The sequence below is a fragment of the Callospermophilus lateralis genome, unplaced genomic scaffold (assembly GCF_048772815.1).
Source record: "Callospermophilus lateralis isolate mCalLat2 unplaced genomic scaffold, mCalLat2.hap1 Scaffold_63, whole genome shotgun sequence".
NCBI classification, from domain to species: domain Eukaryota; kingdom Metazoa; phylum Chordata; class Mammalia; order Rodentia; family Sciuridae; genus Callospermophilus; species Callospermophilus lateralis.
Window position 1 is genome coordinate 9,249,430 of NW_027514713.1, and position 144,179 is coordinate 9,393,608.

Consider the following 144,179-nt stretch of genomic DNA (forward strand, 5'->3'; position numbering starts at 1 on the left):
TTTAGAGCTAGAGGGAGAGGGGAATGAAGAGTGATTATAATAGATTAAAATTTTCTTTGGGGATGATGGTAAGGTTCTAAAATTAAGCTTTTGGGCATGGTTATACAACTCTGTAAATATACTAATGGCTATCAAATATTTAATTGAACAATTAGTTGATTAAACTTTATAGTATGTAAATCATTTCAACAAAGCTATTAAATATAAATAAATTTAATACTTTTATGTGACAGGATAAATTCATTTGCTTATTTCAGAAATACTTTCAAATTTCTGTGCCAAGACATGATCTATCTACTGGATGGATAACTGCCAAAAATAGAGAAATAGGTACACATATAATATAAAGCTATCCCCAAAGATTTATAACAAAAGAACATACATAATACTTGGAAACACAGGGTCCTGTGAACTTTCCTAGGAAATCTGGGGAAGGGTCCATAAGAAAAGGAACATTCAAATTTTCCTTAAAGTATTAGAAGAATTGCCCTGAGTATTAAACAATGGTCAGAAAATTCAAGGTAAGATCATGAAGACATGAAATCTGAAAAACATAAAAGGTTTGTGAGACAAACAGTGGGATCAGGGACCTGAAGTTGTGGCCAATAAAGCCTTAGTGGTAGGTGGGGCCTTATGTACTTGCTGAGGAGTTTTATATGGAACAGGAGATCATAGGTGGTTATTAAGTGTTTTAGAGTAGATGTATACACTTATCATAATTTGAAAATTATGCAATGAATGCACATATTGAAGCATCACATGGTACCCTATGAATTTGTATAATCTTATGTGTGAATTAAAAACTAAGGTTTTAAAAGAAGGAAAAAATAAAATGTAATCTGTTTGTTTTTCTCTGAAAATCTATTCATGGCAGTGTAAAGAACAGATTGAAAAGATGTGAGACTAAAGATATGGGGACCAGAGAAAAAAGCTATTATATGATGCCTTAGGGAGAAATTATGAGGATTTGATCAGTCATGCAACAGGAACATAGTAGTTAGATTTGGATAACATTTCAACAGTAGAAAAACTTGGTAACTCACCAAAAGTGTGTCTAGGGAAAAGGATGGCAACAATTTTAGGAGTCTGGCATCCAAGTGTTCCAGGTGACTAGGGAATAGGATAGGATTACTTAAAAAAGAAAGAAAGAAAGTAAAAAATTTACTATCTTTATATCTTTAAACCAAACCTATCATGTTTTAACCATGCTACGTACACAAAAGTTCAATATATGGATGAATTACTTAGGGCATGAGTCTGACACTGAACTTGGCAGCCATGTATATATTAATATTATTATTTTATGCAAATAAAATAAATATTGGCAATATTTTAATTAGGAGTAATAAGATATTTCAGTTTTATCAAGGCTTTTCAAACTAGTTTTGTACCTGAAATCTTGCTGCTGGAATCAAGTCATCCTGGGTGACAGTGCCTGTTTATATGTTTGTTCTATACCACATTCTTCATTTCATCATAGTTCAACACTGTGAGGTTCTTCTGTAGCCTAAATCAAGTCTATATGCCTCTACTTTTATTAAAACTTTATTATCAAGGTGAGCCCATGTTCTCCTTCTAGCAACCCAAAGGTAGTTTTTTGTTTGTTTGTTTGTTTTTGCAATTAACTGAATTCAGGTGTATTCCATATAAATGATTCTGATCTGTGTTTTGCATGCATCCTTTAGTTTCTGTTCTGGAATGCATATTTCAAACCTTATTTAGTCAATTTCATGTCTGTGTCTTTCATGAGGATTTTACTTATCAATAAGAATTAATTGATAAGTAAAACAATCTCTAGAGAGCATATACAGTGTATGCCACATTATCATTTAGTGAAGGTTATGTTTGGTTGTTCATCATTGGTTTTCTCCATGTAATTTGCTCAAATAGGTTGCAAGTTCTTTCAGCCCAAGGATATTATTCTTTTTGTGAGTGGCCTTTTTTTATACAGAAAAATTATGTGTTGTGTATTTTAAACATTTATTTTATAACTTATATTCTTGGGTTTCCAAATAAAACTACATGATACTTCTCTAAGTGCCAGAATTATTATTGTACATAAGAGACCTAAGTTTCCTTCACTGAATTTGGCCTCATTCAAAACATAGCAGGATACCTTTTCTTGTCTCTGAAACCTTTATAATTCTTGCTGGTACTTCCCATATCATGCAGAGCAAGCCTAGGTAAATTGCATGCTAGGTAAAAGCTGCCATGGTATTACCCACCACAGGAAGTGGTAGGAAAGGAGTGTTAGTGGAAAGTCAGTGGAGAGCTCAGTAGGAAAAGAACACATGAAAACAATATGCTGGTTATTATCAATAGTTAAAAGCAAATGGAGAGCAGGCATTCCCATTTAAAAATCAATCAGGGGATGCCAAAATATCTTAGTCAGCATGAATCATTGATATTTGCAGATTTTACTCATTCCAACTCTGATATGGGATTAGACAAGAGTTGGCTCTGAAAAGGGTCCAGGAAATGGCACAAACTTTATTGCATTTATAGACACAAATCCTTTCCATTTCCTTAAAATTCATCACATTGCCAAGAAAGAAAGTCTGTAAGAAAAGAGCACAATGCTGGTTCAAAATGTGTGTGCAGCCAGGCGCAGTGGTGCACACCTGTAATCCCAGTGGCTCTGGAGGCTGAGACAGGAAGATCGCAGGTTCAAAGCCAGCCTCAGCAAAAGTTGGTGTTGTCTGTAAATAAAATACAAAATAGGGCTGGGGATGTGGCTCAGTGATCAAGTGCCCCAGAGTTCAATCCCTGATCCCCCCGCAAATATATATATATATATATGCAGTGTTTTATTGTAGGCCATTATAGACTCATGAGATCTGAGATGAAGAGGTTATTGTTTCAATAATTGCCTACTCCATATACCTCTGGCAGAAACTAATGCTTGAAAAAATATAGGCAGAGAATTTGCCATCTTATAAATAAGGTAACCTCTTTCATATTTGATTTTTTTTTCAGGTGTACTAGCTAAACAATAGCACTTTAGTGAATGTCTGACACTGCTCTCACCCTCTTTGGAACTTTGATCTCACCTCTAAATATTTTATTATTATTTTAGAAATTCCCATGTGTTAACATGAAGGTGTTCTGAGGATTCTCTTCACAGCTACAATTTTTCAGTCAACATTGTCCCATCTTGCTCTTGCTTTTCATGGTGATGTCCAAGACTATGGTGGATATCCAGTGTTGGAGACAAGCTAGGCATGGTGGCTCATACCTGTAATCTCAGCACCTCTGGAGGCTGAGCAGGAGGATTGTGATTTCACAGCCAGCCTCAGGAGCTTAGCAAGGCCCTAAGCAACATAGTGAGACACTGTATGTAAATATAAAAAAAAATGGGGATGTGGGTCTGTGGTTATACAGTCTTGGGTTCAATCCCTGGTACCAAAAAAAAAAAGTTGATGACATTCCAGTGACACTTGTCAAACTTCAAGGACTGAGCAGAGAACAACCTGAGTGACAGATGACAGGCCATACTCATAGCCACCATTGTTCTGTGACACTTGGTGCACTATTTTGTTATTATTGACTTGTTGCCAAGCTTTCCCTATTGTAAGATGCTTGAAAGCAAGAACCATGATTTATTTGGTTTGGACTGCAATTATTTGTTGAATGAATGAGCAACTCTAAGCATATGTCTTCAGACAAAATTATGCAGTGTTCACTTTTCTTTTAGTAAGTTCTTTTCCCAGAGAAGGCTGCCTGATGAAACATGTAAATGGACCTCTTGCAGTTCAGTTCCTTATACTCATGGATGGCTCAAATTTGGGTGAAAAAATTTTAAGCTTAAATTAGAATACATGCTAGATTTGTGAATTAATTTCATTATAAAATGATTCTGTCTTCTGTGGACCTACTTTAGCACAGTGAAACTACATAAAATAATACTCCCTGTAGGGCATGGCTGCCTGCTTCCTTGTCTTGAGGCTGCACATGTGGCTGGGACAGCTCCTGGAGATCAGCCAGGAGGTGGTGCTATGGGCGGTGACGGAAGAGGCCAGGATAGGTCCAGGGCTCTTCCGCCTTCATGGACAGCTTGTGCCTTCCCTTACAGACTATGGGATGGGTGTACATGTGAACTTGCTCCACTCCTCTGACCTGTATTCTGATTGGCTCCTGTATAAACTGTGTGTACTTCCTTATTAAATGAGATCCTGCTTTGACTGTTCTCCCTGGCACATCTGATTGTCCTCCCAGGAGGCAGCCAGTTGACCTTTACCTTTCTTGGCTCCTCTTGGTCTGGGTGTGCTTTTCCCGCTGGTCAGGAGGAGACACGGGCTAAAAACCCTGACAATTCCCCTTTCAGGTAAAGGATGGTTCTATTAGGGTCTCAAATATATAGCTTCAAATTACTCTTTCGAGATAAATTTTAAAAGAGACATGGAAAAAACAACTGTCAATAACTCCATTACTTGGAGAAAAATTTTAAAATAATAAAAGCTGCTAAGTTTTCAACTTTTATAAAAGAGTCCTTTGTTTGTGTTTTCTTGTGTGCTAGAAAAGAAGATAGGAAAAAAGTCATGAGAATGGAGACCTTCAAAGTGGAGATGTCAGGATGTGCAGGATTTATTTATTTATTAACTGCAGAATATTTATTGACTAAGGGCATACTGCTGTGACAGATGCTGACAGCAGTGAACTGGGTGGACAAATTCTCTTGACCTCAATGAAGCTTATGGCCTAGTAGAGGACAGACAACAAGTGCAGTTACTCAAATTATTAGTGATAATTGTAAGTACAGAAGTGCTCATATGCCAACCTAACAACTTCATCCAAAATAATCACTTGGAACAGTGAGGGCATCATGCCAAGAAATCTTTTGGGTAAATACAAATCAAATTCCAGGAGATATTAAGAAACTCTGAATTTTTTTTTTTTTTTTTTTTTTTTTTTTTTTTTTTTTTTTTTTTTTTTACCTATTGGAACATGAACACATTAAAAAAAACTTTTTAAAACATTTTTCAATTATTCTATGTAGATAATTTGTATATTCATTGCATTTTAATCTCTCTGGTGGAAAGATTATTCTCATTTATAGGGATAAAGTGACTAAAAGATTTATAAATGGAGACGAGTGATTACATGTCAAAAATTACTTAGACATGGTAGTTTGTCTAATGAAATCACCTTCCTGATGGTGTTTTAACCTTTGAACACACTCTTTTTGACAAAATTTTAGGTACCAGTCTCTAGTCACAGGTTTAAGTAGAAATCAGAAATCAAACTCAACTCTGTTTAATTGTGTCTGATTCATCTCTTTTTAAAAATATTTATCTTGATAAATCATATTATTCTATATTTCACTTTTAGTTGTTATTGTTTTAACTTAGAACCCCAGAAATACTAGATAACCAGTGTAAATCCTTCAATTTTAAATAGGAGAAAATTGGAATACAGATAGACAATGTGACTTGCTCATAATGTCACTAAAATTAGGCCTTCATTATCATAATCTGCAGAAAGTACTACAAAATATATAATTCTTATATGTACTTATTTAAGCATATATTATAGTATATATGGCATCATTTTCCTGGAAATTTTATTACTAGACGTCTTTAGGAAAAAGTTTTGAAGAGAACTTTAGATATGAAGATGATACCAACCAGTGAGCATCTGCAATTCTCTCTCTCTCCCCTCCACCTATTGACATGGATACAATGTTACAGAAGATAGGAAAATAAATTTTGGTGTTGTGTCTAATTTCAAGTCTTAGTGAAAATTATGCCAAACTCAGGGAGGAATTAAGGCTCTAATTTATACACCTAGAGGTTTTTGTCATGTGCAGACTTAGAGGTTATTTTCAGCAGCTACAATTATTCATTTGTAAATGTGGAATTTTGGTGTGAGAATAAAATTGGTCTTTATTCATGAATTTCTCTTTCCATCATATAAAATATATCTTGTAAATTGAGTTTTCAAGATCTATTATTGTGGTGTTCATTTGTTGTGAGTGAATTTTTTAAAAATTGTATTTGACATGTACCTAGTTAAGTACTTGTTTTCAGCTTTTAGTATAATAAGCAATATGTGCTATCATAGCTTCAATTTTCCTGCCAAGTAGAGAGTGACAGCTGTGTGGCAATATGTAATGCATATTTTCATCTACAGATAAATTGGAAGGAAGGAAAAACAGCTTCTGGGTGGGCAGGTCACCATCATTTAAATGAATCATTAAAATTATATTTTTCCCTAGAAACAAAAATGTAATTGCTTTTCTGGTTAGATGCACACTGAAAGGCCTTATTTATATTATTGTAACATATTTTCTCTCAATTTACAACTTTCCCAAGATCCTTCAGATTTTTTCATTTCTGTTACTCTTTTCCATTCAAGAAATGTGCACTTATTTCTTTGTAAAATTCCATCATATTTGTAGAAATTTTCCCCTGAAGGACAGTCTTACTCAGTATGTAGCATTATGATACAGAGCAAGCTTTCCACATTCATCTGATTGGTGAGGTAGGGATTGAAGCTTCCACTTAAGGAAAGTTCTCATGTTCACCTTGATTGAAAAAGGTTACAGCCCTGGGCTCAGACTTTTAACTGTACAATATTTTAACTCAATTTCAAAGCAAAATGTGAAATATCATTTATTTATTACTTTTTTTATTTTTTGTATTTGACCATGAATACATTTGCCCATAATATATTTGCCCATATCCAGGATGGCTTTACAAGTGCTTCATTTCCAAATTGTGTATCAAACCTTAAAATTCAGTTAACAATCTGTGACTGTGGTATTCATTTCATGATTGGCATGATTAGCAAGCAGAGGCAATCTTTCCTCCTCTCAGATGGCTTATATGTAAACAATATTTTGGTATTTTTATGTTCTGGCATGTTTCTAATTTGAAAATACAACAGAACAACTCTTCATGAATTATTTGATATTCTGAAGACATTTAATTACACTTTGGACTGGGATGATGTCATTTACACTTAAAAGAGTATTAGAGAAATAAATGTTATCCTTGATGATCATTAGTACAATATTTAGGCCTATCAGATGAATCACACATTTGGAGAAATTACAGAGGGAAAGAAAAGCTAAGTGCTATTTCTTAAGAGTTTATTTAGTATTTGAGAATTTTATTGATTCAAAGCCAATAATAGTTTGTTTTCTCCCAAGTACATGAAAAAGTTAACTTTGTATGTAAATTTAATCAGTGCAGTCATACTATGTGGAAGTTGGGAGGGTTCTTCCAGCATAGTATAATGATTTAATAAATTTTTTGAATTTTTTTGCATAGAAAATATTTTATAAGTCTTTGTTCAACATTTAAAGCAAGGACCTGTCTCATAGGTCTTAATGTATGTCCCTTTCAGTTCGTTTTTTTCCTTCTCTTAAAGTCTGCATTATGCTGATAAACCAGTCTCTGCCACACCAGTGCCATCACAATAACTGATAGGATGTCTCCAAATGCTCTTAATACATTAACTTGAGAATCATTGGTTGTTTCTGTCAAGTCAGACCTGCAATCTAAGAGTTCAACACCCAGATGTCTTTTCTAGCTTACTCTGTTTATACTTGCAGCATACCTGACTGAATTCTAGTTATTCGTTTCCTAAACAGCTATCAGTTGGAGCTGTGTCGGGCCTTATGAGGAACTACTACTCTCCTTTCAAACTTAACCACGTCCTGTAGATGGTTATATTTCTACATTATTGTATCTGAAAAATTACCTGTATGTTGTTTTATTCCTTTGCTTCCATTTTATCCTATCTTAGGCTAGATTCTATAGAAAATAGGCCCTAAACCAGCATTCAGGATACTTATGGAGGGGGTAGGGGTCCTCCTGTCAACAACAATTGAGACAGAGTAAAGAATACATAGCTGGGGAGAGTGAATTGAGATGCAGTTGCAGAAAGGGCTTCGCCTAACCCCACAGATTCTGCTGAAATTCAAATGTCTGTTCAGAAATGAGGCTGAGTGATCCTCTGAATCCCCTCATTGACAACTTATGGGTGTGATCTTTTGGTCAAGAGCAAGATCCAAGCAAATAGTTAGCTGTGTTCTCGGAGCAGCCAACACTGTAGCTGAGGGTAGTGAAGGCCTCAGTCCAAAGGGAATGGGGTTGATACTCTAAAACATATACAAGAACCTTCCCTCCTTTTTTTCCTTTTCCACCTGGAAAATAATCTAATTCTCCATGGCTCACTCTCTCTCACCTCTTCTCTCTCATGACACTTAATTTGTATTTCTTTTCTTTCTCTTTTAATCTTTTAGTACTTTTTCTAGTGGATATGAGTTAGTTTCATAACTAGAAGGGCTGGGAAGTTAAACATAGAGACTCTATGCTGACTGTATTTCTTAACTATCTTGGACACAATGAGTTAACTCTTTTAAACAAATCTCTAGCAAGAATAATGGCCCATAAACTTACTCTTCATTATTCAGTTATAAAGAAAATAAACATAAAATAATATTTATGCATATGTAGAGTTATGAGAGATATAATGAGGAATTTAATAACTTTATTTTACTTATAGATTAATTGTACACAGTCTCTGACTTCAGATATTGAATCTTTCACTTGGGATATCTTGGGACAGATGGCCAGTTCCTGATCAAGAGGAGGAGGTGATTACTACCTATAACACAACATCTGCGGCTATTAAGCTACTCACTCAGAATATATAAGTAAAACTTGAATGTAGCAAAAGTAGTATTATCATATCTCCATATCTCTAATCAGACACTGTTTATACCTTACATTCAGGAAAGCTTCTAATGATGATCAAACTTAATTTACATACAGAGAAATCTGAAGTTGTTGATACTAATCTTCTAAGAACAACAAATATCCACTTTTCAAAGAGTTATGGACAGTTTCTTACAGGAAAAGATTTTAATTCCACTAGTAAATGTGACTGCATGTACTACTATACTGGATTTACCTGATTAATGCATCTTACCACTTATAACACTACAATAAAATCTTATCCACTATCTCAGCAGTTCTTTTTTACTATTTCATAACTTCAGAGTTTTATTTTTATTATTCTTGGTTAGATATCATCTTATTTTCAAATTGCTTCTTCCTGTGTATTATGTAAACATGAATAAGTGATAAGCATTAGGCTCCTATAACTTCCTATTTGAGACATATATAACATTCTTAGAATTCTGTAGTTTTCATAATTTCCTTCCTTGATTAAGTTCCAGTGAAAAGGAAAGATTCTCTTTCATTTCTGTGAACCAGCTCATTCATTCAAAAACCATATTGGCACTCCAGTTGTATACATAGAGGATATGAAAATGAATAAGTTGCTTTTGTTTCCCCTCTCAAAATTTTGTTTCCCCTCTCTAATTTCTGACAACAGATTTACTAGAAAATAAAGTTACTGAAGGAGTAATATTTGAACTAATTTTTGACGGTTGAGCCTGATTTCTCATGGGTATCATGAATGTACATGAAAAACACTTTCATTATTGCTAAAAAGGGTGGGAGGGGGGTGATAGCAGAATGTAATAAATACAAAACTTAACGTCAGGTATCAAAGGGCCTTAAAATAATTCTACCCTATATTTAATGGATGGCCATTTAAGGATTTATTTTTCTTTTATTTTGTGAAAGGGAATAGATTAATTATATTATTTCAGAAAGGAAGTTTTGGTTACATAATACAGGATGGATTATGAACAGAAGCCTAAATGGGAGCCTAAAGAATCTAGGCATGAAAGTGTTGAAGAATGAAGCAAAGACAACTACAAGAGGTAATTATTAATAGGGAGATGGAAAAACTTAGTAGAGGAGAGTTGGTGAATTGCTGTAGTGGGAGGTGGTAGAGTAGGATATGTAGAAGAATCAGAGCATGACAGGAAATACTAATTCACTGCAAAAATGTTGTCACCTTCTCTATGATTTTGGCACAACCCTTTATGTTTGTTCTATGTGTAACTCAGCCTCATAATGCATAGGCTTCATTACTGTAAAAAATATACAGTTTTATATTATTGAAGTTATTACAATTAGTGAAATGAATGAGATGGGAAGAGAGAATGAGAATAGAGAAAATGGAAAAAAATGAGATTGAAGAGAAAAAAAAATGAGATATCATTATATCCTATTCCTGGTTAAATGTTCCCTATTGTACTTAAAATCAAATACACTATTTAACGTTATGCTCCAAGGACTTTCTCCATATCCTTGTGGGATGAAAAGTGTTTAGGATGTTGGAGTTAAGCATATTTTGAGGACACAAATAACATATGTGATATAATAATGAAACATTTCAATGTCATGGGAAAGATACTATGAAACGGCATCACCTTTATATTACCTAACTGCCTGGAAAAGAATCCTAGTATTTATGGTCTAGTTTTCATAAGTGATAATTATTTAAACAGAATTTAGGCCCAAAGCTAAACGGAAGATGAGTTAGCAAAGGAAATTTTCTTCTTAGTGACCTACATTGCCTAAGGAGATTTTCTTTTAGAGCGAAAGTATATATGAGAAAGGGAAAAACAAAAACTGAAACAAAATCCCAAATTATCCACTTTTAAAATACTGGCTTATTTAAAATATTTTGGTTTAAACTAGAGGTTCATGTTCTCTTTACTTCCCCCAACATTATTAAGGTATAATCCACATGCAAAAAAATGTATGCTTTTACAGTGTATAGAGTGATGTTTGGATGTAGGTATACATTATGAAATGACTACTACAGTCAAGCCAATTAACACATCCTCAACTTCATATAATCATCTTTTTGGTATGTTTATGGTAAGAACACTTAAGATTTATCCTTTTAGCAATTTCAAATATTTAATATAGAATTATTAACTTTACTCACCATGCTATTCAATAAATATCAAAAATGTATTTATCCTAATGAAACTAGATACCCTTAGTCTAACATCTCCCCATTTCACCTCTTCCCACACCCCCTGGTGACCACTGTTCTACTTGGTCTGTGAATTTGACTTTTTAATATCCCATGTACAAGTGAAATCATGCAGTTTTTGTCTTTTTGTGTCTGTTGTAGTCATTTAGCATAATTTCTCCAGGTTCATCCATGTTGTTGCAAATGCCAAGATTTCTCCTTTATTTAGACTGAGTGATATTCCATTTTATATATCTATAAACACACACACACACACACACACACACACACACACACACATATATCTCCATGCAAACAAACATTGTTACACACTTACATTGATTCCACATCATGCGTATTATGAAAAGTGCTACAATAAACATGGGATTATAGATATCTTTTTGACATTAATTTTATTTCCTTTGCATATATACTCAGAAATAGGCCTGTTGGTGATATGGTAGTGTTTTAATTTTTTGAGGAATATTCATAATATTTTTCTTAATGTTTATATTAGTTTGAGTTCCACTGGTGTATAAGAGTTTCCTTATCTTCAAATCTGTTATGATTTGGATGTGAGGTATCCCTCAAAAGCTCCTGTGTTAAGACAGGAATGTTCACAAGTAAAGTCATTAGATTATGAGACCTGTAACTGGATTAGTCCATCCTAGTTTGAATGAACAAGCTGGATGGTAACTGTAGGAGGGTGGGTAGAACTAGAGGAGGTAATCACGGGGAACAGGGGGGGCTTGCCCTGGAAGGGGTCTTCTTCCCTGCAGCCCCCCCTGCTTCCTTCCTGTCATGAGGGGAGCAGCTTGCTGCTACCACATTCTTCATTCATGATGTTCACCCTCACTTTGGGCCAAAGGGATGGAATTAACTGGATATGGACTGAGACCTCTGATATTATGAGCAAAAATGAACTTTCCCTCCTCTAAGTTGTTTTGATTGGGTATTTTGGTCACAGAAGCACAAAATCTGACCAAAACAACAATCTTACCAACTCTTATCTTTTCTCCTTTTGATAATAACAAATCCAACAATTGTTGAAGTGATGTCTTTATGGTTTTAATTGTATTTCCCTAATGACTAGTGATTTTGAGCACCTTTTAATATACCTGTTGGCCACTAATAAGTCTTTTGTAGAAAATTATCTTTCAGGTCCTTTTTCCACTTTTTATTTGGATTTTTTCTTTTTTGGCTATTAGTCAGCTTTTCATTACTGTAACAAAATACCTGAGACAATAAACTTATAAGGAGGAAAGACTAATTTTGGCTCATGGTTTCATAGGTTTCAGTTCATGATTAGTTGGCTATCTTGTTTTTGAATCTGTGATGAGGCAAGGCATTATGTCAGGGAGTTGGGGGTGGGGAGAGTGAGAGGGAGGGAGCAAGGGACGGACAGGATCCTAATATCACCTTCATCTCTTCAGTGACCTAACTTTTGTTAGTTTCTGAAGGTTCTCTGACTTCCCAATAGTGCCACAGGTTTGAGGCTAAGTTTTTAATATATGGCCTTTGAGACACTTATCAAAACCATATGCTTACTATTGAGTCGTTTGAGTTGCCTATATATTTTGGATATTGGCCTTTTATCAAATGTATGGTTTTTCAAATTCTGTAGGTTGTCTCTCAACTGTTTTCTTGTTTCCTTTTCTGTGTAGAAGCTGATGAGTTTCATGCAATTCCACTTATCCATTTTGCTTTTATTGCATTTATTATTGGTTTTTTGGAGTTCTATAAAATAATTATTGCTCACACCTATGCCAGGAAACTTTTCTTATATGTCTTCTTCCAGTAGTTTTACAGAATCAGGTCCTACATTTAAGAAATCAATCCACTTTGAGTTGATATTTGTATATGAGGTAATAAGAGTCTAGTTGCAATCTTATGCATATAAATATCCATTTTTCCCAGCACTACTTATCAGATAGTATTTTCCCCATTCTGTATTCTTGGCACCCTTGTCAGAGATCACTTGACATTAAATGTACGAATTTATTTCTTATTTCTCTGTCCCATTTCAATGATCTGTATGTCTGTATTCATGCCAATATCATGTTGCTTTGATTCCTGTAGTTTTGAATCAAGATTCTGAACTTCACTATGTTCATTTGACACAGACTATACATCTGAAAATCACAAGATTTCTTACGTTAGAAATTAATTGGTTTATAAGGAAAAACCAGTATAATAACTGTTTCAGCAAAATCATTTTATTTTTTAAAATAAACCAGATGTTGGACACAGTGTTGCACACCTGCTATCCCAGCAGATCAGGAAGCTGAGATAGGAGAATCACAAACTGAAGACCAGCCTAAGCAACTTAGTGATACCTGTTGCAAAAAAAAAAAAAAAAAAAAACAACAACAAAAAGGGGACTGGAGATGTGGCTCAATGGTAAAGCACCTCTAGGTTAAAAAAAAAAGAGAGAAAAGAAAGAGCATGCATTCCTTATATGTAGTCTGTAGTTACTTCACATAGGAAGAAGTATGTATTTTATATTTTTACATTCAACTCCTTGAATATCTGTTTTAGAATTTCCAATTAAAGGATAAAAAATTACAGTTTTAAAACTTCCTCATGATATCTGAATACTATATACAATAATAAGACTGCTGTGGGTTCAAATTCAGCAATTAGAATAAAATCATTAAAAGATTATACTGGATTAAGATGTACTTGCAAGTTACTGGAGCCAGAGAAATTTTATACGAAAAGGACTATTTCAAAGTCTTCTGGTTCTTTGAAACTTATTTTAGAGTATCTATCAACTTCCAATTCAGAGTGTTCAGTAGATTCTGTCTGGAATATTGCTTATCTTCTTTTCTCAAATTATGCTTTCTGATTCAGTTCTGGAACCTGTTCAATCATAAATATTCTAAAATCAAAGATTTTCTTTTAAATTTAAAAATACCTTAGAAGCTGCCTACTCAAATTAACTGACTCATGTGTAAAGTACATTTGACAAATGTTGATTCAGCCTATTCTTAAACCTGCAGAGACTGGTAATTCCCTATCTTTTAACACATCCTATTATAAAGATCTTATCTAACATAAATCTTTTAAAGCTTAGTCTTAACACATTAGTTTCTTGTCCCAAGTTATTTCTTCCTCATATTCATTTCAGTTTGAGTACCTGGTAAGATCCATTTGTATAGGCTGAACTTGTCCATTTAATAACACATAAGGACATGACAATGTTGTAAGTCCAGGCTTTAGAACCTATAGTCTTACTTAACTTCTATAACTTTTAGTTTTCTCATCAGTAAACTGGTTCTAGCAACAAATATCTTATAGAGGTTGCTACAAAAAAAAAATAAGTAAAAAGGCACCTGAAAAAATACAATAGTTTAACACATTATTATTCTTTTCTCTGACTTTGGTGTGGTCAAAGTCAGACCACTGGCAGACTTACTGGCAGACTGACATGGTATCATCAAGTATTCTGCATGTTACTAAGTAATACAAAGATTTCATTCACTTTTTGGAAATCTTTTTGTGTTATTTACTTACAAGAAGCATTCAAGAAAAGTTAAAATCATTTTATACAAAAAATGCTAACCTTCATACATACACATTTTGAAATATTCTCTCTCTATATATTTAATGATTCATGTCAGAATCTGTCTGTGGTCACCAGCTTGTTAAGCCATCTTTTGGAATTTTACCCAACTATCCATGTGTTCCAGGTTCCTAAATTTGTCTTCTGCCTATTTAACAATCACCCCACCTAGAATAGGTGCTAAAAACCAAAACAAAGTTGCTGGGCATTGTAGTTTAAATATAAGATAAACCCCAAAAGCTTACATTTAAAGAAATGGAAGAAAGTTTAGAGGTGAAATGATTGGGTTCTGAGGGTTTAATCTAATCAGTGTATTAATTCACTCAGAGAGATTAACTGTGTGGTTAACCATAGGCAGGTAGGATGTGGCTTGAGGAAATGGGTTACTGGGGGCATGCCTTTGGAGTTTATGTTTTCTTCCTGGTGGGCAGAGCTCTCTCTCTGCTTCCTTTCTGCCATATCCTGAGCTGCTTTTATCCTCCTCACCTTTCTGCTATGATGTTCTGCCTCACCTGAGTCCCATAGCAATGAAGTTAGCCATCTGTGGACCAAGACTTCTGAAACTGTGAGCACCAAACAAACTTTTCCTCCTCTACATGGAAGCGAATGTGTTGAGCATATAACTCAGTAGTAGGGTACTTACCTAGCATGCACCAGGCCTGGGTTCAGTCCCTAACCGCACACACACACACACACACACACACACACACACACACACACACATACACATACGCACACACAGTAGGAGAGGGCAGACTTAAGCCAGCTTCCTAGGAAAGTATACACCGACCTGGAGCCAGTAATCAATACTCTACACCCTTCATTCATATACCCATTTTTAATCCATTTTGCCTTCTCAGGATCTAACAGACATTTCTCTAGCTGACTACTACCTACAAAGTTAGCTGACGTAAAACTATCAAATGCAATCCTCAGATGCAGGGAACAGTTTTATTTGTTGATGAATCCAGGCATAGGTCAGTTAGGGCCATCAACTAGTTTGCTACTGACAGGTTGCAGGTTCTCATGGAAACCTGGAGTGATTAAAAAGCTAAACCCAGAACAAAGTCCTAATGAAGTGGCAGGAGTCAAAGCCATAGAAAATTAAGATATTAATTTTAAGAGCAGGTCTAAAATCTGAAGAGAAATCCAGCAGCTGCAAGGAAATGAAATGGAATTGGAGAGAAAAACAGAAGGATTCTGAGTGTCCATTATGAATGGAAAAGGGGGAGTATTTTTGCATTGCATATGTAAATGCAGTTATTCAAACTCATGGAAAGGGCCAAACAGAATGAACATATAAATTTGCCCACATTTTTGTATTACTTTCCTTTTGTACTTTCATGTTGAGTTGGGGAAAGGAATTGTTTAATGTCACGCAATTTATGGCAAGCCCATTGGGTGATTTTTTGTCTTCCCCTTTCCTTTAGAGCATTTCTGAAAATTAACTTATAGAATATAGTTTCATTTAGATCAACATAAAAAGCAGTTTGTTGTTTAAAGGACCTCTCTGTCTATGTCTCTGTCTCAGTCTCCCTATGTGTCTGTCTATCTCTCTCTCTCTCTCTCTGTTTTGAATGCTGAGATTCCTTCTCTAAATTCCAGGGTTGCAGCCTCATTTCCTGTCTCATTGTTTCCTAAAAGTTCAGTGATAAAATCATTGACTCACATGCAATTCTCCTTGTAGCACTGGAATGTAATTAGTCTTTAAAAAAAAAAACAAAAAAAAACTTGAACTAAATTACAAGATGTCTCCTTATCATCTCTTTCCCAACTGGAGCTCAAATTCATTTCTGTCAATGTCTTTGATCTGTCTCTTTGGTTCAACAATTATTGTTTCTGTTGACAAGCAACTTAACTTTTTTCACTACATAAGTATTAGCCCTTTGTTGAAATGTTTTATTTTTAGTTTATGATTTGTATTTTTTTCTTTCTTTTTTTGTTTGTTTTAATTAGTTACACATGACAGTACAATGACTTGACATATCATACATTTGAATCACATGGGATACAATATCTCATTTTTCTGAGTATACAGGTTGCAGAATCACATTATTCATGCATTCATATATATACACACAGTAATAATAATGTTTGTTTCAGGAGAGATAGGAAGAATAATTTGTATATTTTTTTTAAAAAAATCATCATAAATCTTGTTTTCCTAGAAATAGTGTTTCATTTTAAAAACTGAATACAAATAAATCTTATAAAATTTGGTGTGGAAATTTCATATGTTTTTATAAAAATATATAAAATTGTGTATATTTTGCTACTATGGTTGTCCACATGTACGATTAGGAAAATGAAGAAATTGAAAATTAATTTCTGGCATTTTAGAAATACAAAATGATAATGAACAAACTCAAATATGCTACATAGTTGTAAATATAAGGAAAAGGTTTTAAAAACTGAAATGTCTGGGTTAAAATTCAAGGTTGATTATATAAAAGTATTATTTATTTCCATGTATAGTTTAAAAAAAGTCATTAGATTTTAATTTTTTTCATAATTCATCCTTAGCTGACCTAAAAAATTTTAAGGTGTTTAAGAAAATGCTATTTTATATATTAAACAACCTGACTCTGTGGTCTGGTAGAATATGTGAATATAATTATTGTCACATACACATTATGATTTTCTTTTATGAACCACACAAATAGGGCTTTCAATATTCATGGCATGTTAAAAAGTGTAAACATATTTTATTTTGTTACCTGTTAAAAGTATTATAGCATTGACAAAAATATCCTACAATATGTGAAAGAATTAATCTAATATTGAGATGAGGAATACCTTATCTTAAGTGTTTATTATTTTGAGATTTTATAAGTGACCAAACAGATTCAGATATATTACTTACTGCAAACATTACATATCTGTTGGGAGAAAAGTGATTTAAACCAAATTCCAAATTCTTTTCAATATAATAACCTGCTTCAAATGAAGATATATCCCTTTCTATCTTACTCCTGCCCCCAAAGTGTGAATGTCATACCCTAAGGGAGAAGTTTATGATTACTAAGATTTTAACCCTTCAGCGAATCTGATAACCAGCATGTACTTTTCTCTAGAAAAACTCACAAATGCACATTCAGGAGCCAGACTCAAGTAGTGGCCATTGTCTGAAAGTTGAGATAGAGAAAATTTAATTACAGGAATTCTTAGGGATAATTTTTTATGTAGTTTTATTTTCATCAAGCTCATCAAAAGTTACCATTTTGTAACTCACTCAGCACTTTGGTATATGTTTCTGCTTCTATGTGGATTCAGTTGGACAACATAATGGACAGCTTCCAAATCCAAGCGCAAACTATTTTTTACATTCCTATGTGTTCCCTTGGTTGGGTGCCATTGTTTCTGTATCATAGAAACCTTGCTCAAAGACAGATGCTAAAGAAGCAACATGGGCTATATAACCACTCTCTTAAGAGGTGTTAGATCCAGTTTAATAGTGAAGTTCAATTTTTTGTCTGAAACAATTATGCTATTTAGGGTTGCAATTCAGGACAGAAGATAAAAAATAACTATTGCTGCCAGTACTCCATTTCTTTACTTTGCCTAAAGCAAAAATGATCTGATCTAGCTCAAAATAGTGCTGGTTAGAGATACTAAGATGATACTGAGGAGCCAGCCAGAGTTGGGGCTCAGTGGTAGAGCACTTGCCTAGCATGTGTGAGGCACTGGGTTCAATCCTCAGCACCACATAAAAATAAATAAACAAAATAAAGTTATTATATTGAAAGACCCCAGCCCAGAAACCCCAGGCCCCATTGTGAAACCATCAGGGCGTGTTGCTAACCCACGTAAAGAGAGGTCTATTTGTTAATCAGTTAAGGGTAGTCTATTGTGAGGGGACAGGATGGTTGAGGAAGAACAGAAAAGCAGATCCCAAGGCATGCCTGAACAAACAGGAACTGATAATGATAAGCAGGAACAGAAAAACCAGAGTGTTAATATGTAACTGTCATGAGGTTTATCCAGGAACATAAAGTGAAAAACAACTTTGCCCTTTAGGTAATCTATATGTTGGGTTCAAAATAACCAATAAGAAACCTGTCACTTCCCGCGCGCGCGAAACCTGCCCCATTATCCTATAAAAGACCTGTACCCCAAAGCCCGGTGTGCCAGTTCACCAAAGCTCCAGCTGAGGTTTTGCTGAGCACCCGCAGGCGTCTGTGTCTGAATAAACCTCTTGCGTTTGCAGCCAGTGCCTCGTGCGTCTTTCTTGGACAGGGAATCGGTGGGTCTTTCAATATCCATGTACAACTTAAAAAATATTTTAAAAAAAACTATACTGAAGGACATCAAATCTTCATGTGTTCTGCTTTCAAACTGGGATGCTTAGGTGTTTTTTTTCTGACCCTGCATTTACAATAACTATTTTTAGGGAATTTATAATCACTACTGTTTATAAATATTGCTATATATGTCTTTTTGTCTATTTATTCAATGAAACCATACCATGCCAGGAAATAAACCTGTTTACAGATATGCCCTCAATATCAAGTAGAATAATTATCATGTTTGATAATATTTATCTAGGTTATAATCTAGAAATTATTTTAAAATTCACACAAAATTGTATTTGGGGAGGAAAAACGAAAATTCACTTTGGTTCTCTCTCTTTGAACTATTCTCAGTTTCTTCTCTGATGTCACCAGGCTTTGTCTTGATAGAGAAATCATCTTAAATTTTATATCTGTGTACTTAACAATATCTCCCTGACATATAGTCATAAAGCAAAATGCCTATAGACTTCAATTGAATTTACACATATATTTTAGAAACCAGATTGTTTTAATGGATTTCAGAATCACCTGCTGTTATACATCATGTTGATTTGGTAAGCATGGAAATATATTGATTTTATGTGTTCCATTTTCTACTGAGTGGTTAATCCTTTTATGAAACAAATGTATTTTAGTGGGAAGAAAGAAAATACTACAAATATATTTACCTGGATAAAAGTATCCTGGCATCAGAGAAATTGAGTGATTCATTATTAGCTTGCATCCATGGCATTGATGTATACTTAGCAATGAGAAAAAGCTGAAAATTTGTATCATCCACACAAAATGTGTGTTTTTGTCACTGAGAGCCTTAAAACCCACATATGAAGGCTGTTAATTGTATGAAAATCTTTACATATCAGCCTGTGAAAGTGGAAAACCCATAATATGATTATATATTTAATGATATCAGCCTGAGCCCATTTAGGTTTGTTAATGCAACAATGGAATGCAGCCTCCAGGCCTTCCCATTCTTGCATTTGTCTGTATTGTCTTCATATTTGTTTAAATTAGAAAGTAATACATTTTTAACAGCATTGTTGAGGTATAATTTGTATATCATAACATTTCCCTTCTGTAAGAATAAAATTCATTGATTTTTGACACCTCTATAGAGTTTTGCATCTGTCATCAGTATACAAGTTCAGAACATTCCCATCACCTCCCAAAATTTCCTCAAGCCACATTTGCCATCAATCAAATGTGTATTTTCAAATATAGTGTGTTAATTGCTTCATGTATTTCAAATAACTCATCATTAAAAGTAGCATAACACATTGATGAATAGAAACTTGAAAAACATCAACCAAAATCTTTTGTTAAATGTATTTTGAGGTTCTGTATACATACTTGATTAAAATCAGCTTATTTGCATCTGTTCTCTACTGGTAGTTTCAAAAAAGGGAATATACTGAACAGTTGATTTCTTCCTTCATATGTTCTTGGTGGGTGAATGTTGTCATGTTGTTCTGGGTGGGTTTTTAGTTTTAAAAATTTTAGTTGGTTTTGGGGAAAATGTTCAGTTATACAAATGGCACTTTTATATGGCAGTCTGTATAGTACTAATTTCTGAGAATAAATCATACAAAATAGAATGAAGAATAGAAGTTAGACTATATAGTTAAATTAAAACATAAATATCAAATTGTAAATTATTCTTTATTAGGAGTAACCTAAAGGAAAGAATGTATTGATCAACTCTGATATTAAATGTCTCAGACTTTAGAACAGAATAACAAGTATTTTAAAAGCTTTTCTTGTCTTTGTTCTACCACTTCATATTAAGATGCTGAGTATAATATAGAAGTACATATGGAATATAAATATTATGTGAGCATATTATACTCTTATGTATAATTGGGCTTCCTCAAGTGATGTTTTTAACAAACTTTTATTATACATACTATACACTATTATTATAGAAATTATTATTTCTGCTTAAAGGTGATTGTATGGTTGGGAAATGCAGATATATTATGTGTAAAATTAAATATTTTTCTAAAAAAGTATAAATCAGATGTTCATGAATTTTGGAAATTAAAAATACATAATGCCTAGCTAGTTCTTAAGAGGTAGGCTATATCTTCTGTTTGTCAAAGTATTTACTCTGAATTATTGGTGGAGCTAACTTTTATTGAGGTTTCTCTGTTGCCAGGTACTTTATTACCAAGGTTGCCATCAGAACCGGGAATGACATTACTCACTATCAGGATTGAGAAAATTGATCTAAAAGACACTGGACAGTGCATCGATCCCTATATTACAGTTAGTGTAAAGGGTAAATAACTGGCAAATTGCATTATGTTTTTTCTTATATGGTGCTGGGAGCCATCAGCCAAGTAGGTATGACAAATTCCTTGCCAGCTTACTCCCATGCTGTCTAGTGGAAGGACTTCTGAAAGGTGACCTTGCTCAAGGACCAGGGCAGTTTAGCATAATAGGAGATTAGGGTGTTCCCCCTTTAGAATAGGGCAGTTTAGCACAATAGGAGATTAGGGTGTTCCCCCTTTAGAATAGGGCTTATCCTGCTGCTGAGTTCCTCTTGAGTTCTTAGGGCCAGACAGTATATTTGGGAGACAGAAATCCATGCGGAGTGGATTTGGGCAGAGTGTTGGATTTGGGCAGAGAAGTGGATTTTGGGAGAAGTGGATTTGGGCAGAGAACGTGGATTTCCCCAGAACGTGTTTGTAGACAGCCGGTGTGAGTTCGGGAATAAAGAATTGCTGTTTGAATCTACAAGCTGTGTGGAGACTCGTGATTTGTGCCCAGCCAGAGACTGTGGCAATATGGGACAAAGTTTTTGACAGGGGATGGTCTTGTATATGTGACAACTTACTTTAATGCATTCTATAATGAGGCAAAATCCTAGAAGAGATCATAACAGAACATAGTTCTGAAAGACTTACAAAATATATTTCCTACTTGCTTTTGAGTTTGTATAGATTTTTGCTCTTCAGATTCCAGCTAACGTGCGGACTAAACATACACATTGTCCTTAACAGCAGCTACAGCCTTCAGGATGTAGATTAACAACAGCACTCCTCACCTTCCATGGGTGTGTAGTTTTCTACACAAAGCCCCATGTCCTGTTTTCCCATCTCTCCTGCTTCAGCCCCTCTTCTTCCTGTGCTACTGAGGTATCTACATAGGTGAGTCCTACAGAGGCAGATGAAAATCAGGGGACAGGGAAGTAGGGTGCGTCCATAACATCCATGCCCTGAAAGCAATCCCTTGGGATGATGATGTGATTAAGGAATAAATTATACCATTTTACAGAAATAACTATAGTTAGTACAAATGGCTTATTTTAATCTGTAGTTTTGCACCAAAGGAACAGATCGGTGCTGAAATTAAATGGAGGAACTTTTATCAATTGCAGAAATAAAGTCAGATCCATGGGTTCATTAGTGCTAATTAAAAGAAAAATATGACCACAAAGAAAAAGATTTATTTAAAGAACATAATCCACAGCATTAATACTGGTACACTTTTAAATTCCGATGTTACCAGTTATCAAATATATAGTGTACTGGAAAATATTTACTTTGTTTGATAGACCATTTGTAAAACTGCATACTCATTCAGAAAGTATACTTAAAACACAAAAATATTTAATGATGTTGTAAATATTAAGTTACCTTTGCATATGTTAAACTGAAATATTTTTATGTAAATATTTTTTAATAATTAAATGTACTAAATTGTTTTTGAGCTTTTTGAGACTCATAAATGAATAACACATAAACACTGAGGAGTTATTAAATGAGTCCATGTTGAATTTGATTAAACTGAGATTTTAAAACCCAGAAAATTAAAACTACATATAACGTACCATCTGGTTGTTGTAAATTCAGGGTATGTTGTAAACAGTATAACCAGAATTTAGAAAATATATATGAAAAATTATTCATTAACAAAAGGGTTTTTGTTGGCTGTTCTCATCCATTTTGGGTTCTTAACAGGGAAATTATGATAAGGTTAGGTTTAAAGACTTTTCTAAATAAGCCATATACTTGATCAAAGTTAGAAATTGGTGGCAGAGCTCCATTGTGGCAAATTATATACTCCAGATTTTTTTTTTTTTTGCATAGAAAAATATAGTGGGCTATTCCCTAAGGAAAACATGTTTGTTCTTTTTACCACTTCACTATGAAGATCAAATTTTGTCCACTTGGCCATGTAAAGGCTTCCTTGTCCCCTTCATGAGGTCTCCTATCCAGTCAATATTCATTTCTCTCCACATACCCCATGAACTTAAACAACTCTCACATACTTGCTCACACCAAATAGGAATCTCTTAGCCTGAGAATCTCCTCTCAGCTCTTTCCATGCCTCTTTAGGAACTGTAACCTTTGCAGTTTCTAGATTTTCCATCTGTATATGTGAATGCTCATAAGCAGAAACTTATTTTGTTTCTCCAGATCTGAATGGCATAGATTTAACTCTTGTGCCAGATACTCCTGTGGCTTCAAGAAAAGAAGATACATATGTTCATTTTAATGTGGACATTGAGCTCCAGAAGCATATTGAAAAATTAACCAAAGGTTTGTAATTATCAGTTACTGACTTCTTAAGGACTTCTTAAGGACAGTACTTATCTGGGTTTGTGTTGATAGTGTACTTAACACAAGATCTTATGTCACATAGTTATGAATATTGACTTAAAGAAAGTGAAATCAACAATTTTTTTTAAAATATGAGAATTAGCAGTTGCATTATCTAGTTGTGTAATAATGTGGTTAAATATTATTTGACAGGGAAGCTTTTCTCATAATACAGAGTTAAGGAAGCAGGTTCTCTAATAATTACCTTAAGTCCTTTTAGGAACCTAATGATTACTTTCTAACAGTTAAAGAATTATTATTATTTCTTTCAATAAGATGCATTGGGTAAAAAGATACTATAACTGGCAGTTAGTTTGTAAGAATATGGAAAGGACAATCTGGGCATGGTGGTTTCAGGAGGGAGAGAAATAAAATATCAAAGGAACTCTTAAATTTCTATTCTATCTAATAGAGGTGCTTATTGAAACCATTGCTATAGGTACTGCTGATACTTAAGTAACTTCTGTTTTTCTTGTGGTATTTAATATTTTATATTCTTTGGTAGTTTATGATTCTACCTGTGTACATAACTTACATTCTTGCTATACAATTTTGTTGTACTTTGTAGAATTAAAATGATATGGAGAAATGTCACTCAGACAAGGTAGAAGAGCTTTGAGTGACAGCCACAGTGAGTTATCAACAGTTGTGTCATCAGACTGTTTGACATGTTACTTTGTAAAATCATAGGCTTCTGGTGACACATAAGAAATGTGTGGTCTCTGGCTTATGTGGTTTGTTTTAATTCCTTAGGTGCAGCTATCTTCTTTGAATTCAAACACTACAAGCCTAAAAAAAGGGTTACCTACACCAAGTGTTTTACTTTCATGGAGATGGATGAGATTAAACCTTGGCCAATTGTAATAGAACTGTAAGTGATATACATATAGGATTCATACTGTTCTAATGGTTACTGGTTCATGTTTCTTCTTAGTCCCTCTTATCTAGAATGTAACATTGGAGTAAATCAATCATCAAAGTATTTTAAACAATCATCTTTCTATTGTGGTTACAGATACAAGAAACCCACTGACTTTAAAAGAAAGAAATTGCAGTTATTGACCAAGAAACCACTTTATCTTCATCTACATCAAACTTTGCACAAGGAATGATTCTGACATGAGTAATGTGGAATTTCTGTGAATTTTACCACTCAGTAGAAACCATCATAGCTCTGGGTAGCATATTCATCCTTCAGGAGGCAGGAAGTGAGCCGTACCTATAGGCCAGTGAGTCATTTGCAAAGCTGTACCACAGAACTAAAGTCCAGCACCTCATTGTTATGACTCCTTTGGATACAAGGTTTATTGTAGATTTCGAAACATGTTTTTACTTTTCTATTAATTGTGCAATTAATAGTCTTTTTCCTAATTTACCACTGTTCCTACCCTGCTTCCTTGAACAATACTGCTGTGGTAGGTATGCTCATCTTCAAACTTTAAAATACAGCAATAAGAATGTGCTAGAGTTTACACATTTGCTCACTTTTGCTCCAATATGGTCTTTTGATTTGAATTAACTTCAAACTTTTGAATTGAAGTGGGTAGGATAGTACCAGATTGCTTTGAAAGGAAATTGGATCAGTTATGGTCTGTCTTATAGGCTGTTCCTTAGAGCTGGCCTAAATTCACCCTCATCTGATAGTTCTACTTAGAAATAGTGTGCCTTGACCAGATCAATATCTTATATGGGAGTGCCCCCCAGATTGTAGCTATGATTTTTTTCCAGATGACCAGATTGTTTTTCTGAAAGTGAGCATATTTTTAGTCATGTTGATTAGTTGTTCTACATCACATTGCTATTGTTTCTAGGGTTAACATTAATGATTCTAGGGTTAACATTAAAACCATGTCTCTCAGAATAATTACAAATTTTTGGGTGGGTTTAAATCATGTCATCTAAAAATATATGAGTCAGATGCTAATGAGATACTGCAGGAACAACTGCTGTTTTTCTGACAACTGATTGTGAAACCTTAAAACCTGCATACCTTGTCTTTATAAAGTGATGAGTATGCAAAATCTGGAAAGATATTCTATTTTTTTAATATAGGTAGATACAACTGCCATTTATATCCTATTTAGATATATTGACATTCATATGAAAATATGCAGGTCATTAGCCTATTATAATTTCACCATTTACATTACTTTTAACTTAATGATGAGACATAAATAAAACTTTCATAGTACACATGGTGGATATTTGATACACAGAACATAAAAATTTGTGAGGAGCTTTTTTGTGGGTTACATGTAGAACCCATGTATTTTAATATTCACTATTTTAAAAGAACAATGCATGAAGGGAATGCAATACTTGGCCTATTTTTAAACTAGTGTAAACCCTAATCATACTACCTGTTTGCTTTTTAAACCGAATAACAGTTATTTTAGCCCTTGCACTTCAAGAGATCTAGTCTTTAATTTTTCAGTTGTCTGTTAGGTCAATTTTGTTTACTAGATGAATGTTAATAAAACTATATGAGCCTGAAAGAATTCTCAACCAAATTTAGTCTTTTCTTTCATCTGGATTGGGTTAATTTCACAAGTGCAAAAATAGTTCAGTCTACAGTAGTTCTAGGAAATGAAGAATTTGCCTTAATAAAATGTTCACTCAACTGAAACTCTGAGTAGTCAAAATTTCCAGACTGTAAACTTCTCAAGAGAAGGGCCTCATCTTCTCCATGTCATGTAAACTTTACAAGGTGCTTGGCAGCACTCTGTACCCTGTGGAGTACTCAGTACCTTTTTGTTTGATGTTACTGATGTTTGAAGTTGCTCCCTTAAAATCTACTATTAAAATGTAGCAAAACTGATACATTGTTCTTTCTGTTTTTTCATAGACTATAAAACACGTATATCAAAGTGATAATTTAAAAAAAAAAAACCTTTTTTTTGGTTGTAGATGGACACAGTACCTTTATATTTATATGTGGTGCTGAGGATCAAACCTAGTGCTTCACATGCAACCCCAGCCCCTCAAAGTGATAATTTATATAAAGAAACATTTAGCATCCTTCACATAAGAATGCTTTTTTTAAACCTCTATTTATCTATGTGATGCTGAGGATTAAACCCAGGGCCTTGCCTGCGCTAGGCAAGTACTCTACCTCTGAGCCACAACCCCAGCTGCCACCAAAGAACAGGGTTATGTGAAAAAAAAGAGGATGCTTTGTATGAATGTCTTTCATCAGCATTAAACAAACTTAAATTGAACATTGTCATCAGCTTAGCTTTAATTCAGACCTGAATGACCAAACCTCCCCTGCCAAAAAAGGTGGTTTTATCTTGAAGCAATTAACACAAAACAATCTGTATCTCACAAATTAGTTGTTTAAATTTACTTTCTAGTGTGGGAGGGGATGAGTCACTGGACAATAATTACAACTATAGCAGTAATACTTTCAGGTTGAAACACTACTGCTTCACAAATGAAATGATTTTAGTAACTAAACTCAAACACAATTTGCTGGAGAGGACTTCTAAAACTTTTGAGATACAAAAGTATAATTGAATCAAGAGACAGTATTCTCTCACAACTGGTATATGGGCAGCTACCTTGGGCTTTGCTACAGAAGTGGTACAATCAGATGGATGTAAGGAGAGGCAACTATGGGTGGGTTCAGAACTGCTCAGAAAACTACATAGAACGCATTATAGCTTACCAATAGAATAAATACAAAAAAGGCTTTAGAGGGAAAACTACTGTTGCTTTGAATAAAAAAATAAATCTGCCTTTCCTTGAAAATCTATCTTCCTAGCTGACATCACCTTTATTTAAATGCTATTTTAAAATTAGAAGTTTTAGTAACTTCAGCATTGCCTTGTGTCCTATAGAGGTTGAAAGATACATTCAAAATTGGTGTTTGTGACTTAAATTTTATTTTACAAGGTTAAAAATGGCATAAGCTATTATATGGTTTTTCCTCTTACACACAGCTGCTGCTTCTGATATTAAATGGAGGCTACGTAGATTGAATTCTTCCTAACGGACTCAAATTCTTTTTGATTCTGAGTCATCTTCAGTAGTTTAGAGATGTTGTTTCACAGAGATTTTGTTTCACACTGAAGCTTTTGCCCCTATTTTGAGAATACTTAGGGGACATAAAAAGAACAATGATATGTTCTAGGTTTCAACAATCCTATTACTTTCTAGAACTTTAAAGAATGGAAGAATATGGTCTAGCAGTAAACAAAAGTACCAGGCTTTTATAATTTTATTTAAATCTTAAACCTCGTAAAATGTACTGTTAAAATTGCTGTAATTAAAATTACAGCTCTGGAGAGCTAGTTCTTAGAAACATTGTTTTAAAGACAGTAGTTACAGATTCAGGACTTGCTTTAATTGATTTTTAAATAAAATATATTTGAGTATCTGTAAAAAAAAAAAGAATTTAATTCAGCCCATAGTTGCTGATTAAAGACATTATAAGCCTTAGAGTTTCATTCATTCTTTCTCAGAGGATTATACTTTTCTAATTTTTTTAATCATATTTCTTGAAAATCAGTGGCAAGGTACATTTTTTAAAAGAAATTTCCTTATTTTTTATAGACACAACATACCACCCTATATTTTACTGTTATAATGCAATAATGGCAAAAGCAGTAGAACTTCAGGTCAAACAACTCTTGCTACTAATGTAAACTCATTCTCAGAAAACTATTCTCACATGGACAGTGGTTAGAAAAAAGTACATGAATGTGCTACAAAAATAGAGCCACAAGACTTCTCACAAGTAAAATAAATTCCTCTGTATAAGTCCACAGTTGACCAAGGTCCAGCCTCCTTAACAGTGAGCAACAGGAAATATGCTGCCAAGTCACCATCTTCAGTTCTGAGAGTGAGTTTACATGCTTCCCCAATGGCACAAAGTCTCATGACAATCCAATGAATCAACAGACACTTGGGAAATATTAATAAACAATTTTTTATGAACTATTACAACAAAGAACTTCAGCAAGAAGGAAAATGAAGTTTATGATCTTTGAGTAAACATTTTTAGCGTAACAGTCTCTGCGACCAGATATTTAAAGAGAAAATCAAGCTTATAAAACACCATTTCTCTGTTATCAACTGGAATACACTAAAAAGAGGATAATGGAAATACATGTTCTTAAAGCATTTCCACAGGAAATGTCCATAATTATGACATTCTAAATCATTTAGCAATTGTATATGCTACATTAACTAAAACAAAGGTATTCTTTATTGCACATTTTAAAGTTGGAAGGATACTCTAGTTTAAGTGGGGGATATTTAGGGGGAAAATATTTTGGCTCCAAATGTATACTGTGCCAAGGCAGCTTCATTCTAAAAACATAAACCAATTAAAAAAACTTTTATATTTTGAAGCCAATAATCCTTCAACACAATGAATAGTTCATAGTCCAATTTCTGACTAAGTGTCAGAGGTTAATTTTATGGGCCCTGTTTTAAGGCCTGTGAACAGCCCTCACTACTCTGAGAATTGGGTGTAGTTGGAGGCTCATCTTTAAAGCCTGAAGACATTAAGTCTTTTGCAGCAGGTGGTGGCCCATAGTCTTGGGGACCATGAGTTGGAGGTGGTAATGGGGCACCAGGAATGAAGTACTCTCTTGGGTCAAATGAGCCTAAAGGTCTAAATGGTGCAGGTCCTGGAAAAAAATCACGAGGGTCAAAAGGCAAATCCCATTGTCCAGGTGGAACACCTGGTGCATATTCTCTGAAGCCTATTGGTGGATGCATATCAGGACCTGGAAAATAATAAGGAAGTTATGTAAATACCCAGAAATTTCTGAACTTGGGTGATTTCAAGTATGTTAATATAGTCTTTAATTTCTCCCAAGCCTAGAACATCAACTGGTGAACACCCTGACTTGCCAGATGAGGCAAACTGAAATGGAACAAGTTTAGGTTATAGCCTGGCCAACCAGCCATGAAGCAACATATTAAGGATTTAAACATGGCTCTACCTAGCTCCAGGCTTATCTTTTTTCTTTCCCTACTATATAATTGCAGAATTATTTCTATCTCACAAGAGCTCCATTTATATTTGGAAGTACTATATTACCATGACAAGATAATAGATTATGAAATAAGAACTTTGCTACATCAAAGAAATTTTGATAAAAGGAAATCCCACTATTTATTACTGTATCCATTAAAAATTCATGAAGTATTTCAGCATGGACTTTACACATGCCATCAAAATCAAGGTGCATGCCCTCCTGGAAAAGGCCTTCCACAGCCACCTAATTAAATCAGCAACATTTATTAGGTCACTGTTAAATCCTCCTCTTTAACACTTCCCTCTGACTTTTCTCAAGGTAAGGAGGATTTGACTTTTCCTTTTCTATATTCTATAACCTACTGCTTATGCTTCCATTATGGGTGATTACAAACTTTATGCTATAGGATTTTCATATCTGTGACAAAATTTTAAGTTATGGCATGTGTCTCATCCACCTTTCCATCTATTGCAGTGCATATCAACATATTTTCAACAAACATCTGCAGAAGTAATATTTCTGGCTTTTCTCTATATAGCCCCTTATCCTTGTCAATGAGATAGCTATTGCCTATCTCAGTATAAGATTATGTAGTGTCCCATATGTCCCAGAAAACTGGAGGAAAAGTTAAAATGTACTCAGCTGTATCCTTTCATTTTTAAGACCTGAGATAGCAACCAACTGTTTTAGCAAGCAATAGAAATGAAAGATGAATGTGATTTATAAGTCAATCACTACTGTTCAGATCATCATACCAAATGGTGGAGGAATTGGCCGAGGCCCAAAAGGCCCACCGAGCTGAAATGGCGGTCCATACCAAAAGGGAGGTGGTGGAGGCCGTCCCATCGGGGGTCCCATAGGGGGGCCCATGAAGGGTACCCCTAAGAAAGGAGGGGGCTCTTTCATAGCCATATTAACCTGCAATTTAAGATTTGAAAGCAGTTAAAAGTTTTAAAATTCCTATGTATTAAGACAAAGTACCAACACCGATAAAAGCTAAAACCCAAAACAGGCACCTGTCCAGAGAACACCATCAGTGCAACAAAACTCTACCCACCCCTCCTGTGTATTCCCACTGACAGCTTACAGAAGTTATAAGGATTCCACAAGAGGGAGCAGTTTGTTACTGATTATATCTGCACAGGAAAGGGAAAGGCAAGAGGACTGGCAGAGGTTATTAACAGAGGTGATTTCTGACCAGTATGTCTTGCTGTATTCACTACAACCTATTTCAAAGGGAGTCCCCCCCTCCCCATCACTTCCCTTTCATCACAGTAGCTCATTACTTCCATATTAAGAATGAACAGAATACAATGAAAAATCCATTCTCTACCCATGTAATAATAGCTACAATTCAGAGTATCTTCAGTACGTCTTTCATATATTATTCAACCTCTGAGATCTTTAAGTAGACTGTCTTGTTTTAAATAAGAGGGAACAAAAGCAAATGGATTATCATAATTTGTTGACGGCCACACTGCATATTAAAGGATCTCAATCCCAGGTTTGCCTCCAAGCCATGCTTTCCCACTTATACTCCTCTCTAACAACAGGTCTTTGCTCTCTTTTAAATCTTCTACTACAAAGGGGTTTGGGGGTCTTATCTAAGCTGCCCTTAGATTGCTCCAGAGATGTATGTTCCTGGAATATGTATACACTGGAACTTGAGAAGAATTTTCCAACACAATGCTATATACACAAATTAGGAAGACAAGGCTTTAATATTTACTTTCATTTACTGTACACCATTTGAGATATTGACTTATCATTTCCTATGAGTAGTGGGTTTGAAACTAAACAATTAAAAATTTATTTTATTATAGAGCTTCAGAAGACCTACCAGATATAATAGCAACACAGTTACAAGAGAATGCACTTATGTGAACAAATGAGACCATTGCTTGGGACTGGCTCAAGAGGTCATTTCAGATTATCATTGTTGCACTGAAACAGTATTTCACTTTCAGAAAATCTGATACCAATCTAATTCAAATCACTCAAAATAGGGTTTGCTCAAATGGAGGAATTCTTAAATAGCATTCTTCCAAACAAAAATAAAAATGATGAATTATATAATTTATAATGAATTTACTTTGCCTTAGAACATTCAACACAAAACACCATATAAAGTTAGAGTGATAACTTTTCACATTCTGTAGTTCATTATAGTTGTACACACTTAAGCCACATTTCCAAGTTAAGGAGAAAAGTAAGCTCAAAATTGCATGCAGTTTAAAGCAAACAAGATCAGTGTCATGCTCTGAATATCCTTCCCAGAAATGCACAGAATAAAACCCAATTCAGTTCTCAACCTCTAAGTACTTACTCCAACTGGATGCTCAGTCAAAGAAGTAATGGTAGAAACTGAGTGGGTCTCAGGTTCTTGGGGAACAGTTTGCTTTTTAAAAAACAAATGGGATAGTACAAATAGAACACAAAGAAGGATAAAGCAAAGAGCAAGTACTGTAAGAAAGCTACATGTTCCTGCACGACCACGTGATTCACAGTAACTACAGAACTTACCTTGCCCTCATCCGTCACCTTAGCTGGAGAAGAACTTCTGGAGCTGCTGTTCATGTGAGCTGGACCACATCCTGGGTCTGTTAGAGATCAAAGAATGGATTCAGACTTATGCTAACATGAAAAGAATAAAAATCCTGCATCCACAATTACAGATTCTTTGAAATTACTTGGTCTCTTTACCAGAGGCAACGGGTTTCCCAGATGCCTCAGAAGACCTTTGAGTACGAGGTAAAGGTCCATCCATTGACCCTTGGGAAAGAAAGATCAGAGCCCTTGTATGTATTTTTCAGAAGAAATAAACCACTGGTAGACAGGTCAGGGTTCAACAATAACTAGAAAGCAACATTAAAAATGGGTTGCCCAGGGGTTAGGGTCGTAGCTCAGTTGTAGAGTGTTTGCCTAGCATGTGTGAGGCACTGGGTTTGATTCTCAGCACCACACCATCTACAATTAAAAATATTTTTTATAAAAAATGGGTTGCCCAATATGAAAATCACAATTTATGAAGAGACTTAAGTAAAATAAAGAACTGCCTTGGGTTGATAGAACAGCAAATTAATATGTACTGGTCCTAAACTTTAAGCTATAGACTTGAAGTATGTGTAGGTTGGCTTTTCTTTAGTCTATATAACCTGACTTCCAATCTTACCAAGACTACAGTCCTATTTAGAATTGGAAATAAGACTCAGTATTTCATATTGGAAATATGTATGCTACATAAAGTTTAAGGCTACTTTTATAATATTTGGGAAAGGAACACCATAGAGATTTAATTTAAAGATAAAGGTTTACACTTCACAGTGTAAAATTTAAAAGAAAAAAACAATACAAGGACCTCCAGGAAAAAAAAAAATGTTTTCTATTCTAGAACAGATTTTACAGAAAACATTCACTAAGATAAAGTAAGAAATTATCTTCTATATATTGTGCAGGCCCAAATTCTATGTTTTCATTAGAATATTCAAAAGGGAAAAAAAACCCAAAACCTTGAAGCAGTTTACTATAAAGCAACATGCGAATGCTCACCAAATCCATTTCTAGGCATATCTCTTTGATTAAGAGTAGCAGAAGGAGGTCTCCCAGCTGGCTCTGCTGTCAATGGAGGGGAACATTCTCCACCACTCACGGGGGATAGACCAAAAGAGCCATTATGGCTCAGTGGACCTAAAGACAACAATGCCGTATTACTACTTTAAGGCAGCCTTCTCCCTGACACCAACCCCCACACCTCCCGCTTTAGCAAATCATTCAGATTATTTCATAACCATTACACACAGAAATAAAAAGTAATTTACATACATTCTGCACCAAGAAATAAAATAGCTCCTTTTACAAAGTGCCCCCTACCTCTCCGAGGAGGATTTTGTAAATTTGGTCTCCCCGGCATTGGTTTTACAATCACAGGTTCATCTTGCCGCATTGCCATCTTTTGGGTCATTTCCAGTAGTCTTGAATATTGAGAAAGAATGGGCTGAATTATGAAACAGCAATCCTAAATAATATCTAGCATAACCTTAAAACACTATAAAACATACAGTAAGACACAAAAATCACATACTTCTGTCTCAAATTAGCAACTTCCCTTTTCTCTTCAGCTATAGCTCTTTCTGCAGAACGAGCTTTGAGCTATTAAAGAGAAAATATTCAAATTCAGTTATGGTAGGCTATGCAAAAAATAAAGAAAAGGGGGAAAACATCTTACCCAATTATCATGAGCTTTCTTCTCATGCATAGCAATCTGAAAAAGACAACACATTAAAAAAATGTTTTTAGGGACTCATTATAATAGCCTATAATTGTCTGTATTAGATATCAAAGAATTCTGCAACTACAGGACAGTATTAATTACTACCTGGTTTTTAAATGAGCGCTCGGTTTTCTGTAATTCTTCTTCCATCTCTTCAATTCTCCGCCTAAGAATTACAACAATTGAATAAAATTTGAAACATTCTGACCATTTTCTCTTTATTCCATCAGCTATACTTTTAAAGACTTTTATCATACATAAGAAAAACATTTCTATAGTTATATGAATCCAGTGTGATCAAAACTAATACTACAGACCAGGTGCAATGCCACATGCCAGTAATCCCATGCCAGATTGGGAAGCTGAGGCTGGAGGATCACAAGTTCGAGGTCAGTCTCAGCAATTAAGTGGGAACCTATGCAACTGAGACCCTGTCTCAAAGTAAAAAAAAATGTCTAAGGATGTAGCTTAGTAGTAAAGCATCAAAAATAAATAAATAAATAAATAAATAAATAAAAACCTAATACTAATAACTTCTTTATCATTTAATTGCTAGAGATTCTGAATTGATAAATTATAATTTCCTTAACTGCTCATCAGTGTGTTCTCAAGTAATTCTGCTAGAAATATCTTCCTCCTTAAAACTTTTTTTTCTCTTTTTCAAATTATATCCATAGAAGATTTCCAAGGTCTATCAAATGCCACACTTTTGTCGGTCTTGATATAACACACAGCAAACTGATTTCTTAAGAATTACTACAACATACAAAACCCCCAGAACTGTTTGCATTTACCAAGTTCCCTATGGTCTTGTCCATTGGGTACAAGTAAATTTTTGTTAACATTTTTTATTTGTTAAGTTGAAATTTATTTTTTCTCCTGTGTGAATTGAATGTGTTCATATCCTCTCGTTATTATACTTCCATACTATTTTCTTCTATCTACATTATGTAAAAAAAGACTAAAAAGAAAGCTAACACTAATTCATTAGACATTGACACCCTCCTTTAGAAACTGAACTCACTTGTAATTTTTAACTTCCTGTACAGCGGAAACCACCTTTTCATCTGCAGCTGACAGCTGCTGCTCTTTTTCTAGTCTCTCACATTCTTCTTGACTCAGTTTCCTAAAATAAAGCCAGTTATCAAATCAAAAGTTTCTCTTTGTGAATATCACTGTCAACAATTCTATAAAATGCTTAGGCACATAAAATGGGAATTCAAACCTGCAATTTCATAAATCAAACTCTGGCAAATCACTTACATTTTCTAACTTCTCCTCTTAATTCTCTACTTACCAGTAAATAAAATAAATGTGAAAACAACATGTGCCCCAAGGGCAAGTCTCCTGTGTGTAAGATAATAAAAACTCACTTTACTTCAATGTGGAAGATCAGGACTGATCAACCTAACATAATTAAACATATTAGGATAAAGCAGGGGATAATTCTTTTCTCGTTTCTGCCATGGGTAGGACACTAAGTATATCTTTGTCATGGAGGAACTCTTTTCTCAATCCAAGACTGGTACCATAATAAACATATAGTCAAAGAAAAAATCTTCTAGAATATGTCTTTTAGCTATGCAATTAACCACAGAACATTTTTCACACTTTAGAATTATAAATTAAGCAAAAAGACAAATCTGAGTTTTGATAATGTCTATCAACCAGAAAAAGAAGCCAAACTGACCCACTATCAGAGTATTATCTACTGACAAGTTTTAACTCTGATCATGAAACTCAAGATGTTCATCTACTGACACAAAGGTAGCCACATTTAATGATTTAAAAAATACTATTTTCTGCTATCCTTGTACTACTTTAGCCATAGTTCCAATTCGAAAGATAATTAACTTGAAAGTTAATTTCCATAAATCAGAAGAACTACAGTAAAAAAGGATTACTGATACCAAATAGAAAAAGGGGATTATATATTCTTATATAGCTTCTCATTTAATTCTTCAGCAAGTATTTTATGAGTGGCTATAATATACTAGTTACCTTGTAAGATGCTAAAGAATAAAAGAGCTCACTGTTTCAGGTATAAATGATGCCTAAAGGAATATAATAATTTTCCCCACTGGCATAAGAAGGAATATGGAGAAAACTGAATCTTGAAGAAAAGAGAGAATTTTGTTTCCAATTATCAAAGAGTTAGTCTGAGAGCACTAAGAACAATCAAAACATCTTTATAAGAATATAAAATTGTGTTTGAAGGGATCCAAGCTAAAAAGTCAGTGAAGATATATGTATGTGGCCAAGATCCATTAGAAAAAGGAATCTCAGAATTACAAGTAAGGCTGGCACTTTAAGGTACTTTTCTCCTATTAAAGATATCACAAAGATATGAGTCTGAACCAAGCCTTCATTAAATTCCTGGGCTTAGAGGAAAAAAGAGGCTACCAATAAAGGGACCCTTAATAAAAGCCCTAGTCTTTGAGTTTAGATTAGAAAGTACTGCACACTTAACTGATGAATAGGCAAAAAATCCAAAAGGAACAATACTGAAACATTGAAAAGACAAGTCATTTTTGAATTATCTTAATTGTTGACTAAGTTTAAAGTGACAATCTTACTCAAGTAACCTCAACACTTTTCTATAAGAAGATAACTTCGTCTTAGTCCTCAAATTTCATCTATAATTATCACAACAATGTTGGCCAATCAAAACTGACCAGGCACTCCATAAGACAAAATTCTGTGAGAAAAAATCCCACAGAAAAGGAAACCAGCTAATGGGGTTATCTGCACATGTTTTAAAATCACTGTGCTTTATATAGTCAAAAAAGTAAAGTCAAGATTATGAATTTCAGGGCTGGGAATATAGTTTAGTTGGTAGAGTGCTGCCTTGCATGCACAAGGCTCTGGGTTCAAACCCCAGCACCACTAAAGAGGAAAAAAAAAAGATTATGAATTTTGTCAAAGGATTAGAAACTATAAAACCAAGAAATAGTTGGGTGTGGTGACCTTCCTACAGTGGAAGATACTCAGGAGGCAGAGGCAGAATTATGAGATTAAAGATAGCTTGGAAAGCAGTAAGACCCTAGTCCCTTATGAGAAAGAGCAAGGAGTCTGGAGAGGTAGCTCAATAGTAGAGCACATGGCTCAAGGTCCTGGGTTTGAGCTGTAGTACTGAAATAGGACTGGGGTTGTGGCTCAGTGGTGAAGCATGGGCCCCACACGTGTGGGGCACTGGGATCAGTCCTCAACACCACATAAAATAAATAAAATATTGTGTCGGGCTGGGGATGTGGCTCAAGCGGTAGCGTTGTCGCCTGGCATGCGTGCGGCCCGGGTTCAATCCTCAGCACCCCATGCAAACAAAGATGTTGTGTCTGCCAAAAACTAAAAAATAAATATTAAAATTTTCTTTCTCTCTCTCTTAAAAAATCCTATAAAAAATAAAATATTGTGTCCATCTACAACTAAAATAATATTTTAAACCCTGAATTTTTTAAAATCCTAAACTCAATGAATGATTTTAGCAGCAGATTTGGGAAGTAAAATAAATCCTAGCACTTTTAAGACAGGTCAGAAGAAAATATCCAGAAGAAGTAAATCCAGAATGTAGGAGGCAGGGGAAATCAAATTCTAATATGCATTATTATAATCAGAAGAGAGAATGAGGTAAAATCAACATTTAGAAAAAGACTCGAAAATTCAAGAAGTGTTTAATGGTCCCAAGCAACATAACTGCAAGAGGAAAAGTGGGTGGGGTGGGGAAAACTACACCTAGGCACTTCCCAATACAACTGTTAAAAAAACAGAGAAAGGACTACAGAAACTAGGGGAGGGATAAGACCAAACAACAATGATAATGGACTCCTTAAAGAAAAAATTTAAAACAGATGGTAATTAATTGGATATTTTTAAATTGCTAAAACTAAGTAACAGTCAAAATTCAGTAGCCAAAAGAAAAATCCTTTAAAAATGGAAACTGGTTTTAACTCTAATCATGAAGTTCATGTCAACCTAATACGGATTATAAAGGTAGCAATATTTAGTGGATAAAATACTATTCTCTGTTTATCCTTGTACTACCTTTGATACACTAATCAAATCTATCATTAAAGGACAATGTTCAAATAGAATGAAAATAATTTCAAATAAGAAACCAACAGTGTAGAATGCAGAACTACAGAAACTTTAAATATGTGTATAAATTGAATGAATGTCTTGTGGAGTTCACAGTATATGAAGTACTAACATATAATGCCACAACAGCTATCTGATTCAGGAGCTACTTAAAGCCCATAAAAAATAATAATAAACCTATTAATCTATGTCAGGTTTTTATTAAATCCAGAATATATACCATGGCCTTTAAATTATGAGAAGATGAATAAAATTATAATTATATAATTATAATTCCATTATAATTTATGATTACATCAAGCTTATACAGGGGATGAGGAAAATAATTAAAAACATATAAACTATTAAAAAGATACAAGGAAGAAAAAAAGAACAGGTCATCAAATAGAAAGCAAATTCTTCATAAACCACAGGCACATATTGACATGGACAGACTTATATTTTAGAAAGTCCACTCAAGCGGCTATAGAGAAAACTACTAAAAATTTGAAATAAGTTATATACAAATATAAAAAAATGGAGAATGAAGACAGATGATCTAGGTTAGAAACAGAAAAGATGACAGAGGCATGAACTGACATAGTACCTGGGGATGAGTAAAAAGAGTACAAACCACAGATGATGACTGAATGAATTTTGGAGGAGTTGAGAAAAATAGTGCTACAATTTAATTGCATTACAAAGAAAATTAATTGCCTTTTAGGTCATTCAGATTACTAGTAGGGACAGAGAAAACAAGTGTTCTTTTAAAAAAAAAGTGATAAAATGAGAAATGTTTCTTTGAAACAGGCCAGGAATTTAGAACTGGCCTGAACAAAAATTTGAGATTCTAAAAAGGTCACTTGGAGATCACAGAATTTTAGAAAAGTTAATGGAAAGGTTTCAATATGTAATGCATTAATTAGGCAACAGAAGTCAAAATACCTAAAAATAGTTAGGTCTGTAAGAAGGTCTGTATTTGCTTTACAAGATATATATATGCCGAAGAGTAAAATCAGGTGCAAACAAATAAAATCTGACACAACCTATTTTTAGAGAATTCAAGTATTTTTGTGGATTAAAAACTTCAAATGAACTTTCAAAAAATAACTAGCTCCACACTAAGAAGATTAATATATAAATATATACTCCAAACAAGTACTTCTGTAATCATAACTCCTAAGGTCCTTGCCACAGTTCAATTTTGTGTGAACATCTGAGATATTCAAGTCCAAAACTTGTACCATCAATAAGTAAATATTATTCCTTTTTGAAGTTTTTATTCTACTAAAACATGTCATTCCAAATCACTCAGTATTTTTAAAGGTCCAGAGTTAGAGATACAAGTTCAAAACATTAGAATTACATAACTGATCACAATGAAAGGTAATTAAAATAAATAGGGGGATCATAGAAAGGGTCTTGAACTTTGAGAGGTATTTCCACAGTGACTGTTAATACCTTTTTACCACTTCCTGCCTTCATATGAATTTGACAATTGATTATGATGTCCTCACAGCCTTAGTTTATGGTTCCAACTACCTCAGGACTCCTAAGACTGACGATGAAAAGAAAAATGCAACTTATAGGAAACAAAACACAAAGGAAAAAAGACAAATCTCTACTTATTACAACTAGAAGAAATTGTAAATAATCTTAAGAAAAGATAAAATTATCTGTTAGTTCACACAGTGATAACAATAACAAACAATGAAAATCTTACTTTTGTAGTGCCATCTCATTTTTCTGGTAGAGTTCATTTAAAATCTCCATTTTCTGCGTTAGAGTTTTGCATTCCTCTTCTAGTCCAACTTTAGAAGACTGTAGTGAATTGCAGTCACCTTCCAATTTATTTATTTGGTCTGTAAAGGATAAAACAGCTTATCTCTATATGTGTACAAGGACTTAAGAACTTGTTTGAGGGAGTAGTGCCAAGAAAAGTAAGAAGCATGAAAGCAAGAAGCCATTCTTTATCTTTGCAATAAAATTTTAAGTCTTTCCAACATGGCAATTTCTTCTCAAGAAGAACCCACCTTCTAGATTACATTTTGTGGACATCGAGGCTCTTAGCTTAAGTTGTAAAAGTTTTAGATCCTCTTCAACTACTGATATTGTAGTTTGTGTCTAAAAATTGCAGAAAAGAGAGGTATTCTTAAAAGTGAGGCACAGGAAGAATTCACAGGCACTATGGGACTCTAACAAAGAACTATACCCGAGAGAGATCCATCATCTGCTTAATTTGATCTTTGATCTTCTCATTCCGATCACCTAAAAAACAAAAGACTTTAGCTTTTTCTTTCCTTACTTTTAACTCTATATTCTCCTAACTTCCCCAAACTAAATAATGATTGTGTTCAAACACCAGAAGAAAAAAAATCAATTAAATAACTAAACTGATTAGACTAATGACTTTTAAGAGAATTGCAAGCTTAGATTTAAAAAAAAAAAAGAGAGAGAGAGAGGTGAATTTCAGGCTGGGGTTGTGGCTCAGTGGTAGAGTGCTCACCTAGCATGTGTGAGGCACTGAGTTTGATCCTCAGCATAAAAATAAATAAAAGTACTGTGTCTGTCTTAAAAACAAAACAAAAAAAAGGTGAATTTCTAGTTTGCACAACTAAAATGTTATCTATGCTATTCTTGTAAGATAAAATCTTTTCTTCTCTCTCAGATCTATCTTCACCTGGGCAAGTAAGTGTCTTATTTAGAAAGATTCAATCCTCTATTTTCTCCCTGAATCTACTACCAGGTGTGGTTTGAAATACTTGCTATGTAAGCAATATCCAACTTGGGAGAAAACATGTGGAAATATTTTCCTCATCAGTAAACACTGTTACACTCCCTCTCTCTAGATTTCTGATAGTCTCTAGCCTCTGTTCTCACAGCCTTAGTTTATGGTTCCAACTACCTCCGGACTCTTAAGACTGACTGTGGACCTTAAAACCACAGAGCCATAGAGATGATGAGTATCAAAATCAACTATCATCTGCATAAGTTAAGAAATAAATTTCTCTTACTGTACAATGTTCAATACTCTAAGTATTGTATAGGATGTGACTATTGTAGCTGCAGTGTACTTACTAGTTTTCAATGGAATAGAAAAAGTCAGTGTTCTTCACATGCCTATTGCTACATTATACCCCAGCAACCCACCTCTGCCAATGCAACAGACATATCTATAGATCCAGTGATATGTGTCTACAACCCTGAAGCTTAAGAAGAAAATCAGCCAGCTGAAAAGTGGCATCTGTATAAATACTTAATTAAAGACAAGAAAGCAAAAAAAGGATTCAACCTCCCTGAGACTGATCTTACCTGCTACCTCTCCGTTGGTTAATTCATCTGACTCATCTTCTCTATTTTGATCCTCAGATTCAGATTCACATTGTAACCGATTCAACTGTGTGATATAATTAGTCAAAGCCTAGAAAAGAAGCAAAAGGTTGGAAGACTCTCGATTTTAATTCAGAAGATTTCAGGAGAATTCATGAGATGAAACATGTATTTGGAGTATAAACTTACATTAATAGTATCATCTTTGTGATTAAGAGCTACAAGTAAATCTTTCTGGAACTTCTCAAATGATTTGATTTGTTCACTGAGCTCAGCGTGTGATGCACTCCAGTCTTTGACTTCCTGCTGCAACTGAAAAGTCAAAACACATGAATTCCTATGGGTTAGGGAGGGGTTTCTGCACTGGATACATCAGGACTACAAGACTTAGACAAAGAAATAGAGAACCATACTCCTCGGTGGCCTGCCTCAATCGAGGGGGTTGAGACCTTGGTTAAGGAAGAGGGCGGAGTGGCCCCAACTTTGACAGCTGCAGTAAGAACATCAGAGCTTTCAGGAAGTTGACCCTGTTTATTGCATTCCCCAGAAAATTGCTGCCAATTCAAATAATTTACCTCCAGCAAGAATGGCTGGGCACATATGACTGTCTCCTAAATTTAGACTCCTTATCATGTAATCTTCCCTTGGCCGGTGAATCAGTAACTACTCAAAAGAGGATCATAAAATACTTAATTTTCTGGTTTAAAAAGTTTCTTTGAGGCAATGCAAGTTTGTAACTGATTGACATTTTAAGAAAATACACATATACAAGATAAAAATCAGGATGAATAAAGTTTATTACATTTGAACAATCATTTTAATTGACTTTGCACTGAAAAAATACACATTTTGTATAGCTTTCACTGGACAGACTATCAGGAGGTACATCTTCAGGTTTTATGTCCATTTCCTTTTCTTTCAATGTCTGTTCCTCAATTTCCCTTTGGTTTTCATTTTCATTCTGTTTAAGTTTGTGCAACGGCAGAGAGGACAAGACAGAAAGAAAACCTGTCATCTTAAAAACAGCATATCATTCTTCTGTACTGGTATGATGTGAACCAGAAAGTGCTTGAAATAATATTTAACTACAATTTATCAAGAGATCAGCAGTATCAAGAAAAGGATAAAACATTCAAGTGTAGAGATGAAAAATGTTTTAATGGCTTCAAACTAATATACTCTATATAGTGTGGCAATAAGGGTTGTCAATAAAGGTTGCTCCTTGGTAGAACAGTTTCTCCTACAGCAATGCCAGATTCAAATTATCTTAAACAGAAAGCAAGGCATTTTGACTCCACCTACCTTCCATCTAAGTGATCACCAATATGTTAAGCTTAGTAACTATAAAAATACGTCACCTATCAACAATAAAGACAAACAAATCCTACTGCATTGTTGATCTACTGTTCCTAAATGCACCAAAGTCAATACTACCTGTGTTTGCGTACTGCTGCTGCGCAGCTCACAACACAGCTTCTCTCTTCCAGCAAAAGACAGCTGCTTTAGTGCTTCCAACTCTTCTAAAAGCACCCTTTCTCTTTCTGAAACCAGGTTTTTGTTATTTAATGAGGATCTCTAAATAAGAAAAGAGGTCATGGAAGAATATTGATTGCGATAGAGGTAAAAAGCAGATTTCTTTTAACCCCTTGGGACCAAGAGACCTTGGTTCTACCTTATGATTCATATTTCATTATTAGGGATTAAAAGGCACATATGAAGTTCAATGCAAAATTTGCAACTTTAGAAAAAAAGTTATTTAAACTTAAATATTCAGGAATTTGTATAGTTCGAGTAATATTTTCTCTGTCAATTTTTGCATTGAAATTTTAGAAGAATAAATTCACAAAATGCAATGAAGAAAAGCAAAACTGATTTTTCTTAAAGGAGAGAGAGAGAGAGAGAGAGAGAGAGAGAGAGAGAGAGAGAATTTTTTTTTAATATTTATTTTTTAGTTCTCGGCGGACCCAACATCTTTGTATGTGGTGCTGAGGATCGAACCCGGGCCCCACGCATGCCAGGCGAGCGCGCTACCGCCTGAGCCACATCCCCAGCCCCACAAAACTGATTTTTCAAATGCTATATTTTATTCTCAAATATCAATTTCCCTATTATTTTATATTTAAAAAATACACGTTTTAGTTTTCAAAATTAAATTCAATAAATTTGTTTTCATAAGAACTTTCATGCAAATATTTCTTGCTTTTCTGAAATAATTTTGTGAGTATATTTTATATAGCAGTTGATAAGAATATAGCTCCCAAATACCATGAGCTATTTAAATTTAGAAAAGAATATTATATAAATTTGAATTTCTCTAATCAACAAGAGATGTGTCCTCTGAGAGAGTTCTAGAAACAGATTACTTCAGAAGATTTCCATTCATGATTAAAAAGATGGATTAAAGATAGCTAAAGATAAACCTTGGAGATGGTAATTGGTAGACTCACAGAACTACAAATGAACATTGAAAAAGTGAATGACAGCAACTGTATACTCAAGTACCTCAGTATAATATTTCCAAAACTCTCAAAGTGCTTTAGCTATGTATGGTCAATAGAATTTTAAAATTTATATTGTAGTCACATTTCCAGTGCCTGAAAGGCAGTTAAATAAAATGATAATGCACATTATATCAGTTGAGTTAGGTGTGCCTAACAAGGTCTAAAGTTGATCCCAGGAACTTCCTGATGTTAAGTATTTGTAATTTATTTGTATCTAGGAAAAATAATTTTGACTTAAAAAAAAGCCACATAAAAAATACCATTATTTCAATTGAGGAGAAAAGAGACTCTAAAGTTCCATACCTGGGCTAACTGTCTATTAAGTCTCTTAATCTCTTCTTGTAGCTGCTCCATGTGCCACATGTGTGCCTGCCTCAACAGTTCTGTGGCCTGTTGATGTTCTTCATACTGTCGTACAAGTTCTTGCCTCATATCTTCCAACTGTTCTTCGTTTGACATCATTTGTTTAGAAGCATCCATGCTTGATGTCAACATCTTACCATGAATCTTTGATAGGAAAAAACACAAGCAAAAAACTCAATCATAACATATTTTGTGGTAATTAGTCAGCACTGATACTTTAACTGAATATGAAAACAATTCTATTAACAACATAAAGCATCTGAGTTTTAGTTTTATTATTAAACAAAAGCATAAATCACTTTTTTTAAAAAAATTATTTTTTAGTTGTAGATGAACATAATACCTTTTTTCATTTATTTTATGTGGTGCTGAGGATCAAACCTAGTGTCTCACCCATGCAAGGCAAGCACTCTACCACTGAGCCACAACCCCAGCCCATAAATCACTTTTTTTAAAAAAGTATTTTTCTTATTTATAATTCCAAAACAACATGAAGTTAATTTATTACCACCATACATGTTATTTTCCAAAAGGAAACAGCTACTTACAAGATAGTTTAGCTAAAATCTAATTCTAACAGAGAAAAACAAAATACTCAAGATTCTTTATCCACCCCCTCCAACCCCCACCCCATCCACTTTTTTTTCCGCCCATACTAGAGATTGATCCCAGGGCCTCACACATGCTGGGCAAGTGCTCTACCACCAAGCTACATCTCTAGCCCCTTCTCTTAATAAAGTTATAACTCCTTTATATCTCTTGATATTTTATAATGGGGAAATAATATAAACAACAACAACAAATATACACACACACACACCCAAAGTTTATAGGGCCAGGGTTGTGCCTCAGTAGTAGAGCGCTTGCCTAGCATGCATGAGGCACTGGGTTCAATCCTGGGAACCACATAAAAATAAACAAAATAAAGGTATTATGTCCATATACAACTAGAAAAATATTTTTAAAAATTAAGTTCACAAAATATAAGGAATTTTGCCTATTTAATTTTTATTCATTGGTCATCACCGTATTATAGAAAACTGCTTATTCAAAGAAAAATTATAATAAATTTTATTTGGAAATAAATGCTTTACATTTATGAGTTTCTCACACTCATGACAAGTCAATAGGTTCTATGAATACTTCAATCCCTTAAGATACTAATTAAAATCATTCTGCCTTGAACAGCTATAGCTAAATTAGTTTTCATAAACATTTCACAAGTTTTGCATTACATAAAAAGCTGACAGTTTTATTTGAATACTCCTCTGAACAAGATATATCTATCGTGAACACATAAAATAAATTTGAAATTCAGATAATTTTAAAAGAAATAGAATTTATTGTTTTCTAATAAAGGCTGCAATTCGTTGGGGTAACAGATCCTCAACTAACAAGAAAAAAGAATTAGTATAGAGATAATAAGATACTTTGAATTGTCTTCTTGAATTCGTAGCAATTTCCTTTTATGTTCTTACATTTAATTGAGAAAATCATTTGGCCACAGGTATTACCTAGTTATAATATAATTAATCTTCAATTAGTTTAAATAAAACTAACACAGGTATAATTTACAATGAGAACTTAACATGTACTATGTCCATAAGACAACCAAGAATACTATGACCTGATTTATTTTATACTTCACACCAATATTGTTTCACTTAATCAAATACCTTATAATTAATAAAATACATTAAAGTCAAGACTGGACTTCATACTTTCATTCTCTATTAATCAGCATTATTGCTACTGTTTTAAACTGAAGATATTATTATAAGTTTTTCTTTTTTATATTCAAAGAAGCATACTTACAGATTCGCTAACTATAAATGTTTTGTCTTTGGAGAACATTTCTTCTGAAATAGTTAGTTGGTGGACCTCTGATTCTGTTATATCATCAAGATGATCACTGTTTGGTAATAGAACTTCTCCATCTTCTCCTAACTCTTTACTAAGTGGCTTAAATTCTTCTTTAAATTTCATGTCCAATGCATCAGAGGTCTGAAGATTAATTTGATCCTGAGATAATTTCATTTCATTAAAATAATGTTTTTCATTTTGCTGACAGAAAGTAAGTGCTTGTTTTGATGACATAGTATTTTCTTTTCCCTTTGATAGTCTAGATAGTTCAGTTTGTTGAGCAAATGCAATGCTCATTGACACAATGACCTAAAGAAATCAATCAAACAAACAAAAAAGGATTAGATTTATAAATACCAGCTGGATTTAAAAAGTGGGTCATTACTCAAAATTATATGAATTAGAAAAAAGCCTGGCTTCATAGTTTTAAAAACAAAAATAAATCCTTTGATAAAATGATACAGAGATAGGCTATTTTTCAATAAATTTAACATCAAAGTGTTTTACTGCCTGCCTTTTAAAATAAAACAAGCAAAACTTTTCTAACTATAACATCAATAAATGCTCAGTACAAAAATAAAAAAAAAATAAAAGTCTTTATATTTCTTCCTTCCAAGAAAATTCACTTGGCCATGAGTGATAATGTTCTGTGACAATCCTCCATCAGTATCTGTAGTTATTATCTAACATTACAATAATTTATCAGGGTAATACAACTACTTTTTCTCTTCATAACTTTTCCCTCATTTTTAGAATGCCAAACTCCTTCACAAGGTAACTATTTACAATGTAACACATATATAAAAACTTGTGGCATTCTGAAAAATTGTAATTACTATTCTATATCAAGAAAAAACGTTCTTTTCAATGAAAAGCACCACAAAACATTCTATGAAGCAGCAATTATAGTTGATGCTGTTACACAACTGTTTGATGGACTATATATGAAACTTACAAATAAAAACAAAGTACATACCATCAATAAAATCCATGCTTTTTTTGACAGTTCAAAGATCAAGAAAATCTATAAACCAAGAAAACCTTGCAGATAAACTATAAACTTACCTTAGCTATTTCTTCTTCTAATCTTTCTTGGTATTGTTTTTCCAAAAATTTAACCATGTTTGTTTCTTGTTTCATTCCACATTCCTTAGAAAACTAAATTGAAGGGTGAAATATGACAATTTACACTGATTTTATACCATTAATTTTAAGGATGTAGTCAATATTCCAAAAATATCACTATTTTTGGACACTTTCAAATAAAAATAAATTTCAGTTATCTTTTAACTAAAAACATTTAATCTAATAATTCTACAAAATAATTACACTTAGTATAAACTTAAAGATGCAAAGAGAGAAATATATTTACATATCTGTAATTATTAGCATAAATTCTAGGGTGGGTTAAAGATACTTAAATATAATTAATAAGACATAGGTAAAATGTTAACAAGTGGCTATGTTTGATAATGAAATCATGAGCAAATTTTCTTCTTGGTATTTATTAAAAGAACACAATTTTCCACATACAAATTATTTTTATCAATTAAAAAAATAAATCTTCTTTTAGAAATGTAGATATACAGTCAACATGAAAGTATTTGTTTATTTACCAATTATTTGAATTTCATCCAACAGACATTTAATAAGGGATGAGTGTGGCTCATATCTCTTCTTAATATCCAGAATGAGAATGGGCAATAGTCAGTGATTTTAATTTTTACTAGAATTTAGAATTATTTAGTGAAGATGATGATGCAGTTGGGGGTTGAAAAAAGTTTTGAATAATACAATGTCGAGGACAGGCAGAGAGTGGTTCAGTGGCAAGCACGGTAAAAAAAGCGTTTTTCTATCATTATTTCTGTTGGAAGGTGGCCTGATCCATTATTCCAGCCCTAGCACCTTGGATTTTAGGGAATCCTATACACCATTCTGAAGATACCCTCCGCTTCCATAATGGGAAGAAAAGACTATGTTGGCCATGGTACTGAAGCTGATTTGTTACACAGTTCATAAAGAAATGTTACAAAGAAAAAATTTAAACTGTAACAGGGGAGGAAAATTCTCAAATTTAACTTTCTCTGTGTTTTTCCTATGCTATGAAAAATATTTCTATAGACATTCTGGATCTTTTACATAAGGTATTATCCTCATGATTTATGCTTAATCTTAGCCAAATATTTACTACATAATTACAAAACTGAAGACATAAAATTGATAGTAAGAAAAAGTATCAGTGTACATAACTGTTTAAAAATGAAGATTAAAAATAACATACCTCTATTGCATGATCAATATTCTTTTTTAGACAACTTCCAGGATGTACTACTGATTTCTGTACATCAGATTCTTTAATTACCACTGAATCAACAGAGAAGCTAAATATAAATAAAAAAGTATATAAAAAAAATTAGTGTTGTGTGTTTTATCCAAAGTTTCTACCATGTATAACGTGTACTGAGGCAGTGGGGAGACAAAAATGATAGTTCCCCCAGGGTTACAAGTATTGTAACTTAAAACATTTTTGACTAAGTTTTCCAATTAAAAGTAACAATGAATATTATGTCATTTAATGAATTTCAGTATAAATGTATGATAAAAAATTTATTATGTAAAAAAAATTTTTAATAATTCTTTTAAAAATAACATCTTAGATATGCTTATATAGCAACAGTGTACATAACATACTATATACACTGATACTACACACTACTTATATACCTAAGATATATGATACATATTATTCATATTACATGGATATCTAAATTACACAGACACAAAACATATAATAATATAGAATAGATTATATTGGATTAAATATATTAAAAGAGCCAGGTACAGTGGTGTGTGCTTGCAACTCCAGAAATTTGGGAGGTTGAGGCAGGAGGATCAAAAATTCAGGATGAGCCTTAGCAATTTAGTGAGACTCTCTTTCAAAAAAAAAAAAAAAAAAAAAAAAAAAACGGTTGGAAATGCAGGAAGATGGCTGAATAAAGTATTTGCTTCCCTGACAGATCTGTGGAGTGAACCAAGAAAAGCAAAAAGGTCACTTTTTTCAATAAGATGGGTGAATGGTCCAGAACTAGGAAGGACTTAACTGGAATTTAATACTGGATACTCAAAACAGATCATGGACTCAAGAGATCTTGTATAATAAAATAAGGGGGAAAGATCCCCAGCTCCAGAGCTGTAAAATAGCTGGAAGTACAAACCAGAATAATCCCTATGTGAATGTAGTAAAGCAATAAAGGAACCCCCATTCCTAGGAAAACAGAGGTGTTTTGCGGTATGGAGAGCTTAAGAGCTCAGAGATACTGCTCAAAAAACAACAACAACAACAACAAAAAAATCAGTAAGCTGTGCTGCACAGCATGTGTGTACAGGAGGGAAGCCACCAGCTTTCTTGGCGGCATGCATGGAGGACAGCAGAAAGAACCCTTGTGAAGCAGTGGCTGGGGGGCCTGCAGTTAGATGAGTCAATTATTGGCAGATCGAAGTCTGGCCCCAAAAATGTGCAAGGCAAACCCATGCTGTGTGATAGAGAGTGTTCCAAAGTGACCGGAGAAAATCAAGCATGGAGGGACATTTACACAGGAGAATACTGATCAAGGAAACCCACCTGGCTTTCCCCTCCCCATCCAATCAGCTGCTTGCAGTACTGGCTGGAAGAAAAGTGCCTGACTGTGAATTTGAAAGGACAGGCAAAGAAAGAGATCAAGTTTGGAGACCAAATGATGACCAGGGTTCATGGGGTCTGCAGGCAAAGTTGTGGGCTAAGAACAGATTCCTACATCACATGTGTAGAACCTAAAGGAGATTCCCGAGGTACAGTCTTCCAATGTGGACAGACAATTGCTGAGCCTTGGAGGTGTGATGACTTAAAATCTTCAGACCAATAGGCACGCAGTGAAGAGATTGGAACGTACCTAAGCCTACACCTTGGCTCTAGTAGTTCCGCTTCCAGGACTAACACTCTCACCCTAGCAACTCTAACTACCCTGAGGGTAGAACTAGCATCAAATTCCAGACAACATACCTAACTGCTCAGAAGAGAAGCTGAGAAACTTAAACTGCAATGGAAAAAAGTGTTCAATTTTTCATCCAGATTCCTTTTTTTTCTTCTCTCACATGTCTACCATTTTTGAAACCAAGTATTTTTCATGGATCATTTTATTGAGGACTGGGATATCTGAATAGTACATTACAGTTTTGTTATTATTTTCTTTTAAAAAATTATATATATATATATTCCCCTCTCATTTATCTGTTTCCTTGTATTCTCTTTCTCACTTTTCTCTTGCTAACACCCAACCTCTATTAAGTCCTCCCTTCATTCTTCCTATAATTTTTTAACTTCTATCTTTTCTGATCCTTCCTCATAAACATCACACCCTACATGACTTTTGTTCTCTCTTTGTCCACCAATGGAAACTGTAAACTTTTTTGCAAACTTAATGTTTATATTGTAGACAATAATTGAACACATCATTTCAGTTTAATGGAATAAAACTGTGGATGCCTTAATAGGAGCTATTTGGTTTAAGGCTGTATATTATTTGTATTGGGTGCAGTTATTATTTGTCTCTTCCTTAAAGGCGAGGTACTAGAAATCTTCAGGGACACTATTAATCTACAGGGTAGACACTGTACTGCTTGAAATCCACACTGCTAGAAGGACAGACATAAGAACAACATGAGAAAACAATGGAACAAAGTGGCCCAAACAAACCAAGATGATCCAATAATTAAACCCATAGACAACACAGTAAAAGAAATGTAGAAAAGGAATTTAGAAAGTACATATTAGACTGACCTGGTACATAAAGAATGATATAAGGAATAAAATCAGAGATAAATTTGAGGAGGTAAAAGATCATTGCAGAGGCAGAGATTCTCAGAAAATTACAACAACAACAACAACAACCCCAGAAATCCTCAAAATGAAACAATCAATAAACCAATTAAAAATTCAATGGAAATTACTATCAATAGACTAGACCATTTGGAAGATAGAACCTCAGGCAATGAAGACAAAATATATAATTTTGAAAATAAAGTTGACTACACAGGGAAGATGGTAAGAAACCATGAACAGAACTTCCAAGAATGATGAAATAACAAGAAAAGACCAAAATAAGATTTATCGGGATAGGTGAAGGCATAGAGATACAAACCAAAGGAATGCCCAGTTTTTCAATGAAATAATATGAAAAAATTTCCAAAATCTGAAGAATGAAATGGAAAATCAAATACAAGAGGACCTCAAATGTACAAGATCACAACAGACCCACATCAAGACACATCATTAAAAAAAGGTCAAATATAGAAAATAAGGATTGAATTTTAAAGGCTATGAGAGAAAAAATATCAGATTATATATAGAGGGAAACTAATTAGGATCTCAGGTGATTTTTCAACCCAGACCCTCAAAGCCAGGAGGTCCTGGAATAATATATACCTAGTTCTGAAGAAGATGGATGCCAACCAAGAATTTTATATCTAACAAAATAAAACTTCAGATTTAAAGATGAAATAAAAACCTTCCGTAATAAAAAAAGGTTAAAGAATTCATAACTAGAAAATCTGTGCTATAAAACATTATCAACAAAATATTCCATGAAGATGGAAAAAAAAGTCAAAAAAAATCAACAAAGGGAGGAGCCATACAAAAGGAATAATCAATCAAAGGAGAAATTAATTCAAAGTAAAAAGTAGAAATAACCTAAAATGACTGGGAACACAAATCATATCTCAAAAATAATGTTAATGGTCTAAACTAATAAACCCAAAAGACATATATTGGCAGATTGGATTAAAAAAACAAAACCCAAAAATCTGTTGTCTCCAAAAGACTCACCTCATAAGCAAAGACATCCACACAGTGAAAATGAAAGGACGGGAAAAAACATACCACTCACATGGACTGAGTAAACAAACAGGGGTTTCTATCCCCATGTCAGATAAAGTGTACTTCAAGCCAAAAGTTAATCAGAAGGGACAAAGAAGACATTTCATACTGCTTAAGGGAATTATACATCAACAAGACATAATATGTTAAATATTTATGCCCCAAACATTGGAGCATCTACATATATCAAACAAACCCTGCCTCAATTTCAAGAATTACATAGACCATAATACAATAATACTGAGTGACTTTAACAAACCTTTCTCACTACTGGATAGATCGTCAAACAAAAACTAAACAAAAAAACTATAGAACTTAATAATATAGTCAATAATTTATACTTAACAGACATATAAAGAGTATTATATCCATCAACGAATACATGCTCTTCTCAGCAGCATACAGACTCTTCTCTAAAATATGCCACAAAGCAACAATTATGAAATAAAAAAGAGATTATACCCTGCATTCTATCAGATCATAATGGAATGAAATTAGAAATAATTGATACAATAAAAAATAAAAAACTCCAACACCTAGAGACTAACCAATGGACATAAGAAGAAATCAGGGATGAAATTTTTAAAATACTTACCAGAGATAAATGAGAACTAATAAAACTTGTCAAAATCTCTGGGACACTATTAAGCTAAATTCATGAAAGAATGGAAAGTCAATGAGTAAATGACCTAACATAAGACCTCAAAGCCCTAGAAAAAGAAAAACAAATCAACACCAAAAGCAGTAGAAGACAGGAAATAATTAAAATCAGAGCTGAAATAAATGAAATTGAAATAATCGGAACAATTAAAAAATTAACAAAACAAAAATTTGTGTCTTTGAAAAAATAAATAAAATTGATAAACTCAATCGTGCTAATGAAGACAGAAAACTCAAATCACTAAAATTCATAATCACAAAAAATATTACAACAGATACTGTTGAAATACAGTAGAGAATCAGAAGTTATTTTGAAAATTTATACTCCAATAAAAATGAAAAATTTAAAGACATCAACAAATTTCTAGAGACAAATGAGCTACCCAAAAGGAATTAGGAGGACATACACAATTTAAACAGATCAATTTCAAGCAATAAAATAGAAGAAGGCATCAAAAGCCAACCATTTAAGTAACGCCCAGGATGAAAAAGATTCTTACCCAGTACTACAAGACCTTTGATGAATTAATACCAAGAAGCCTCAAACTATTTCATGAAACAGAAAAGGAGGGAACTCTTCCAAACTCATTCTATGAAGCTAGTATCACCTGATATCAAAATCAAAGACACATCAAGGAAAGATAACTTCAGACCAATATCCCTAATGAACATAGATGCAAAACTTCTGTATACAATTCTGGCAACTCACATATAAAAACATTAAATATATAGTTGTTATGGTTTGGTTGTGAAGTATCCCCCAAAAGTTCACATAAGACAATGCAAGAAGATTCAGAAGAGAAATGACTAACCTAATCAGTGAATTAATCCCCGATATGAATTAAAAGAAGTGGCAGGGTATGGCTTGAGGAGATGGGAATTGGGGGGATGGCTATGGAGTATACATTTTTTATATGGAGAGTGGAGTCTCTATATGGGGTATATATTTTGTATCTGGAGAGTGAAGTCTCTGACTCTGTTTCCTGATCACTATGTGAACTCCTTCCCTCTGTCACACTCTTCTTCCAGATGTTCTGCCTTACCTCAAAGCCCAAGGGATGGAGCTGGCCTTCTATGGACTAAGACATCTAAACACGATGAGCCCTCAAATAACACCATGAGTCCTTTTCCTCTCTTAAAATTGTTCTGGTCAGATCTTTTAGTAACAGAAATAAAAAAGCTGACTAAAACAATAGTGCATCATATTCAAGTGGGATTCAAGGTTGGTTCAACATACAGAAATAAATAAATGTAATTCATCACATCAATAGACTTCAAGGAGAATCATATGATCATTTCAATTGGAGCACAAAAAGCATGACAAAATAAAGCACCCTTTAATGTTTAAAACACTAGAAAAACTAGGGATAGTAGAAACAAATCTCAACACTGTAAAAGCTATACATGCTAAACCCAAGACCAAAATCATTCTAAATGGAGAAAAACTGAAGGCATTCCATCTACGAACTGTAGTAAGACAAGAATACCCTTTTTTTACCACTTTTATTTGATATAATCCTGGAAACTAGCCAGGGCAAGTAGACAGAAGAAAGAAATTAAAGGGATACGAATAGAAAAAGAACTCAAATTATTACTATTTGCCGACAATATGATTCTATATTTAGAAGACCTAAAAAATCCACCAGAAAACTTCTAGAATTAATGAATGAAATTCAGCAAAGTAGTAGGATATAAAATTAACAACTATACATCAAATTCATTCCTATATATCAGTGATAAAGCCACTGAAAAAGAAATTAGGAAAACTACCCCATTCACAATAGTGTAAAAAAATAAAATAGAATATTTGGAATCAATCTAACAAAAGAGGTGAAAGACCTCTACAGTGAAAACTACAGAAAACTAAAGAAAAAAATTGAAGACCTTAGAAGATGGAAATATCTCCCATATTCTTGGATAGGTAGAATTAACATTGTCAAAATGGCCATACTACCAAAAGCATTATATAGATTTAATGCAATTCCTATTAAAATTCCAATGACATTCTTTGTAAAACTAGAAAAAGCAATCATGAAATTCGTTTGGAAAAAAGAGACCCAGAATAGCCAAAGCAATCCTTAGGAAGAAAAGTGAAGCAAGAGGCATCATAATACCAGAACTTAAATTATACTACAGAGCCATAACAGCAACAACAAAAAACAATGGGATGACACTGGCACCAAAACAGACATATAGACCAATGATACAGAATAGAAGACAGAGACAAACCCATATAAATACAGTTATCTCATACTAGACAAAGGTGACAAAAATACTCACTGGAGAAAAGATAGCCTATTCAACAAATGGTGCTGGGAAAACTGAAAATCCACATGAAGCAAAATGAAATTAAACCTCTATCTCTAATCTTGCACAAAACTCAACTCAAAGTGGATCAAGGATTTAGGCACTAGAACAGAGACCATGCATTTAACAGAAGAAAAAGTAGGTCCAAACTCTACCACCTCAGCTTAGGAACTGACCTCCTTAACAAGATTTCTAGAGCACAAGAACTATAAGCAAGAATCAATAAAAAGATTCAAACTAAAATGGTTCTTCACATCAAACAATCAATAACATGAAGAGTGCCTACCGAATGGGAGAAAACCTTTACCACACATACACCTCAGAGCATTAATCCCCAGGATATATAAAAAACTCAAGAAACTTAACAACAGGGGCTGGGGTTGTGGCTCAGTGGTAGAGTGCTTGCCTGGCATGTGTGAGGGACCTAGGGTTTGATTCTCAGCACCACATATAAATAAATTTAAAAAATAAAGTTTCATCAACAACTAAAAAAAAATTAAAAAACAATAAAAACACCAGAAAAACAAACCAATCAATAAATGGGCTAAGGAACTGAACAGACACTTCACAGAAGACATACAATTGATCAACAAATATGTGAAAATACATTCAACATCTCTAGCAATTAGAGAAATGCAAATCAAAACTCCAATGAGATTCTATCTCACTCCAGTTAGAATGGCAACTATCAAGAATACGAGCAACAGGCCTAGGGACATAGCTCACTTGGTAGACTGCTTGCCTCACATGACCAAGGCCCTAGTTCATTACTAAGCACCACAAAAAAAGAAAAAGAAAAAATATGCAACAATAAATGTTGGCAAGCATGTGGGGGTAAAGGTACACTCATACATTGCTGGTGGGACTGCAAATTGATGCAACTACTATAGAAAGCAGCATGGAGATTCATAAGAAAATGTGGAATGGAACCACCATTTGACCCAGTTATCCCACTCCTAGGTTTATACTCAAAGGGCTTTAAATCAGCATAATACAGTGATGCAGCCACATCATGTTTATAGCAGCTAAATTCACAATAGCTAAACTACGGAACCAACCCAGGTGTCCTTCAACAGATGAATGGATAAAGAAAGTGTGATATATATCTTCCCAATGAAGTATTACTCAGCCTTAAAGAAGAATGAAATTATGGCATTTGGTGGCAAATGGATGGACCTGGAGAATATCATGCTAAGCTAAATAAGCCAATCCCAAAGAACCAAAGACTGAATATTTTGTCTGATATGCAGATACTAATTCACAATGGGTTGGCGGGGGTAGGGAAAAATAAACATATTTTGGATTAGACAAAGGGCAATGAGGGGAGGGGAGGGTTATGAGAGAAGAAAGGATAGTAGAATGAATCAGAAATTATTACCCCAGGTACATACATGATTACATCACATATTCTACATCATGCACAACCAAAGAATGAGAAGTTATACTTCATTTATGTATGATATGTCAAAATGCATCCTACTGTCTTAGATAACTAGTTAGAAGAAAAAAAATTGTTAGAACTAAAAAATAATAATTAGTTATTGAAACTACATATATAGAAATAATAGTTCATTAAAATTGATTTGTCTAACATTACCCAACTGGTATGTGGTAGATCTGAACATGAGTTATTTAAAATAAAAACAGTAGTTCTGAAAAAAAAGAAGAGGGATGAGGATGTGGCTTGATGGTAAAGAGCCCCTGAATTCAATCCCTGATACAAAAAAATATTATATATATATATATATATATATATATATATATATATATATATATATATATATATGTGTGTGTGTGCATGTATGTATGTATATATATAAAGATATACCTAAGATATATTACTGAGTTAAAAAAGCTTGTAAATTCTCACTTGCATTAAAAGCCTGTTTTAACATATATGTCTATATAAATAGGAAAATGTCTGAAAGAATACATATCAAAAGTAACAATGATTGCTTATATTGGAAATGAAGAGTGGCAACAGGAAAGAGAAGGTTCTTAACTTACAGTTAGTTTAATTTTAACTTACAATCAGTTTAATTTTAATTTTATCTACCCACATATCTTTTGGTATGTATGTCCGAATTCTGTATTGTTATATAAGCATTCACTACTTTGTAACAATGTTTTCTTAAAATGTCTAATCTTATAACAATAAGGCAAGATTAGTATTTAGAAATCATGTGGATTTAGAATACATCAGTGACTTAAATAGACAACGATAAGCTTAAATTCCTAGGCTGGGGTTGTGGCTCAGTGGTAAAGTACTTGCCTAGTGTGTATGAGGCACTGGGTTCAATTCTTAGCACTGCATGTAAATAAATAAATAAATAAAATAACAACTAATAAAAATGTTTTTTAAAAAGGCTTAAATTCCTTAATTGAAAACAAACAAAATGAAACAATATTTCCTCTAAATTTATATATATTTGGATACATAAATTACACACATACATTATTTATATACACATATACATGCACACAATGATTATAATGTATTCGTACATATAAAACAAATAATTTTAAGAAAAAATGAAGTAGAAAAGTAAGACACAGATTCTTTGGGGATGATTTTAATTTATGTAAGAACATGACATCTAAGTAAAGAACCAAAGGAGATGAGGGTATGGGCATAAAAATACCTGCAGAATAATCATTCTAGGTAGAAGAAAAAGCCAATCAATCCCTAAAGCAGAAGCATACTGATATGTGATATAATTGAGGATCACAGTGGGGATGTATGAGGTTTTTTTTTTAATCTTTTAAAATTGTTTTTAGTTGTCAATGGACCTTTACTTTATTTATTTATATGTGGTGCTGAGAATTAAACCCAGGACCTCACACAAGCCAGGCAAGCGCTTTACCGCTGAGCTCCAACCCCAACCCCATGGGATTATATGGTTTGAGAACAGTAAGTGATAAGAAAGTCAGTAGGAAATGAAAGTCAAAGATGTCATGGTCCTCAGGACTAGTGAGACTGTAAAGAGCAGAAGAGGATTAGAGTAACATGATGTAACTGAAATTATAAAAGCAAAGGTTCTGGCACTTGTGTTGACTATATAGAGAATAGACTGTAAACAGAAGTTGAGTAATCCAGGTGAAACACAAAACAATGGCAGGGACCAGTGGAGCAGTAAGGAGTGGCACAGTTGTGATGTACTTTGAAGGTTAAAAAAAAACCAAGATTTTTTCATAGAATGGCAGAGAGTTATGACAGAAAGGAGTCATGATGGATGAAGATGGCTACAGAAGGAGCAAATTTTAGAAGATCCTGATCCAAGAAAACATACATAGTGGTAATTGAAGATCATTTCTTCTCTCCTCATAGATCAGGGTTCTATTTGGGACATGATGAATTTGAGCATTAGACAATTAAATGGAGTATATTCAAGTCATAGTGGAATGATCATACTTAGACTATTTAAGTACTCACCACATGAACATATCAAAGCCTAGGCATAGAATAAACAAGTAAATGTCTACTACCTGACATATTTTAATTCAGAAAATAGATTAATAATAACATCTTTATAAAAGTATAAGTAAAATTCCTATAATAAAATGTCTTTGGTTTATACCAACATTTATTTCACACATTTCAAATACAGAATTATCTCCTGCTCTTATTTCTTAAAAAATGTTACATCCTATCTCTTTGTTAAAGTTATATTTTATTCTTAAAATAACCATTCCAGATGATACTATCATTGTTACTAAGCTACAAATACTGCTGAATGAAGTTTTAAGTAAATAGATACCTTGGGTCCACCGTGGTCTCACTAATGGCTTGAAGCTTCTCCTGCAGAGAATAAATTTCTGCCCTATGATTTTCTTCAGTTTCTTTCAATTGTTTGCGCAAAAAGCATATGAAGTTTTCTAATTCTTGAATTTGTTCTTCAAGTTGTTTAATTTTTTTGGTATCTTTCAGAGAAGATAACAGGAAGAGAAGACAATACACATTTCAATACAAACTTCTCAGTGAAATAACAATCATTTTATTTCAATGTATAAAAATATTTATTCTTTGAAAAATGTTTTGAGTGAAACTCAGGTTTTAATTTGACTCATTCTGACTGATGAAAACAAGAAAACAGTGTGATTCAAGATCATTTCTCCTATCCTTATGGTATAGTATCTCTAAATTCAACAATTTTATATCTTTAAAACAATTCAGAAACATGAAACAAAAGAAGTGTTGGAAAGGGACCACAGGAGAGTAGTTAACACCTTTCACTTTCCTCTTTTATTTTTATTTCTTAAAAATGCTGATAATTAATCACTAAACTAACTTTTTTGCCAATTAAATGAGCCATTAGTTAACATGCAATTTGGGAAATAGTGGACAGACTACCTCAAGAAGATATCAATTTAAAAAAATATAAACTTAAAATATTACTATATTCAAAGAACCCCTGAAGTGAAAAAGCATGGTATTATCTGATATGCTTGAAATTCTATTCTGTTCACCAAAGCAATTACAATAATAAAACTCATTCCTAAAAGCAAAAGTGAAGGCCTAGAGATACCTTGAACACAAGAAGTCTAGTTAACTGGCCAAATAATCATGAAAGAAAAACATTAACTGTGACTAATTGTTTATGGTTCATTGTATGGTCCCTTAACATTGTTACTTCCCATTATGCCATCTTGGTCTTTTAACTCACTCTCTAGTTTCCCCTGATAACTCATTCTTGTCCTTGACCTCTTGTCCTTGACATTCATGCTGATTATAAATCTTTACCTCATAATTAAATTTTTCTCCCAGGTTTCAGACTTCTATTTTCAACTAACTCCTATATATTTTTTCAAAGTCAATAAGTATTCTATTCTTAACTCAATATATTTAAAACTGAATTATTATTTTTTTCACAAATTGGTTCCTTTCTATGACTAGAACCATACTCTAGTTTCTTAAGCTAGAAACTTGGGTATCATTCTTAATTTCTGCTAACATTAACGACAAACTAGAACCAAACTCTAAGTGTTGAACTTAACTTTCTATCATACTCAATTCAATCTGGCTGGTCTTCCCATCAATAATTTCATCCCTTCCAACTGATCCTAATGGTATCAACTTAAAATAAAAATCTTATTGTTACTCCCACTATTTAAAATCCTGCTGTAGGTCTTATCACCAATAGCATAAAACATAAACATGTTTCATCAGAGTACATAAAACATTTCCTGATCAAGCTCCTTCCAATCTCTCCAGTTTTATCTAGTTAACACAACCTGAACTCCCAGTTCTCCCAAAAGGATGCAATCTTAGATAGAGCTCAATGCTTAAGACTCCATAGCCTTCCCCAAATTTCCAACCCAGTTACTCCTACCCATACCCTCATCCTACTCATCTCCACAGGAAAGACAAAACTCTTTTTTCTCCCTCCATTCTTTACATTTCAGAAATTTTCAGTGTATTTTATATATGCTTTCCCAATGGATTATAATTTCCTATGGGAAAATGACTCAGTAATTTTAGTTTTCTCTAGCACTTGAATGAATATCCAATGTTTACATGAACAAATAAGACTAGGGCTTAGATACACAAGTCACCTTCCCCTGTGAGTTCTAAGAACAGAATTATGAAATGGTGGACTCTAAGTGATGCTTCATGGTAATTATAAGTCAGAAACTATTTACCTGTTTGTGTTTTTACATTCTGTAGTTCTAACTGGTATATTTTCTGAAGCTCCTTGATCTTTTCCTCTTGAGTAGAAATAAGCTCCTCTTTAAGATTGCAAAGAGCTTTATCTTTTTCATTTTCCATATATTCACGAACCTGATCCACGTCAGCTGAATAAACCACTGAAAGGCATATGCACTGAGCTATCATCTGTAGCCTTAAATCATTCTGAAAGTGAATATATATTAGAAAAATTTAAAATAATTTACTATAAAATAATTTGCTTTTTGCATATACTAAAACAAGAGGAGAAATAATTTATAGTTTAAAACTTCATAAGAGAACCAATGACATTTTTTCTTCATTCTTCATTCAATTATACTTAGCTACTTCTTTTTTCAAGGAGAGTAGTATCATTACCTCAATTTTAGAGCAAATTCTGATATTTGGTATAGCTTATGATTTGTCCATATTGGAGAGTCTTTATTCTGACTGTCTGGGAATGCTCCCTACAGGAACAAGTTGTCTCTGCAGGAAACAGCCTAGAGCCTCAACATTTTAGGATATTTAAAGGCGAAAACCACATCCAGATTGACTTGGCAACCAGCAAGCAAGCAAGCAAGAAGTAGTACAGAAGCTGAATAAAGCCATTAGCGAAACAATGCAATGTCTTCATCAAATTTTCATTTCATTCATTTCTCCTGGGATTTTTTCATAATCATAATCAAAAGAGAAATGGATCAAAGTGACCCTAGTTGAATACACATTAAAGAATGGCTACTAACATCTAATCAATTATTCCCCACAAAGGTACACTGCCCAAGGAAAGTGGGAACCAAAGAGAACAATTTTACATTGTGCAAGAATTGCTTTTCTGTATTGCAAGTAGGCTATGCTAGGCAATTAGTAATGTGGTACAGTGATGGGACTTTCCTATGGGAGAAGCTTTTCTTACGTAATATGGAGTCTCAGGGTAAAATGAAGTCTGTTTGGTCATTGCTTATATAGCCTGGCCTATAACATTCCCCACTGGTTTTATGGAACTAATCAAATCATTAATTAATCATCATTGGTTTACAGCTACTGTAGTGAGTATGGAGGACCATCAGTTTTACAGAATGTATTTTTTGTTTTATATATCTTATTAAATAAACAGTTAAAGATGCAGGGTCCAATTAAAAACCCTAATAGGACTAACAGCAATGGATCGGCTACAGCTGTGTAAGAGTAGTTAGCCAAGGAGACCAGGAGAACAAATTTTCATACCAATTTCTCTCATGTTGTCTTGGCTCTTCCTTATCTTTCTTTTTATTTTCAAATAATATTTTATTTTCATGGCACTGGGAATTGAACCCAGGGGTGCTCTCTACCTGTGAGCTACATTTCCAGCCCCTTTTTTTCAATATTTTCATTTTTATGTGGTACTGAGGATTGAACCCAGTGCTTCACATATGTGAGACAAACGCTCTGCCACTGACCCACAATCCCAACCCCAGCCCTTTTTAAGGCAAGGTCTCAACAAGTTGCCAAGGTTGGTCTTGTACTTAGAACCCTCCTCTGCCTTAGCCTCCCAAATAGCTGGAATTACAGGCATGCACCACCATGCCTGGATTTAAAATATTATTTTAAATATGGAAAAATGCAAGCAATAAACTCGAAACCCAAATTAACAAGTACTATAACATTTTCTCTATATTTTTCATTCCCTGTACTCCCCATAAACTTCTATGTTCTCATCACTCCTTTCTCACAGGCAACCATAATTATAGTTTGGTACAAATCCAGTCCAATTCTTACATTATCACTTCTCATTACAATACATTTTGCATTCTCAATGCACTGTATATTTTGTATTTTTATGGACTTACACAAATGATATTAATTTTACAAATTTATTTTCTCATTCAATATGTCTGTGGTATTATTCCATGTAGGTAATGGGGGGTTTAAAATCCAGTACCACAAACAAACAAAAAAATAAACAGCATGAAGGCAACAGGTTAATTCATTTTAACTGTGGTATTATGACTATACCAAAATTTGTCCATTTCCTTTCAGGAGATAAATTGGTTTATTCCTAATTTTTGGATAAATGTGCTAATTTCTTTCTAATTAGTGGTTCTCAAATGTAACATGCATCAGAATCACTTGGAATGCTTATTAAAACAGGTTACTTTAGGAACCTAACCCAATCCCCACAGTTTCTGATTCAGGAGAGGTCAAAGAGCTTTGAATTCTAACCCGTTACCAAGTAATGCTGGGCTTCTGGTCAGGAACCCCACTTTGAGAACTACTTAGAAATATAACTGCTAGGTCACAGATAGTGCATTTTTAACTGTGCTAGATTTGATCAAATTATTTTTATATAACAGTACTAATTTACAATGCTACCAGAAGGTTGAGTACTTATATACTCACATCCTCACCATTCTTTATATCAGACTAACTTCACCAACCTAAATGGGTATAAAATGATATTTTATTTTTACACTGAATAGTAAGGTTGAAAGAATATTTTCATGTTTATTAGATACTTTGATTTGCTATTCAGGCACATGTCTTTCACATCTTTTGCCCATTATTATTTTGTTTTTGGACCTCTTGTTACATTAATTGTTCTTTCTATATTCTTGATAGCTTTTGTTTGCAACTTACATTCATGGCAAATATCTAGTCCCAGTCCTCAAATCTGTTTTACATCATTGTTTTTAAAAGATACAATAAAATTTTAAATGTTTTCCCATGCTTTGTCTTTATTAAAAGTTTTCCCTATCTTAAGATTCTATTTTCTTCTTATGTGTACATTTTTAACCAACCTGATTTTTTTCCCTAAAGTGACAATGATCTAATTCCCTAACTTCTAACCTCTAGTATCAAAAGTCAATTGTGCTCAAAACAATTTTGTTTTTTTCCTCCCAAACAATTTTGAATACTCTAAGCTTCTGCTAATTTGGTTTATTTTTTGATTTCCTCTGTCTCTGCTCAAATATCATCTCACCAAAGTAGTCTTCCTTGACCTACCCTATGCAAAAAAAGCCCTACACTTAGGGAGATCTTCTTATCATACTGTAATTTTATTCATAGCACTTAAGACCACCAGAAACATTTGTCTGTATTTTCTAATGTTCATTTAAACCCTAAAAAGTAAACTTTATTCTTCCTTGACCATTTTCATTCACTGTTAAATTATGAATGACTTGAACAGTGCCTGGAATGTAGTAGAGATTCACTAAGTGATTCATTGACTTGTAGGGCCTTCTTGCTAAATTTTTACAAGATACAGATCTGTTCTGGGCTTTTCATTATATTCTACTGATCTACTTAACCATCCTGGCATTAAACCATATTGTTTATAATGATTTTGTAATAAGTTTTGATAACAAATACATACTTTTTAAGATTGTCTTGAGTATTCTTGGCTATTTGCTCTTCTATATCAATTTTAGAATCAGTATTCCACATTCATTAAGAAACCTTATTGTAATTTTGACTAGAACTATTAATTAGGAGAGAACTGATATTTTTCTTTGTATCTTTCCATTATGGATATGTTATGTATTAGCACACAGTCAGGTCTTTGTGTCTTCAATATTTTATAACTTTCTTAACAAAAACTCAAAATATCTTATTATCTTGGATTTAAAGTTTTGCCTGATCTGCTCATATTTTTTCTCATTTCCTATTCTTGTCATATTGTAAGAACTGGAGAAGCATTCACTAAGAACTACAAAACCATGTTGCAATAGTAATGTTGACAATTGGTATGTATCCTAGTCCTATACTTGATTCTAATGGAAATGCTTCTAAATTTCACCATCAGAAATATAATCTGTCAACATTTTGATGAAAATCAGCATCATGACTAGAAAATTTCCGTGCTATTCCTGATTTCCTAAAGCTTTTTTTTTAACTTATAAATGGGTTGTCAATTTTTTTATGTATTTTTTTCTGAGATGCACTAAAATAATCATGGATTTTGTCTTGCTACATAAAAATGTAGAGATTACAGTCACAGATTTTTTTTTTCAAATGTTTAACTATTTGTCCACTCTTGGTATAACTTGCTAATATTTTATTTGGAATTTCTGCAACTACACTTACAAGTTAGATTACTCTACAATTTTATTTTCTTTACAATTCCTATCAGGACTTCATATTAATATTGGCCTTCTAAGGTGAACTGGGTGGTTTTTCTTTCTTCAGTTTTTCTTCTTTCCTTTGTTTTTCCATTCTCTCTTTAATCCTACTTTAGTGGACAATTACACTTTTGTTCTTGGAGAGTTAATAACAATTACTTGTAAAATGGTCTTAAGTCTAGCATTTTGGTTTGAGATGAGGCAAAAGGGAAAACTTCTGACCACTACTTCAACTCTTTAATGATTACTGACTTATTCATTTCTATTTAATGGTTATTTGAACTTATTCATTTCTATTTGCATTAGTTCTGGTAGTTTATATTCTTCCAGAACACCATCTAGAGTTTGCTTATATTTTCAAATCTATTGGCAGAGATTATTTGTAGCATTTTTTATGACTTTTAAAATTTCTTGTGGTACCTGTACTTATGTCCTTATTTCATTCTTGATTTTGCTTATGTGTTTTTCCCCCCTTGGTCATATTTTCGGAGATCTAATACCTGTAAATAATCTTTTCAAATAATAAACCTCCAAAGTTCTTGAAAAATTTTCCCACTTGTTTATTACAAGTTCTCTTATTTTTGCTCTTTATTTCCTTCCTTCTACTTCCTTTGAATGTAGATATTCTTGACACTTTTCTATGCTGTTTAATACTTAACTCATTTCAATATCTCATTTATTAAATTGATAGTATTCTAATTTTATTTATATTGGTCTTACACATTTTTGGCTAATTTTGACATTTATTTTACATTAAGTTTTTTGGTTTCTTTGCTTAGATTATTTTTCTCAATTTCTTAATTACACCTGTGAATTATCTACTTCTATTTATGCCATGTATCTTTTTATCTTTGGAATGGTTAGGGCTTATAGAACAATGCTAAATAGCAAGCGACAAAAGCTATTCTGATTTTCATTCTAACATGAAGGCCTATCCTGATTCACAGCTGATTCTTGATAAAGCGGCTTTGTTTATTTCCCCTATTCACCCCTCATTCATCCATTTGTAAAACATTATTAACTGCTGATCATGTGCAAAACATTATTCTAGGTACTAGGGATATAGTAGCTGTCTATATAGCCTATATAGTAGTGTCTCTTCACTCACAGAACTGATATTATGGTTTCTCTTGAGGTTTCTAAGTTCCAGTAGATGTTTCTAAGCTCAGTATCTCTTCCAATACCAATAATTACCTCCAATTTTAAACACACACACTTGAATTTATGGCTTCTCTCAGCATCAATAACTAGCCAATATCTATAATGTTCCTGCCACTCCTTATTTCTTGCACCCCAATGTTGAAAAGACTCTTTGATAATATGGAATTATACTCCAAAACTATTCATTTCTTTCTTTTCAGTTAAAAAATTATTTTTTTCTTTTTCTTTTTTGGTACTGGGGATTGAACTCAGGGCACTCGACCACTGAACCACATCTCATCCTTATTTTGTATTTTATTTAGAGAGAGGGTCTCACTGAGTTGCTTACTGCCGCACTGTTGCTGAGGATGGCTTTGAACTCACTAGCCTCCTGCCTCAGCCTCCCTCAGCTGGGATTATAGGCGTTTGCCACTGCAGCTGGCCAGTTAAAAATTTTTAACAGCCACATTTATTTTGTTTTCAGTGAGATATATCTGCTCTAATTACTAAGTTTAATACTGAGAGTAGAAGTATTTTGTTGCCTCTGCAGTATTTCAGACAAGTAAACAGTATCACTATGTAAGTCACAGCTCAATTTCTTCTGTGAGCTTCCCTCCACCTGCATAAATACCTTACTCCCCCCTCTGTATCAATGATGGGGTTTATTTTAATAATGATAAATGGGAGCAATTTACAGACTTGCTTTTCTTCACTTTGTTTAGTTAATTTCAAGGAGAGAGTATCTAAATACCATTGCAAGTATCTTCAATACAGAAACAAAATTCCTATTAAGAAAATTTCACCAATTTGACAAATGTGCTTCAAATTCAGGTCTTCTTCGAATAATGCTTTTTAATAAAATTTAAATTATGTCTGACATTTTTTAGGAGTAATTACCACCATTTATAGTTTTAAAAACAATTTGCAATACTTAACATAGCAATAGTAGTTAAGCAATTTGAATTTCTTGGGTCTATTCAAGTTATTAAAAACGTAAAGTATGACCACATTTTATAAGATCATCAACATGAACATGTCATTAGAAATAAAAACAGAAAACTTTCCGATGACTTCCTATTGTACTTAGGGATAAAAATCTAAACTTACAAAGTCTGTAAGGCTCCCTATGATTGAGTTTCTTCCTTCTTCAAACTCTTTCCAAACTCAACTACATAGGCCTTCAATTCAGTTCCTCAAATTTACTCATGGTACAACTGCTCTAATTTCCATAATGCAGCCTCTTCCCTCTCATTTGAATCTCAGTTCAAGTGTTAATTCCTCCAATCTCCAGACCACCACCCACCCCCACCCATCATTCTCAATTTTTTTTGTGAGCTTCCCTGTTTTATTTTATCACGATACCGTGTTTTATTTCTTCATAGACTGTTAACAATATTTCTGTCTTATTTTCTCATTTATTACCTGTCTTCCTCACTGAAATATATACTCCTTAACTTCTTCTCTCTTTCAACACTAAACTCTTATATCTGCAAAAGATATTTATTACCTAAGTTTTAGAAACACATAAGTTTATTTAGCAGGCTACAGTTGTGGCTCAGTGGTAGAGAGCTTGACTAGCATGTGTGAAGCACTGGGTTAAATCCTCAGCACCATATTATAAAAAATAAAATAAAGGTAAAATGTCCATCTACAGCTAAAAGATGTTTTTAATTATAAAAAGTTTATTTAGCATTATCATACTGAAGATACACATCAGACTTTTCTGTTATTTCTAATATGAATAGCTGACATAAAAGGAAATAACCTATTATTTTATGTGTTTTATTTCTTTAGCTGTACAGAGAATTAATACTATTTTTTTCCTCCTCAGGTATAAGACTCAAAAAACTCTAGGGCTTAAGTGTTTTTCTTGCACAAAGGAAAAAGAATTTATAACTATTGAACAACTGCATAAGGTTCTAAAACACTCAAAAGAGTTTGTTTACAATTGTGGAACCTTGAAAAAGACCAGTATGAAATAAAAACTCTAAAAGTCTTTGAAATTGCTACAAAATACTAAGTTATAAAATCAATAACTTTTGTAAAGTTGAGATTCTAAACAATATTATTTAAACTATTGTCTTTACAAAGAAAATATTGCTTTAATTTCTGAGCAGAATACATAATAGATTAGCTAAAAGAAAAACAGTTTAAGAAAAAAATAGGAAAATTAAATGATAAATGATAGATCCAAATGAGAATTACATAATTCACTTTCATTTTCTTTTATAAATTTGTTTTAAGAAGGTGAAAACTCTTTTTAGCATGAAATGTACATTTTCACTGTGCTATACCATATGTAAATAAGTAAACATACCTGTTCTGATTTAAGTACATAAAGTTCCTGATGGAGTTTACCATTTTCACTTGATTGATCTGTCCCAGGTGAGGACTCATTTGTTACTGATGGTGAAAATAACTGTTCTTGTTTGCTTTCTCTTCTAATAGCCACATTTTCAAAAGAAATTTTCTCTTCCACTACTGTTTTTGATTCTTCTCCAAAATCTTCACCTACATTAGATAATGATCCTTGAGAATCCTTGTTTATAATAGTTACTATTCCATCTTGTAAAGGACTTAAATGAACATCACACATGTTTATATTTTCTGCTCTATGATGGTTAATTAGGAGTTCTAGCTCTTGACATCTCAATAGAATTTTCTCTTTTTCTTGCTTTAAAGATTTGACTTCTTCACTGAGAAAATTAACCTCACCATGTTTCTGTTTTAATTGTTCAAAGAGATCAGACAGTTTCTCTGACAATTCTAGCTTTTCTCGCTTGGTTACCTCAAGTTTTTCCATAAGTTCTGTTGTATCTTTCTCAACAACTTCACAGATTTCTAATGCCTCTGCGACAAAAGCTTTGTCAGTATCAAGCATGGCACTTTTCACTTTGATTGTAGCTGGATTTATCCTTTGTAAATGAAGCTCTTCATTAAGTGCTTTAAGTTTACTTTTATACTCTAATTCTTGTTTGTTTTTACTGTCTTCTAAATCATCTTTTACCTTGAGAAGGCAAGTATACTCCTCCTGTAACTCTTGATAGTTAGCTTCAAAATTTTTTTCAGCAAATGAAAATGTACTTCTTTGATTTTCAATTTCTTCATTTAGCTGAATACACTGTTGCTTGAGGGCCTCATTCTCTTTTGTAAGCATTTCCATTTCTTTTTGCCAGCTGCAATCTTTGGATATGGACTTGCTGGAGTCAATGAAAATCAATTTTTCTTCTTGTTCAGCAGGAACATAAATTTTCAACATGTCCTCAAAAGCTTTTTTCTCATTTTTAAGTATGTTATTTTCTGCTTCAAGTTGTGAAAACTTTTCTTTAAGGTCATCCTCTTTTTCCTTTATTTGTTTCTCCAATAATTCAATTTTAAGTTGTAATTCCTGAACTTCTTGTTCAAGCGTACCTTTTTCTTTTTTTTCTTGTCTTAATATTTCGATTTCCTCTTGGAGTTCATGCATCTGAAGGGTCATTTCTTCTGATTTTGAATCCATGATGGACTTCTGTAAATCTTTTAGTTTTGAAATTTCCAAAACCAACTGATTCTGCTTAGTTATCAAATTATCTTTTTCAAATTGCATTGTTTCCATCTTTTGACTCATTAAATTTTGTAAGCCATCTATCTGCTGTTTATAGTGAATGCCTAAGCTATCTTCAAGTTTTTCAATATTTATTCGATGTTCAAATTCTAAATCATCTTTTAGTTTCGAAAGTTCTTCTTCATGACTAAATAGGAGCTGTGTTCTCAGCCTCTCTAATTCAGCTTCTTGTGATTCAGCCATTCTGTCTAATACAGCATTTTTTTCTTTTTCCAACATTTCAAGTTTTATCTTGTAATTTGTAACTTTTGCTTCATGTTTTAACTCTAGTTCTTTCCTAGATTCAGATGCCAGAACAATCTCAGCTTTTAAAGTTTCCACTGTACTAAGGGACTTACGTGCTTCATTCAGTTGACTTTCTTGTTCAGCTATTATCATTCTAGCTCTCTGAATTTGGTCCCTTAAAAAGTTCAATTCTTCAAAAAGGTCATCAAGTTGTCTCTGCAGAGTAGATTTTTCTCCTGAAACTATTCCTAGTTCTTCTTGGAGTTTTTCCTTTTGCACATTAGTATCTTGTAATTTCATATTCAGTTCATTTATTGCCACGTTCATTAACTTTATTTGATCTTCATTAATTGTAATATTTAAATGTGATTTTAAAACACTCTCAATTTCTTCCTTATGTTGTGCTTTAAGTTCCTCTATCTGTGACATGTGTTGCTTTATTAACTCTTGTTTCATCTGTACTATCTGTTGCCCATACATTTCATCCATCTCTGCTCGGAGTTGTTCTAATCTTTTCTGCATTTCTTGTTCCACCATTTTCTGTACCACATCAGATTCAAACTGGCTATCTGTGTAATGACGTCTTTTCTGAAGGTCTTCAACTGTACCCATTAATTGTTTTATTTCTTCAGAACATTGTCTTTCTTTTTGCTTAGAATTAGCCAGCTCTAATTTCATACTTGCAATTTGTTCTTGTAATTCTCTCATTAATTTTTCAGTGGCTGTAACTTGATCCTTTAGCTCAAGATTCTTTTTTTCTTCTTCTGTTATTCTTATATTTAATGCCTGGATGATCGCCTCCTTTTCTTGTAATTCTTTTTTATTTGACTTTTCTACTTCATCTTGTTCCTTTAGAAAGAAAAGAAAATGAAAATATAAGAATGACATTTTTAGCTTCTGGCAACTTCTTATGGGTGTCTCCTTTTTATAAAATTCTATAAAAAGCAACTGTTGGGCCTGCCCCCCCCCCCCCCCCCGTTTTTCCCAGTACAAGGAGACCTAGGACTCAGTACATATGAGCAAACAATATAACAGTTTTACCCTTCTTGGGAAGAAATTTCTCTTACACTGTGCTGTGATTAAATATTTAAATTTAAAAATGCAATCTAATTTGCCTAGCATGTGTGAGGCCTTGGGTTTGATTTCTAGCACCACCAAAAAAGCAAAACAAAACAAAAACCAGTCTGACTAAAATATCTATATAAACTATCACATTTTCATTTTTCTTATTAACTGGTCAATATTCTAAATATAAGTATTTCTGATGGCTAGTTATAGTACTACATACTATCTAGACACTCTCAGAAGACACAAAAATATAAAAACCGGTCCTCCCCTGGATTCCCATAAGAAACAAAAAATAAATAAATAAATACCGGTCCTCCCCTGGATTCTAATGATTTGAAGGTATTTCATGGACAAGTGCTATAAAATGAGAACAACAACAAGAACTAAAGTGGATTCCTTAAAGTCTTCCTTAACTTTATTCCTGGGGTTTTAAGTGAGTCAGAAATTTAGGGATATGCAATGCTTAAGTGACTGAACAATTAGTGACACCTAAGACCACTACTGTATATTTACAGCATACCAACTTGGGCTTAGACCCACAGTTCACACAGAAAGATAAAAGACCATCAGATAATTTTCCCCAGTTCCTATCTTTGGAACTGGAGATTAGGCTAAGACAAGACATATTAACGCATATTCATTAAACAGTTAAGAGCTATAGTCCCAAAGCCAAGGAAATAAGTGAAATCCATATAACTGATGAAAATATAGGTAAGGAAGTAAAGTTATCTTAAGGAGACACGAGTCCTTGCCAAACAGGACTTTTAGGCGCCTTGAATAAATGTACTAAGAAAATGTAGGCATTGATCAATTGAGTATAGTTCTTGGAAGAAGACCAACGCACCATCAACCTTTTAGAAGTCTGATCCCTCTCGAAAAACCATACTGAATGCAGAAAACAATGTTGGGAGTTACAGCAAGGAGCATTTAAGAAGTTTAGTCTACAGACATGAACATTACTACTCTGAGATGGATGTAACAGGTTATCTCAACCTCATGCCACTGAACATCTGATTCCTCCAACACCCTTTCATCTAATACTTAATAAACAACTTTTTAAATTATTACCTGGCTTTTAAAATTCATCTGTCCATAGAAAGAATATAAAATCCAATGAGCTTAAAATCTGAAGTTTGTGATAATTATTTCTCATTGTAAATTCACTGTCTTATATTTAGACTTAAACATTAACCTCTTGAACTAATTCACCTCTGACATAGCTCAAGAAAAAAAAATATGACTTCTGAGCCTAACAAATAAAGGCCAAATTTTGCACTACATAAACCAAGGTTATCTTGTGCAGCCTCTTGAGTGAGACTATGAGCTGTTGTCTGAGTGTCACATATTCCTTTTCCAATTACATCATATGTTATTACCAAGTGCTGAGCCTTCTTAATTTCTACACTAGAATGCAACATTAGTAAATTAGTGTAATCTATTAATCCTGGTATTTCTATCTGTACAATAAAGATAAATTTCCTCTATCTCCCAGAACGTGTTTGAGGTTAAAATAAAATAATTAAGGTATTTTATTTTTACTGAGCTTTATACAAATATATTCATATACTAGAAAGATGGAACCTATATAAAATGTAAAATCAGGACTGGGGCTGGGTCTCAGAGGTAGAGTGTTTGCCTCACACACATGAGGCACTGGGTTCAATTCTCAGCACCACATAAAAATAAATGAATACATAAAGATATCTTGTTCATCTACAACTAAAAAAATTTTTAAAAAAGTAAAATCAGTTCATGATGGTCAATTTTAGCTAAACTGTTAATAACTAGTTTTGAAAAATGTTAACATTGATATAAAAATCTGTTATAATTTTATTTCCTGATTTACTATAAGATGAAAGGAACACTCCTCATAAAAGAAAATAACTTAATTCAACACTGTCCAACACCTAATATGATAACCATAATTCTTCATTCAACTATTAAACACCACAAATTCACAGTTTTCTTTGTTTAGCTTTTTTCAAATTACATGGTTTTAAATCACTTGTTCTATGTTACAAAACTGAGAGCCCTTCAGTCAAGGAAACCTCTATTTTTAGAACTACACCTGAAAGAGTGGGGAATAATATACTTCCTGTTTGTGACTACTATAACACAGGAGGTTTGGAGGATTAGGATAATGAGCTTTTGACTATCAATATAGTTACTTCAGCTGCTCTGACAGAACTACTTCTCAAAGGGATTAAATTTTTTGAAAACTGAGAAATTAAAATATAATAATAAGAACAATAAAAGTATTATTGCTAACATTCAAATAAACAGTTTATTTTCATTACTAAAATGAATTACATAAATTTTAGATTATCTGAAATTATACTGCCTAGTGACAATAAGAAATAATAAAATCCTAGATCCAGGCACTTTCAACTTAGGCCTCGATTGTCTTTCTACGCTTACCCTCCAGAAAGACAATTCCAAAGCCTATTGCTTTCTAAGTAAATTACTTTTTGCTCCCTATACATTTTCAACATTTCAGCCTGGGTCTTTATGCCCACTCCATACCCCACAAAGAATATCCTGCCTATCTCTATTTGTCATGAATTCATAAACAATTCTCTTGATTACCAAATAGGTATTGAATAGCTGTTCCATATATTATACCAATTTATGGGTAAACAAAATATAAATAACACATTATTCCAATTTATAGATCTATCTCAAATATTACTTCCCTGCTGATGTCTACCCTGAATCTTTTCCTCATAATTCAGACCTCGTCAAAACATTCATAACACTTGTTACCTGCACTTACTTTTTATTTTGTGGTAACTTGTGTACATGCCGCACCTCTCCATGGGTTCAGTGAAGAAAGGGGACATCTTAAGGTCCGTCATATATCTTTTGCAAGGGTTACTACAGAATAGGTATTCTGTAAACACTTGCATAATCTTTAAATTACCTTAATTGAAAAGCATGCCCTTCTCATAATTTTAATTTGTACATTTCCTATTTTTCAAAGAGGAGTCTCTGGAGTCAGATAACTGAGCTTTGAAATCTGGCTCTATCAATACATCACTTCTGCACCTGGATTATTTCCTTCATCTTGCATTGTCTTGGTACCATCATTTGTAAATGATAAAGGTACCCTTATCTCATGGGGTTGTAGTGATGATTCAATGCATTAATATGTGTAAGAGGCTTTGAATACTGCCTGTTATAGAGTAAGTACTTAATAAGTGCTAGTTAAGGCTTTTGTTATCCAAACAATATTCTTGTCTTGGTAATTTCTCAACTTCCTGTAGAATCTTCTGGTTTATAAAATATGCTGTATTATATGTATTCTCCATCTTCATTGTTCCCAGATTCTGTATTTGCCTACTTGCTCAAATTTATTTGAAACCCACAAATCCATACCAATGGTGCTTTCATAGACATTTGAAGACACACACAGAGTGATGGAAAGAAATTTGAGTTACTGTAAAATGATGTTCAGCTACATTCAAACACGGTGATCACACTGCCTTGTTTAAGCTCTCACAGAGCAAAAAAGAGGACAGAGATGGCAAGGATCAGAGTGCAGTGTAGTGCAAGGAGCTCAGAATTTCAACTCTGGCACCTGTTAATGGGGAAGCTTCAGGCAAATCACATCTGAACTTCAACTTCTCAAAAAAACAAACAAAAAAATGGAATCTACTAGCATGAATTGCTTTTAAGATTAAAGATTACAATCCATGTGATACATTTCCTACCAGGAGCACTTATTGACTAAATAATTCCCCCAAACTGGAATATAACTCAAGTGAATAAAAAGAATCAACCACAATTTTTTTCTAGTTTAAATTTACAAATTTTCTTTTTCAGAATTTTATAATCATGGCTAAAATAAGAAGAAATACATTTAGTTGGAGGAAAAAGGATAAAAATCCTAGTCATAAAAATAGATTCTCCTGAGACTTTAGTTTAACATAGGCAGATCACTTTTAAGGAGCAGAGTAATGAGTAGTATCATCTTTAAAACTATTACTACGAAATTCTCAATGTTTTTGAAATATATTATTTTATATACTCAAAGAGTTTGTCTCAATTATGAAATTTTGGGTGCATATGCATAAAAAAAGATAAACACCTCCATTAAAAACTTTAACGTTAATTACAAAGCTGCTACAAGTAGGTTGACTTCCTTAAGACACACATACCATTTCATACACTTTAATTTTCTCCTGTAAGAAATTAATTTGCATTTTGAAGTCTTCTTTCTTTTTTTGATAATCTTCTAATAGATGGTCTTGTTCTTCAAGCTGTTGTTGATGAGTGAGAATCTGTTGTTTGGCTTGCAGTAAATCTGCAGCTGTGTTACTGCGAGTGCTGTTTCGTAGAGTTTCACTAGCCTGTAACTTGAAAATAGAAAGAAATCTCAAAATATTAAATTTTGAAGTGACACTTTATTGTACCCTCAGCCCACAGGGGTTCTCTGGAAACTATGCTCACTTCATCGGCTTACTATCTCAGTCAACAAGTTTCCATGCTGTCAACATGCTGATAGGTCATGTGCACTTTGGGTAATGAGCCAAAGAATTTACCTTTCACATTATAAAGCTGAGAAGATAGGAGAAATAAGACAGGCAGACAGGCAGAGAAAAATGCGGACTGAAAGTTCTTCCTGGATTCTTGATGACTTTTCAAACTCTAGTTCCAATTTCTCTCAGAGTTCTGATTGTATTTCTGCCCTTAAGTTCTATAAACAAGCCTGTATTCTTACCTTAAATTCCTCCCTTTTGTTTAACGCAATTAGATTATAGTTCCAACTAAAAATAAATGGAATATATCCAGTTGTCAGTCTAGTTATAATTGAGAACCTAATTAACATAAAACCATACCAGGGTTGGAAAAAGTAGGGTGTAACTGCAGGTTAAATTTCTGCAAAAATACACCTGATAAGACTTTGTAGAATTTTTAAATAGAGACAGGGAAGAAGTACAAAGAAAACAACAGCAAGAAACTACCCAAGAAGTATAAATTAAATTCTTGATTAACATAACACTTATTCACTAGTTTTTCCAGTACGAATAAACAAATGGCTTTATAACAGATTTGTTCTAGAAAGTGAAAAAATTTAAAAATTCATTATAAAAATCGAGTAAGTCTTGTTCTACTTGTAATACTTACTTGTTGGAATTGTATCTGCAATTTTTGACTTTGCTCCGTCAACTCTAAAAATTTTGTCACCGTTTCGTCCCTTTCCCTTCTTGCCTGTTGTAAATTGGCGGTGAGCTGTGTGATAATACTATCTCTTTGTTTAACTGCTGCTTCAAATTCTTGTAACTAAAGGAAATCAGTGAAAATAATTACATTCTAGGCTTATATTTTACATAAAACTGGTTATCATTGTTACAAGCAACTTTTTAAAAAATATGAGATTCAAAACACATCAGTGGAATTCTTACAATTTGTATGCTATCTCCCACATTTGAAAGCTATGAGCTTTAAGAAATTTGTTTTACTTCCAAATCAATCTGAAAGAAATTAATGTGCACATGCAAAAAATTTTCACTTGTTCTGGCTTTTCTATATATCTAATTCTAGAAGCAAATGCCTTTATATTGGGGAGCTCCCCCAATCTGTTACCGGGCAACACCACCAACTTGTTTTTGGAGAGGATGAAACTGAAATCTATTCTGTCATCCTCATTAATATCCCATTTTCATCTTGATTCATAACTGATTACTTAATACAAGAGATCTCACTCTAACTGCAGATTTACAGGGACTTGCTGACATTCTTAATGGGTTTAAGTCATCATTTAAAAAAAATATGATTTATACCACAATTTTCTTTCAGGCTCATTAGAAAAACATCTGTCCTGAAATCACTGAAGTTATTTTACTCTATCTTATTAAGGTAAATAAACAAAGTAACATACATGTTACCCCTATTAGTTGAATTCTAGGTGTAAAATGGGATTCTTAATACTATGTGCAAGAACCCCATTTTTCTCGTGAATGAGATAATCTTAAGTTAACACCTGTAATTCTCATTAAATAAAAAACTATCACTAAAATTTGCTGGAGGGCTGGGGATGTGGATCAAGTGGTAGTGCACTCGCCTAGCATGCATGAGGCACTGGGTTTGATTCTCAGCACCACATGCAATTCGTCAGTCACATAGGTGGCCCTCATTTCTTCCAGTTCTCTGTTCAGTTCTTCGGGCTCATGTTCAGGTTTTCCAACTAAACCGTTTTCTATCAACTCTAGGTGAGTCTCACTATAGTGTGCGCCTTGTTCAGAATAAGAATCAATGACACCAAATTCTTCTTCCTAAATTAATCCAATATTTTTAATAATTCAGTACTAGCAACATTCCTGAGAGAGGAATTCGAATATTGAATTCCATAGCAAAATCCACTTTAAAACATCACTCTTCACTTTGAAGTTCACTTCTATGGTAATCTGGTTTGCTATTAATGTGATATTACCCCTAAACAGCATATCTGCAAATTTTGTTCCAATTCCATGTTATAATAAAAATGAGGTAACTTTGTTTTGTTAAGCAGTAAAGAAGATCTAGTAACTTTTAGAAATCACATACAGAAAGAATTACATACAGGAGAAAGCTTGGTTAGTAAGTCAAATGGTTTTAAATAATAAAAAATATTAGTATCATGAGTAGTTTTATATACTGTACCATTAATAAATTGGTAGGCTTTCCTGTTTTCACCACATTACAGCAATCATTTACCTGTATAAAAACAATTTCCTGATATATTATGATAGACCAAATTTTATTTACCTAACAATAATATTTCTACTAACTGTGTATCTTTTACATCTAGGGAAAATGCCTTAATAGCAAAACAAATATGGTAATTATATTTAACTAAAGTATCTAAGAGGCATATCAAATGCCAATCATTCCTCAAACATCTAAGTTCTTACAATGCAAAAGACACTTTCATTTAAGTTAACTGAAGTTCTAAGTGCAGTTCCTATTTAGTCTTCAGAAAGAAAACTAAAAGCTTCAAGTTACTAGATCTTCTTTTACAAAATGCTTCCTTAAAATTAGCTAAATATATTTTTAAAATTAAGCCTTATTTATTTTCAAATAAAACCATTTACTGGTATAAATTTTATTAAAGGCTAGTAAGCAAGCCAAGGGAAATAAAGAGGTAAAGAACACTCCCCTAAAAACTTTCCTCTGGGGATAGTACTATTGCTAGTCATGCATATCCAGACAGATGTGGGGGCTTTCTTTAACATATCACCACTTGTCTGTAGAACAGATATTTTGTAGTAAGAGAAAGGAGGATGATAGAATATGTATATAGGGTTTAAGGAGTGGGAAATTAATTTCTTATCAATTAATCATTTAATTGCCTTTTTACCACTAAGAATACAAAAACCAACTTCATTCCTGCCCACATTCCTGCCCATATCTTAAGCCTTCACAATTCTATGTTAATAGAACCCAGGATAATGAAATTGTTAACATTGAAATATGTAGGACAGACTAGTCAGAATGTCTAGAGTTAGGATTAAGTCTGTATGAGCCATGACACATTAAAAAGTAAAAATCCTAGGACTGAAGATGTAGCCCAGTTGTAGAGCATCTGTCTAGCATGTGCAAGGCCCAATACCCACAACTGCCAAATAAAAGGGGGAGAGGGTCCTAACTAAGAGACTTTTAAAAAATCAGTTTGATTCCTCTACTTTTATTCTAAGAATAATCTCTGAGAAATAAAGCTAAAGGGAAGGCAAAAAAACAAGTTTTGTTAACACATTATTGTAATTGGTGAAAAACCACAAGAATGTAGAATACTACTTCTAGATATAAAGTCACTTGTGATAATTTTCAAATTATAATACTTCTAAATTTCAATTAGTTTTTCATGACTCAGAAATGACACATTCTAATTTTAGTACACACTAAAATTTCTATTTTGAAGTAACAGTGTAATAAAATGAATATTTGTAAATATCATCAAAGATCATGTCAAATACCATGTTATCAGTATTACATAAATTATTTATCCAGTATAATAGTTATATCTAATACCTCTATAGCAAATATTCAGTTAGTTCTCCTCTAATTCAGTTTAAACATATTTATAATGCCCCACAATGAGTTGGTTAGGATCTATCTCCAAGTACTTTCTGGCCATCATGTTGCCCATTGTTAGTTCTCCTCTAATTCAGTTTAAACATATTTATATTGCCCCACAATGAGTTGGTTAGGATCTATCTCCAAGTACTTTCTGGCCATCATGTTGCCCATTGTAGAGTTGTCTTGAAGTGCCTGGACTGTTATGATCTGCTCTGAGTTCGCTGTTTAGCCCTGAGTGCTAGTCACAATGCAGCAGGTTGAAGACAGCCTACTGGAGGACTGTCACAACCTTCATAACTAAGATTCTCAACTTCTTATCTAAGATTTTTTTCATAAGTTTGCAGAAGAGTTCTCAAACTTCACCTCACTCTCCTCCATTTCATTCTTCTCATCCTCATCTTTAGTTAGTTGCAGGCCTTCCCACCAAATTCCCCAAGCTATAGCATATAATACTCATCAATATACAAACTGAAAGCCCTGTTTCTCCACTCCACAAAAGCAGAGTTGCTATCTGATCTTTGCTCTCATCAGTGATGAGACCTGAGTCTCCTTCAGGCAACAGACATTTTTGACAGAAAAGTGATCTCACCTCCAGACTGGGAGGTATGATAGTCAAGCAGCTCAGAAAGGCATCAGTAGTTATTGGGAGTCCTCAGAGCTTCTAGGTTTTAGAGAGTTTAAGAGAATGCCTCTGAAATTTTTTTCCCTGTAGTTTTCTTTATTTTGTGCCAGCTCAGAAAAAAGCTCAAGGCAAATTTTAACAATGTCTTTGTGAATGACTTTCAAGATTTTTCTCTGCTGAAGCATTTTCTTGGGAGATGTTCAGAGGCAGGTCCTCAGAGAACCACACCATGGAAAAAGTTGAGATAATTCTGGTTTGCAAGTACAAGGCTAGCCTGAGCAACTTAGCAAGTAAGTTTCAAATAAAAACAGCTGGGAATGTAGCTCAGTGGTAGAGCGACCCTGGGTTCAATCCCCAGTAACAAACACACACCCACACTCAAACAACAAAAATAAAAACTAATATGTTAATTTAAGAACATAGTTTTTTGAGCTGGGATTGTGGCTCAGCGGTAGAGTGCTTGCCTAGCATGGGCAGGACCTGGGTTTGATTCTCAGCACCACATTAAAAAATAATAATAAAATAAAGGCATCACGTTGTGTCCATCTACAAAAAAGATTCATATTCATTCTCATTCTCTCTCTCTCTCTCTCTCTCTCTCTCTCTCTTAAAAAAAGGACATAGTTTTTCTATTAGAAGCCTACAATAAATTCAGACTTATGAAATATACTAAGTTGCTTAAACATTCAGAGTAAAGAATAATTTTCCATGTACTCTAAACTTGGGAGCAAAGAAATGACAATCATATCTAAAAAGAATAAGATAACAAAGTGATACTTATTGCAAACATATAAAGAAGGCAGGTATTTCTTAAGAGACCAATGCCTATTGTATAGTTTATCACCTAAAATAAAAATCATCATTGTCAGGCATGGTGATGCACACCGTTAATCCCATCTTCTCAGGAAGCTGAGACAGGAGGATCACAAGTTCAAAGATAGCCTGGGCAACTTAGTGAGAATCTATCTTAAAATAAAACTGAAAAAGGGCTTGGTGACAAAGTGCTTTCCTAGCATGTACAAGGCCCTGAGTTCAATGCCCATGCACACGCACAACACTACAGCAACATTAATTCCAATAAACATTTATATATATAAATGTGTATATATGTGTGTGTGTATATATATATATATATACACACACATACATATATATACACACATACATATATATACACACACTAGTATTCAAACATTTGTAAAAAGCATTACTATAAAAATCATACTAATTATAAAATTTTTACTATGTTAAATGGCTATCTTAAAATGGTCATGGATCCTAGAAATGCAGACTCACTTTCCTAAAAACCAAGATAGGGCTGCTATATAATTAAGAATTAAGCAATTCAAACAGTTAAGACTTTAGCTAACCACTGGAAAAAGATACAGCAGTAAAATATTATTTTCAGTTTTTCAATCCATTTATATTATATTATGTTACCTTAAATTATATTAAATATATACAGAAGCATATAAATTTATAAGAAATAAAGTACAAAAAATCAATAATTTCAAAAAAAATATCAATTTTATCTATGACATTTTTAATTGGGATATGTTAGTCTTACCTCCGAAGTATAATCTTCTGCTGTGGTTGAAATCTCACTTTCCGGCTACAACAAAAGTAAAACATGATTACAATTATGACATTTTTCCCCTGCTAAATATCATACTTTACAAAAAAAAAAAAAAAAAAATCCTGCTTTACTAAGACGTTGCTGTTAGTAACGATAGAAAATTCAAAAAAATACTATTAAAAAACTAGTAAAAATTATCCAAATCTTTAAAAATTTCATTTCATTATGAATTATAATGACTTATAATAATGCATGTAAAGTTTATAACAAGGCATTGTTATAAATACAAAAGTACCAAGAACTTTTACATATATAGTAGATGTCATCTGTAAGCCAAAAGCATCAAAGACACCATTCCTCTAATTCATGTAACTCTTTTAAATAAAAGTAAATCCTTAACATGCCATCAGAAAAGTTCAAGTTCTTTATAAGAATCATCAGTTCTTGATGCTAAAAAGTCAATGACTTTGTCAAGCTTCCCTCAGGTGGATGTTAATGACTTTTCACTGCCACTACTTTCTAGTTAAAGGTAGAATGTTTTAAAATCTGGATGAATACTTACATCAATAGAAAAGACCTCCTCATGCTTAAGCATTTCTTCATTGTTTAGAGTTCTCATTATTGTGGATTCAGGCATCACGGCTGATCCAACACCCTGAGAACTATTTGTGAACATCTCCTCACTCTTTGATTGATCAATATTCAAGCCATGAACATCATTTTTACTGCTTGAGGTTTTCTTCTTTTTTGGCTTCTTATGAGGATTTTGTCCATCCAATCGAGCTCTTCTTTGTCGAAACTGGGCAAGCTACAGGAAAAAAGTATCATTAATATCAATGATAATTTTTCTTTGGGATCACTTTATTTAAAAGATCAAACTATCACCAAATTAAAACGATGATAATAATATAGATGACTTCACAGTTTCAGAATAACTATTGGATTGAATATTCGGGTTGTAAAGGTTGTAAAACTAGGTACTTGTGAATGAACTTATTAAATATTGAGGGGTAAGAAATGAACATGTCAAGTCTAAAGAAGAGGAAATTAGCTGAGTTAGGGGAAAAACTATTCTATAACTAGAATAGGGGAATAGAGGGACTCTCATTCACAGTATAATCTCTGGATTTAAGATTATATGAAAATACACACAAAAACATGGAGCTCCAAACACACTTGTTCTGGTCTACTACTTTATACAAAAGATATTGTTTATAATTATCTTTTATACAAAAAAGATAATTAGCCTATTAGCTATACAAATGCTCAATGCAACCATATTTATAGTGGGAAAAACCTTACAAGTAACTTAAAATTTTAAACAGCAGTGTTTTCTACCCTTTATCATTTGTCTGTCATCATCAGAATTTGTACCAAATCCTAGTCGCCGACATGTTATCATTTACTTAACATATTTTAAACAGTGTATTTTCTTTAAATTTATTTTAAAAGGAGATGTAATCTCTGGCATAAATTGAAAGTTAATATCACTTGTTATTTCTTTTAAGAGATAAATTGAAAATAAAAGAAATGATAAATCTATTATTGAAATTTTAGTAAGAGGTTGCTGAAGGCTATGAAAAAAATGGACAAAATAAAAGACTGTTAAAGAGAGACAAGCATCAAACAGATTTTCGTTATCATAAGCAGAAAGAAAACTGAAAAAGGTAAAAACTTTCTTACTATACTATCCAAAGTTTTTTAAGACCTAAAATATTTTCTTACCACCTAAAATCAGAAGTACACATTATATACCAGGTAACACTAGAACTAATTATGGTGAACTTATATTAAAAATGCCAATGCAAGCAATTGCTATTAAAGACTTTGTGATATAATAGCAGGTATAAAGTAGTATTGTAGCATATCTATTTCTTTTGATGAAAGGAAAATTACACTTCATTTTTTAAAAGATAAGGCAAGTCTCAGGCTCATAGCTTTCAATGATTATATCCAGTATGAATTTAAACATCATTATATTCATAGGCATAGGTAAATTCTGGAAAACTACAACCTTAACAACTTTTGTTTACATTTGGAGTTCAGATTACAGGTATTTTTCCTATTGCTCACTTACATTTTATTTATTTATTCTTACGAACTTTTTTTGATGGACACAATACCTTTATTTTATTTATTTTTATGTAGTACTGAGGATCAAACCCACAGCTTTGTATGTGCTAGGCAAAGGATATATTGCTAAGCTATTACTGTATTTTTTAAAATACAGTAAGTATTCTGATTTTTATATAAAGCAACTACTGACAAAGACTTAAATTTAATTTGAGCTCCTGAACACTCTTAAGAGGAGAAAAAAGAAGACCTCATGTAAGTTCCTTTCTGCTTTAGAAAGAGGAAATATATGCCTAGAATTACCATAACTCTTAACCAGACCAATTACAAAGACAGCAAATAAATTTCTTATTATCTAAAGTATTAAAGCAATCTTGCTAATGTTACTATCAAAATATGTGGCAAATACATTATTTATAAATAACATTTTATACTTAAATTATCTGCTGTAGATGAAGAAAAGCATATAAACAAGTTCTATTCCCTTAATAAAGATATTTAATTCATAAGTCAGAAATAGCTCATGATTATACTTACAGAGAATAAAAATATATGACATTTAACATTTTTCCCAGTTATTTAGTAACTACCCAGTGTGTTGAGGAACAGGTGCAAGACCAGTTGCCTCGCTGAAATGTACTTGAACTACTTGGAGCATAGCAGATCATTCTTAAAAATAAACTAACTAGAATATTGGCAAATACTTTATCTATAAATAGAATCAGAAATCCAGGAGCATTATTTAAAAACATCCCTTTGAGAGAATGCAATGCCAAAAAATAAATACTAATAATAACATTTATAATATTTATACCCAATTTCAGAAACTTCTTGAAATATCACGTTTCTGCATCAGAATATATTTAGTCAGCAAAATTTATCAAGGCAAAGATGAAGATTTTGCTTAAAATTCCAAGTGTTAGATTATATCAATAATTTATATCTAATATTTATTCAAATATCAAATATATAACAAAGGAAAAAATTATTAAATTTGCATTATAGAAAGAATGACTTAGATCTGGGGATGTGGCTCAGTGGTAGAGTGCTTGCCTAGCAAGCACAGAGGGCCCAGGTTCAACCATCAGTACAAAATGAAAGATAGATAAATAAAGAATGGAAAGTTTGATTTAAACAACAACAACAACAACAAAATAACAAAAAAAACCCTCCAAAATACTAATATCTGTTACTAAATGCAAAAAAGAAGCACACAGATATGGAATAAAAAGTAGAAATAGTTCCATTATAGTATTTAGAATGAATCACTTCTACAACATAATTAAAGATACTGTTCTAGGCCTATACTACTCATTATATGAGTCATATTATTTTTTCAGAAAAACTAACCAGAAGGTAAACCCCATGAGGGCAAGGATTTTTTTTCCTCCCTACTTCTATATATTAAAAGCCTAGAGCAATATTAAATAAATATATGTTGAACTTTTTATCTATTTTTTTAAAAAGATGTTAGAGTCTGTAAACGAGTCTGGATGGGTGCCTGGCATTTTGCCAGAGGGAGTGGTTTGTGAAATAACGCCAGTGAGCCATTAAATGTGGAGATTCCTGATTGGTTGACTGCTGTATCTAGTTTATGTTAATTAGATAAGCTGTGTGGAATGTATAAATACTGCTCCTGTCCTACAATAAACGGCTCCCATTCCTGCTGTATCAACGTACACAAGTTGTTCGTCATCCCCCGGCTAGTTTGCTGCAGCCGGACTGCGGCAAAGAGAGAGAGAGAGAGAGAGAGAGAGAGAGAGAGAGAGAGAGAGAGAGAGATGGAGAGAGAGAATTTTAATATTTATTTTTTAGTTATCAGCAGACACAACATCTTTGTTTGTATGTGGTGTTGAGGATTGAACCCGGGCCGCATACATGCCAGGCGAGCGCGCTACCACTTGAGCCACATCCCCAGCCCCTATGTTGAATTTTTTAAAAGGATAATTTATCTTTTATTGACAAGTCACCACACTAAGCAAGATCATATAAAAGGCATACCTAATTCTACTTTATTAAAATGTTCGATGGTTTCAAAATTAAAATGAACAATTTTCAAATTACTTGAATCACTCTTAAGAGGTGAAAGATAAAAGAATGAGACTAAGTGAATTTCTTTGTTCCTTAAAAAGAGGAAATATATGATTGGAATTACTGTAACTATTAAATAGACCAACTACAAAAATGGCTAATAAATGAATAAGAACATAAAAAAAAAATCCTTCTCACTATAACCTCCCTCCTCCACCAAGAAAACCAAAACAGAACAAAAAGTTTCTCATAAAAAATAATATCCATAATAGCTTTCTGGTAAGACTACTGTTTTATAAAAATGTGAGAGGAATAAGATTGTATCATGTATTCAATAATTTATAACTATTTAGTTTTATTTTAAATTTGAAAAATGGCAAGCTAGCAGATAAGCAAAAAAATCTGAATCAATTAGATAACCATCTGATACTGAAATGATGCACTTTAAATTACTGAGAAAACATTTATTCTAAAACATGCTGAAAATTCAGACTACAGCCATCTGTGTTTGTCATTTGGAAGCCAATTATAAAAGTGTTAACATATGTAGTCACAGAAATAGTTGCAAGATTTACTGGAAAGATATTATGTTCACATATTTGTCTTTCAAAAGTAGACCAGATCACAAGTAAATGTCTTATCTTGACCAGAACATTAATAAACAACTGAATATAAATATATTGAGTTCCTTAAACTCAATATTTATAATTTTATAAATGATCATTCTCAATAAAACAATACATTTTCAAAATGTTATATATAAAAACATGCCAAGTTTTTATAATGTTCCTTCAAAAATAAATGACTAATTGAAGTCTGTTTAGGTTTTTGTGTGTACATTGACTATTTACTACATGCCAGGCACTGTGCTAGACATAAATGAAACACATGGCCCCAAAGGTAGAACTTCAGAGTATAATGCCAAACTCTATTATTAAATGGAGTGAGAAATAAGGGTTAGAGCACAATTTCTTAAGCCTGGAAATCGTTCATATATACATATATGGACCGCGAGAAGAGAGAGAAGAGGTGTATTGTGTTATAGGAAACTGTACTGTCCTGGTTTTCTTTAAAAAGGACTTCCGAAAGAGATGTGTTGTAGTTTTATGCCTGGAAAGCATAAAAAATTGGATTTATGTCAGGTTGTAAGTATATAGTTCAGTTATTTAACAAATACTTATTGACTGCCTATCATGAGCTATGACAGGGCATGTAGTGATAAATAACACATATGAACTCTCATGAATTGTAATCCAGTAAGAAAGATAATAGTAAACAAATAAAGAAATACGTACATCCAAGTTATAAAAAGTGCTTTGAAGAGAAAGTATATGCATTAAAGACAGCATACAATGGAAATTCAATTTTTGGGACTGTAGGGAGAGGTCAGAAAATATCTTACTGAGACAAAAATGTAGAAGCTGATATATAAAAATCAATTTGTTAGGGGCTGGGGTTGTGGTTCAGCGGTAGAGCGCTCACCTAGCACATGCGAGGCCCTCAGCACCACATAAAAGTAAATAAACAAAATAAATGTATTATGTAGAAATAAAAAATATTTTAAAAAATCAATGTTACCTGATCAATATTATAATCAGTGGCAAAACAAAACAGAACTAGAGTATCTGACTCCAAATCCAACCTTTCATTATACTAATTTGCTTTCTATGTATTCTTAGGTCCTTTTTCATTGTATTTCACAATCCTAGAACATTAATTTTAAAGCATGAACAAATGAAATTGCCAAACTGACAAGTGTTTTTTGATGACAGGAAAAACAAATGTGAGAATGCACATACCACAAAGAGAATGTTACAAAAATATGTAATCTGGTAATCTCTATAGTATTTAAAAATAACTATAAAAAGTGATTTTTATGTTTTTCCTGTAGAAAATAGAAGAAATCCCAAATAATTCTAATTATGGTGACTATTTGTTCTTTGCAGGGATGTCATTAAGCCTTTTAAATATTTCTTTATGGATGATAAACAAGAAGCTATATAAACTATCACAGAAAAACTTTGGTGGCCTAACCATGGAAACAAAAAGATTATAACGACTAACCTAAAAACCAGCTGAAGAAGGGGAAATGAGAGCAAAGATAAAAGCAACATTTTAGGATGCTCTGAATCATATTTTCCAAAATAACAAAAAGGTACAAACCAGGCCTAGTAGAATGCCTGTAGTCCCAGCTATTTGAGAGGATGAGGCAGAAGGACCTCCTGAATGTAGGAGTTTGGGGTCAGCCTCAGAATCAGCAAGACACACCCCCCGTTCAAAAAAAAAAAAAAAAAAAAAAACCTGTAAGAAAAAAATAGTGCTAAATAAAACTAAGGAAATCAAGAATGGAAAAGACCATAAGACTTTAAATCATTGAGCAACCAAACCTATTTATAGCCTATAATCTCATTCAATTTGATCACCTTCATGTTTAAAAAGAAAACAGATTCTGTAGCTTAAGGAATCATCTTAATTTTGTGTACTTCATGACCTGGGTATACAGACAACCCAAATATTTCTTGAATTTCAAAACAATATGGACTACATATAATATAGTGCTGAGCTGTCATATAGTACTAGCTATGTGACAGTGGAAAAGCCACTTAACATCAGGAGAATTCAGTTTCTTCAACTGTATAATGAAGAGATACATTAGAAGGATCATTTAAAATTTCCTCCAGGTCTTGGGGTTTTTTGAGAAAATTTTTCAATTATTTCCTTTCCTTTCTCCTTTCTTTACCTGCAATTCTAAGGAAACCAGCATTTTACTTATGAAAATTTGTAAACTGTTGCTTGAAAATACAAGCCAACAAAAAGTATATAGCTATTACTAAATAATCCCAACTGAAAAATGGTATAGGATACAGAAAAAGTGGAATGATTCAGTGTTCAGAACGAATCACATCTAAGTACATAAAATTACCAAAACATTATTTTATTCTCATGTTATTAAGTATCATTCAGAACAAATTACTAGAAAGTTCCATAAAGGAGGGGATTTTTAATAAAAATCAATCATTATACACTCCAAGTCTAGAACAATGACTGCATATTAGCTCTGAATAATTGCTGAATTTTTAAAAAACTGATTTTTTGTGAAAGAGGCACCTCTAGGCATTAATAATAGGCATTATTTCTCAGAACTTCAGAACTCCTACATAGTTTCTTTAACCAAAAACAAACAAACAAACAAACAACAACAACAAAAAACCCTAAAATGATACATTCAGGTCCATGGCTACACATGGCTATAATTACTTAATGCAATGTAATGTTATGCAGCTGTCAAAAAATATTTTCAAAAAATTCTAATGTGGGAAAATGTTCTCAGTATAAAGCTGGGTAAAATAAGAGCACAAAACTGCATAAAATGAATCAAGTGGAGTTTTTAAATATATTTGTGCATATAAACAAACTATTAAAAATTAAAACAAATTATTAAAAATAATTACTTGTAGATTATGAGACTACAGGTAATTTTTTCTTCTTTGAAAGATCTTTACTGCCTTCTACCCCTACATATCTTTAAAGAATATTCACTGATAATATTATCATGGCTCCATGTGTTACTATAACTATTTTTTATGGTGCCTATGTTTTCCATTTACATCTTCTTATTTTATACATATAGATGCATGTAAGTATATGTGCATACACAGAGAGATCTCTGTATCTAATATGCACATATAAACATATACAACAAAAAATTTAGGTCATTAAACAATCTTTTTAGTTTCTTCCATGAATCAATACAATGATATTAGCACTAGAATACCAAGACAGAGTGAGGAACAAAGTGATAAATGCTAAAGCAGTGGCTACAGTTTCATATTGGAGTCTCATTTCATTTTACTATCACATTGGTTCCTATGTTTATGATGAAAACCAAGAGTGTTTTCTTTTTAGCCTGAAGTCAACTGAATCCAGTACTCCTGGCTCTAGGGCAATCCAAATCAATGTGAGAGTGTCATTTCAGATGCTTGATAGAAAATGTCTAGCAAGAATATCATTTACAATTGCTGCTTGGGATAGTATGCTCAGTCTTTGTATGCTTATGTCTCAGGCTGTCTTCTCCCGCCACTGTCATTCCACCACCATTCCACCACCATTCCACCTTCAATAATAACTATTTTCTTAAAGAATAATAAAACTATATACCTACTAGAAATCACATCCAAAAGAGTATTATTCAGATACCACCTACCTCTGCTTCATTTCACTGTCATGCAGGCTATTTTATTATTTATTAATTTTTAAGTCTAGGTTATAAATGACTCCTTCTGGTAAGCATATAGTTTTGGCAGGCAATATCAACTCAAAAATACAAGAACTGGGCTGGGGTTGGCTCACTGGTAGAGCACTTGCCTTGCACATGTGAGGCACTGGGTTTAATCCTCAGCACCACAGGAAATAAATAAAGATATTATGTTCATCTACAACTAAAAAAAATAGAAAAAAAAATAAAAGAACTGCTACCTCTGTTCAGGTCAGTGATCCATATTAATGGTCAATGGGTATCAAGTGTTCATCAATAGTTCCCAGGGATGTCTGTTTGATGATTTATATAATGAAACCATGTAGATAATATTAACAAATACAAGTTTTACTTTTTTCATTTTTTTTATATTTTAGTGGTAGATAAACTCAATTCCCATTTTATTATTTTTATATGGTGCTGAGGACTAAACCCAGTGCCTCATATCTGCTAGCCAAGTGCTGTACTACTGAGCTACAACCCCAGCCTCACCAGGTTGCTTTTGATTTCACTCCCTCTTTCTACCTCATTTTCAAAGACACTCTCTAGTACTCAAGGACTAAGGGAACACAGGATTCATGATTTCTATCCAACTCTAAATCCTTGGCACTTGCAGACAAAACCTAACACAATAGAAATATTTGTAACAATAACAAAACTGGAAATGACCTAAATGCTCACTGATGAGAATGGACTCTGAGATAAATTTCTATAATGGAATACTATTGCAGGAGTGAAAATGCTCTAATGATATTGAACAAAAGGAAAATCACTGAAGACGTCACATAATGACACCACTTAGTTCAAAAACAGAAAACTAAGTATAGTTTATGTACACATATGTGGTATAAAAAGCAAGGTGATGATAAATTCAGAACTATAGTTAGCTCAGGTGCTAGGGGTGGAATTAGATAAAGATTTTATTGCATTGGTAGATGAATGTTTTTAATCTAAGTGACAGATGTAGAGGTCTTTTTTTCACTTGTTTTAATATTATTTATATATATTTACCATGCATTCTTCTGTAGGTGAAACACTGAAGTACTTTTAAAGTATGTAGAACTTCATTCTGAGGGAACTGGCCAGTACTTACAACTTCTACCATCCATGACATCTGTTTTCACCCTCTTTTGATAAGAGGAGTGAATCAATTAGATTCTTCTCTTGAAAGTAGGGAACAAGGAAGTAGCAGAGCTGTCCAGAAAGGTTATAGAGAAGAGATATCTTGTATGAAGGATTCTAAAATTAGTGCATAATTTGATCCTCATGTAATTACAGCCACACCACTAAAATGACCTCTAAATAACAGTACACATGATCATCCTACAAGATAAATTGCAGCCCAAGACACTTTTCTCTATATCCAATACAGCCAGTTTTCCTTCTGGCATTAAATAATCCTTACAGAAGCATACCAAGTAAAGTACCTGGCTTATAAGAAGTCATAATATATAATCACTCAAGTATTGCAAAATCTTGCAAAGTGGCTCTATCAATGATTTTAAACTTTTCTGCTCTTTGAAAATCTTTTTAAAATAGTGAGACTTTCTGATTTTGGCATGGTGTGTGTTCTAAACAGTAAAAAGAATTTTTAAAAAGCTTACCAGAAGCTTCGAGTGTACAACAAAATTTGGGAACCACCGGATAGTGGTTTATTTTATGAGATTTGCTTCCACTGTTTATATATTGTTTTTTTTTTTTTGCCTTTTAAAAAAAATTTAAAATGTATTTAATGGGAAACCATTCCACTATATAGCATAGGTTTGGAAATTCATCCTATAATTTTTGTTCATACACAAACTGATGTGTAAATAAAGGAAGTTAATATACAAAAATATGGAAATGAGATAAGAAATGGTGGCAAGAATGGCATCAATTTCCCATGGCTTTTCAGATTCTCTGAGGCCCTACTACACTTCTCCGTCCTTCCTCTGAAATCTCTGCATTTTTACAACAACCCTCTCTTACCTCATCTTAACTAATCTTAGTTTTTGTTTTGAAACAAGGAAGTCCTACCAGAATTAGACTGTTTATATTCAGCGATCTTAATCAAATCAATACTTCATTAAAAAAAAATGATAGTTTTATTGCTTCATTTGTACAACAGTAACACATACCTAGCACCTGGTGGCAGCACACCTACCTAAAAATAATAAATTATTTGGAAAGAACCCTTTCAGAGGTTAAGATACAACACACTTTAAAAAAAAAGTTTTCTGCTATATTTAGGTTAAAATTCATACTACTTTTAAGTGATACATACAGTCCCTCATTATCTGATCCAAGCATATTTCTCTACTCTAGTTTTCTGCTACATAGCGTTAATCTTCTAAATCCCAAAATGACAATGATTTTAAGAATGGCTAATAATTCTTTAAGACTTTTTACAGCCTGACAAAATTCTAAAGAATTTTATACTAAAAGGCTAAATCTTCACATCAACCCCAGTATCAACATTTACAGATGAGTTACTGAGTTACAGAGAGGTTAAGTATAACTTCATAAAGACATATAGCCATAACTGACAAATTCACACTTGATCCCAGACAATCTGGGTTAGCCACTACAGGTTATACTTTTCTCAACAAAATTTTTGAAAAATTCCACTCAGATGTCTCATAAGAAACTTCTAATACAAAATATTCCAAACTGATTTCCCAATCTTGCCTGAAGTCAACAACTGAAACTGTTCTTCTTTTTCTCTTAGTGATAACACCAACCTTCTATCCATGTTCTCTCCTTTACCAACCAATCACATTCTGATTTTATCCTCTCTATATTTCTTGATTATCCCTACACTTTCACTCCTATTTCACTGTCTCAATTGTAGTTCAACAGCCTCTAAATAGTTTTACCCTCAAGTCTATCCTCCATACAGCTGCAAAATGGATCAATCTGAAACTCAATCTTTTTAAGTATCAGTTAAAAATAATTTTTTAATTGCAAGAATTTAAATGAATGAATGTATATGTAACCATATTAGTCCTTGTCTTAAAACCCATCAACATATCCCACAACCTTCAGGATAAAAATCTCCTTAACATGAAATTCAAGACCCTCAGGATAGAGGCCAGACCTACCTTCTTTAGCTTCATCTCTTGCCCTATCTTGCTTATACCTTTATACTCCAATAATACCAATGCTCTTGTACACCTTCCCCCAAAGAAGTCAAACTGTTCCACACCTCGGTGCTTTACTCTTCCTGTCTCATTTTCCTGAAGTTTCTACCCATACCTCTCTCTTTTTCACCAAGTTTTTCTCAAAACTTCAAGGCTTCATTCAGAGTTTATCCATGCAAGAAAACTTCTCTATCTGCCAAATGGAATCAGATATTCCTCCCTTGTGTTTTTCATAGAGCCAGAATTATATTACATTCCTAAATTTATAAATATCTGTTTATATTTCTGCCTACTACTAACTAAATGAATCTTGTATTTAGCAGATTTCATGTCTTTCACATTCTACAGTCTAGCACAGGAAATAACAAGCAATAAGTGCACAAATGTATTTATCAAATGAGTAAATAAATGATTATCTGCACTTCACTTACTGTATTGTGGTTGATTTTCTACTCTATTAGAATGTGAAAATATTAGGGGCAGGCCTGTGGGTATTTTTATCTCTGAATCTACACCAACTTGCATGGAGGTCAAATAAATATTAAATAGATTATTAAGACTGAAAATACCTGAGTAACAAAATGAAAGGGACATTTTAAGATCAAGACAGTGACAATGTACAGAATCAACTTGAGAAAATTAACAGAGTCAAAAAAAAAGCACATAAAAGGTGAGTTAGGCCTGATTTTTTTAGGGTGTGAGATAGGAATAGAATGAGGCAGATTTTGAATTAAAAAAAATCAGGTTTGGGATTTGGCTATGAGTATAAAAAAATAATCCCATAATGTTCAAAGGATTTTTCAACCAAGATGCGTCTCGAAATAAATACTACTGTGCATAGAAAATATGATTGTGTGTGAGACAGAGAAAACTTAGAACATTAAAACAATTTAAGTTCATATCCTAGGAAAAAAATAAGTATAGATTCTTCTTTCAAAAAATTAAAATCTTGAGGCCTATATAAAATATTATTTCATCTTTTTAATTTACAAAAAATAAATATCATATACAAAAATAAATCTCAAATTAAACTTTTTCTGTCAAACTTTATTTTAAAAATTGGTATTGGTTGTTTGAAGCAGAAAAATGAAAGTCATTAGAAATACTCAGACATGTAGTTCACTAAAAAGGAATTTATGCAAGTCAAAAGTAAACATTAGTTTGACAAATATAAAAGATTTCACACCAAAAATATTTATCTATTAGTAGAATATAGAATTTCTGTGACTTTTAGCTAAAACCCATTATTTCATTTAAAAAATGTCCTCCTAGTGCACATTTGTTAATGCAGTTTTTATACCTTTTCTAATACCTTGATCTTTAGAGCATCTACTAATTTATTCAACTTTCAAGGAATCAACATATACACATGCACTCAATAAAATATTAATGATGCGGGAAGTTAACTGAGATCATTTACCACACCTATGGCAACAACAACCCCCCACATCTCCCTCACACACTTTTCACACATTAAATTTGATTCTTGAACTAGTATTTCATTTATAATTGGTTCCTTTTTCTATCTTCCCTGGGGAAAACAACTAGTAAAGAAACACCAACTTGAATAAAAGTGAGACTTCTGAGGAATAAATAAAACCTAATTACTGAACCCCCACAATGAACAATCCTTAGAAAACAACAAGGAATTTTATAGTATATGCAATATCAAGAAATAGAAGGCCTAACATGCATGAGCCTCTGGGCTCAATCCCAGGGTTGCTGAGGGGCTAGGGAGTGGCTAGAGAAAGAAACTGTAGATCTTGTTAGTTTTTCAGAAATCTGTAAGTCAGAAAATCTAGTCAATCAATACAATTTATAAAGTCAAATTTTTAAATAGGACTTTGTATAATATATAGAGTAGTTCTGAATCATCAAAATAACTTGAGGCTCTAAAAAATGATCTCTAAAAGGGGAAACACATCAACACACACACACAAATCTTAGAATTACACAAAAAAATTTAGATTACATAAAAATCAGAGCAAACAGTAACCCAAAAGAGGACAGCAACTGCAAACAAGAATTACATTGTTCGTGTAAGATAAAGGAATTTTACATAGAACAAAAGAATATAGATTTAAATAAATAACCTAGGCAAAACTACTCCTGGAACAATGCTAAATTTATGAACAGTCTTAACATTTAGCACTTTTGAACAGTGTAAAATCCATGAACAAATTAACCAAGCTTTAGGAGGTGTACCAAAATGGGCATTAAATATCCTAAGTTCTATTTTGGTGAAAACTACCACAAAAAGTAAAAGGAGAGTCGATATGACAATAAAAATCCTTTGTACTAGGTAGAATACATACACATGTCTATCATGTTCACACAGAAAAATGACAGGGCTTTTTGTTATGGAAGACTAAGTCATTTTTCCCCCCAAACTGATATGTATTGGTAATGATCAAGCCAAAAGGCCAACAGGTGCCCATTTGACCAGCTGGTCAAGGAATGGAATGACTCACTGCACCACAAAAAAACTCAAACTTCACCATCACGCTGTAATCAACTCACCAACAGCTTATTCAAAGGAAGTACCAGTTTAAATTTTGGTGAGCCAAACAAGCTTTAAAAAAAAAAAGAGATGGAAGATAATCCCACTGGAAATGTGTATTTCTGTCTGTTTTTCTCTTGTACATGATCATACATGCTCTCTCCCTTGATATGTAAATAATATGTAAAACAAATTCCTAACAACCAAATTACAAGATAGGTAAAAAACTTGAATGGTCTGAAGATCTACAAATGGCCAAAAAGCATACAAAAATGACACTCAGTGTCATTAGTCATCAAGAAAACAAGAATTAAAACCACAGTGAGAAATCCCTTTATGCCCACTAGAATGGCTATGATTTAAAAAAAAGAAACCAAATTTGTTGAGATACAGAGAAACTAGAATTATCATGCATTATCAGTGGGTATGTAAAATGAAATGGTACAGTAAAATGGTAAAGCCACTATGGTAAGCAATTTGGAGATTCTTCAAAATGTTAAATGGAATTACTATAAGACCCAGAATTCTTAATCCTAAATATACGCCCAAGAAAAATGAAAACAGGTATTCAAATGCTTGTATACAAATGTTCAAAGCAGCACTATTCACAATAGACAATACAGAGAAACAATCTAAATGCCGATCAATGGATTAAAGTGTGAACACATTGCTGTATATACACACACTGGAATATTATTCAGTCATAAAAGGGAATGAGGCATGGACACATGCTACACAATGGCTGAACCTCAAAACATTATACTAAGTGAAAACAGCCAAACATGTAAACACCATTGCACGTGGCCCTTCTTATTTATTATTTTGAGACAGGGTCTCACTACGTGGCCTAGGGTCTCACTAAATCGATGAGACTGGCCTAGAACTTGTGATCTTCCTTCCTCAGTCTCCTGAATCACTGGATTACAGGCATGCATCACCATGCCTGGCTCCCAATTAAACGGATGCTAACCAATTAAATAGAATGCCTAATTTTAATTTTATAAAAATCTTACTAAGAAATAAAAATAATGTCCCTTATCACTAATGTTTCACAATTTACCAGAACTTTTTTCTATTTGTCATATTAGAAGAAATTAATTCACATTTCAATCATCAGCAGCCTAAATTAAATGTTTAATAGTCATAGTTTTGCTCTTTCTACAAACCTTTTTATTTAACAAAAATAAGAAATGTTTTTGTTTGAAAAATTTTTGTCCCACTCTTGTCATAGTCCAATCCTTTGGATGAATTCTATCTTTTTTGTTTCCTCATTGCTGTGGGTTATCATTCAGTAAGGATGTCTGTGGTGTTCTGTCAATAAAACTGAAAAGTGAAAAGAGAAAGTAAAATAAAAGACACATCCAAGGGACTAGATGAGAAAAGGAGTGGGATAAAAATTGTTCTCAAACAAAATTATCTCTTCATTGGATTTTACTGATGCTCTGTTTTCCTGCCTTAGAGAAATTTCTTTAACATACATTTCAAGAAGCCTGTCATGTCTATTCTTTCCTCTCAACACCATGATTTCTTTTATTTCAGCAAAGCCCAAAAGTCATGAATTAGTTTTAAATCACAGGAACGCACCAGTCTCTGATGGAGGCATCAAATTGCTATATCCAGAAAAAGCTTAAAAAATTGTACGTTGTAAAACTGTTATCAAATGTAACTTTGAAAATTAAGTAAGACCTGTCACAAGTATAAAAAACTAGAAAGTTTAAAAGAAATCAGAGAGGGAGAATAGCTTTCTTCACTGTGGAGCAGAATATCTGAAAATGCAAGGAACAATTTTATACCATAACTAGCTTGCCTATCAGAGCAGCACAGTAATTGAAAAATCCTATCAATAACCTAATAAGAGAGCTTACACAGAACATTGTACACAACACTGGCATTACTCTACAAACTAAAAATGCTTGTTAAACAACAACAACAATAAAAAAAAACTCATATAATTCCAAGTTACTGAATGTAGTAAAAATTTTAATTATTCAATAAATAATGACAATTATATAAAATGCTATAGAAGTATAATACTTTGGTTTTGCTGAATTCTAATACATTTGAAGAACTTTTTAAAAATATAGCAAAAGTGATTTATAGGACTAATTTCATTCTAAATACACAACTGTCCTTTAATTTTGTCCACTAATAATTAACTACTTTATTTATATAATCATAAATAATTTTACTTGGAAAAAATGAAGTCATTTAAAATGGAGTTGAAATAGTTTGGTTGATTCACTATAAGGATAGCCTATGTGGGACCATCTCTGTCAGGAACTTGTAAATGAGGTCAAGCCCAGCTCTGAAAATATTTAATAATGTAGTTAACATCTCCAAGTATTGGGCTTCTTGCAACATCAATACTGAGGAGATAGTTGAGGACCCAACAGCAAACCAAAGAACTACCTAGCATCAGAAAAACTGAATTGCTGCGAAATCCTTTCTACTAAGTTCCATTAGCCCTTCATTCTTACAAATCATTCCATTAACCTCAGTTTCTGGGTTCTTTTGTTACAACAAATCTAAAGCAGCAAGTTAGGGAAAAAGGCAAATGAGAAAATACAAAGCTGGACAAGCAAGTTCATAGGAAAAACCAAAAAAACTGACAGCAAGGAAAATGGATAAGAATGACAAAAACAAAAAGGCGATCCATAAATGTCCAATAATATAGAATTCTGACTACATAATACAAGTGGTACTGGAGTAAGAATTAGAGTTCCAGGACTACACTAATGTAGGAGACCTAGTTATTTTGCATTTCATATTCTTGTTCTGGATGAGAGTCATACAACATTAACCTGTTTATCATACTGCATGTAATATCTTTTTCTTAAAAATGATACCTGGGGCTGGGATGTAGCTCAGTGGCAAAGTGTCTGCCTTGCATTTGCAAAGCCCTGGGTTCGACCCCCAGTTCCAAAAAAGACAAAAAAAAAAAAAAAGAACCCCACCAAATAAAAAAAGAAAAAAGAAAAAAAAATGATACCTGAACATTGTGCCTGATCATAAAAGAATAATGTTGTAGAGAATTTGTAAAATAAAGTATAAAAAAATTAAAATACCTATAACCCACTACCCAGAGATAACCACAACTGACATTTTGGTGCATGTTTTTTTCAGATGTCTTCATATATAAATACTTACACGACATTTTCTGTGGGCATTTTCCCAACTTGAAAAGTGTTTGTAGAATTATTTTAATGGCTACATAAAATAATTTATTCTCCTATTACTGCAGATTTGGGTTAATATAAAATACTTTACAAAGTACACTTCTATACTGTAGGGGTTGGGGTTGTGGCTCAATGGTGGAGCACTTGTCTAGCAACATGTGCGGCTCTGGTTTCAATCCTCAGCACCACATAAAAGTAAATAAATAAAATAAAGGTACTGTGTCCATTTACAACTAAAAAAAAATTTTAAATTATACTATACTGTATACATGAGAATTTTAAAATGATCATTTATTAAAAGGTCTTGAAAAAGGAAATTTAGAGAAATCGAGAGAGAAAGAAACAGAAGACCAATTACCAAGAAAAAGATTAAAAAGTTGTATGTTGTAAAACTGTTATCAAATGTTAACACTTAAGTCTTATGAATAAATGAGATACTTGGAGAACCAAGTCTCTGAATAAATTTTGGGAAATGATCATTTTAGGTGGTTTCTGATACCAGCAATAAGAGACTTCTAATTAAGAAAATTCTGGATTACTCTTATTAAATTCCAACCTAGCTGGTAACACTACACTCATTAAGAACTTATTCTGTCATTCTGCTCATTCATTCAAGAAGCAAATGTCAGGGACTGCCCTGTGCATGAGCTAAGCCCCTCCAAAAGCCTTGAGTAAAGGGGATATTGGACTGGCAACATACGCCACACCATGTGTTATACCAAGCAAGTGGCCTTTACCCCCACTCATCAAGGAAGAGCCTCAGCTCTGGGCTTGAGCAGTACCCAACAGGATTGGGCAACCCCTGCTGAAACACTATCCCCTGCCTTATTGGGGTGGAACATTCTATCAAATGTCTTTTCCCTAATAAACAGATGGGTTCCAAGTGCACTCGCTGTCTTGCCCTCTTGCCTTCCAGCATGGAAGAGGACACTTGAGGTGGCAGAGCAGGCCCACCCTCCACCTGAGAAACTGGTGTCCATGGGTTGCATGATTCTTAGCTGTTTCCTTACTTTAACGTTGCAGCCAGCTCTTTTGACCAGCTCATCTTGCCAGCATGCACAGCTGGAGAGAAGCAAACACTTATTGAATACCTGCTATTTGAAAAGCACTATGCTAGGTTGCATTTAATTGATATTGAGAGTTTTCCTTATAAAATATTCTAGAAAATGAGTCAGTAGCATTTTAAATATTTTAACAAAATGTTGTGGGGGGGTAAGATCCAAAATCCAACCTCTCACTGTACTTATTACCCAGGAGCATCTGTCTCTCCTACTTTGGAAAGCAGAGACTGTTGCCATTTCTCTATTTCCACCTCTTGATCTAAGTTTGCTGATTATGTGTCTGTTCAAAGTTAACTATGTTTAGTAGAACTGCTTTATAAATTTTGTTTGGTGTTGGGGACTAAACCTAGGAACTTGTGCTCTACCATTGAGCTATATCCTAGCCCAAAAATAACTATATTTATAATAGTTTTTCAATCCCATTCTAAAAGCACATGTTTATACAAATGAAATAATGTACATACTTTGTTTAGTTTTGTTCTTGCAGTAGTTGAGATAAAGGGCAGTAGTGCTCTACCTTTGAGCTATAATGTAAGCTCCCCCCTTTTTTTTTCCCCTCAGACAGGATCTTGCCTCAGCCTCCTGAGTAGCTGGGATTACAGGTGTATACCACTGCAACATCTAAACTATTTCTGATAATGTTGTTTTCACTCTATTTACCATGTCCCTCTCAGCCTTAATTCTTTTAATGATTGTATAATATTCCATTGCACTTACATGGCTGAGGAATCATGACCTCAGTAAAGTATTTTATACCAGAAAGCTAATGTTACAGCAAACATATGTTGCCTTAAAGGCCTCAAGGATCTCTTACTGGAAACTGGGTTCATTTATAGGGGAAAATAAACTACAATAAAAATTAACTTAAAAAGATTTTTACCCCATAGGTAGACTTTTGAAAGATAAAGAAATATATACATAAAGAAATCAAAATTCTACTTTGCCAAATCTACTTAGAGCAAGAAATTTAATTATTATGAAATGTGACTGTTCAAAATTAACTATGTTTAGTAGAACTGCTTTACATACATTTAAGAAAGATACATTTGGCAGAAGGCAGTAAACATTCTTAGGTAACAAATAAGATATCTAACCAGAACTTCCATGCTTTTGAAAAGGTACACAAAATTACTTTCAATTCCTTAGATGCAGAGTGTTTGCTTAGTCCCTTGCTTAGTCCCTTGGGTTGCACAACTGTAAGCAATTTTGGGCTTCTGAAAATGCCAATGTTCCTTCATTTATATATCCTAGAGTAAAAAACAAAATCTACCTGTTTACATGCAAGCATTTAAGTCTTAACATTAAAAGGGGGAGATTATAAAAAAGTCAATTATATTTTAGAAATGCAAAGCTGGTTAACCTACACATTCCTTTAACACACTTCTCTTGAACATCTCTGCAGTAAGGCCTTTCTTTCATTGATTACTGAAATTACTGACCTGGTTTCCTTTGTTTATGTGGAAGAATGAAGAAAGAAAGGAAGAGAGGAAAAATAGTTAATTGTGTTTCAAGTATGATTGTTATCCATTAGCTCTAAAAAGAGTATCACCTATAAAAAGTAACTCATTGTAGGGAGGAAGGGGGCCTTTCAGGCAAGCCTAAAGAGCTGCTCAAATATGTAATTTAAAAAAAATGCTATTCAATTTATAGTTTGTCTACGTTAAATTTTTCATGATGCCCCAAGAAGGATATCTATGCATAATACAATTTTCAAATGTTTGCGTTACAATTTCCATACATATACACACGCACACACACATAAAATCAGAACTTCACTACACACACACACACACACACACAAAACAAATTATTTAAAGCAGGAATTCTAAAGCTTTGTTCTGTGGAATCTTTCCGTCTTCAGAACGTCCAATCCACAGGATACAAAACCAACTGCCATGACAAAGACCTCCAAACAGGAACGTACAAAGACACGCTTTTAAAAACGTCCCTAAAGCCAAGTTCACAGCTGGCACTTGTGGCACACTCAGGCCACTGCTGAGGCAGCTGTCACAGGCCAATCTCACACACGTCCTCGAGTGCCAGCGTGCCACCTAAAGAAGACAAGCTGACGATCAGCGCACAAATTCCCCACTGAATAAAAGGAAAGCTCTAAATCCCTGCCCTGGAAAACACAACGCCTGCACCACCCATAAAACTCCCTTTAAAAGTGAAGGGCTGAAAGTTTAAAGGCTATTAATTACCACCTAATTATCAATACGGTTTAAAGAAAAGAGAGAGAGAGGTGTTTTATTGGGGCAGTCGTGAGAAAAGAGCCACACCATTCAGTCACCATCGAAGTCTGCTCAGCTAGGTAGCAGCACCGGGCTTTACATGTCCTAGGAAAAGGGACAGGAGGGAAGGGAGGAAACCCAGACCCTGCAGTACCTCCCTCCGAGGGCAGCGCACATGGCTGCCACAAACTCATTCCCCAGGCCTCCTCCCACCCTTTCCTGGCCACCGCCTCCCACCTCTGGCCCGGCGGTCCCCGGCTCTCCTACCTTCGCTTTACCAGCTTCTATCTTTCTCCTTCTTTCTTCGTCCTCCATGGCTTCTGCGGGGTAGGCAGGGAAAGAACACGGAGGCGGTTGGGGGTAGAAAAGAAAAATCGGTTCAGACCAAGGTGGGACGGCTAGCTCCACGACCCAGGCCGCAGGGCCCAGCCGGGAGCTGCCTCCCCACCCGAACAAAACCAGTCAGACGCTGCAATCACTGGCGAATTGTCCTCGTCCACACGAGTACAGCGGTCGCCACCGCCATCTTCGTCTCCATGTAAACACAGAGTGAGGCGGGAGTCAAGACACGTCACAGAGCGCAGGCGCCTAGAACTCCGCGTTGCCTGGCAGGTGCGCCCGCCGCCCCGCCCCGCCGGCACCGCTGTGGGGGTGGGGATGGCCCTAGCCTGGCGCCAAGTGCAGCCCGCCCGGCGCCGCCCCTCGGAGCCGGGGCCCCACCGCGCCGCCCCCAGCCTCCTGCGGAGGAGGGGGCCGAGACCCCCGCGCACGCACTCCCGGGTGGGCCCTCGGAGCTCGGGAAGCCGGCCGCGCGCCGCCCCGGCCACGGGAGGGCGCGGGAGGGCCCGGCGCGAGCCCGCCGGGGAGTGGGCGGGGCGCGAGCTCCGGGCTCGCGGGAGGAGCGGGGCGCGGCGCGGAGCTGCAGAGTCGGCCGCATGCCCGCTCCCAAGCTGGTCGCGCTGCCGGGCCGCCGGGGGCCCTCCTTCCCGTGCTCGGAGCTCAGGCCGACAGCAGCCGCGGACCCCACCTGACGCGACTCGGGCCGGCAGGATTTGTGGCCTAGCGCCTTCCCGCCGGCAGCGGGGCAGCGGGGTCTCGGGGCCTGCCGCGCCCCCGCCTGCGCCACCCCCTAGGATCCTGCGGGAGCCGGCTGGGCGGGGCTGAGGCAGCTGCGTGGGCCAGGATTCGAGCCGGAGGGGCCTCCGAGGGACGCCCACCCCGCGTGCCGGGGTCCCCACTCACTTGGTCCTGCACTCCATGGTTACATGTCGCTGCGGGGCTGTCCATCCCGACCCGCGGCCGGCCTGGAAGCCAGCTGCCCTCCACTCAGGGTGGCGCCGCTCCCGCCTCCGCCGGCCGCCCCACCGCCAAGGAGGCTACTCACAGCGGCGGTCGCGGCGGGCCCATGTCGCGGGCCACCGGAGCTACCCCGCCTCCCACCCCACCCCTAGAGCCTTTCTGTGACAGCAGCAGCGGCGTGGCCGCTGCCCCCGTCTCCGCAGGCCGCCGCCCCCACCGCCACTAAAGCAGGGGCCTCTTAGTTCCTGCGACCCAGGCCGCCCACAGCAACTCCTGCACCTTCTACAAACCAGGAAGTCGCTGGGAGTGGGGGAAGGGGTGCAGGGGACGCGCCAGGCAGCTTCACCTGGGCCGCAGGGCCCAGGGCGGGAACCTGCAGAGGACGCCTGAGCCGGGATCCGGGCGCCCCAGCCTCCCAGCAAACATAGGACACGTGGCTACACTGATTGTCATCCAAATGTGTGTTACTTCAGTCTATTTTCACGCAGGAGGTAATCCAATGTGGTATGAATATAGTGTATCATGAGATATAAAAGTCAAACAAGGTCTTGGAAATTAGGGAACTTAGAATCAAAAAAGCTAAGGTTAAATTCAAAGATCTGAAACTTTCTTGCCAAGGTTATTATTACTTGGTCAACAAAACAAGACATCACACAGCTATGGCCTCTTAATCAAAAATGAAGCTAAAACATAACTGAATTTTTTTTTGAAGTTTCATTTTGGCATAATGTGTTGTCATAACTTGACTTGGGGTAAGACATTTAACTTCAGTTTCTCAGTTCCTACATTTATAAAGTGGGAATTATAGTAATACCACATGAACAGAGTAATGTTCAAGTTTTAAAGTTCTATAAATTTGTGTGATCTTTTAAAATATTATTCTGTGAATTTCAGTTGTATAATTAAGCCAACTACACCACATAAATTTGTTTTTCCCAAATTAAGTTTTTTCTACCTAAGACATTAGCATACTCCAAGACTTGAAATAAATTCTGTAAACTTAAAACCACTTCTGCTCCATGTGTTATGAATTTTTTGAACTTCTCCTTTCACTATAATTAATTCTTCTCCAAAGCAAAAAAAGAAAAAAAAACCCTACCTGGGATGCCTACATCATGAGAAAGTACAATTGTTTTCTCCAACCATTTTTGGTATTTTAAGTGACAGTTATGGCCCTGCATAATATGCAGTGTTGTTTATTCTATTTACCTTGTATGTATATGTTTTGAATATTTTTAAACCACCAAAGTGAATGTTTTTAAACCACCTTTTAGGTATCTGTAATGAAGAGTTCTATTTATTCTGAGATTACCAAGGTAAAAGAGAATCAGATGGACATGATTTACATACATAATTTACTAAAAACTACTGGAGAAGAATTTAATACTCACTTATCTTGGTAATATGATTATTGAAACTGGTGGTATAATCTTAGTGACACTTCATGTAGAACTTCCCCTATGACTGATAGAGAAGTGTACAAAGGGCAGACTTTCAAATTGGTATTAGACCTTCCAAAAATCATATTTCAGCAGAATTTCCTTATTGACATTTGATGTTAACATTTTCAAAGACCACAGTCTGCACAATATTAATGTTTTTTTTTTTTTGTTTTTTTTTTTTTAGGGGTTACTGTCTTCCTGAGGATTCACTTGGAGGGCTTCTGCTGTCACCACCACCTCCCTAATAAGAGTTTGCATCATAACTTTGTTTCAACCACTCTGGTACTGTGATTAGGGTTCAATTTTTGGAAATTCATTGGTACCTGACCTTTAACTGGGTGAGGCTAAAATTAAGATCACAGTTTACAACTACTCCAAAAGGGTTCATTGCAGAATATACTTCAAAACTGATTTCAACAATCTATTGTAAAGGAATGGTGTGCTTTTGAGAATTTGTGTTACCTTAGATGATCACAAAGTACTGGGCATAGCACTGTTGCTCCAGAATCTAAGATTGGTAAGCACTTCTCTATATTAGTACTAAGTATAGAACAACAAAAGGTTTTAGTGGCATGTTTTTAGCAAAAAGAGAAACCCAAAAACTGTTCTAAAGCTAAAAGAAAACTTCAATATTTGAATGCTACATCTATGTCTTAGAATGAAAATATGACAAACCTGGCAGAGACATTTAAAAAATGTTAAATGCAGAAAAAAAACCAAAATGCTTGACTGCTGGTACTTGGAAATGTCTAATTTCCTGTTTCCTGGCTGGTAAAAGCACCTGACCTCTTTGTAGCTCAACCAACTTTTTCTTACAGCCTAAACAAATTTTGTGACAGTGTTGAAAATAAAATTCTAGGTAAAATGTAGTCTGCAATTATTTTTTCCTACCAGCTGAATCCTAACCACCCTTGTTTTGCCTGTCCCTGTGCTAGCCCTTTGTTGTAAAATGTGTGTGTAATTTACTATGTAGAACCTCCCCTACATCTATGCCTTTTCCCATTATTTGAATCTGACAGTGGTGTCTTTGGCAGAGTATTATTTGCATAATGGTACTAAAATATTTGTTGAATTTTCTGGTGTATTTACAGACTTAGAAAGTTTATGTCTAATTAATCACATCTATTAACTTTCTGCTAAGTAAACCTTGTATATCTATGAAATGAGCCCTGTGAAAATAAGGGATGATATTCACTTAACTAAAAAAAGGGAGTTCATAACCCACTTGAATCTACTGTATGAAATATGATATGTCAAGAGCTTTGTAATGTTTTGAACAACCAATAAAAAAAACATAGAGAGAGAAACACAGACAGGTGGTATGATTAAGTGATTTATAGTAGTAATCAATTGAAGTCCTTCCAAAAGATGTATTTATAAGAGCTTTCAAAATGTCACCTATATTGCTAAACTATAAATTCTTTTTTTTTCTAACAAAATGGGAAAGACAAAAAAAAAACTAAATATAAATGAAAATTTTATAGTACCAATTATTTCTGTAGAATTAGTTGCACCAACACATTTGATAAAGATTTTACTCACTAAGTTTAATGTTGGGCTAAGATGGTTGAAGTTGAGAAGGCAGTACTGACCTATTGCAAATATTTTGCTTTGAGATTAAGATTTTATCTAGCTATTGTTCTGTATATATTTTTTTTAAGTTGAAGTGGAAAAGTGAGTATGTAACTAGGAAATATTAATGTTTTTAAATGTTTTTAGAGTTATTTTAAATGTTTTGTGTAGGTTTATAAAGTATATTCTGGGATTGGAATTGTAGCTCAATGGTAGAATGCTTGCTTAGCATATGAAAGGTCCTAAGTGCCATCCTTGGCCCCTCAAGAAAAATTAAAAAATATAAAGAATATATATTCTGCAGCCCTTGGGTACAGTATTCTAACAATATGTATCAAGGATAGTGAGTGTGTTTTGACATTTTCTATTACTGAATTTCCATGTGCTTGACTGGTTCAATTAATGGGAAGGGTGAGTTAAGATATCCTAATACATTGGTGGATTCATCTATTTCACCTTATAGACCTGGCAAATATTTCTATTTTTTGTTTCATATAGTTTGCAGTTATACATGCCAGTTTATAATTATTATATCTACCAGGTAAATGAAACCTTTCATCATTATGTGGTAAATTTCTTGAGCCTTAAATGCTAAGCAGTTTTCTTCTGAGTAGTATTTGTCTGGTATAAGTATATCTCTTTTCTTTCTTTTACATTTGAACTTTTTAATCATTGTGTTTTAAATTTGCCTAATAAATTTTACTTTCTAACTAGTCTAATTAGATCCAGCTTTTAAATCATTTGCACCTATTATAATTTCTGATAAATATGAGCTTATTTCTGCCTTTTAATGTTGTGCTTCCTGTCAGTGTCTCCTGATTTGTTTTCCTCCTTCATCTTCTTTAGGATTGATTGTGGTTTTTTATGCTTCAACACTCACACATCAACCTTCAAGTTTGAAAGCTTTGTACTTTCTATGCATTTAGCTGACAGTTTATAACATCTAACAGGCAGATTCTAACTGATTAAATTCAGAGTTCACTGATAGACCCAATTTCTCCAAAACAACACAAGAATCTTTAAAAGCCCATCCAAAACTACAGTATGTAATTAAGTATTTATAACGTCTTTAATTTTGAGACAGGACCTTGAACTTGCAATCTTCCTGCCTCAGCCTCCCAAATAACTGGGATCACAGACATGTGCCACTAGGCCCAGTGAATGTTGTTTTATACAGTCAATGTTTGTTCAGATTAATCCAGAATTTTACCACTCATTTTGTTCTTTTTTCCTATTTTCCCTTAGATCTCCCATCTAGAATCACTTTACATTTACCTAAATTATATGATGTAAGTGCTGGTATATCTCCTCATTTTTTGTTTGGGAAGGTATTTTATCCTTATTCTTTAAAAAAAAAATCACACTATCTTCTAGCTTCTTTAGTTACAATTTGAATTTTGAAAAATAATCTTGAAATGTAATCCATCTTTTCTCTCTAGCTACATTTAGAATTTTCTCCTTGTCGTTAGTTTACAATAGTTTTACTCAATAAGAGTAAATCTAGGTACAGATTTTTTTGAATCCATCTTTCTTGCTATCCTTGGATTTTTTGACTCTAGAGTTGGTGACTTCATCAGTTCTCAAACATTCTGAACCCCACTTTTTCTCTTCTTTCTTTCTAGGCTGCTGATAGCACATATATTCTCATTCTACACTCCATATCTCTTTCATAGTATCTTTCTCTTTATCTCTCTGGGCTGCATTCTAGATAATTTCACAAATGTCTTCCTATTCATTGATTCTTCAGTTTTGTCTCATCTTCTGCTAACATCATCTTTTTAGTTTCTAATGTATATTACTTTTATTTCTAAAGTTATGTTAGTTTATTTTTTAAATTTTCTTTCTCTGAACACATATCTTAAAGCCTCTTCTAAATTTCTTAAATTACATTTCATATATACACTTAAATTCTGTTTCCGAATACTCTAATATCTGAATCATGGATCTGATTCTTCGATTTTTGTTCATGCTGGTTCTTACTTATGGTCCATTATTTTCTTATGTATGTGGTGATTTTTTAAGTTATCTGATCCTTAGAGCTTTATGCATGGAAATTTAGTGAGTTTTGAAATGATAAGTTCTCGGAGAAAACTGCTGATAGATGCCTGGAGGCACCAGCAGTTCAGGACCATTTCATACTAAATTCTCAGCTTGAAAATTTTTAGACCACCCATATGAGATCTGGCTTGTAGCTATGCATCCTCCAGGAAGCTTTTTTCTCCTTTACTCTGTTTTGGTGTTTGAAATAATTGATTTTCCTTAAATCCCTCTGGGGTGTCTGCTTTATGAGGAGTATCCTATTGGATTCCCATATTAGGAAAAGCCTCAAGCCTCATGTGGCCATGACAACAGATGCTAAAATTCATCCAGTTCTGACTTTCACTCCCCCACCCCCAACTCTTTCCTTACCTGACTGCCTGCTCTTGAATACATCTAAAATATTTTTTAGGGCTGGTAGTCTAGCTCACTGGAAGAGCATGTGCTTAACATGTATAAAGCCTGTGTTCAATTCCAGAAAGAAAGCAAGGAAGCAAGAAAGAAAGAAAGAAAGAAAGAGAGAGAGAAAGAAAGGTAAATAAAAAACTTTTAAATAATTTTTTTTAAAAAATTAAATTCTTGATTTTTAGTTGATATTAATGGAAGTCTTGACTAAATTATTGTAATTGCATAGTTTTGTCTATAGTGTCATATAAAATAAATTAATACCAACTTTTTAGTGACCTAATATTTCCACCTTCCTTAAGCCATACCCAAATGGTCCTTTACTTTTACATCCTTATATATTAATGGTGTGGAAAAATCCAGTTCAGGGACTTCAGTGAGCCAACTGCCCTGTTTCCTGATGTGCTGTGATAACCACATGGGTAAGCCCTGGCCCCCCAACCTCCTGTTACTTATCCATATATAAATGTGCCTTAAATTAAAATGATGAGTTACTGATACCCAGAAGTACCAGGAGAGGACATTCTTTCCCATTGGAGTGTGAAAAGAAAAACACAGTTGTAAACTCTAGAATTACCATTTTAAAAATAATTTCATTAACAATGCTTTAGATTCAATATAACTTAACTGGACTCAAGTGGGCTGTGAACCTCACCAATTTATATTAAACTTTTGAGTTTCAAATAATTAATTTAAAAATAAGATTTTAGATATATCCCTCCCATTAACTGTAGTCAGTATGTACGCAAGTCAGGCATTTGTAGAATCTAACTCTGCACAGCTTCTTATTATTGTTCTTTGGTTTAACTTATTAATACTATCATCATCTTTATTAATTAATAAAGAAAAATCTTTATATAGGGTTTTAACAAGCCAAATTTCTTGAAGAAAATTATCTTTAAAACATTTTATCAACACCTGACTTTTTTAATATCAACTGAGACAATGTTGTTAAGGAAAACACTCTTCTATTGTTTTGTTTCTTACCCTCAGCAGCAATACTGTGAATTTAAATCTGAAGTTAAAATCTCCTTCAGCAGCACATAAGAGAGAAGGTAAAAGAAAGGATTTAGGGCTGGGGATGTGGCTCAAGTGGTAGCGCGCTCGCCCGGCATGCATGCGGCCCGGGTTCAATCCTCAACACCACATACAAACAAAGATGTTGTGTCCACCGAAAACTAAAAAAATAAATATTGAAAATTCTCTCTCTCTCTCTCTCTCTCTCTCTCTCTCTCTCTCTCTTTCTCTGATCCTTAGAGCTTTATGCATGGAAATTTAGTGAGTTTTGAAATGATAAGTTCTCTGGAGAAAACTGCTGATAGATGCCTGGAGGCACCAGCAGTTCAGGACCATTTCATACTAAATTCTCAGCTTGAAAATTTTTAGACCACCCATATGAGATCTGGCTTGTAGCTATGCATCCTCCAGGAAGCTTTTTTAATTCAGATTTAAATTCCTCTCTCCCTCTCTTTAAAAAAAAAAAAAAAAAAAGAAAGGACTTAGGCCTGAAAGTACACCTTTCTGACTTGCTTTCATACCTCACAGCTTATAAAGTTAGCATCCTGTGTTGATTTAAAAGTCATCTTCATTAAAATATTGTATTACATTTTGGAGCCAAAGGGCTTATATAAATTTTGATATCTTTATTACCAAATCTGAATATACCCAAATAATTTTAAAATTCAAGTGGAAATTTTGATATGTATTTATTTATAAACGTAAGTAGAAAGATAGTAAAATTCTCAAAAATAATACAGCAAAACATATTTCCCTTCCCCCTTGTTCAGGTAATTTTCCCAGAGTTGTAGAGTAAATTCTCCTACCTCTGACCAGCTTCTGCTAGTTCACCCTTATCTTCTTTCCTTAGTCTGTCAGACATTGGAAAACTTAAAAGTTCTTGGAGTTAACAGCAAAGAATATATGAAGCAGAGTATGTCCAATAGATTGTAATAAGAGGAGTCAAATTTTCTTCAGGGACTCCAAGAAATCTTACTTGGGCTTCAAGAAACAGAGCAGTGTTTGTGTGACCTGGTGGCACTGTGTAGGAGTTTCCTACTCCAGCCACCAGATATTTTACATAAATAAAAACATCATCATTGTGTGACAGCTTTGCTCACACCCTTTTAATACTCTCAAAAGAATGAGTAATCACATCCAAAGAGCAGTGTCATTAGAATTTACTGGAAGGAAACATAGAAGAGCATCTAATGTGATATAGATAGTCCAACAAAATCAGCAACCCGTATAAGCAACCCTAAACTTAATGTGAATAGAGACATAATCAAAACAAATCCCTTTGTGCCAAACTCTACTTTTCTAACATATAAATAAAACTAGGAAAACATTAGGTATGCTTAAATGTGATTAATTCTGGGGTAGAGGAATATAACATGCTGGCAAATATAGAACTTACTAAAATGCCAGAGGAAAGGTATAATTCCACAGCAGAACTTCCTTTGAATAATAAATAGAGATCACATCTCTAAAATATTTACAGTTATAAGACAAGATCAAAGTAAAAAAATACATATATATATAGTATTCCTGGGATTCGTAAGTATGGACATCAACTTATCTCTCTGCTGATATTATAAATCCAAGACATAGGACATACCTGGTAAGACAATTTCTACTATCATCTTCTCTGGGAAGAAAGGAGAAACTGATTGTTTTCTTAGTTTGGTGGGAACTTACTTGCTTCCACTGTGGGGGGGACTGTCTCACCCACCTTTCTTCATTCTCTGTGCACAATTACAACAATGTCTTGTCATCTTCTTGAGACACCAGGGAAGCTGGGCTTGGCTGGAATGAGAAGCTTTTAGACCCATGAATCCGCCCAATAGTATGCATGTGACTGAGCAGAATTCCTGCATCAATGTGGACGGACTGCCTTTTCTGCCTGCTACACAGCTGCATCTTACGTCTTCCCTTCCCTTTCCTCTTGGATGGAGTTGTAAATCAGGAACATACAGCATAATATGTATACTGTGCCCGGTAATTATCCTGTTCTCACTGTGGTAACTCAAGAAAACTACCAAATAGCTGCTGCTAATTCCTATTTTGTGATATAAATAAAGCCTTCAATTGCTACATGACCCATTTATTTACCCCTATGATTTTTAATACAAATGTGTTGCACTTCTTTAAATAAGCAGGTATAAATTCTTAAGCAATATATTCATGAGTTTATGGAGAGGTCTAATATCAGCATTAGAAGGAAGGTTTTAAACCTAGTACCCTATTATTGAGTTAGAAACAATTCAGTCTAGCAAACCAGCTGGTAAAACTACTCCCAGTTTGTGAAAGAGAAAAAAGAAAAAAAAATATTTTCCTTGACATTTGAGTCACTGTATCATTTCATGCACAAAGGCTTTAAGTACATACCAGAAAGACAAGCCTTACCACATTTGCATTTATCCTTTTTTATAGTTGTGATTTTGCCAAGTGCTTTATGATCATTTTTTATTAGCCGAGTCTCTCAATAGTCCTGTGAGGTACAGATTAGTGGGTTAAAATGATAAAGCAGGAAGCTCACTCTCTAGAGACATTTTATTTCCAAGAATGTCTGTATGGAAGAACTACTTTCCCATGTTTGCCAGAGGCACCAGGAAATAGAAGTCAGCCCACATAATACTGCTGAGCCATTTTTAAAAGCCGTTTTCTTTATAAAGCACATGTATATCTGCCTTCTCTCTGTCTCTCGCTTTCTCTTTCACAACAAAAGTAAGCAAAGTTCAAGTGAGTATATTCCAAATCAGTAGCATTTATTATCATATGACATCTCCCTCACTGATATTTTAAGTACAGATAACAAGCAGCACTGAATACTCGTGTAGTCATGCCTCCTTTAAGTATTCTCTGCAAATTGTAGTAAAACAAGCTCTTATAAAAGAAACAAAAAGAAATATTAGTTGGTTAGTACTTGTTATTACTTCATCATATTACAGGTAATGAAAGCTAAAGCTGAAGGAAACTGTCTTACCGTAATTAGTCAATAAAAAAAAAACTGCCTTTTAGGGAAAAGTTTTGTCTATAAACTGGATTTACTGGTTCTTAAAGATGAAAAGGCAAAACTAAGGTATAATTCTCTATGAACATTCTTGAAAACTGAAAATAAGCCTTATGATTCTTTGTTAGTTATATTCATTTTATTATATAGTTGTGGTATGATTCCATGTATAGTTTTTAGCACACTAACATTACATATGCATTAGAGGGCTTTCTTTGGTTATAGAGAGTGGGACCTAGAGTTGGGGCAAAGGCCAATGAAAATAAGCTGTCTCCACAGTCGAGGTCTTTTTACTCATAATGGAGGTTGGGAATAACTGCCTGGGCACAGACCTGTGATCCCAGTGATTCAGAAAGCTAAGGCCGGAGGACTGTAAATTTGAGGCCAGACTCAGCAACTCAAAACAAAGAATAAAAATGGCTAAAAAAGCCCATAAAAGTTAGAGCACAGCCTTTGCTGACTCACTATGCCTTAGGCCCTAGACTGTCCAGTCAGACTCAGGCATGTGCTAATTAACGCAGTGGGACAGAAGCTTCCTGGGCTGAGAGCTTCTGTTCAGTTTGATGATTACAGAATCAAGTTCAAGTTGTTAAGTTTATAAACACAATATTAATGTTACCAAATACTAAAGCACACATAGATGAATCTGAACTTCCAAACAAGGGCAATATTTCAATGGCAACTTCACTGTATCTCTGTTTCTCCCTTTTAGTGAAGAAACTCAAAACACACACACAAAAAAATCAAGTACTTAAAAGTATGTCAAAAAATCTCTGATGACAAGTTAAACTCTTCCCAGCCATTACCCCACCTCACTATGCTAGAGTACCCCTTGAAACCCCTCTCAGCCAAGGCTTCTCATGAGTTAACTTCAGTTATAGCCCTCAGACTTAATAACTCTGGAATCTAAATACAGATGCTTCTTGATTTACAATAGGGTTACGTTCTGATCAACTCATTGTAAACAGAAAATATTATAAATTGGAAATGCATTTAATATATCTTACTTAGTTATTTACTTACATCCTAGCTTGGATACATGGTACACTCTAGGGTATTCGTTGCTTAGCCTGATGACCCTATGGTTGAATGGGAGCTGTGACTCACTGCCACTACCCAGCACTGGGAGAGAATCACATATTGTTAACCCAGGAAAATATCAAAATTCAAAACCTGGCAAATAGTTTCTACTGAATGTATATTGTCTTCACACAATCATAAAGTCAAAAAAATCATAAGTTAAACTATCATAAGGCAGGGACCATCCATATACAGAAAATTGGTCCCCGTTACTGATCTCTCTAAATCTCCCAGAGCAGCTGGACTGCATCAGTCAGAAAATTTGTGAAGAATGTAATAGCACAGTGTCAGCAAAATGGCAGAATAGGAATTTCCACTCTGAAGGGATGAAGTCTCATCCCTTCAGAGTAATATTAACTTGAACAACAATCCATGAGTGCATATTCAAGGGTGTGTGCATGCACACACATGCACACACAATACCTTCACAGGACTAAAGTGGGAGATGATGGCATGTGGGTGAAACACAGAAATAAGAAAAGACCCATTCAAGAGAGAAGAAAGGACAATTTCAACATTACTCATGTTACCTCCTCCCCTGAATCTGCAGAGAACATTGTGGAGAGAAATACCTTTAGTGTGGGGATAGGAGAGTGAACTGAGCACCCACCTTTTCTGCATACTCCAGGACCAGAACTGTCCCAGTGAACCTGGTGCCAGACCAGCACAGAGGACCCAGTCACTAGTCTGGCACCTGTGAACCCAGGCTCCATACCTACCCCAGCACCAAGCAAGCCCCTCCTATCTTAGATTCCAGGATAGCCGCAAAAACAGGCCAGCCCCCATGCCCTAAGATCCAGCTCCAGGCTAACACCTGTGCCAAGCCAGCTCCCATGCACTGAATCTCCAACTGGCCAGTTCTCATTGCCATAGGTTCTGTACCATCCCCATACTATGTCCAGCCTATGTGGATACAAGCTCCAGGTCTCTGCCCCAGATTCCAGACCAGCCCAGAGCTAGGACATATAGCCCTGGGCATCAGTTCTACTCTAGTGCAGGTCAGCAGCCCTGGCCTCAAGTACCAGGCCAACAACCACAAACACAGGCTTTAGGCCTACCTGGTCTGCTCCCATGGCCCCAGGCTTTCGACCAGAGCTGTGGCTATATGATATAAGGCTAGTATACATGACTCCAAACTCCAGACCAGCCCCTACAGACCCTGTACCATGACTGCTCCAGCATCAGGTTGACTCCATATTCCGGATTGCTAGAGATGTTTAACATTTTTTTCACATATTTGTTGATCATTTGTGTTTCTTCTTTTGAGAAATGTCTATTTAGTTCTTTTGCATACTTAATTGGATTATGTATTTTTGTGGTGTTAAGTTCGTATTGACTCCATATCATAGAATATGTTAATAATGCTGCCCTGAACATGGGAATATAGATACCTCTTCAAAATATTGATTTAATTTCCTTTGGATATACCTTGTGGTTGGATTATTGGATGACATAAGTTTTTTTGTTGTTGTTGTTGTTGTTTTTTTTTAAGTTTTGAGGAAGTTATGCTGTTTTCCAAAATGCCCGCCTCTGTAAATTCCTATCAACAGTGCACAAGGATTCCCATTTCTCCCTTTTTTCTGTATCCTCACCAACTTTTTTGCCTTCTTTTTGACAACAGGTGTGAGGGGATATCCCATTGTGGTTTAAATTGTATTTCCACAGTGATTACTGATGTTGAGTCTTTTTTCAGGTATTTATTGGCTATTTTTAGAAGTGTAGTTTTTGTGTGTGCAATAGAAGTTGTTACTATCAGTTTCAAACATATTTTCATGACTATAAGAATTTTTATGGGGCTGGGGATGTGGCTTAAGGGGCAATGCACTCGCCTGGCACACACGGGGCGCTGGGTTGGATCCTCAGCACCACATAAAATAAAATAAAGATGTTGTGTCCACCAAAAACTGAAAAATAAATATTAAAAAATTCTCTCTCTCTCTAAAAAAAAGAATTTTTATGTAAGCTTCATGGTAACCACAAAGAAAATACTGCAATTGACATTCAAAAGAGAAAAAGAAAAGCATACCACTTAGAAAAATACCAAATTACAAAGGAAAGCAGCAAAAGGAATCAGGAAACAATGAGCAGCTCAAAACATTTACTTTAATTATACATGGATTAAATTCTCCAATCAAAAGACATAGAATGACTGAATGAATAAAAAATAACTGGATCTAACCATGTTCTACTTATAGAAGACTTACATTACCTTTAAGATTGTATACAAAGTAAATATTAGCATAAGTGAAGGGAGAAATAGAGTTCAATACAATGGTACTTGGGGACTTCAAAGCCCCACTTTCAACTGTAGATCTTTTAGACAGAAATTCAGCAGACTTGAAGCAAGGATGTGGAGGAAAAGGCACTGCACATTGGTGCAAACAATCTGGAAAGCAGTGTGGAGATTTCTTAGAAAACTTGGGATGGAATCACCATTTGACCTAGCTATCCCACTCCTCGGTCTTTACCCAAAAGACCTAAAATCAGCGTACTATAGTAATGCAGCTACATCAATGTTTATAGCAGCTCAATTTACAATATGTAAACTATGGAACCAACCTAGATGTCCTTCAATAGATGAATGGAAAAAGAAACTGTGGTATATAAACTTCAAGGTATATAAACACCATTAAAAGATAAAATTATGGCATTTGCAGGTAAATGGATGGAGGTGGAGATCATGTTAAGCAAAGTAGGCCAATCCCAAAAAACCAAAGGGCAAATGTTTTCTCTGATAAGTGGATGCTAATCCATGTTTGCGGGAGTGGTGGGGATGGGGAAAACTGTGATTGGGAAAAGGGAGAAAGGGAGGGGAAGGATCATGGGGGCAAGAAATATGGTGGAATGAGATGGATGTCATTACCCTAGGTACATGTATGACTGCACATATGGTAGCAATGCTACATCATGTACAACCAGAGAAAAGAAAAGTTGGACTGCAATTGTGTACAATGAATCAAAATGCATTCTGTTGTCATATATACCTAATTAGAATAAATAAATAAATATTTTTTTAAAAGACATTCAGCAGACTTGAAAAACACTATAGACTAAGTGGACCTACTAGATAAATGGAGAACATTGTCTCCAACAGCAGCGGAAGATGTTCTTCCCCACATATTCTCTAGGATAGATTATATGTTATATTATAAATTAAGTCTTAGCAAATTTAAGATTTGGTTAAAATCATATCAAGTATCTTTTCCAGCCATAATGGTATAAAACTAGAAATCAGTAACTGTAGGAAAATTGGAAAATTTACAAATGTGTAAAAGTTAAACAGCACACTCCTGAAACATCAGATATCAAAAAGAAATAAAAAGGTATCTTGTAATACAAAATAGAAAGAAATTTTAATAGAGCTTAAGAAATTCAGCAAAAGCAATTGTTTGGGGAAATTTTATAGTTATAAGGGCCTACATTATGAAAAAAGAAAGATCTAAAATAAACAACCTAACATTATACTTCAGGGAACAAGAAACAGAAAAAAACTAAGCCCAAAGTTAGCAGAAGGAAGGAAATAATAAAAACCAGAGCATAAATAAATAGAGAACAGAAAACATTTATGAAACAAGAGTTGGATTTCTGAAACAAAAAAAAAATTAACAAACTTTAACTAGACTATCTTTAAAAAGAGGGAAAAGATATGTAAGTGAAAGAAGAGATATTACAAGTGACATCACAGAATTTCAAAGGACCATCCCTACCAAGAATGAATCATAAAGTCCATGGGTGAATAAATGCTAATACAGAAAATATCAGAGAGAGAGAGAGGGAAAAAAATTTCTGTCTTAAAAAGAAGTATATCTCACCATTTGGGACAAAATTTTAGGACATTATGCTAAGTGAAAAAAGTCAGGCACAAAAAGACAAATACTACATAATTTCATGCATTTGTGGAAGCAGAGATTAAGTGGTTGTCAGGGTTTCTAGGAGAACAGGGTCATGCTGATCAAAAGGTATCTATGTATGAGGTGCAAGATATGTTATTTAGCTTGATTGTGGTAATCATCTTATGTTTATCAGTATATCACATTGCGCAACCTAAATACATACAATTCTTATCAATATTTAAAAAGGAGAAAAAAATGAAAGAAGCTTATTGAGAAAGATATATAGGAGTGGCAGTTTGCATTTACTATTGTATTCATTGCTATTTTAAGTGGTAGCTATACATCATGTTGCAATGAGATTTTTTACGTCAAAATATGTGTGATGAAATTCACAGAATACCTTTTGTGATGGCAACTTTTTATTCAATGGTATATAGATTTATGAAAAAAAATCTTTTTTGGTTTCTTTTTCTTTCTCTTTTCATAAGAAACATAGTAAGGGTCAGTCTCAATTTTCTTCTGTGCCCCACTGTAATTTTTAGTACTATTCCCTTTTACTCCAAAAAGTGTCACAAGTTGGTTTAATATATTATGTAGTCTTTGGGGGTATCATTGTCCATTACTCGAACAGAGAAAGGGAAAGCAGGAAAGAGGAAAAGTATTTAAGACAACCACGTGCCAAAAAATTAACTAGATGTTCTGCTTATGTTTTTATTTCATGGATTAATGATGCAGCTCCTTAGTGGTAGAGTACTTGTCTAGCATGGTAAGACCCTTTTTGATCCTCAGCAAAGCAAAAGTAAATAAATAAACTAAATAGCTTCATTTCATTCTCACAATCATTGAAGGATACCATGCTTTCCTTTCCTTCTTACATATTGGGCTTAGATGATTTTTCAAAGTTACACAAATGAGGAGCAAACCCAAATCTTTCTGAATTACTATTTTACTATGAGTAGCATGGACTAAATATGCAAGTTAATTTGTAGCAAAAATTAACATGGTAAAGAAAAAGAAAACAAATTCCGCAAACTCCGGAAACGTAATCAGCATTCAGCGTTTCTTAGCATTTTCTAAACAGAGCATCAGCAGCTCGGTTGTTCTCCATCAGCTTATTTAATCACTCAATTAAAGTATCTTCAGGACACCTGTTGCAGGTATAAAACACCAAGACTCAAATTAATTCCCAAACAATAATGCCACCTGTTAATGTCCCAAGGCAACATTTCTCCTCAGGTAATAATAACCCGTTCTTACAGTCTATTACTTGCTCTGAAAGTCATGCCTTTCTTTGGCTTCTAAATGGGATGTAAAAAAGTGTAAGCATCATTTTTCTTCCAGTTTCCATGCCTGTGTTCCTGCTGATCCTCCCCATTTGAGTGGCTTGTCTTCTTCCTCCTACTTGTCTTTCAAGTTCCAGCCACGCCTTGCTGATTCTACAAAACACTCCTGGCAACTGGATTTGGTACATAGTAATCTATCTCTCCTTTGTGTTCCCATAATTTTTTAGTCAATTTCTAGCTGTTTGTTATTTTACTGTTCTTTGCTTTATGTGTAAACATATGATATTTTAAGTACTTCTAATATAAACACTTAAAGGGCAAGAACTATGATTTCTACTGTGTGTGTGTGTGTGTGTGTGTGTGTGTATATATATATATATATATATATATATATATATATATATGTGTGTGTGTGTGTGTGTGTGTGTGTGTGTGTGTCCTTTTTGTAATACCTAATGTAAATTGGCAACCATTTGGCATTCAGTATATACTGCTTGATTAATACAATAATTAATATAATAATACGATGACTACCAGGCAAAGAAAGAAGATCAACTGTTATTGTTATTCTGCAACTCTTAAGATTCTGGATTTTAGTATTTTCAGGATGGGTTCATCTGTAAAACTTAGTTAATGTAAGACTTTGAAAAGACATCCAACTCAATACATAAGCTATGCTTAAAGGGATGGAAAAACTGAGATGAAATGGAAAATATAAGTAACATGATAATAACTGATAAGAATTTTTCTGTAAAAAAAAGGTTGAAATCCATAAAATCAAAAAGGCTTGGAATTTGAGGCTTAATATATTTTAATAATTTGAAAAAGGGAAGAAGAGCTCCTCTCAATAAGTAATATGGACTAATCAATAAAGTGTAGAAATTTTCCCTGAAATAATCAGATTAAAAACTTATCTAGAGGAATTCATATCTTCCAGGCTCTTCTTACCAAAATCTTACCAAATTTATTTACCATTTCATTCATTCATTTATTCAACCAATATTTTTAAATCTTGTTTTTCCCTAGTCTCCAGGTATTAAGGATCATGCTGACTATATTGCACAAGTGTGTTATTTGCTGATATATTTTGGAAAATAAGTTTTCTATATTTCCGTAGAGCTATATGCCTCTCACAATTATAGCTCATCTTGGTGCCACCCCTCAGTCACACCTACGGTTTTGCAGCCTGATTAATTATTTTGCAGCAGATGTGGCAAATGCAGAGGTGGAGCTGCTCTGAGCATTTTCTGTGTTAAGTGGTGGGGATTCCCCCTGCTGTTCCCTTTGGCTGACTAGCTCCTCTCAGGGTGTTGTTAATGAAATTTAGTCTCCTGTCACATGGTCTTCTGAACTTTGCAGCAGCTCCTCCCTCATGGTTCTCATGCATGATTGTGAGTTGATGGATAGACCAGCTAGGCTCTGATGTTTAAGATTTTAGTGAACAGACACATTCCACTGCAGAACTTGGACCAACATGACCAGCATCAATTGGTTTTTGTCTCGACATAGTTCGTGCTTTGTTCCTTAGGCACGAAAAGCCTACCATTCTCTTACTAATAATGTATTTCTTAGTTACTTTTTCTGCAGTATTTCACGGTGCTGGATCTTTCCTTCCCGTTGCAGTTTTATTTAAGCCTACATTCCCCCTGCAGCACAAAACAAAGGGTCCAGTAATCATGATCTTTCACCATGCATTTGCACTAGCAGGCCCATCAATTCATACATTTCAAGCACACCTGTTACCTGCAGTACTTGGTATCTACATTTGAAACCCTTGTTGAATGTATTCTTCTACTGAACAGCCTTAATTTAACTAGTCCTTGGAGTTTCATATACACAAATTGACAGTCTCCTACTTCATCAGTGTGAAAGCTAACTGTGCAAAAAAACAAATATATGAGATATTTGGTATATTCCTAGAAGTGTTTCTTTAAAATACTATCCATAAAAAACAATTCAGTGTCTAAACTCACCATTTTCAGATTGAAAGTCAGCAATTTTAATGCTAACTTTTTTCTCCTAAATGATTTATTATTAGTGTTTAATAATTACCAAATGTTTTCATGGAATTTTTTGTCAATTTAATTCTTTGGAAATTTAGCTATGGTACTGAATAATTTAGAAAAGAAATATGAAATTATTGTAGATGTCCAAGCTAAATTTGGAAATGGATTTAAGTAATTTGTGAGTTCATAAAAATTGAGGCATTTGAACCATTGATTTCACTTAAGCTGCCTTGGATCTTAGCATTCTGTTAATCTGTATTATAGTCTTACATCCCTACCAAGCCTTTGCCTAGAGACTAATTCACAGATACATTTATTTCATTTTCATCATGATAGAGTCTCATAGTACACAATGTAATGTATATGAAGCAATGAAGATTCAACTCCTCTTCTAAACCCCTACAAGGTGATGTATATAGAAATAATTTGATGAACTTCTTCATCATAATCCTACACATTCTCAAGAAAAAAGTTTTCTCATTCTTCTTTTAGTACTGTCACATTAATCAGTATAAGACAGTGCAAAATAATTAGTACTTGCCAAAACCAGCAAATTAGAAGCATATCTATTCAGTTTAGTTGATAGATATGGGGTATGAAATAAGAATTATTAAAACATACTCATTAAAGTCATATGTTGGCAACTTGGATCCCTCAGTCAAGTGCCCAGAGGCAACAGAAAGCTCAAGAAACATAACCAGTCAGTCCCCTCACCAACCTGTAGCACATCTATCCCAAAGACTGTTGGGTTGTTTACAGACTCCTCAGAGTTTCAGCACATGTCCTGCTTGAAAATTCAAATATGGTCATGGCTACTTTTCTCATCAAAATTACAGAGCAAGAGGGGATCCTAGTAGCAGATCTGAAGGGATTAAGGGAGCAGGCAGAAGAGAGCCAGTGGACAGTCACCTTTGGTGAGGGAGGAAACTGGAAGAGAAATACAAGGAGGGAATCAAAGAAAAAACCCTGCATTCATTCCCTTTCCTCAGACCTGTTGTTGCAGACGTCCTTGGGCTAGATCCTGGAAAACAGCAACAGATGGTACAAAAGCCTGTCTAGGTCTGATTCCAGACAGCAGAATGAAACAGGGTGGAGAAGTGATCTGTAGGGTTGAAAGGAAGATATTCAACCCGTTGTCCACTTAGTATAATTTAATACATCTAACTACCTCATATTGTTTGAAGTAAGCAGGTTTATAAGTCATAAATTCAAAACAAAAATGTACTAAAAAATAGAAGCAAGATGACATTTGTTTATTTAACTTCATTCTCTGTTTCAGCCAGCATAAAGGTAGGCTTTGAGGAAAAACAATGAAAAGAGAGAAAGTCTTCTGTTGCCATGCTTTTCCATGTCCTGTTTCTTCATGCCCACAGATCAGGTGACGTCCAAGACATGCCCTTCTTATTTTTGTATCTTTATTCCCCATATATTTAATATGAATATCAAATATCATACACTTCTCCAATCTGTTCTATATTTACTCACCTTTGGGTCTTCACTAGAACTGAATCATACGACATCACCAGGTTGGTCACTAACTCTCAATGTTTGTAGTTTTTAAATGAAATGTAGTCTTTATTAAGTCCTTGTGGCATGTAGCTGAAAGAATGAGATACCAACTCATATTTTTCTTCAAATTGTCATTTACAATGGAAGAAATGAAGACTGTCATTTAAATATTACCAAAAAACTCATATCTCCACTCCCTCCCCAACCCCTGCTAAAATGATTGCAAAAGGAAAAATGGATACACAACAGGATTAAGAAAATTTATGCCAGCATCCAAAAGAAGACATCTTGGAAACAGAAAAAGGAAATGACTGAGTAGTCCAAAGAAAGTTGAATTTAAGGCATTTATATCTCCATCCAAAATGCAAACCAATTTCCGCCACTTATTTGTGGAAATTGTAAAGAATTACAGGCACTGTATATTCTGAAGAGAGTGTTATGGGTGAAACTAAAAAGAAAAGAAAAATCTTTTAAAGTAATTGAGATTTTAACTCTTACCTTCCCCACTCCATGAAAGAAGACAAACACGACTTGTTGCTGAAGATAAATTGACTTTCTGGAGCAGTCAAACCATCGGGGCTCAGGTACATCAGACATAACTGATAGGGTAGGAAGGAGAGTGGATAAGGAGAGACACCCTATACTGAAAAGGAGAATAAAAGTTGACAATCTGAATGCTGCAACCTCTGGATCACTTTCCCTAAAACATTAGCAGCCAGGGTATCTAATCTCTAAGTAGAAATAAATAAATAAAGATTCTTCTCCAGGAAAACATGGCAAGCCCAAGGAAAAGAACTACTCTTACGAGTCCCTCAGAATGGCCTGATGATAAAGTGCTCAAACTCAGGAGGACAAACTCCATCTGAGCATACTGATCAGATTGTTAATGTTAATGACTCATATATATATATATATATATATATATATATATATATATATATATATATATATATATACACACACACACACACACACACACACACACACACACATATGCCTTTTTTTAGATTTAGTTTTATGTAGTGCAGGGGATGAACCCAGGGCCTCACACATGCTAGGTAAGTTCTCCACCACTGAGCTACAACCCCAGCCCTAATATCTCACTCTTAACAACAACAAACAAACAAAGGATCACCCAAATATCTGAAAACTTCTCTAACAGAAGTCAAAAACAGAGGAAAAGAAGAAATAAGAATACAAAGGGAAAAATCTCCAATTACTTATGATATATTATCAAGTTATCAAATCTCTGAAATAAAAATACAAAAAGATACTTTTAAAAATTCAGAAAATAAGAAAGAGCTCTTGGAAACAAATAATAGGGAAAAAAAGTAAAAGTAATCAGCACAATAAAAAGGGTATGAGAAAAATATCCCTAACTGGCATCAATAAGTCAAAAGACAAAGAGAAAGAGAACAGACAAGAAAATGAAACTATCAAGCCAAAAGGTGCAACATCTGAAACAAAATGAAAATATGGAGAAAAGATATTGTCACAGCAATAATCAGGAAGTTTCCTAGAATGAATGGGCATGAGGTTCCAGGCGGAAAAGACCCATGGCCTGATCAATGAATAGAGATTCAAGTCACATTATCAAGACAAACAAACAAAACAAAACAAAACAAAAAACCACCAGGGGTAATTTGAAGCTTAAAAGGATTAGCAAACAGAGCTGGGGTTGTGGCTCAGTGGTAGAGTGCTTGCCTAGCACATGTGAGGCCCTGGGTTCAATTCTTAGCATTGCATATAAATAAATAAAATAAAGGTCTGTTAACAACTTTAAAAAATATTTAAAGAAAAAAAGATAAGCAAACAAACAATACCACATAAAAGAGACAAAATCTTCCTAACATCTTACCTGAAAATGGAAAGCAAATAGAAAGATGCCTTCAAAATTTGAAGGAAATGATTATTTTTAATTTAAAATTCTATACTCAACCAAGCAGCAGCCAAGAATCAGCCAAGTATTAAAAAAAAAAGAAATTTTCAGAAATGCAAGGTCTTAAAAGTTTACCTCCCATGCTCCCCTTTTCAGAAAGCTACTAGAACATGTGCCCAATGAAACCAGAAAAGGAGATATGGAATCCAGGAAAAAATGGGTACAATACAGAGAAAAAGTAAAAAGTATTCAGAATGATGGAGAACAGAAATACCAAGAACAGAAATACCAGACACTGGAAAGAATTAAATTAGAGCAGGACAGAGCCTTCTAAGAACAATGGCGCTAAGAATAATATACAACTGATGAAAGAATAATATTTGTGACCATGTTCAGAGACAAATTAATGTCATGGTTAGAATGAAGAGAAAATTGGTACATGCACCAAGAAGTGAAAAAATGAGGCAACTTTAATATCAGGAAAAAGGAAAAGTACATGAAACAAGATATAGTCATATTAAACTATGTGACTCAGCTGTGAATAATGATTACATTATCATATTGCATGTTGATTTACCTAAAAATGATATTACCAGTGCTTAAGAAAGGTGAAATGAGGGGGATGAGTTGTGGTAGGAACAGAGAAAGAGGAGTGCTGTACAAGAGAAAAATTCTGATACACAATAGCAGGAAGTCAGCAGGTAATGCCCCAGATTGATTTCTCCAGATGACACGTCTTGAGAAGAAGATCAGCATGCTGGAAATTTACTAGGGAATTCTCTTTGTAAGGAAAGGGAAGGAAACAGGATTAAGCAGAAAGAGAAGTTGGACTGCTCAAAGAAGATGCTAAGGTTTAAACATGGTTGAACCCCGGTGTGTGGGGGGGTTCACATCTGGCAGATTGGGCTCCAATGGAACAGTTTTGAGAAATGGTGGAGTGTTAAGAGGTGGAGCCTCCTGGGAGGTTATTAAATCACAGGGCCCCATCCTTGAAAGAGATTAATTCCTGTCTCACAAAGGTGGGTTAGGTATTGAGAGACTGGTTTAGTTCTCAGGAATGCCTGTTATAAAGTGAGGCCACCCCACATTTCTGGTCTCTTATGTACGTTCTGCTGGCCCATTGACCCGTCTAATGTACTTCACTGTGTGGTGGCATCCACCTCATTCGCATGAGGCCCTCATCACTGGTAGTCATCTGAACTTTTTCAGCCTCTGTGTTCTTCCCCAAACACTTATTTTTCCTTCAGTCTTAGGTATTTTGTTATAGAAGTCCATAAAATGAATTCTAACGGAAGGCCTCAGCCAACCCTATAAGGTGCTCTGATACAAGCTAATTCTTCAAAGTAGTGGGTCACAAGTTGGGACAAGGACATTGGTCATTTATACTCCTGTGTATATAATTTATTGAGTGTAGGCCTCCCTGGGCAGAGGCAGTTCTCTTCAGCAGATGCAGTTCCCGAGGACATCTGGCGATTGAAGATTTCCTGACAGCAGCACTCAGAGTGGTTAATGGGATGAGTCCTTCACTCCTCAAAGTGCAGCTCCCCACAGTGCCCACAGTCAGTGATATATAAAAAAGACACAGAATCCATAGATTTTAGACTAAGTATAATTTTTTTTTTTTTTTAGTATTAGGGAAATATGTATGTTAAAACAGCTGAAAAAAAAAAAAGAAAAGAGACACTTCATGGAATGGAAATAAGAAATGACAAGGAATGGGGCAGGTACTGCGGTGTTTCATTATAAGGCTAGAAGTACTGTAGGTCTTTAAAATTCCATGCTTTGAAGTTCAAGCTTTGGCTGATTTTGAATTTTAAGTGTAGCTAAGGAAGTAGCCATTAAAATGTGTATCACTGTAAGGATCAGGGTCCTTAATGCTGTTAGGACAAGAGATCATCTCTAGATAGAAAGGGATAGGGGTGAGTGTGGGAAAGGAAGAAAATAAGTGATTTAAACCATTTTTCATAATAATGAGAAAGGCTAATTCCAGTGAACAGAGTAATTTAAATATTTTGCATAATAAAGTGAAAGGCTAATTCCATGAAAGACTGGGGTAGACAGTCTTGAAAAGGAAGAGGCAGTTAAGAAAGTAATTCTCTTTAGGGTTAAGAGACCTCCTTGTCAGAGCTAATGTTTGCCTTGATCCTGTGTTCATCCTCTTTGATCAGCACTGCACCCAGATCCATGCTGCTGGTGCTGAGAGGACAATATTTCAAATGTTCTTCTCCAGTCTGGCTTTTTGGTAGGTTTTGAAGAGCCTGAGTTTATCCGGGAAGTCATTCTGAAACTGAACACCTAAGTTTAGGAATACTAAGGATAAGACAAAAGAGGCTATGTAATAACAAACTCTTGTAAGCATGAGGTTAGCAATTCTGAAGTGAAATTTTACACAGAATTTAAAAGAAACAATCTCTCTGGTGGGGAATGAAGGCTTAAAACACAAGTTAGAAACCGAGAGCATCCTCAAGGTGACTTTAGATAGAGATGAATGGATCAACTTTGACATTAGAAATGTTTGAATATTGGGGTCACTTGAACATGGAAAAAAGTGTATATCTAAGGAATATCTTTAAATAGTCTTCAGTGAAGTTCAGTGCTTCTATCCTATTGTTATAAGGCTGTTGTTCATTCTGGTGTAACAGGAAGCAATGTGAAAAGAGGCCATTAGACTGACTTTGTGTCTCTGCAACTCAGCCCTCAAAATTTTCCATCCATACCCATTTTAAGCCACTTGTCTCCAAAACATGTTTGGAGCTATTCTCCTGAGGGAACCTGGGAGTAGTCAGTAATCTCTAAAGTATCTGTTAGGGTCTCCACGAACAGGAAGCAGATGGCATGCTCAAATTAGGACAAAATTCAAGAAGAGCTAATTTCCAATGGGACAGATTGCAAAGGTGTAGGAGGGTTGGGAAGCCACAGAGAATAATGCAGGGACCAGCAGGAGAACAACCCCTTCTGCCTAAAAGTGCTCAGAGGTTCATTGTTACCAAGCTATTACACCTTTTTGGTAAGATCATTTGCTGCTTTGTGCAACTGTGCTGATGTGGGTAAGGTGACATTTTAGATACTGCTATGACCAATTTACTTGATAATGTTTCTTGCTGATACAGTATCACCAATTCCAAGGGATGCAAAAAAAAAGGGGGGGGGGAATGAATGGCTCAGCACAAAACTAGCAATAGTGTTGTAAAATATTCAAAGAGTATGTTGGTCACTTTGTCGCCACATATGGTAGGCACAGATCATGCTCTCACAGGGCAAATGGGACAGTCTCTACAACTGGTTTGTTGGTATGAAGATATATGTCAGGATTTTGATAATCCAGCATTTATGTAAGTAATACTAAAGTATTATGATTTTCCAGCTTTTCAAATGTAAATTCCCAACTAATGGCATATTCTATAAGAATAGCCAAAAAGAATTGCTTTCATTTTAAAAATAAGAAAAGGTAAAACCATAAAACAATCTGCTACCACTCCTACCACCTATTCTCTCTCTCTCTCTCTCTCTCTCTCTCTCTCTCTCTCTCTCTCTCTCTCTTTCTCTCTCTCTCCTTCCTGGCTTTATGAACTGAGCATCTTTCCTCTACCATGCCCTCTTCCATGATGTTCTGCCTTACCTCAGGCCCTGAACTATGGAATCAGCAGCCAACCATGGACTGAACCTCTGAAGCAGTAAGTCAAAGTACCATGTGACTCAGACTGAATATCTCAACATGTTTTAAAGAAGTATAAGAAAAATATAACCAACATTACTGACCAGTACTTACTCTCTGATACTACCTCATCACTTTTTCACATTTACTCCTTTATATGCTTACATTTTTTAACATGTACAATGTATTTCAATTCGGGGAAAAGTGAGTTCATCAATATTAAATATTTAAAATCTCAAAATTTTACTTTTTCAATTGTAAAGCAAAAGAAATAAGCCAAGACAGAATTAGGAAACCTACTTTCTCATTAATTATTTCTAGTTTTTTGGCCTTGGGATGACCATTTAATGTCTCTGAAAATACCTTGCTCATTATTAAATACTAAACAGATATCCCAAAGAAATAAAGAAATCCTAACCCTCATTCTACTTTTAGGTGCTAAAATATTATAAATTTTTTATTTCTACTCTAGGAAAATAAAATATTAAAATTATAGTTTTATTTATTATCAAGTAAACAAATATGTGGAGAAGCAAACTCATGCAGTATTGAATAATGGTTTTTAATATCTTACAGATTACTCAAAACTTTAAGTTTGTATTAACTAAAAAGTTGAAAAAAACATTTTTATGCTTAATGCAGAATAAATTATGAAAACTAGTAAAATACATTTAAAATTTTTTCTGTAACCCAAGAAAATCCTCCTATTCTCACAGCCTTTACCACAGTAATGAAGACCTTCCAAAAGAACATTTTAGTGAGTGTAAGTACAATGGCCTATCTTCTTGGGAAGTGAGGCTAACATTTCTATAAAGATTAGCTAAACCACCCTTAACAACTGCAAGTATTACAAATTTCTGATTGCTATGTCTACATATCTTTGATTTATATAAGTTGGCTCCAATACTACATCTAACCTGACCTCTCTTTCCACTGCACAAAGAGTGAGAGTAGATTTGAAAAAATAGTGCTTTAGGTGGCTCCATTTTTTAAAAAAAGTATACTTCTATTAGGTTCATCAAAAATTATTAAAATGCTTATACATAAAATAAAAGTTGTACTCTGGAACACTAAATTGGATTAGACATCACTTTTCTTAATATGTTAGACATTAAGGTATTTAAGTGTACTTACCTTTTGTGCATTTTCCCCATCTTCAATTGTAAAATCTAATCTGGCCTGCCTGGGATTGATCAGGTCTTTTAGTGTTAAACAATTCACTTCCATCTGAAATGCATAATTACTTTAGAAAACCATTTTATCATTAGATATTTTCCCCTCCAAAAAATATTTATTACTCATTCCTGAACATGAACTTCCCCTTCCCTAAACAACTCCTGGGTATTTCCAGGAATGCAGCCACCCTCCAACCACCCTCTCTAAAACTCACATGGACACTTACAATGATTAGTAATTACGAAATTCTGGGAAGGAAAAAAGTATAATATGAATTCTTTATGAAAAGCAAGAGGGCAAAATAAAGTTCCCAAGTCTGAAGGGTGTTGGGTAAATCTGTCAGAAAGTACAGGGTCTCTGCAGGTCAGTTAATTTTGGCGCAAAGAACTGGGAGGAATTAGGCTTTGAGGGGGTTTGAATCAGGGTGAAAGAAACCTGATCGCTAGAACAAACCCACTCAGCTACCTCCGCAGCTCTTTCCCAGGCCTCCAAGCGGACCCCAAAGATAAACCCCAAATCATGGGGAAGGGCCAGTCCATTTCACGGAGAGAGCTGGAGGCTACAGAGCCCCACGCGCCGGGTCCCGCGGTAGAGCACCTCAATCCTCCGCCAGCCTGGGAAGGAGAAGGGTGGCAGCCTGGCAGCCGGGCGGGAGGGTCCACTTCTCCCCAATTCCCGCCTCCCCACCAGCTCTGGGGCCGCACGCGTACTTACTCCCGCTTTGCGAAGGAGGCTTTCTGCCTCTACAGGGACCTGCGTGGCCCCACACCAGTGCGGGACGAGGGTGCAGACATCAGCAGCCGGGCGGCGACATCGGCAGGGCAAGGCGAGGCATGCAGAGCCCCGCTCCCAGTGCCCGGTGCTGGCGGGGACCCCGCGGCGTCCGGGAAGCGCCAGCGTTCCTACGCCGCGAGCGCGACTCCAGTCTGTACCGCGGTCCCCACTAAAACACCTCCACTGGCGCCTTGAGACTGAATTTGAGCATCCGCCAATCAGAGGCGGCTGGCGGGGCGACCTCGGCCAATCGCGCGGCGGCAGGGCCCGGGCTGGCCGCCCCTCTCAGTCTTGGCGCTCCAAGCCGCGCGTTTCGCCCTCACCCGCCCAATTGTGTCCGCTTCACCCCCCTCCTTCCGGGTACCTGGAAACCTCGTCCCGGGAGCCAATGAGGGCAGTGGACGCGGGGGCCGCAGGAAGCAGCGAGGGCGGTGGCGCGGGGCGGCGGGAGGAGGACAAGGAAGGCGCTTTTGTTATGCATAAAAGACCCGCTCACGTCCCGGCGCTGGCGGCGCCCGGCACCAGGGGTGGGGAAAGCAGATGGAGTTTGGAAAAACGATACACACACACCCTGGATGCTACCGCCGCCGCCCCTTCCCCCAGCAACCTGCGAGGTCGCGAAGTTGTCCAGACTTGCTGGGGCAAACTTCCTGACACCCAAAGGCTGGAGTGACACGTGAACCATGGTTACCACTGTAGGGTTCGAGCAGATGGCACGCCAGTTAGCCCTGGAAACTGGCCTGGAAGCCCAACCAAATGTTTCTTAACACCCCCCCCTCCCGCCACCCCGCCCCAAGTCTAGTGATGTTTCTTGGTGTCGCCTTTTCTGAAGAGTGTAGGAAATTTCCTCAACATTGCTAATTTGTATTAAATGTTTCACTTCCTCCTTTGAATGTTAAGATTCAATACTAAAATAAGAATGTTAGTAGAAACAGTCTCCCCTTACCCCTAGAGATCTCTTTGTTCAGAACAGTTTTATTGAAAAAAGTTATTTCGTAGAGTTCCCACAGATCCAGTGCCCAGTTTCAATCACTGTTAACACTATAAGACATTTGTTAAAATTAATGAACCAATAATATACCAGCCAATTTGTATATTATTCTTAAAAGTCACTATTTTAGTCATATTTCCTTAATTTTTACCTAATGACTTTTTTTTTTTTTCCTGTTCCTGGATACAACATTACTTTTAGTTTTCATGTCTCCTTAGGTTTCTTGGCTGTCAGTTTCTTCATTTTTGATGACTTCCACAGTTTCCAAGAGTACTGGTTAGATATTCTATAGGGAATTCTTCAGCTAGATTTTGAAGTGTTTTTTTTTTTTTTTTTTTTTTTTTAAAGCCTGACTATGGACCTTCCCCTACAAACTATATACTTCGTTACAAGGCCAGCATTTTCATTATCCCTTCAGGGCTCCACTCTTCATCCCTCTGTCCTCAAATGTATGTGAGGGACCCACAGCAGAATTCACAACACTAGTCAAGTCCTTTACTTTTTATGCTATTTAGATTGCTAGTAAAAATCACCACCAGGACATATGTTAAAAAATAAATAAATAAAAGCATGCAAAACATGAAACATAAAGATACTTTTTATAATAGAAATAACATTTTGAACTGAAATATTTCTTATAGGAAGCATAGAGAAGAGTAAAAAGTAAATTGCAATTTATTCAGTTACATCCTTATGAAGTAGAGAATTTAGATGAAGAAACCTTTCCTTCCTAACTATGAATTTCCTGTTGTGTGCCATGATATTCTAATAAATGACCACAAACTGGCTGGCTAAAAAGAATAGAAATTTATTCTTTCATTTTTGGAGGCCAGAGGTCTGAAAGAAATCAAGGTGTTGTCAGGACCTCACTTCCTCTGGATCCAGAGGAAAATCTAGATTCTCTTCCACTTTCTGGTGGCTGTTACCAGTCATTGACTTGTAGCTGCCTGCTCCAATCTGCCTCCATAGTTACATTGCCTCCTCTTTTGTTCATTAAATCTACCCTTGGTCTCACATAAAGACACTTGTCATTGGGTATTCCAGGATGTTCTCATCTCACGATTCCTAATTGTTATAGTTTGGATATGAAGTGTCCCCCAAACCCTCATGTGCTGAAGGCTGGTCCTCAATTTAGGAATATTCAGAGGTAGAGCTTTTGGAAAGTATTTGGGTCATGAGGACTCTGACCTCATCAGCAGATTACTCCATTAAAAGCTGAATGGACTACTGGGAACTGGTGGAAACTATAAGCAGGTGGGGCACGGTAGGAGGAAGTAAATGGGGGGTATAACCAGGTATGCCCTTGGAGTCTATATCTTGTCCCTGGCTCTTTCCTCACACTTTTTCTCTGCTTTCTGGCTGCCATGAACTAAGTAACTTTTCTCCACCATGCTGGGTACCATGATATTCTACCTTACCTTAGGCCAGAGCAAAGGAATTTGCTGACCATAAATTGAAATCTCTGAAACCATGAGCCAAACTAAATCTTTATTCCTCTGTTGTTTGTGTCAGGTATTTTGGTCACAGTGATGAAAAGCTAACACATTAATTTAATTATATCTGCAAAAATCCTTTTGTAAAATAAGGAAAATAATCATGGGTTCTAGAGTACATGATGTGGATATGCTTTTTGGTGGGCTACCATTCATCCCTTCACATTATTAAAGTCAATTCATTTCTCAGATATTTCATATTACTGTGTTTGTTTCTTTGAAGTTAGGCAGTTTTATGTTACCTTTTCCTGGCATTTTCAGAATAAAAGTACCTTTTCTATTTCAATTCAAACATCTAATCAAATCAAGAACGCAGTTAGTATGTATCTTCAGGCACCTGAACTTTCACTGATTTGGAGGAAAACTGGAAAACTGGTTGATGGACAAATTCAGAGACATTATTTCAATACATTTATTAAATTGATGATTTTAAGTCTCAGATTTCATAGGTAATCTGTCAATCTCTCAATTATTCAGCTAATGGCTATGTTGACTAAAAATTAGGCTAAGATTGTCCCTACATGTGGCTTCTCCACCTAGCCCAATTTTTCCAATATCATGGTAGTTCAGGGTAGCTGTATCTCTTACATGGTGGCTTCAAGGATTCAAAATAAGTGTCCCTTCCTGGAAAAGTGGATAGCCTTTTATGACATAGCCTAAAACCTGAGATAGAATCAACCTATAATATTTTTTTGGATGAAGTCATCAGAAGGCCACCATATTCAAGGGAAGAAAACGCATACTCCACCTCTCAATGGGAGAAGTGTCAAAGAATTTGGGGCCGTATTGAAAAACTGCCATACCAAGTTACATGCCAATGAAAGTATTTTCCAGTTCTATCTTATTAATGTCTACTTTCAAAGTCGTTGACTTTGGAATAGCAGAGTATTACCTGTGTGGCAGCAATCCAGCACAATACAGCACTGTGTATTGTGCTAAGCTTGTGGTTCTCAACTGTCTATACTTTAGATTCACCTGGGAAGATTTTTTAAAAATTCTAATATTTTGAGTTTCACACCCAGACATTCTTAATTTACTTGATCTGGAATTGGACTTCAGTAATTCTTTGAATTTTTAATGTCCAGTTCCTCAGCATTAAGCTAGTTGTATGCTTCTTCATTGATTCCTTGAATGTTTCTGATCCAGTGGTTTTGGAAATGGATCTTCATGTCCCAGCAATGAGGACAGGAAGTGTTGTACAGATGTGCTATACTCTGGAATAGGTGCAGAGGTTTCCAGGGGATGGGTCTTGCTAGTTCATAGCTGTGTCACTAGTTTTTGGAAGGAGTCAGGGTTGTAAATGAGAATTTTGATGGGTGAAGTGGACATATAACTGAAGACTAAGTAATAAGGGATGTGACCAGGAGAATATGATGGTGTCTGACATTCCTCTGGGCAAGCAACAAACTCCTACTCAACACTACTTCTCAAACCTAAAATAGTCTTTTACCCTTTGGGAGTTCCAGCTTCCAAGATTTATAGAAACAAGATTTTGCACAATTTACAGAAAGAAGACACTATCATGAAGTAGAATTCTTTTTTTTTTTTTAATATTTACTTTTTAGTTATCGGCGGATACAACATTTTTGTTTTTTGTATGTGGTGCTGAGAATCGAACCCGGGCTGTACGCATGCCAGTCAAGCGTGCTACCGCTTGAGCCACATCCCCAGCCCGATGAAGTAGAATTCTTGACAGCTCTAGAGCTAGACAATCTGGGTTGTCTAGTTAGTGTATCAGCTCCCTCAAATATTTTGCTTTTCTTTTGTTACTGCAAGCAATAGAAATGAAGTGATCTTGTTGTGGAATCTTTATTCAAAAGTGTAGTCACAGAAGATAACTAGAAGCTTTTTTTTTCACTACATAGATAATGGAGGATCTTGGCTTCATATCCTGACAATTCTCAAGCCTTGCTGAGTGGATCTGTGTAACATATCTTCTTCTTCTTTTAATATTTATTTTTTAGTTGTAGTTGGACACAATACCTTTATTTTATTTATTTATTTTTATGTTGTGCTAAGGATCGAACCCAGGGCTTCCCATGTGCTAGGCGAGCGCTCTACTGCGCTGAGTCACACCCCTAGCATATCTTCTTAAATTGGGGGTCGCTGTTTAAAATGGGCTTTGTCTTCAGCCCTTCCTGGATTTGAGAATGTGATGAATTTGCTTCTCTAACTGCTAGAAAGTTAGAGAAGGCAGAACATTTAATTTTGTCTGACCACAAGCAATGTGAAGAGAACAAGTCCAGTTGGCTCCTGCTCATGACCTTAGCAACAATAAAAGGAAGATAATACTATAGTTTTAACTCCCATTCTTAAATGATATCCAGATGTTCAGCTATTCAAAGAGAGGGCCCTCAGTGGTGATTATATGTCCCATAGGTGTCAGAGGTAATTCATTCTTTATCTGCTGCAGATCCCTGGTAATCCTTAGCACTAAGGAGCAAGGCTAGTTTTCTTAATAGTTATGTGATTTTCATTCTCATCAAATGAGAAGGTAGAGCATGTAGTTTAGTATGTGTGTATGTGTGTTTGTGTGTTCATGCTGAAGGCAGGGATAGGGGAGGGAACTGTGTCAAAATAAACATGGACAACAACAAGTCAGGTGAATTTTGAGTTGGGTGTTTTGGGAATGGAGAGTACATAATGGGGTGTCCTTTACCTGCTGTAGCACTTTGCTGCAGGCTTTAACATGGCCATTTGGGGATACTACAGTGCATGGGACAATAAACATGAGACTGTTCTATGACACTGGAACTGACATTCTGTAGAAAATGGGCACGATAAGCTTCCCCTGAATCTCTAGTCTTATCCATAAGGAAAGGAATTCACTTTGAAGAGTGAATAAATTCTAGACCAAGGTTGGCCAGGAATTTTGCGGGGGATCTGGAACTAAAGATATTGCCTACCTAGGCCTCAGTTTTCTGTGATGGTGGGCCTAATCTGGTGGACCTCTGAAAAACCTGCTTATTTTGTTATTTTAAATACTTATTGAATGCTTAGTATCTTCTTAAAACTCTTTGTGACTGACTTCTAATTAGTGTGAATGTGAAAGAATATTTGAAAGCACATTTTAACTTCTATATTTGGTGAAACTGAATAATTCCCTACTCAATAAATCACAGTATGTACATCCCTAGATGTATACATATATTTTAATGATGAGAATGTAAAAAAAAAAAAAATCAGGCCAAAGACTAACCTTTGTGACTTTCATTGTTCTCACCTTAGAATTAAATGGCTCTGAATGTAACTTTTTGTACCTACCAAATAGCACTATTTTAATAGCATTTATTTATTGTAATACTTTGTAAGACCAAATGAAAATATTCTCATTGTATAGTGGAGGAAGGAGTTTGGGGTTAGTGGCTTACAGATTCAGAACTTAAGTTCAAATATCATAAACATTGTTCTTGTTTTTTTAACCCAGGCCCACTTTATCACCTTCTACCTTGGAAAAAAACCCAGAGAAATGGGATATTGAGCCCAAATGGAGTGTTTTAGTCAACTCTTGCTGCTGTGATCAAAAGACCTAACAAGAACAATTTTAGAGGAGGAAAAGTTTACTTGGTGCTCATGGTTTCAGAGGTCTCAGTCCAAAACAGCTGGCTCCATTGTTCTGGGCCCAAGGTGAGGGGGAACGTCATGGTGGAAGAGTATGGCAGAGGAAAGTAGCTCAAGACATAACAATTAGGGAACAGAGCTAGTTTTTCACCAGGGACAAAATATATACCTCAAAATCATGCTCTCAGTGACCCACCTCCTCCAGCCACACCCTACCTCCTTAGTTACCACTCAGCTAATCCTTATCAGCAGATTAATGAATCAATTAGATTAAGGCTGTCATAACTCAGTTTTTTCACCTCTGAATGTTCTAGTATTGTCTCAACATGAACTTTTATGGGGCACCTTATATCTAAACCATAACATGTACATACATTAGTCCAGGGCTTCACCAGTCAGGTGGGAATGAAATGTACAAAGATGAAAAGCATTGTCTACATGAAATCTCTGAAGCCAGCTATTCCTGGAAGGAGTAACCATTTAACCAACATCATCCATGTAATATATTAATGTGTCTTTCCTTGGACCACACTTGGGGATTATCATAGCATTAACCTTAAATTACAAAACAGTTGTTTTCTCTGGAAAACATTATATAGACTAAAGATGCTCCTTGATTTACAATGGGGTTACATCCTGATAAACGCCTCCTAAGTTGAAAATATCATGTCAAAAATGCACTTAATACACCTAACCTGTCAAGTTTCATAGCTTAAGTCTAAGTTACTTTAAACATGCTTAGAAATTGTACACTGGCCTATCGCTGGGCAAAATCATCTAACACTTATTGTTTGATAGTGTTCCCATGTGATCACTTCTACTATTTTCTTAAGCTTACTGAAATTTGCTCTAGAAATCTGTTATACCATTTTACTATTCTCTTTACTTTTCTGGTTGTTATTAAATATTTTATTGGTGTTTGCAATTGCAATGACATAATGCTAAAAACCCTTTTGGGTAGTTTGTTTTTTTTTTTCTCATTTCTCCAAACTTTCTGTGATTTGGGGTTTTTAAAAAATAATTAAAAATTCCAAAAAGATTCCACCTTAGGAATTGTCAATATAAATCCAGCAAAATTGTTAGCTGAAAAATAATATGGTTATATTAACAATTTCTAGTGACACTTTAAAAGGAGTAAAATATTATAAACTGAGCTGAGGCATATCTGAGAACACATTATGCAGACAAGAAAGCAGATACTTTCACCAGAATAGGATAATGTATGTTATAACCATAAGGCTTAAATTAAACAAATAGAAGAAAGAGACAAAATTTGCAGAGTCATAAGAAAATAACTGGACTCTCATCATTGTATAATGATTCTTTAGTTAAATATGTAATTAGACAGTAAAATGAAGGAAACCCATGTACAATCTGTGAGGCTGAAGAGAGGCAAGTGTTACTGAATTACAAGGCAATAAAAGAAGCATCTTGAAGTTTTCCTAATTGTGGTGTGTCTGATGGTTAATTTTATGTATCAACTTCTCTATGACAGAGTGCCAAGATATTTAAGCAAACATTATTTAGAATGTTGCTGTGAAGTTGCTTTGGATGAGATTTCTGTTTAAATTGGATTTGAGTAAAGCAGATTGCCTTTCATAATATGGGTGGGTCTCATATAATCAGTTGAAGGTAGAATAGAACAATTGATGACCTCTCCCAAGAAAGAGGGAACTCTGCCATCAGACAGCCTTCAAATTTCATCTTCAATATTACTTCTCTCTGGTTCTATAGCAGACTACCTGTGGACTCCAACTGCAACTGTTTCCTAAGTTTTCAATTTGCCAAATGCCCCCAGCAGATTTTGGACTTGCCAAGCCTCTACAATCACAGGAGGCAATTAGTTGAAATCAGTGTCTTTCTATATACACATCCAGTGGGTTAGACTCCTAATACAAGTAGCCTAATTTTTTTTATTTGTTTGTTTGGAAATCATCACAGTTGGCTGTTTGAAAGACCTCAAAACAATCTTGTCTATTGGATCAAAGGCAATCTCATTGCCACTGAAGAGGAATCCATATTAATAGCATTAAATCTCAATGCAAATTATTTATGGGCTGGGCCACTCAGAAAGCATTCATAAAACCTTTGGCTAGTTCTTTTTAGACATTAGTTATTAATACTTGCATTGAAACAATAATACTATTATGTATTGGCAGTCCTTTTTACTATAGAGAATATCAAGTACTTTATGAGCTACTGGGAGCCAGTTTCTGCTCACAGTGCATAGATAGCTCTCAGACCTGAGTCAGCCAGAAGCATAAATATCATTCGTGCTTGGATTTTTGACAAGAAGCCTTTGGCACTACCATAAAGGTATGTCCAGGATCCAAGTCCTATTTACCACCTTCACCGCGACCATCTGATTCCAAGCCAGCTTCATATCTCTCCCTGGATTGTTTTAATAGTCTCAAAACTGATCTTCCTTCTTGTTGTCCCTCTGTGACTTCATCCTAAACAACAGCTGTAAGGCATCCAATTAAAATGTTAGCTTGTGTCTTCCTTCTGCTCCAAATACTTCACTGACACTCCAGCTCATTCAAGGTAAAAGCTATGTAATGGCCTACAAGGTCTGATTTATTCATTGATTGATTGATGCTGGGGATTGAACCCAGGGCCTTTTGCCTTCGAGGCAAGCTCTCTACCAACTCAGCTATATCCCCAGCCCTGGCTTCCCTCTGCTTCTCTAATCTTATCACCTTCGGCCATTCTCCTTGTTTGCTTCACTTTAGCCACACTTGGCTCCTTGCTAATCCTTGGTCACCCTGCTAGTCTTCTGTGAACTCTCGTCTTCCTCAGAACCTCGTACATAGCTCTCTGCTTCACTTCTTTCGGGAGCATACGAATTTCTATACCAAGGAAACTTTGAAAACGAAGTGACTTAACAAAGCAGAAGTTCATCTCTCACTCACGTCGTACTCTGAGAACATTTTCTTGGATGGCAGGTGGCTTTCCTGTATGTGGTCACTCTGGGTGGCTTTCCTGTATGTGGTGACCAGGACCCAGGCTCCTTCCATCTTGGTGCTCTTCTGCATGTCCCCAGGCAGATCTTCAAGTCCTCTGTTTCCAGCTCCTGTGCAGGGGAAAAAGACAGTGAACAAAGCAAGTATCACTTTCCTCACACTCTTGAGAGAACAACCAGTCTCACGGCCACACTGGATTCAAGGGGAATGGTGATCATGGTGACTGGCTCTGCTCTGCCACAAGAAACTAACACTGTGGATGGAGGGCAAAGACTCTGCGCAGCTAGCCATTTCTGCCACAGACTGCCCTCTGTTCATTGAACACCTCTGTGATGTCTTGCCTAAAGAAGACAACCCCAAAGTTCAACCCAGGTGCCCCACTTATGACAAAGTCTGGGAACTCTGGCTAATGGTCCACAGATTTCTGAATTAAAAGACAAGTTTGCTTACCTCTTTAGCCCTCTACACCTCATATAAGAAATATGGACCAAGAACATAACTATAATAAAAACTCTCATTTGGAAAGGGGAGGGTTGGGAGATCCATAGCACTAACTGATCTGTAGTAATGAGAAAATCCAATGGGGCAGGCTCTCCAGGTGGAGGACATTCCTCATTAGACTTTAGGGGAGGAAGTTCCTTGTCCCTTGCCCTCCCAGGTCCTGGATTCTCTTTTCTGAGATTTTCTTTTTTGTCCATTATTCTTCCCAGACAATATCTGAGATTAGCATCCATGACTATGACCTCAGTACTGTGTGGTTTTCACAGCCTGCTTCCTGCTACTGCATATTTGCAGTCCTGAGAGGATGTTTTACAATTATAGGATTTTTAAGGCCCAGCTCACTACTTTTATGATTTCTTTGGAAACATTATTTCATTAATTCCTGGTCAGTCCTATATGCTGGCAACCATATTCAAAGTTCTTTCCTAGAAATAATTCTTAAGAGGGAGTCGCGAGACGTCGGAGCGGCGGCCACGTAGCGCTGCGGCGGCGGCGGCGGCGGCGGCAGCCGAGGCCGGGTCTGAGGAGCGGCCCTGAGCGCATACGTTGGGCAGGGGGGAGGGGCCGGTCCCGCCGGCGGTGGTTACTCGAGCGCCGCGGCTACAGGCCCCCCGCCGCAGTGATGGACCGCCGAGGCAGCGGTCGAGGCGGCGGAGGCGGAGGCGGCCGGCCCGGATAAGATGCTCCAAGTTCCTTGCAGCTCTCTTCAGAAGAAAATCACCTGCTCTGCTCTTGCCATAATACCAAACCCTTTTTCTTATGTTTTGGTGCTGTGACACTGGAAGAATTGCACACAGATTCCAGTAATATCTTTTTTTCATTTAAGTAATTCTCTCTGAATGGAAAAAGATTTGAGTCCTAATAATTACTTTATTTTAAAATTAATTCTCTATACTCTGAACTGCTTAATAAATTGGGCCACTTACCCATGAGCCACACAGCCAGTTCTTGTCAGGAACTGGTTGAAAACTGTGCTGTGCATGTAGCAGGGATGGCACAAGAAGAGAGCCGCCGTGGTCAAGTGCCATCTACTTTTTATCATGGTGCCAACCAAGAACTTGACCTGTCCACCAAAGTGTACAAAAGGGAATCAGGAAGTCCTTATTCTGTGTTAGTGGACACCAAGATGAGCAAACCACATCTCCATGAGACGGAGGAACAGCCATATTTCAGGGAGACAAGAGCAGTGTCTGACGTGCATGCTGTCAAAGAAATTCTGATGACTCGGAAGAGGAGGAGGAGGAGGAGGAAGTCTCTTACAAAAGGGAGCAGATCATAGTGGAGTGTGTTTCCTGTAACAAATCGTTCAAGAAACTCTGGTCCCTTCATGAACATATCAAGATTGTCCACGGATATGCAGAAAAGAAATTTTCCTGTGAAATTTGTGAGAAGAAATTTTATACCATGGCTCACGTGCGGAAACACATGGTTGCACACACGAAAGACATGCCATTTACATGTGAAACCTGTGGAAAATCCTTTAAACGCAGTATGTCACTCAAGGTGCATTCCTTGCAGCATTCTGGAGAGAAGCCCTTCAGATGTGAGAACTGTGACGAAAGGTTTCAGTACAAGTACCAGCTACGCTCCCACATGAGCATCCACATTGGGCACAAACAGTTCATGTGCCAGTGGTGTGGCAAGGATTTCAACATGAAGCAGTACTTCGACGAACACATGAAAACACACACTGGAGAGAAGCCCTTTATCTGTGAAATCTGTGGCAAAAGCTTCACCAGCCGCCCCAACATGAAGAGGCACCGCAGAACTCACACAGGCGAAAAGCCCTACCCCTGCGACGCGTGCGGGCAGCGGTTCCGCTTCTCCAACATGCTCAAGGCCCACAAGGAGAAGTGCTTTCGGGTGACCAGTCCCGTGAATGTGCCGCCTGCCGTCCAGATCCCACTCACAACTGCCCCAGCCACCCCAGTTCCTTCTGTGGTGAACACACCCACCACCCCGGCTCCTCCCGTCAGTATGAACCCCGTTAGCACTCTTCCCCCACGGCCCATCCCCCACCCCTTCTCTCACCTGCACATCCACCCGCACCCTCACCACCCGCACCACCTTCCTATCCCTCCAGTCCCTCACCTGCCCCCACCACCAGCTCTCTTCAAGAGTGAGCCTTTAAATCACAGAGGCCAGAGTGAGGACACCTTTCTGCGGCACCTGGCAGAGAAGAACAGTTCAGCACCGCATCATTAACATCCATCTCCTTAAGCAGTTCCCCAGTTGTGTTCCCACGGTGAGTTGGTGGAGCATTTCTGCAGTTCTCAGGCTCTCCTCAGCTCCCTCAGGGGCTTTGCCATTGTCGGGGTGAATCAGCAGACCCAAGGGAGTGAACCAGAAGACGCCCTTGAGCTCACAAGGAAACTCATCTAAACCAGGGAACCACTGAACTAAAGCCCAATTTGCTTGCATTTTCTGACGACTTTTATAAATTTCAAATACTCAGACTTGTGGGATTTTATAATTTCATATCAGCTGATGAGGTATGCTTGCTTTTATATCCTGGACTTCTCCTCAAAGAGGGGATAGGCCTGGTCTCCTTTGTACTAATCGGGAAGGCTGTGAGATTAATCCAGAGCATTAATTGTATCACTGTGTATTGTAATGAATTCTTTTCAGCTTTTGGTGCTGGCTACAGAGTTAAGCTGGCCATGTTTCACAGTATATCAAGCATTATAGAGAAAGATGGAAATTTTCTTCTTTGTGTAGCTCTCCTAACGCACTCTTTATTTTACTACAGAAATTATTTTAGAGGTTTTGTATAGACTTCTTTAGTAGTCTGTTTCTAAAATGAAATGTATTTCAATAAGCGGTGTAATTTTTTCTGTGTAGCTAAACCTATGTTGTAAAATAGAAAAAAAATTTTATAATCATCAAAATGTGATTCTTAAAGATGCATATAACTTCTATAATTCAAAGTTATTCTTACATCCGTACAACTCAAAGGTGCTTCAGAGACTAGATGTGTCTGCAAGGGTCGCCAGACCAGGTTCCTGCAAAAACTGAGGTTTTGCTTTCAGAGTGTGGTGTAAGTACTTGGTAATTTAAAAATCTCTGCTTAGCTCTCAGATGTCCATCATCCTCACTGACATGCTCCTCTCCTCCATGTTGCTTTGGGCCCCACCTTGCATTGAATGGATGATTTACAGGGGGTCCTGCCTTGAATGAAGTTGTTCACTGTTAGAAGGAAGTAGAGATTATTTCATCTTAGTCACATCTGTTTCTTACTCTTCTTAGGAACTGTGTTTACATTTAACTCTTCTGGGAAGACAAATTAGAGTCTCTGTTTTTGAGGTTGCTTTATTTTTCTAGAATTGTTATGAAAAACTAAAATAGTAAACCAAAATCATAAACTTATTGCTCATAGTGGCTGAGAAATTTGAATGAGAAGACAAATTGGTTGAGTTTTATGTTATACATGAAATGTGGATATGCCTACAACTTTGAGCTATTTTAACTTAGTTTAAATTATAGTGAGGGGAAATTCCTAGGTTTTGTTGCCCTGTCCTCTGAAGATAGTTATGTAACACCAGCACACTTAGGTGAGGAAGAGAGCAGCACCTCTCTCTCGTTTTTCTAGGTGGCTTCCTTTTTCAAGTTTGGGGGTCTTCCTATGGGCACCATCAACCAGGAGCTGATTACCTGGAAGGGAAGGTTGAACAGAAGGGCTGACACAATGATTGCATTTAACTGACCACATTTATCCAGACTCATTAGAAGCTACAAATTTTATATTTCTTCATCTCAAACAATTGAGTTCCCACACCCCCTCCTCCATTTTTTTAATCTTGAAATGTCTTCATTTCTCTTTCCTCGGGCTCTTAAATCATTGCCTGAATCAGAACTCTTTTATTTGTTTTTTATTTTTATATGAAATGTGCAGATATGTGTCAAGCACTTTTCTGGATGATTAGCTCTGTAGCAGGGATAAATGGAACTCTCAACTGAAGTTAGGTCTCTATATTTAAACAGAACACTCTCTACTAGCTTTTTGGTTTAATGTTTCCAATTTTTTTCCTTCCAATTTTGCCTTTGTCTTCTATAATGCATAGGAAAACTTTGCCGTGAGGCAGAAAAATATCTTAAGACATATTTTTCTTCCTGTTTTTGGATGTAAGTTTTAAAGAATGGTATTTTTAATATTTGTGTACATTCTTTGAGCCCCCAGGTACCCAAGCTGGTAAGGATTTTGACTGTTATAACTTTAGTGACTGTCTTCCCCTGACCTCCACAGTCTCTTTTGCATTCCATGACAAGTTTGTAAATCCACACTTTTATGTAGACTTTTATCATTATTTCATGGTCAGGCCTGTAATATTAAAGTAGTTTTATAAAAAGATGTAAATTATACCTTAGTTAATTGGTTATACCTTATTTTGTTCTAAATAAATGTATAGAATTGGGTGGCAATTCTGAACTCTAGACTTGAGACCATTGAATCAACTATTCATGAGGTGTTCTATAATTATATACTGGAAAATTCAGGTAGTCATCTTTGGTTTTTCATTCAAGCAACTATAGCCATAAGAAAATATCTGTTACACAGACAAAAAATAGTAAGCAAATAGCCACCACTATTCTTACAGAAGGAAAAAAAATGATTGGAAAAAAAAAGAATCAACATTGTCACACAGTATAATTTTTAGTGAAATGTATTGTGGAACAATCTAGAAACTTACAGTTTTCTCCCCTGGATAGGTGTACCTTTCCTTACTTGGGATTTGTGGTCTTCAGGAAAACTTCTCAGAATATGATTCCTCATCAGTGTCATTTTATGTATGAATAATGGAATGCATTAAGAATGGTCATGACATTAATGCTTCTGAATACAAGAACTATAGGATTAAGCCTTAAAACATGTATGTGCATCAGGTTTAACGTGCTGAAGACTCAAACTCAGGGTTGAAAATTTGGTTGGGGTCCTCTACCAAAATAAAAGTTGCATATTCTATAGCACCCCATGAATTCTTCAAAGCCTATGACCTCCTCATTATCTGTTTTTGAAAAAAAAAAAAAAAAACTCCGGAAGAGTTTGAGTTCTCAGCCCTTATCTGTACTTATATCTCAAAGACAATAAAGGCCACATTTCAGCATTATATAGATAATGAGGCTGTCTCATTACTATATCTTATACTGTCTTTAAAGACTTGTATCATTGCAAGGGTTACTTTTTTGAGAAAAATTTCCCAAGGACTTTCTTGAGTTGACATTGCATTTTTGGTAGTTAGTTGTTTTTTTGCATTTTCTATTCTTTTCTCATAGATTTATCATTCAAATGTAAACTCTTCTTTAGCCCTAATAAAAGGTTCCTGTTTTCTCAAATTGAGTCAGGTAGGCTTATACTGAGGTAGGTTTTTAAATCTGAATGAAGAAAAAAGGATGAATAGTTTAAAGGGACATGGCCTCCTTTCCACGTATCTTTACGATTTGATTCTTACTTTTAGCAAAGATCTCTGAATAAAACTTTACAATAGTTCAAAGAAACCTGTGCAGATCACTCCCACATACTTTTATAGTCTACCTTTTACACTAATTATTCTAAATTAATGATTGAGCATGGAAGTTTCCATAATTTTATACCATCTTTTTTTTTTTTTTAAAGAAAAACTACACTTTATTGGAAGTA

General features: G+C 34.9%; 1 protein-coding gene and 1 pseudogene across 1 annotated transcript; one reads left to right on the forward strand and one right to left on the reverse strand.

Annotated features, from left to right (window-relative positions):
• Positions 1-28,730: 28,730 nt before the first annotated feature.
• On the reverse strand, positions 28,731-101,420 carry LOC143389702 (A-kinase anchor protein 9-like). Its single transcript, XM_076842577.1, has 28 exons — positions 101,344-101,420; positions 81,193-81,438; positions 80,622-80,666; positions 77,017-77,070; positions 76,476-76,649; positions 75,502-75,657; positions 74,532-74,729; positions 67,795-70,155; positions 60,219-60,429; positions 58,337-58,499; positions 47,982-48,081; positions 46,766-46,858; positions 45,653-46,009; positions 43,778-43,981; positions 41,163-41,285; positions 40,956-41,064; positions 39,856-39,911; positions 39,677-39,767; positions 39,367-39,505; positions 34,594-34,695; positions 33,675-33,735; positions 33,525-33,560; positions 33,381-33,448; positions 33,170-33,270; positions 32,849-32,986; positions 31,823-31,899; positions 30,055-30,217; positions 28,731-29,044 (listed from the first exon to the last, which is right to left on the reverse strand). The coding sequence occupies exons 1-28, from the start codon at positions 101,389-101,391 to the stop codon at positions 28,731-28,733; spliced, it is 5,988 nt and encodes a 1,995-aa protein (XP_076698692.1). The 5' UTR covers positions 101,392-101,420.
• A 38,115-nt stretch (positions 101,421-139,535) lies between these two features.
• LOC143389701 (zinc finger protein 652 pseudogene) lies at positions 139,536-141,359 on the forward strand (annotated as a pseudogene).
• Positions 141,360-144,179: the final 2,820 nt, after the last annotated feature.

Bases quoted from the DNA above. Each gene is read 5' to 3' on its own strand.
- LOC143389702 (XM_076842577.1), bottom strand. From the start codon at position 101,391: ATGGAGGACGAAGAAAGAAGGAGAAAGATAGAAGCTGGTAAAGCGAAG. The intron at 34,696-39,366 runs GTAAGATTTTCA...GCTTTATTTTAG, and splicing joins AATGAGATGGCACTACAAAA to GAAACTGAGTCAAGAAGAAT. The intron at 32,987-33,169 runs GTAGGGGGCACT...TGTTGTCTTTAG, and splicing joins ACAAAATCCTCCTCGGAGAG to GTCCACTGAGCCATAATGGC.